This window comes from Gobio gobio, assembly GCF_949357685.1.
Source record: "Gobio gobio genome assembly, chromosome: 4".
Taxonomy (NCBI): Eukaryota; Metazoa; Chordata; class Actinopteri; order Cypriniformes; family Gobionidae; genus Gobio; species Gobio gobio.
In genome coordinates, this window is record NC_137100.1 from 13506833 (window position 1) to 13651011 (window position 144179).

Consider the following 144179-nt stretch of genomic DNA (forward strand, 5'->3'; position numbering starts at 1 on the left):
AGCTGTGAGTGAAGCCATTATCTCACCCTCACTGAGGGGGCGAACAGCAAAATATTCCTCGCATCTTTCAATGAATACGACTGGATCTTCATCCTGGTTATTACTGAAACCAGGAAAGTCGAGTTTCACGGGTGGATTATGTTGCATTGAGCTCTGGCTTTCGGAAACTGGCAAGTGGCTATACTGAAGACTATAAGTTTGGTCTCTGGGTTTAACAACAGGACGTGTTACTAAAGGGCTTTGATCACGGTGAATTGGCGTAGACATGGATGGGACAAGAGATCTGAGTTTCTGATCAACTTGAATATCACGTCTCTTCAAACAATCAAGCATGGACCGCCCCAGATCTCGAATGGAGAGCTCCAACTGTTTCTTAGTTCTGTCACACTCCCGTTCCATACGGTATTTTATTCTGTCTTCGCTCGCCTTGCACCCAGACTCAAATTCAGCATATGGAACACAATCACTCATCCCTTGAGCGCATTCTGCTAAGCGACCTTCCAATGACGTAATTCTTTCTGTCAGTCTTTCTATTAATGCTGTAACTGATGTAAATGAGGTATGACCTGGTGCTTCATCTGTTTCTGTGGGAGGTGGAGGTGGAAGATCGAAGTCGTTCAGAATGTTGTCGTCATCAGGAACATTATCCCTGATCCTTTCTTCCTCTTCCTCAGAGTCAATGTACAGTTCACTAAACGTGCTAATCAGCTCCTTGAGAGGCTCTCTCTGTAAGGTGAATGGCTCTGATGCAAAATCCAATCTGGGTGCAGACCCATCCCCATCTGGAGCAATATGATCGGCCATACTGGGTGAAAATAAACACTGGTCAATAGATGCAAAGGTGCAAGTTTGCTGGTCCCTGTTCGGGCGCCATTCTATAACTACCTAAACTACTTTAAGTTAAAGGCTGCTATAAGTCTGATTTTTAGGGAAGGGAATCAGCAACAAACTAGTGCTTCTTAGACATAATATAACCAGGTATATAACACACAAAACAGTCAGGTAATAAACAGTGTTCTTGCAACTTTATCTAAACACCAAAACAAAACAAAATAAACAAACCAAACAAAATTATGCGACAATGGATACTGAAAACCAACACACACAATGTCCATACAAAAAAGACCACCTGTGGAAGTAGGACCCAACAGTGTTCAGGATAAACAAAACACTTATAGCAAATAGTCCACAGATGCACGATACCAGTTGATGAAAGACGTAGACGATGATAAACGTGCAGGTATTCCTTACGATCCTTTGTGCTTAAGATCCAAGAGATCCACAAGGCAATGAACCTACACAGACAATAAATTGCAATCCATGCAATCTCAGAAAGGGATGTGAATGCTAGTATCACCAAAGAGTCCTTTTTGACTGAGCTTAAAACCAAAGTTTCCCAATCAGGACTCAAAGTAGTTTGCGGCCACACAGCAGGTAAGCCATGCTTCCTCTGTCCAACAAATCTGGCTAACTCTACTACCCACCTGGGTATATACCGCCTCCTAACGCACCCTAGTGCCTCTGGTGGTGTTTAGTAGTAGTACCCTCAGTAGGAGTAAACATAGTAACAGGCCTGAGTCTGTTACAGTGTTCTGATTCAATAAAAAACTTTTTTTGCTAAGGTTTGCAAATGGTAGTGTGTTCTTTATGACAGCTTTCCAAAAATTGTATCCTATGACTAAAATAAGAAATATCCCAATATATCGCCTCGCTGACAGTTTCGCAATATATCATATTGCAACCCATGTATCGTGATACGTATCGTATCGCCAGATTCTTGCCAATACACAGTCCTATTAGTGTTACTAGATCTTAGCGCTGCATTCGACCACAACATTGTTTTGAATAGACTCTCAAATTATGTTGGCATTAGTGGAATTGCATTGGCATGGTTTAAATCATACTTATCTAACGCTATCAGTAAATGTAGCAGTAACTGAAGAGATGTCACGCACCGATCACAAGTTAAGTATGGAGTACCTCAAGGCTCAGTGCTAGGACCTTTTCACCCTGTACATGCTACCCTTGGGGGATATCTTTAGGAAGCATGGTGTTAGTTTTTTTATTGTTATGCTGACGAAATTTACCAATTCACGAGATTAACGGAATGCATAGCTGATATAAAAAATTGGATGACTAGTAATTTTTTCTACAACTTTAATTATTGGACAAAAAACCTCTGCACGTAGTAACTAGGGATGGGCAACAGTGGTCGAGTAATCGAGTACTCGAACGTGACAGCGATCATCGATCATGAGAACGATGATCGCCCTGAAAAAAAAAATATTTGTCTCTTTTTTTATTGGTTGTTGCATCGTTTTGCGGAGGTCTGATTGGTTAGCGTTATACAGCACGCCTCCAGACCGCGGCGAAATAAAGTGAAACTGAGGCGTGCACTGCAGTGATGTCTGGAGTCACTGATCATTGAATGGTTAGTGCAATATGTGCAGCGCCAACCTGTCATAGCCTAGATAGCATTATAATGAGAACACGATGGAAATTAGAATGCTGTAAATGATCTGTGCTTAGTTCCCCGTATATCAGCTGATTCACAGAGAAACTAGCGAGAACACTCAGATTAGCGCGTGAAGTTCATGTGCGCATTCGCGTCCTTTTCTGCAGATGCACGTTGTAAGATACTTTTATGTTGTCTATATCTGATTAATCTAATATAAGAAGCGTTTGGTTGAGCTTAATAAGATAGAAAAGCGCTGCCGTTATACCGGCTGTTGTTCATTCTCTTCAGTTTCAGCTCAAATGCATTAATGCTCAACATGATGGTTTAGAGACGGTCATATTCTTTTCAGATAGGCTATTTCTTTCTCAGAATCATTGATATTAGTAATGCAGCAGTGCTATACTGTTCTCGTATTTTTTAACAGTAGACCTAGTTTATTTAATGTTTTTTTTTCGTTATGAGTTTGAAAACGCGCAGTGATGTCTGTAAACGCTTCGATCATGAATAATAAAATTAAGTGCATGATGTGCAGAGTCAATCTGTCAAAGCATTATAATGAGAACAGGATTTTAATAAGATGTTGTTTCTGTGTGCTTTCGTTGTCCGTGTATCAGCGTTGTTAAGGGAAGAGCGCATTCAAAATGTTCCGTTTCAAACCATAGCCTGTAAAATCTAGCACGCTGAAGTTCACGTGCGCATTCACGTCCGTTTGTGTTGAATTATGTCGTAATAGGTTCATAATAATCTTCATATTAATATTGATATAGGGTGCGTTTGGTTGAGTTTATTAACCAGCTGGCAAGCTCTGCAGGGTGGTGTTATTTCACAGTTTCAGCTCAAAGGCTTCTTTTTCAAAGACATTTATGCATCATAATCTAGCAGTTATTTTTTGTTTTATATGTTCATGTTTTCATATACCTGTTTTCATGTCACGTTTGTATTTGTCAACAACCATTTTCATAACAGTATTTTCATTATCTCAATGACGGACATGCCCCGCCCCCTGCACATGCCCCGCCCCCAATTACTCGAGTACTCGTTTTTGAGACCTATCGATGATCGAAATGAGAAATTGACAAAAATGCCCATCCCTAGTAGTAACCTAGATGGCTGCTCTGTCAAGTCCTCGTCGTCAGTTAGGAACCTGGGTGTGCTCTTTGATACCAATCTTTCATTTCTGTAAAACTGCATTCTTCCATCATAAAAATATATCTAAATTACGGGACATGCTTTCAATGCAAAATGCTGAACATGCGTTCATGACATCAAGGCTAGATTATTGTTAGGGATGCACCGAAATGAAAATTCTTGGCCGAAACCGAAAACCGAAAAAGAGGAAACCAAGGCCGAAAACCGAAACACTGAAATAAATTATGCCAATTATTAGTACCATTGCATTTATGGCTATGACTGTTTACTAACTTTACTAAAATCAAGGCATTGTAATTGCATAAATTAATATTAAAGTTTCAAAGAATAAATCAATTACAAATTATGCCAATATTTATTTAGCACATTGCAACAATGCACAGTATAAAATAAAATTCAAACTAAAATGTTTAACTTGACCCCACTCATTTGTGCATTAAATAATAATGTACAGGCCTACAGAAAGGTTTTAAAATTAAAAGTTCTCTCATAAAAACAAAGTACATTTAGGTCTAGTGCATTTAAAATTTTTCTCTGTAGGACTACTACAAGAAAGTGCATTCTGAACAAGTGAAACTGCTTAAAGATAAAACAATTTTCTCTGTAGGCCTTCAACATAATAGTGTATCAAAGCAAAGACTGCCATAGCCCATATGTTAACTGTAGAATAGGGGTGTAGCGACACACAAAACTGACGGTTCAGGACAACAGTTTTACAAAATGACTTTTTATTTATTTTTATTGGTTTACTGAAAAAAAAAAGTATCTGTCCTTAAATGAATTAAATTATAACTAAAAGTGTATTGAAGATATTGCTGTAAACTATATGGGGAGCCCTTACTTGCACATTAATATTAAAGGTTAACAACAGAGCCCAAACTATTAGCCTAAATTCAGTTGCTATTTATTTTTAGGTCTAATAATCAACACTCAAATAACATAGTACGCAAACATGTAAACTTCACATAAGGCAGTTTTTGCAATAACTAATAATCTAATAATAAAATAGTTTTTTCTCCAATTCGTTGTTGAAATATAATCATTTATACACAGTGTCTGTCATTTTCATGAAAGGTTTATTTAAACATACAGGAAATAATCAAGATCTCATTAACAGGTTAAGTAGAATATAATGAATATAACGGCTAATATAGGTCATATATTTAGTGAAAGAGTTGATTTACTCTAGTGAATAAAATTCTGTGGACACTGAATGACTGCCTGAGGTAAATGTGATGCTAAAGTTACATGACATTGTTTAGGCTAGTTTACAAGCAGTTATATTGACATCTTTTCGCTGCTGAAACACTGATTGAGCGATTACACCACATATGATACGTGACAGTGAGTGATAATGTATCCTCAACATACCTTAGATGTTCATTCATGTTTATTCTTAAGGAAGAGATGATCGATCGCGCTCACAGATATTCGCGTTCACGCGCGCGCGCCGCGGCTTGAACTGTGATGTGATCAGTGATGCCACATTAAAGAGCGTCAAAACGCCATTTATCGTTTGAATTTCGTGATACATGTGGATCGATTTTTGTGTGGGAACTCACAGTGAAGTCTGGTCATCTTCTCATCGAGAACATGAGCTCTGGCTGTCAGTGCTTATGCATGGAGCTGACGTGGGTGTTTCTCAAATATACTGCTTCAGACAAGCACGTGCAGGTCGCGGTTTCTGTTTGCGTCATCACAACATTTCGGCCGTGTTGTTTCGGTGATAAAAGTCTTTCGGCCGAAAACCGAAAATGCACTTTTGGGCCATTTTCGGCCGAAAATTTTCGGTGGCCGAATATTCGGTGCATCCCTAATTATTGTAATGCTCTACTGGGTGGTTGCCCAGCTCGCTTAATAAATAAACTGCAGCTGGTCCAAAACGCAGCAGCTGGAGTTCTTACTAGAACCAGGAAGTATGACCATATTAGCCCAGTTCTGTCAACACTGCACTGGCTCCCTATTAGACATTGTATACATTTTAAAATCTTGCTTATTACTTACAAAGCACTAAATGGCTTAGCTCCCCAGTACTTGAATGAACTCTTGACGAATAATACTCCATCACGTCTACTGTGCTCTCACAATTGACCTATCGGTAAGCCCCGCCCCCCTTAGATACTGTTGCTAACTCGGACAAACAAACGGAGTTGCTATATCTTACAATGACAGCTGTCAGTGTGAAAACCTTATCCCAAGATGTTTTTGGACACATATTGTAGCGTATATCCCGTCCGAATGATGGACAAACTTTACTGATGGTTTATCAAGTTTATTATGTCCTTTTTCACTCCAAAAAAAGAATCGTAAGAGCTGAACAAACAAAGCATAAGAAGTGCGCATGCGCATAAACGTCTCATTCACAAACTATCTCTCTCCGTTGCATTACCATTAACATACACAGCAAATTACACAAAAACACTAATACAACTAACAGTAAACAAACATATACACAGACTGTATGCCTTTTCAAGGGTGCAGTTAATAACTGGTAAACAACTCCGATAAACTGCGTACGAGCTCTTCCTTTCACTACCTGTAGACTATAATACCCATCAAAATAGGAGTCTTCCTTATAAGACAGATAATGTAGACCTTAAACATATCTAAAATTAAATTAATTTACATATGACTAGTTTAATATGGAGAGGCACTGAAATGTAGACCTTCGTGTTTTTGACCTATAGTGTTACATGACGTGAGAACAGTTAGTTATTTTGGTTTGTATGTTAGAAGGGACTTTAATCGTAACTTAACGAGAGTATGACAAACAGAAAATCCTCTCAGGATACCTGGAATCAGTGTTACAGTACCTCAGGCACGACATTTTAGCATTTGTGTAGCACACCATCAAACCGATGAGATCTTCGGATTTTCCAATGTTTCTCTATGGCGCTGACACCTAAAGATGTCCGAGTTCTGGTCCCAGCACAACTGATACTAAACTGCTATTGGCTCATCTGCGTTCGAGGGGAGGGGCTTACCGATAGGTCAATTCTGGCCAGTTAATATTACCTAGAATATCAAAATCAACTGCAGGCGGTCAATCCTTTTCCTATTTAGCACCTAAACTTTGGAACAATCTTCTTTGAGACTTTGGAACAATCTCATTACTATAGCATACACATAGTACATTATCAATTTCTATTATTCAGATCATTTAAATGATTGTTAGGCTGCATTAAAGGAACACTCCACTTTTTTTGAAAATAGGCTCATTTTACAAGTCCCCTAGAGTTAAATAGTTGAGTTTTACCGTTTTTGAATCCATTCAGCCGATCTTTGTATCTGGCGGTAGCACTTTTAGCATAGCTTAGCATACCCCATTGATTCTGATCAGTCCATTAGCATCTCATTCAAAAAATGACCAAAGACACTTTCAATATTTTTCCTATTTAAAACTTGACTCTTCTACAGTTACATCGTGTGCTAAGACCAACTGAAAATGAAAAGTTGCGATGTTCTACACCTATATGGCTAGGAACTACTTTCTCATTCCTGCGTAAATGTCGCGGATCTTCGCGGCCGTACCATGGCTGCAGCAGCACAATGATATTACGCAGCGCCTGAAAGTAGCCCCCAGCTAGGTAACTTTCAATGTGACCGGCACTAAGTTTGTGTAGTTGCAGAGAAAGTTTCAGGCTTGCAGCCGACAAATTGTGTTGTGGATTTACCTGTGTGATTAGCCATGGTTCTGTGTGTTGTAAAGGGCTGTGATAGTAAGTCGAAGGTGTATACTACCACCATGTTTCACAGAATACAAATCATTGTGCCGCTGCAGCCATGGTACGGCCGCGAAGATCTGCGACTATTACGCAGGAATGAGAAAGTAGTTCCTAGCCATATAGGTGTAGAAAATCACAACTTTTCATTTTCTGTTGGTCTTAGCACACGATGAAACTGTAGAAGAGTCAAGTTTTAAATAGGAAAAATATAGAAAGTGTCTTTGGTCATTTTTTGAATGAGATGCTAATGGACTGATCAGAATCAATGATGTATGCTAAGCTATGCTAAAAGTGCTACCGCCAGATACAAAGATCGGCTGAATGGATTCAAAAAAGGTAAAACTCAACTATTTTACTCTAGGGGACTTGTAAAATGAGACTATTTTCAAAAAAAGTGGAGTGTTCCTTTAACTAGGTCTGCCGGAACCAGGAACACTTCCCATAACACCTGATGTACTCGTTACATCATAAAAAGAATGGCATCTACGCTAATGTTAGTCTCTCTGTTTATCCAGAGGTTTATTGTAGTCTGCCGGATCCAGATCAGATGGTGGACCTGCGCCTAGACATGACCACAACGCATCCCTGAAGAGTAGGCAGAGACTGTGTCAAGTTCTACTAGACTCTCCCCTGGGAAGGCCTCCTTCCCTTCCCTTCTCCTCTGTACAGATAAAAACACATGCACACATACGTATTTTGCGCTTGCCTATAGGCTAAACACGTAATCCTTACGTATGTGCCGTCGCTGTTTTCGCAGATTCGCCTTTTTTGGGGTTTGCGCAGGGATGGTGTGGTATAGTTTAATAAACGTGGTTGATATTTTATAACCGTCATCCATCATCTTCTTTAGACCCCTTGTGACACACTAATGGTGACATTTTAAAATAAAACATAATAAAAAACCTTTCATGTCAGCTGCTCTTAATGATTCTTTAATGACAATTAATGCACACATCTTTTCACACACAAAATAAAAAAATTCAAGTGCAAGGGATTATGGGTATTCCCCCCAACCACGAGGCTACTCAGTAAGAGATTCAACAATATGAAGTTCAAATTGTTTATCCTTTATAGCGTTATAAAAATGCAAACACAACTGTTCACCTACAGGTAATTACAGTATTACAATATTTACATTTCATAAATACATATTAAATAGTATAATTGTGACGAGCAGGGCGAGCGACGCGAGGATCTCTCACGGCTCACGTTTGCCCTGCTCGTCACAATAATATTAATATTATATTATTTATAAATATTAATCATCAAATCAAGTCAAAACTAGATGTGACAGTCATAGTGGAACTGTTCTGCTTCAAATGGTTTTGCAGAAAGAATCCGTACCTGCATAAAACTTTATTAGTTATTAGTTATCAGGGTTTAGAAATGTTGCTCATACCAAATTACTTAAAAGTTAACTTTTTCTGTGTTATTACTTTATGTTAAATAGAGTGTCTAACAATATATTTTTACTAGGGCTGTCAATCGATTCAAATTCTTGTTTTGTGATTATTATCAAATTAAGCATACGCCATTTATCTCATTAAACACATTCATTTTGTCATCATTTGCTATTTCCAGCAAAGTCAGAAAACTATTTTCTGCAAGCTTCACAGATGGCGACTCCAAAAGGACACCAGATAACCAAAAATAAGGAGTCCTGTCCATATTATTCTATTATATAATACATTTATACACACCTAAGCACTCATGAAAAAAAAAAACATTACAGAATTCAGTGTGTAGTGTGTGTAGTAGAGCAACAACAACGAGATTTCATTTTAGACGAGTCGAGCTGCAATACCGAACAGGACCACACAGAGACGCCAAAAAACCTCCTAAATCAGCCGCTTTGACCGCATAAACCTAAAATTACTAAACACAACAATGAACGTAACATGACAACTCAAATATTATCCTTCCCGAGTTTGTGTGGAAACAACGCGAATGTACCGAAATGTGTCTGTACGTGAATGCAGCGTGAGATCAGTGATTCTTGAGCGCGCGCACACATTGTTCTTTGTGCATACCAGACTCACGCTTTTACTGTACGACACCAACATTGCGCTCTTCAGAAACAATCGACAGAGCTCGTGTTTTAAAGCAAAGCACACAATGGGAAGAATAATTCACTAAAAACGCAATGCGAGTCTCTTTTCTCTCTGATATGTATCAGCCTGGTCTTCTTTACATTAGCGCTGTTTTGGACTGTTTGAGGGATTCCGATTACGAGATCACTGAACACGTTCCCAGAGTTTAACGGCTTAAAATGGCCTGATCACAAACAGAGAAGCAGAATTGGGTTCCTACCACGGTTACAGGTGCTTGTAGATGTTCAGCGTGATTGTGATGAACTCCTGACTTAACATCATCTAACTGCGTGACGAAAATTACGTTAATGACGCCGCTTCACGTACTTCTTAAGAAAAACATTTACTTTCTGTTTTTAATTATTTTTTCCCCAAGATACTTAGAGAGAGACTTTTAATCTTGTTACATTTTGACAGTCAATCTCTGTTGATACAACTCATAATAAGTAGGCCTACTCAGTTGGAAACTGACGAACAATATTTCATGTTTAAAGGTCATGTCAATTTTATGAATTTGAGATTCACTGACACCAATTATCACATGAACCAACTGGACTACATTATGCGCGAAATACTGAATCATCATTTTAATCAAAAACTGTTGTCCCATGTGCTACTGTACCATTTTTCAGGACCATATTTTCCAATTTTACATTACTTTTTAATTGTCCAATACTGCAGTATCATTCGGGATATGTATTTCATCAATACATTTAAAATTTTGTTACATGATTCCACTCTTCAGTATTCTTTACTAGTCCCTTTTTAAGTGATGTATAGTTGTGACCAGATTCATTGGCACCCCTGGTAAAAATAAATCTGCATTGTTTATCCTTTTGATCTTTCATTAAAAAAATCACAAAAATCGGACCCACTTTATATTAGGTGTCCTTAACTACTATGTACTAACATTTTAATTAATAATTTGATACATTGCACTTATTGTGTACATACATGTTTTTACATTGTACTTACATTTTGAAAAATATCTGCATGTAATTACATCTATAATTAATTTCTGTAGTTACATTTGTAATTACACTGTTGACAATCCCCTTATACCTAACCCTACACTTAAACTTACCCATATCACCACACCTGTCCCTAACTTTACCCGTATCCCACCTCAATATCAGCAAAGGTGTTTTGCAATACAATTTGAACACAGTAAGTACAATGTACTTATTTTTTTATGTAAGTACAGTAGTTAAGGCCACCTAATATAAAGTGGGGCCCAAAAATCTAACCTTTCATTCAAGTAAAGGAATTGAAAGTGGGGGGTATGAAATAAATGTTTTTCTCCAATGCACGTTGGCCACAATTATTGGTAAAATATCTCTGAAGTATATTCCCATTCATATTTACGTTTTTTAGCACACCATGGTGACTAGGAACATGACATTGTCTAGCTATCTAGCTTCTTGTTCCACAGGAGTATAAATATGAGGAAACTCAAAGGCCAAAAAAAAAAAAACTACATTCACAACATGTTGTCTTAAGAAAAATCCTCCTCGCTCATCCAAAAACAAACTCCAGCATAGTCAGTTGTTAGACACGACAGACTTCAAAAGGGACCTGGTTCTATCTATTGTCAGATGAAACTAAAAAAATAGCTTTTTGGCAGCAAACCCACCAAATGTGTTTGGTGCAAACAGTAATAAAAAGTACCCCATGTCCACAGTTAAATATACTGCTGTAGCTTTAACGTTGTGGGCCTATTTTTTTGTTGGAGGTCCTGGACATCTTGTTCAGATACATGGTATCATGGATTCTAGCAAATACCAACAGATAAAAAGTCAAAACCTGACGGCCTCTGCAAGAAATCTTATAATGGGCCGTGATTGGATCTTCCATCAGGACATTGATTTCGAAAACAAACATCAATATCAACACAAAAATGTCACGGAGCACAAAATGAAGCTTCTGCCATGACTATCCCAGTTCCCTGACCTGAACCCTTTAGAAAATGAGTGGGATGAACTGAAGAGAAGCACCAACATGGAGCTGGGAAATAATTATGGCCAACGTGTTTTGGAGAAAAAACATTTCATAATGTGATATACCCCCCACTTTCAATTCTTTTACTTCAATTAAAGGTCAAATTTTTGCAATTTTTTAAATGAAAGAGCAAAAGAATAAACAAGTTCACATTTATTTATTATTACAGGGGTGCCAATAATTCTAACCACAACTGTAGGGCACATAAGTAGATCAATTGTGCAAAGTGTGGGTATTTGTACAGGCTTTAGCAAAACTTTTTTTTGTTATTAAAAAACAAACAAGAAACCCCAGCCCAGATGAGAAAAGTAACGTAAAATTAACTTAATGCATTACTGTTCATAAAAAAGTAACTAAGTAACACAATTTACACAATATCGTAATTAATTACTTTTAAAAGAAACTTTCCCCAACACTGGTAATACAACAAAACAACACTGGTTGGTTGGTACACTTATGTTGAAATAATCTGGCATACAGAACCAAATGAAACCATTAGAAATACTTTTTCTTGTAAATATTTTCATACTACAATTAAAAAAAAAAGTCTGGACAGAAAAAGGTCTAAAATGATAAATGAGAAAATAGCAGATGCCATCAAGCACACGCGATGAGAATAGTGGGCCATATCTTCAGAATGACAATCCATGTTGTATATCACAAACCAAAGCAAAAGACTCTTCATAAGACAGCTGCAATTGAAATGTAAATTAGCATTAGTCATGGCTTTAGAGAGCAACTTAGCTGAGAATAAGGAATTTGGTATCTACTGAATAAATTTGCAATAAATAGACATCACAATATGCTCAGAGAAAACATCTTCGCTGCCACTTGGGCCTTTTGTTACAGCTTTACTCTCGCTTCATAAACAGAGAGCAAAAATGTGAATCGTTTTGAAAACATGTATGATGATATTGTAAACAATCAAATGTTACTTTGACTGCTGCAAAATGTTGCAGATTATTGCATGACAAGACAATGCAGTAGGCAGAATCATAACACAACTTAAAGTGAAGACAACACAGTAAAAACAAAGTAAGAAAAAAAACATAATAAAGTTATATTAAACTAATAGCTTATGCCTTTCTAAAAATACAAAGGAAAACCAAGACATACACATTCAGACATCATAGTAAACATTTTGTACAATAGGATTTGAATATTCATCAAAATACTCTCCTTTATTCTTATTATATCCTCAACAGGGCCGTTTTTAGGCATAGGCAAACTAGTTGGTCGCCATCAGTGGAGGGGCGGCAACTAGATTTTTGTGTGTAAAGGGTGTCATGGCCACCCTAAAATGTTATTGCCGCCCCCACTAGTTCCCCCACACTACTAGATCAGAGAACTGTCAATCTGACGATTCCTATATGCCATTGGATCAGAGTACTGTCAATTACTGTCAAAAAAGTTTGCGTTTGGAGCGCGCAGCACCATTAGTTCAAAGAGCTCGGTCAATGCTTTGGCAAGGTAATGCTTTTGTAACTATACAGTAAAGCTAAATTCAAACTAAAGGCCAATTTAAAAAAACAGGTATGTAAAAAGTGCACAAATCTGTATTTTGTTAAGGTAGTATTTGTGGCAGCCGGGTAATCATGCAGATAGCATTTGTGTATGTTAGAGGCAATGAAATGCTGAAGTGAGTGTGCAGTTATATTTTGACTCTATAAAGCTTTCTTCTCTTACGTTCTCAAAAGGTTTTGGCGCCAATGCATTGTTAAAAGAATCAGTGTGTTTTGTAATTGTCCCATATAAAACTTTAACAGCCAATTTAAAAATGCTATAATAAAATGTGCCAATTCACAACATTCATTTTACATCCTTTATTAAATCACTTTGTTGAATTGAACGCATTTTTACGGATGGTGTTGAATGCCGAATCGAGCCATTCTGCTCTCATAGTGTCATACACACAGAGGGCATAGCGTCACGTTATTTAAATGGGAAATTCAAGCATCAATGACTAACAAAAACTGCACTGAATCAGTATTTGTTCTTATTACTTTCATGTGAAATGTAATAACACGTAATAATTATATAGTTATGTCTGAGAACAATTTCTTAGCAACCAGGGTTTGCACATTAATTCCAATGTTGCTTTTTAAAAATTGACTGGGGGCACCAATGGCGTCAGAATGGCTAGCAACGGCCCTGATCGTCAACAAAAAGAATGTTATGGAAAGCTAATACTTTAACATTCAAATATTTTAACATGTAAAAAATTCAGTCAGCAATGTAAAAACAAGAGCTAACAGACAGTATTTTCTGCCCTGAGGTATCATTGTAGTGATGCCCAAAAGTGTAAAGACAAATGGCTTGACAATCCACTTCACAATATCCATTCTTTCACTCAATGCATAAAAGTCAGACAAAATGTTTAGTTGCTTTCAATACAATGAAGTGCACAAGTCATTTCTAGATAATCTCATTATCAAAATTATTCCTTGAGGTAAAAGTAAGCTTCTGTTTTGTTGTAGAGTACCTCACAAAAGTATGTTTCCCATAAAAAAAAAATATAATTTTCTCTCAGGTGCACTAAGTGTCCTCATCCCAAAGGCACAGCTGTTTATGGGGTGTGTAGAAGTCAAACTGGTAGCCTTTGCTGCAGCTCTTAATGCCACACTTGTAGGGGTTGGGCCCCTGACCCCGGCAGTACTTCAGCTGGCAGGGGAACCACTCCAGGTTTAACCTGTAAGTGCAGGCGCAGGGCTGCCATGGGTCTGTTGTGGAGCTGCAGCTCTGCAAGACACTCACATTCAGACTCTGGGGAAAGACCTTAAATATTGAACCATCAACCCCTGTAAAGAGAAATATGATGGGTTCAAATAAAATTAACAGAAAAAAAAATTGCACATTTTTTTTTGACTTTACATAATGCAGAATGCTCATGATATTTGCAGGTTAAGTACATAATTATTTATTTTAACCCAAAAAACATTTTGAACGTAACGGGTACATAATATGCAATATATAATATGACTGACAGATTGACTGACTAAATAAATAAATAAATACACACACTACTGTTCAAAAGTTTGGGGTCGATACGATTAGGGTCCAATTCTCACTATTATATGGAGGCTTGTTTCCACCACAGAATAAATCTCGTATCTCGTAATTCTGAGAATTGCTTGACTGTGCATGCATGTGTGTGTTTGAGTTCGCCTCCATGTTGCTTCCATGCCACTGACTGGACGGGGTGGAGTCACATGACTACACACTAGAATGATTTTTAAGGGGAAAGTATTAACAGGATTTAAAAAACAAAATAACCGACATTGAAAATTGCGTTGGTTAGAGGTTCCAATTACTTTTCGATTAATCGTCCAGCCCTATCAATATGCCTGATCCAGCTAATCAAGGTCTTAAGGATTCTAGCCCTCCAGTAATGGAGTTTGAGACCACTGCACTAAACAGACGTTAAGTATAAGCTTGTATAACCCCTTGTTTCCAAGGTGCTGATGGGTTTATTCAGGCGGTTAACTAACTCTGACATTTCCATAGCCTCATTTCCCTTTTCCTGTTTCCGTTTCATTCTTTCACTTTCACTCTCCATGAACTCTCTCACTCTCTCAAAGTCACGTGATTTCAGCAGTTTAGCGGTTTGACGCGCGATCCGAATCATGATTCGATACGCTGATTCCTAATGGTTCGAATCTTCATTTTGAAATCGGTTATCACTATATAAGTCGTTATTTCGGGGGGTTTTGGCGCACCAAAAATATGCTTGTCGCTTTTATATAATATTATTATAATATAATATTAATATTGAACCACTGTACTCACATGAACTGATTTAAATATGTTTTTAGTACATTAATGGATCTTGAGAGAGGAAATGTCATTGCTGGCTATGCAGGCCTCACTGAGCCATTGGATTTTAACACAAATATCTTCATTTGTGTTCCGAAGATGAAGAGGTCTTACGGGTGTGGAACGGCATGAGGGTGAGTAATAAATTACATTATTTTCATTTTTGGGTGAACTTACCCTTTAAATAGTAGATCAAGCCAGCATAATATTATGTGGCAATAATAATATTCCATAATTCCATAATAACAATAATATTTATTCTAAGTGTAATTATTTTCTTGAAATTTCAGAAGGTTTCCTGAAATTTTCAGGCACAAAAGACAAAAGTATTGCAGAAAATTCTTAACACAAAGGCATTGTTAATTTCGTTGACAAATAATTTGTCATAATTTTCGTCAACAACCTTTTTTCACTGACGAAAACGAGACAATAACTAAATAAAAACTAGTGTTGGATTACTAAAACTATGACGAAAACTTACTGTCATTTTCGTCAACAAAAAAACGAGACGAAAATGTTAGGGAGGGTCGATTAGGGAAGAGATCCAGTCAGAACTGATGTCCTGTGTAACAGATGCGCACATTTGATTTGAACGTGCTGATCTAACCGCTAGAAAACACGGCGCTGTTGCGCTTCTACAGGCTCACCCCCGCATCCCCAATCCAGCGCTCCAGAGCGGCTCAATCAATGAATAGCGCACATTTATGCCAGGCCATTGTATATGAACTAATGCTGATGAATAATGACAATGTTTACATAGTAATATGTTTTAGACGGTTGTAACAATGCATATTTTATGTCTTCATCTGAACTTGAATGAGCTCCTGCAACTGCAATAGAGGCGCAGACCTTTCAAAATAAGAGTCAATGTGTATTTCGAGCTTGTTTATAAATTAAAAGTCACACATTATATATTCATATTTGGTTACACAATAAACTGTATTTCCTTTCATTCCCATTTAATTTATAGTTAGGAGGAAAGACCAGTATTTGACACATATTCAATAAAGTATCAGGGTTATAATAGTTAAAGGGTTAGTTCACCCAAAAATGAAAATTTTAGAACTACTGTAGTGAGATGGACTTTGTAACAACGTCTTTAGTACCTTTTAAGGGTCTTGAGAGTGTAAAGTGCCATTGTGCCAATTGAGGCCTTTCAGAGCCATCAGATTTCAACTAAAATATCTTAATTTCTGTTCCGAAGATGAACGGAGGTCTGACGGGTGTCGAACGACATGAGGGTAAGTAATTAATGACAGAATTTTCATTTTATGGGTGAACTAACCCTTTAACTAAAACCATAAAAAAAAAATCATTACTTGAATAAATGTTAACTGAAATAAAAATAAATAAATAAACAAACCTATTTGAAGCTTTAGCTTTACCTGATAGGGCCTACTAACTAAAACAAAAATACAAAGTTATAAAAACTATATAAATGTTTTTAAAAAACAAACAAAAAAGTGAATTGTGCTCTCTTTCGTGTATTTTTAATGTCAAAAACAAAATGATGTCAAAATTAAATGGAGCTTAAATGCTTAATGTATTACAATTGAACTAAACTCATTAGATTTTAGGAGACTAAATCTACAGTAGATTTAGTCGACTAAAATCATATGATATTTAGTTGACTAAAACTAGACTAAAACTAAAAATAATTCAGGTGACTAAAATATGACTAAAACTAAATGGCATTTTAGTCAAAAGACTATGACTAAAACTAAATCAAAATTTGCTGTCAAAATTAACACTGCACACAGGGCAGGGGCTTAAGCTGCCTTCACGTGCTATCGGAATTATCGTAAATACTAGTTTCCTAGTTAAAAAATATTACAAAAAGGATATGAACGTCCTCACAAGTCAAAGTTTTAATACGATGACCTCGTAATCACAACTAGAGAAAGTGAGAGGCAGCATTAATACATACATTTACAGCACTGCATCAACTTGTGTAAGAACACCAAGTGGCAACCCTCTCATCTAACCTTTGTCCCGCCAGTGCTTGACATCTTGCTGCCGTGTGTACACAAGGTCTCGTGCATCCCTGCAGACATTACGTATGTGAGTACTGAGGTGCCAGGAGCCACTCATGTTGAGCACCGCGTTCATTGTGAACTGTTCTACACCGCGTCTCTCCTCCGCACTCCGCACCACATGAGGGTTTTTCTGTTGAGTTCAAACCACAATCATAAGAAGTAATACATTGATATTAACACACAATACCTAAAGGTGATGATACATGGGGCAACTTTTTTGAGCAATGTGCTGGGCAATGTTACAAAGCAATGTTGCTTGGCCACTTTCCCATTGGGAATGGGCAACACATTTCTATCTGGATACTTTAGATCGGTCATGGGCCGTGTCTTATCTGGTTGACCGTTGACGGCAACATTGCCTAGTAACATTGTTCAAAAAGTTGCCCTGTGTATCATCACCATAAGAGTACTAACAATACACCATCAATGGTTCAATACTTGTTTAGATTGTGGATACACTTTAAAATGTAATGTGTATTCCTGTGCAATGCCATGTCCCTATAGAATGGGTAAACCCAACCTGATCTGCCGGCGATTTGATTTAGCCCTACAACTCAGTCTGGAAACCTGTACATTCATTTTTACTGCTTCTGTTACACTTTTGCGGGAACCAATCACAGACTGGCTTATCCACCTGGCACGCTATTGGTGGGTTTAACACGATGACGGATAGAGAAGCGATGGGTTGTTGCAGGACAATCCAATTCCGTACAGAGTCATTTGAATTATGCTCGTTTATCATGCCTCTTGTGCAGTAGAAAATACATAGCAGACTCCCCAGACCAACGTTCAGTCTTAAATTGAGCTTGGTCTGGTGATAGCCAGACAATTGTCCCTTGGCTTACACACACACACACATTTACATTTAATCATTTAGCAGACGCTTTTATCCAAAGCGACTTACAAATGAGGAGAGCAATAGAAGCAATCAGACAAACAAGGGGCAACAACATGCAAGTGCTGTAACAAGTCTCAGTTTGTCTAGCACAGAACTGTTTTTTTTTTTTTTTTATAAAAAGGAAAACGAATTGAATAGTTAAGTGCTGGTCTTAATTGGTCAGCTGCTGCTGGCCAATTTTTGGGACAAAGTGTTTTTTATCCAAAAATGTAAAAGTAAATGGAGTTCAGTGTTGTTGGACAGAAGAAAGAAACGCATACAGGTTTGGAATGGCATGATCATGAGGGTGAGTCAATTATTTACTTATGAAATTGTGAACTGTCCCTTCAAGCTTGGACTGGATTTAGCCTAAAAGCTGGTCTTTTCAGCAAAGTGACACAGATGGTGCTTAAAAAATTCTTTAAATTTGGACCTGTCTGAGTCGAGCCATGGCTTCACTGGGGATGAGCTCTCCATTCTCCAAATGTGAGATGAAGCAGAGGGCCTGATACTGTGATTGGCCCTTCTCTGGCTCCCCAAGCACCAGGGCACGAAAGATCTTCACACGCTGTTACAAAAAAAATTAAGAACATGTAAGCTTAGACACAGTCACAAGACAAACCTACATTTCAAAAACAAAATTAGGGGATATTATGATCATGATTATCATGATGCTTTTCCTATGAAATTCCAGAACATGCTAATTAGAAGTACAGACATCCATTATTGTCCAGTAAAAATATTGAATCCTTAAACAATATTCATTTACTTGGGATCCGTTGTGTAAGATAAGAGTATATGTTAATGTTTTTTTTTTGTATAAACCTCTGACGTGTTTATTTTTGCATCGCAGACATACAACGTCTTCCACTAAAGGTCTGTTCACACCTAGGATGATAACTATAATGATAACGTTAAAGATATAGTTCTAAAGAACTTTCTAAATATCAAAGAATAGCAGTTCACACCACAAATGTAACGATTACAGCACAGAAAAAAGATATTGTTGGAACCATTTCAGAGCATTTTTTTTTTCCAGCTGATGAGCAATAGATTCATTAACAGTCAATCCGAATTCGTCCTGCTTTAAAGAACTTGAGCAAACGGACGTATCGCCTGCGATAATTAATGCGATATGGCTCAGCTTGTCAGTGAACTACGGCTCTGTGTAGTAAATGCCGCTCCATCTGAAAGCAGGTGATGGCGATTTACTACTAAATGTTAAATGTTATTGTGGTTCGAGTCCACATAGGTGCGAGGACGATCCGTTTAGATCTGCTCTGACGAATAGATCTGTATAGCCTTGGTGGTAAGAGGAAGGACCGTGTAGATCCGCTCTGACGGTCGAACAAAGTAGATAGCCCTGGTGTTCCGGTCCAGGAAGATTTGTCTGTAAGGGTAATGTTTAAATGCACAGTTACCTGACAAATATTTTTTGAGTACTCGCTCTGGTGCGAGGAAGACCCGTTTAGATCTGCTCTGGCGGGTAAAACATCTAGAGAACACCCTCAAGTTAGGCCAAGAAGATTTGTCTGTAAGGGTACTGTCTAAACGCACAGTTACCTGACAAATATTTTTAAAGTAAACCTGACTCTCCATTTTCTTCCACCCCAGATAGGGGATTTCATCTTTATTTTTATTTCCTTTTAATTCCTTTTATAACTATTATACTATATATATTTTTATTTTATTCACTTATAACTATTTTAACTTCATTTCTGTGTAAAGCACTTTGAATTGCCACTGTGTATGAAATGTGCTATACAAATAAACTTGCCTTGCCTTGCCTTACTAATCAAGGAACTGGCTTTACTGACGAGATGCGCCGAACAATGTCATGCGATATATCGCCCAGCCCTAATTCCACTCACCGCTCGAGTTGTTGTCCAGTTCTGCACACGCGCTAATCCTCTCTAATAAAGTGTAGACATTATGTAAATAAGAGATTCATTATTTGTGCCGTCAGCTTCACTGATTAATATAACAGAACTTTGTGAGATCGTGTTCATTGAATAAGTGACACGCCGTATTTTTCTTATATTTTACCTTTATTCCACACCGCTGTCTCCACTGTCCTTTGAACGGCTTGTTTGCTTCCTGCTTCTATGAAGCCCATCCCTCCAAAAAACTCAATGTTCTTAGATTGGTTAGATGGCCAAATGTAGTTTGTAGTTCTGCAACAGCTCTCTCTCTTTCGTAGTGACTGCGACGTGGCCTCGTCCACTTTGTTGCGTGTTCGCGGGGGCAGTGTTTATGTTAATAGCAAGGGTTTATGATGTCACCATCCCGGGTTTTGTAGGCAATAAACTGCCATAACTTTAAAAGACCATATCTCCGTTTGCATTGAACTTTCAGCGCTGTAACTTTGCAGATACTGTTTATGCTCAAGCAGCAACATTACACACTAATTAAAGTTAAAAAAGTGAAATCGCATGCAACCACCCCTTTAAGCTTTTCAGGATTACTAGAAAGATACAGGCAGGTGAGTTTGATCAAGGTTGGAGCTAAACTCTGTAGGACAGTGGGCCTCGAGGACCAGGGTTGAGAACCCCTGAATTAAATAGCTGTCTATAGAGGGGTCAGAGAGCTCTCGGATTTCATCAAAAATATCTTAATTTGTGTTCCGAAGATGAACGAAGGTCTTAAAGGTTTGGAACGACATGAGGGTGAGTAATTTTCATTTTTGGGTGAACTAACCTTTTAAAGCTAAATTTATTGACCTTAAAAGCGAAATTGCACAAGATATATTAGAACTTATTTTCATAATTTGAATATAGAAAATAAATATATTTTGTCTTGGTCTTTTGCAGTTTTTAGATTTTACTATATTTTCACAGAATAAGTTCCATCAACAATGAATGAGAAATGATGAATGTGAACAACGTAATTTTGGACTGGGAGGGAGAGGCATCCAAATAAAAAAAAAGTCACTGTAACACAAATCATTTTTTAAAAAGCCTTCATTTCATGAACACTAAAACAAAGCAAGAGGCCCCAGTCTAACTATAAACAGACCAGCTTTTCAGAGCACATGCAACTGAAGCGTAAACTCTTACCATGACCCCGAGCATCAGCTAATCCACCAACTTACCCAGAGCAAAGCATGCTAACTGCTCCCATATGCACAAAACCAAGAATACAGCCTCTTTCATAACAACAATACTGCTTTTCTTTGCGTCCGTCCCAGCGGTAACTGCACCACAGCGTTCACACTGAATACGACTGGAGCAGTGCAAATGTCAGCTAGAGAACACACTCATTTGCTCAAAATAAAGAAAATAATAGTTATCTTGTAGATTCTGTTAAACAGAGATATGAAATCATAGAAAAAGTGTAATCTCATCTATCAAGGGTCCTAATAGTTGAAATTAGTCATAACTGCTCTTAAAGGGTTAGTTCACCCAAAAATGAACATTAGACCATGATTTACTCACTCAATTCATCTTAGGTGTTTATGACATTCTTCTTTCAGACGAATAAAATAGTTATATTAAAAATGTCTTGGCTCTTCAAAGCTTTATAATGGCAGTGAATGGTTGTGTCGTTTTTGAAGTCCATAAAAATGCATCTATCCATCATATAACTGCTCCACACGGCTCTGGGGGGTTAATAAAGGCCTTCTGAAGCAAAGTGCATGTTTGTGTAAGACAAATATCCATATTTAAATCTTTATAGACTAAAATAACTAGCTTCCAGCGGTACGCAAGTCGACTTGCTCTAAAATAGTAACCCCTTGACGCGATTTACAGGAGCATCGCACGCTTTGATGCCTCTCGCGGATAGGGCTGGGCAACAAATTCAAGCCCCTCTTCTCTTATCTCGAAATACTCTATTTCTCTTTAAAAATTCTAATTTTAGACTTCTAATTCATGACCGGTGTTTTTTTTTTGCTCTATCCCCTATCGCTTCTGTGTTCCTCAGCACATGCGTCAAGGGTTACTCTTTAGCCGTAAATCGATGCGTACCACTGACCGCTGGAAACTAGTTAAAGCTTTGAAGAGCCAGGACATTTTTTAACATGATTCAGATTGCATTCATCTGAAAGAAGAATGTCATACACACCCAGGATGGCTTGAGGGTGAGTAAATAATTTTTGGGGGAACTAACCCTTTAAAGGAATTTTCTGGAAGGAATTATAGGTTGAATCGGCAGCACTTGTGGCATATTATTGTTAACAATTGTTAACAGCAACAAATCAAAGTCTCTTTAAAAAAAAAAACTTACAAGCTGCTGATAGAAACTGATTGAAAGGCAACAGTAACTCAAATAAGCAATTGTTACAACTGAGGTCTGTAGAAGAGCACCTTTGGGATGTGGTGGAATGGGAAATTCGCATCATGGATGTGCAGCCGACAAATCGCCAACACTGTTTGCTATCATGTCAATATGGACCAAAATCTCGGAGGAATGTGTCCAGCAACTTCTTGAATCCATGCCAAGAAGAATGAAGACGGTTCTGAAGACCAAAGGTGGTCCATCCCACTACTAGCAAATACTGTACAAATCTCAATTGCCTTATTTTTTTATTCCGTAGCAAAATGTAACTATATTATGACTATATACGCATGTCCAACATTCTCCTCATACATCCAGTATATTATATCTGCATTTATCCTCAACTTCTCGATTACTTGTATTGCTGCAAAATGTAAACTATATTATCAACCAGCCGTACTCTGCTAAATGTGCTGAATGAAGATGCTAAGATATTAAAAACATTAACATCACGATTTTCTGTGAAGCTGCTTTGAAACAATGTGTATGTGAAAAGTGTATGTGTAGTATGTGACATTCACAATAACTGTTCTATTAAAACGTGTGTATTTCAGCTTTAAAGCTGTTTAAATCATAATTTAAGACTTTAGGGTTCATGGTGTTATGAAAATGGATATAACAACAAATTGGCCACATTCACTTCCATTGTAAGTGCCTTACTGTCCCTTGTGTGTTTTTCTATTTATTATTTTTGAAAAAGAGGGAGTAAAACTAATTTTGTGGTAATCACCATTTTGCCTTTGCATCCATATCATTCACATTCATGGTAACACTTTACAATAAGGTTCATTAGTTAACATTAGTTAACTGCATTAGTTAACATGAACTAATAATGAACTGCACTTATAAAGCATTAATTTCAACATTAACTAATGCATTATTAAAATCTTGTTAACATTAGTGAATGCACTGTGAACTAACATGAACAGTGTTTGAACTTGCTCTGTTTTTCTTTGGCTGCTCTTAATGCCTGATGTTTCCCATACAGCCCACAGCATGAATTTGGCTCCATAACTTTCTGGCAAATGGCAGCTTGATATCCTCCAATTTTCCATGTATGAATTTTTTTTTTTTTCAAATAGAATAAAATGTGATCCTGAAAAGTCTCTAAATTTAATAAAAAGTTTTTATATCAATATAATTTAACTAAAAAAGATCTGTTAAAATGAGGATTCGATATGAATCCCAAACTGCCACTTTAAAGTTCTTTCAAACCTTTAAAATAACATCCATAAAGAGCTGATAATATACATGTGTGTGAAAGTAATTTTATCTGATCACACTGTAGCCTAAATAAGGAAAAGCATTTTTAGATGCTTATCTCTGATAACATTGAAATCTTATAGTTGTATTTAGCCTACACTGTACTCCAAGGTGCTTCCAAGAACACTAATGGTGCATGTCCAACAAACACATCATTTTTGCACTCTTGACTTTTCTTCTCACACAGTTATAGTTGCAGTGCTCGGATTGCAATGTTTTCAGTTCATTCACAGCTCTATGGTGGTTGAATTGTATTTAACTCACGCGCTTGAAATCAGACAGGAATGTGATGAGAGTCCCGTCTGCCTGCTTGAACTCCACTGTTATGATGTCCTTCTCACTGTCCGCCTCCAAAAGCTCCTCCGTTATTTGACCATCGTTGAGACGAACGAGCACCGTCAACTGTGAGCAAACACTTACCGACAATACCAGCGTAAACACGACAAACGCTATCTGGACTGAAGCCGGCAAAGTCACTCTCGCGTTCATTACAAAAGACACTAAGGATGTGAACTCATTTAACACAACAATGGGACATATCGTCAAAGTAAATGACTTTAAACAAATCTGTGGACAACGAATGCAAACTACTGTTTAAAGAGGTAATGTCCGTAATGAGCTAGATGTTGGCAAACACGGAGCTCGCAAACAAATGATGATCGCAAACAAATTGCGCTTCTATCAAAAGTTGAATTTCAATCTAATATTAGCCTAGATAGTCGGAAACACGTTTACTTATAAAAGAAAAGTTTTCTTCTATACATTCTTCACTGCAAATATATATTTTTAACTAACTCTTAAAGCTCCTGTATTCCCCGTCACTTCCTCTGAACTTCAGTAATTTGGCTGAAGGCGCCTCGGGCTCCCAACACTGCATGGGGCCACTTCTTAAAGACACAGGCTCAGATTTCAAAACCTCTTACTGGATTGACAACTGTGGTGCATTCACATTGTGTTGTATTGTAATAAAACATACTTTTTTTTAAATTATTTTGTATTTATTTAGTTTAAATAAAATGGGTATTTTATTTATTTATTAATTTATTGCATTGCATTGCATTACACACTAAACAGAGTTCAATCTCTAAAATAATGTTATTAAGTTTAGCATTACGTAAATTATATGAGTAATAATAAGGGGACACAATGGGGGGAAATTATATTTTTTTTCCTGAGAATGACCCAAATATTAACCTTCTGTTTAATGACCAGGGGTCCGTTTCAGAAAGGAGGTTAAGTGAAAACTCTGAGTATGTTAACCCTGAAATAAGGGAAACTCTGGGTTTTCTGTTTCAGAATGGGAGGTATGTCAAACCCGAGAAAGCAGGGTAAGTCAAGCCCGTTTCTAAAAGAGAGGCAACTTATACTCAGAGTCAGTTACTAGGGTAACTTACTCTGTACCTGGTCAGGAGCAGGTTTTCTTTGGTTAACCCAGAGTTTCTTTCAGTCTCCTCCCCTTTTTAAAGTGCCAGCGGTGTTTAAATACTTAATTCATTCATTCAAATGCCACAAATGCTTTTCTTACTGAGTATTACTAAATCTAAAGTAAGCAAAGTTTACTTAAAACAAATTAAATTATCTGCCACTTGACAAAATACATAAGAAAAGCATTTTTTTGCAGTGCAGGAACATTCATTCATTGCACATATTTCATCATGAGGACACTGTCACACTGACAAAAATGGCATGTCCATTTATACAGGAATGATCCTGACGTTCACTTGATAAACCTAGAAGTAACCTAATATTTAGAATTTCGTTTAGGATTTCCAGTGGTTGGACGCATTGATGACACTCATATTCCCATCATCACACTTTCTGAAAACGGATTACTGTATGGAATGGAAGGATGCTGCCAGATGGTAGTACGAGATATATGCCATAACCACCACCACAGCTGTTAAATACAATTTGTATGGTCATCTTTATTTCCTACAAATACTTTATTCGTTTTCCTGTTGGATGTTAATATTCTTCCTCCATCTCCTCTTCATCTGTCAGTGGTTCTGGTGTTTGGCTGGCCTGAGTAGAAGTCAGATGTTAATATTATTACACTAATTAATAAATGTAACAGGTGGGATCAGAGAACATTTCATTATGTGAAAAGAGCATAGACCCTTTTCACATTTCCGGGTTTCTTTGAAGCTGAAGTCATCATAGTTTTATAGCGGTGAATGAGAAAATACATTAAATATGTGTCCCCGTTTGCTCAAATAGCAAAAGAAAAAATTCCACAATAGTGATTTCACAACTTTCAAAAAGAGGGAAAAAATAGAGTGAGTTTGATAACGGAAGTGAAAAGAGAGAAAGATGTTAATTTTCACCATCACTCCCATAGACGCTGTATTAGAAACACCCTCACAGCAGCGGTAACTTGTTTTTTGTAATTTGATGCAAAAGTAATATAATACAAAGTATTAGTGTTATAAATGTACATACATTTAAAATAAAAATAAAAATACAAAAAACTTTGCAGGATTTACGATATTGATGAGTATTAAAACACGTCATCACAGTCTGTGAAAAGGGTCTAGTGGGAAAAGCTGCTGCACATTGGACATTAAACATACACCCATGAACATTTTATGCTTAAAGCTTTACCTGATTGAATTATGTTTTTATTTTTATTTTTTAGCTGCTGCCACATTCTTTTTTTGCTTTTTGGAAACCATGAAAATTAAACTTAATTAAAATAATTTAGAATTAAACTTACATTGACCCGGAAGTATGCAAACATCTTTTTGTTGGGTGCTGTTGCCATGGTGAATCGTAATTTCGGAGCTCCAGTGATCGTGGCTTTTCATAATTGGAGTGCATGTGCTTAACTCAGAGTCAGTCTACTCAGAGTTGATTGAACTACCTCAATTCAGCTGTTCTGAAACCCAAAACTCAGAGTTCCCTTTCAGTCGGTCACTACGACGTACGTCGGTAATTACCGACGAATTGGGATCCCTTCAGAGAGCCCCTATCAGCTTCGAGAACTTAAGAACAGGCCAATGAACAATTGGCGTGCGAGATTTGCATCTCGCGCTCCGCCCCGCGCCGCGGGTATAAACAGGAAGCGAGAGCAACGCACTGACGTCATTCACTTCGGAGCCGAACGGCGTTTGAAGTAAGCAGACTGTTTCCTGGTTCATTCAGCGATTCAAGAGAATTCTAAGAGAGGAAGAGGAACGTTGTGTTGGTGTGACGGCATTCTCCAGCGGGACCGCGAACTCAGCTGCAAGTGAAACAACTGCTGTTATCACAGCAAACCTGTTGGTTTCGGTGGGCGTTTCCCAAATTGAGTGCAAACACAGGCTGCACTATTCCCTGTGTGTTGCCGCGGTTTCCCTGGGTGCTTCAGCACTCTCTTAAAAGAGCGTTTCCTCACAAAAAGAGCAACACGGGTGTGACACTGCGTCTTTTTCAAGATGTCATTCCACCCGTGCGTTTCTGGATGCGGTCGTTCCCTCTCGCCTGCTGACGGCCACACTCACTGCATCACGTGCCTGGGCTTACAGCACGCTGAGGCAGCGTTTGTGAATAGCTCGTGTTCTCACTGCGGGAACATGACTATTGCGGTGCTTAGGTCAAGACTCACCTACCTCCGGGAAGGCGGAGTCCCCCTCCCCATACCTCGATCTAGAGCTATCCCTAACCAGGATAGACCTACTTCGACGGATGACCGGGGTGACCTGAGGATTACGTTCAGGACAAACCCGCCTAGTGTCCCTACGCAGGTCCCTGAACCCTCGCAAGCAACGCTGCCGGTGGCGCCACCGGAAGAGATCGCTGGTCCCGCCCACGGGCGCCCAGTCATCTCTTTCGGAGCGCCCGCGGACGAGCAGATGTCTATCGCAGCATCAGAGGGGGAGTTCCAGTCCTCGGAGGATGAGGATTCAGCTGTACTGCCTCCCTCTGGGAGAATGGCAACGGCTGAGTCGGACCCTGAGTTGACGGCTATGCTTTCCCGGGCCGCCGAAAAGGTCGGGCTTGTGTGGAACCCTCCACCACGTCCCGAACCTTCTAGGTTGGATGATTGGTTTCTGGGGGGGGGTCGCGCTGGTTCTCAGCGTCCCGCCCCAGTACCATTCTTCCCGGAGGTGCATGAGGAGCTTTCCAGGTCGTGGACGACACCCTTCAGTGCCAGAAACAGACCTGGAGGCTCCTCCCTCCTCACTACCCTTGACGGTGGACAGGCCAAGGGTTACGAGAGGATCCCGCCGGTCGAACGCGCCGTCGCGATGCAGCTGCGTCCGGCGACCGCCTCCGAGTGGCGTGGTGATCCTCGTCTCCCGTCCAAAGCCTGTAGGTTTTCGTCCAGTCTTACTGCGAAGGCCTACAGGTCCTGCGGACAGGCTGCGTCTGCCTTGCATGCCATGGCGTTGCTCCAGGTGCACCAGGCCCAGGCACTCATGGACATGCACGAGGGTAGGTCTGACCCAGAGCTCCTCCGGGAGCTCCGGGCGGCGACGGACGAAAGTTACCGCCCGTTCCGTGAGTCAGGCGATGTCCACCTTAGTGGTCCAGGAACGGCATCTCTGGCTCAACCTGGCCGACATGAGGGAGACTGACAAGAACCGGTTCCTGGACTCCCCCATATCGTCGGCTGGGTTGTTCGGCGACGCGGTCGAGAATTTCGCCCAGCAATTCTCGGCCGCCCAGAAGCAGACGGAGGCCATCAAACATATCCTGCACCGGCGGCCCGCTGCTGCCTCCACCCAGCCGCCGGCTGCAGCACCTCCGCCTGCCCGTCGCCGAGGACGTCCTCCTGCGGCCGCCCCCGCTCCCGCCCCAGCCCAGCAGCAGCCTTCCACCGGTCGTGGGCGTGGAGCCGGTCGCGGGAAGAACGTCCAGCCCGCTCAGGCCGCTGCCAAGCCAGGTGGCAAGCGCCGTCGGAAGAGACCCTGAGACGGGCCGCCCAGAGATGGAGGAAACTGCTCTTCGGGAGATGGCCGCAGCACCACCCCATTTATTTTTCTGTTCCGCCACTGGCCCCAGTGCAAGGTCAGGGAGGACGAGGAGCATCTCCTCTTGGTAGCTCCGTACTGGCCCAACAGGACGTGGTTCCCGAAACTAGTGCTCCTCGCGACAGCACCTCCTTGGCCCATTCCTCTGAGGCAGGACCTTCTGTCTCAGAGACGGGGCACCCTATGGCACCCGCGTCCAGACCTCTGGAAACTCCATGTCTGGTCCCTGGACGGGACGCGGAGGTTCTAGGTGACCTACCGCAAGCGGTAGTCGACACCATCGCTTCCGCCAGAGCCCCCTCTACGAGACGGCTATATGCGTTGAAGTGGAACCTGTTCGTCGACTGGTGCTCTTCTCGCCGAGAAGACCCCCGGAAGTGTTCGATCGGATCTGTGCTATCTTTTCTTCAAGACGGGTTGGAGCGAAGGCTGTCTCCCTCCACCCTCAAGGTATATGTTGCCGCCATCGCCGCAAGCCATGACCTCATTAATGGTGAGTCCTTAGGCAAGCATGATCTGATCGTCAGGTTCCTAAGGGGAGCGAGGAGACTAAATCCTCCTCGCCCTTCTTCTATACCCTCTTGGGACTTGACTCTGGTGCTGACCGCACTGCAGAGGGCGCCCTTCGAGCCTTTACAGTCAGTAGAGCTTAAGATCTTGTCTCTAAAGACAATACTCCTGATTGCATTGGCCTCAGTTAAGAGGGTAGGGGACCTGCAGGCATTTTCGGTCGACGAATCGTGCCTGGAATTCGGGCCGGGTGATTCTCAGGTGACCCTGAGACCCCGGCCTGGATATGTGCCCAAGGTTCCCACTACTCCCTTCCGGGACCAAGTGGTGAGCCTGCAAGCGCTGCCTTCGGAGGAGGCAGACCCAGCCCTAGCTTTGCTCTGTCCCGTCCGTGCTCTCCGGACTTACGTGGACAGAACGCAAAGCTTCAGGACCTCAGAGCAGTTCTTCGTCTGTTACGGAGGACAGCAGAAGGGAAAGGCTGTCTCCAAGCAGAGGATGGCCCACTGGATAGTGGATGCCATCGTCTTGGCGTATGAATCCCAAGACGTGCCCTGCCCGCTCGGGGTTAGAGCTCACTCCACCAGGGGTGTAGCTTCTTCCTGGGCGCTGGCTCGTGGCGCCTCGCTGACAGACATTTGTAGAGCTGCGGGCTGGGCGACACCCAACACGTTTGCTAGGTTTTATAGCCTGCGTGTAGAGCCGGTGGCTTCTCGTGTGCTCGCTTCCCATAGTCAGCTTCACTGAAGTGCCCGTTCTAGTGTCGGCTTGCTGCGCCATTCCCTTCCGCTGGAACGGATACGTGCGCTTATTTTCTCCAGTCGAGTTCCCCAGGATTGGCGAACCCTGCTGAGTCCTCCGCTCCCCTCGGCAGTCGGATGTTGCGGAGCGTCCGACGCCAGGTCTGGCACTCGTATGCATTGGTGGAACTTGTGTCAGGCTGGGTTCCGTATGTCGTGACTCCTACGGCGGTCCCATACGTGTATTCTCCACGGTACAGCTCCCTACGGCGAGCTCGTGTCTTTCCCTTGGCAGAATTCCTCTGCCGTCTCAGTACGGTGTCGTCCCCCGCCTGCATTAGGCCGGGGCCTCCCCTGGGACTTCGTATGTTGAGCTGCCCACGGCCAGCCCATACGTATTTTTCCACATGGTAACTCCCTCTGGGCATGATGTGGCTCCCGCAGCGTCCTTCGGGCACGCTTTCCCAGCGTTATCCAATCAAGTCTGCTGAATGGGTCTTGCGGAACAGCAGTATGACTCTCCTGGCGTGAATCTCCCCGCCCGCTTCAGAACGGGGTCTGAGGGGCTCTCGCTGGGCGCTGGTAGTGGTAGTAACTGTGGCGCTTTCCATAGGGAACCCAATTCGTCGGTAATTACCGACGTACGTCGTAGTGACCGACTGAAAGGGAACGTCTCGGTTACGTATGGTAACCCTCGTTCCCTGAAGGAGGGAACGGAGACGTACGTCCCGTCGCCACAGTTCCTTCCATCACTGCAGGCCGAGTCACTGGTTCGGCTCCTCAGTGAAAAACGTCAGTGCGTTGCTCTCGCTTCCTGTTTATACCCGCGGCGCGGGGCGGAGCGCGAGATGCAAATCTCGCACGCCAATTGTTCATTGGCCTGTTCTTAAGTTCTCGAAGCTGATAGGGGCTCTCTGAAGTGATCCCAATTCGTCGGTAATTACCGACGTACGTCTCCGTTCCCTCCTTCAGGGAACGAGGGTTACCATACGTAACCGAGACGTTTCCCATCTCAGAGTAAGTCAACTCAGAGTTCAGGTTTAAACTCAGAGTTGGTTGAACCTCCTTATTGAAACGGGCCCCAGGGGGGTGTTTAAGAGTAAGTAAGCGGATAACCTCAACTTTCGGTTCCAAAAACGGAGATACCTTTCAGGGTAAGTAACCATGGCAACTCACTCTCTGAACATAACCTGCTCCAGAGCAGCTCATGATCCAGGGGTAGTTTGCCATAACCTGCTCCAGAGCAGCTCATGATCCAGGGGTAGTTTGCCAAGAGGTTGTGAACTAAGTAGATTATGTATATTGCCATTAAACAAAGAAGAAGAGGAAGTAGAATGACGTGCTTTTTCTTAGCGTCTGTTTCCATGGTGAATCATGGATTCGTTGCTCTGTTGAGAATGTCTTCTGTGTTAACCGGGAACATACTCTGAGTTGTCTGAATTTACTCCTGGACACGTTTTTGGAACCAGCATACCTCGAGTAAGCAAGGTTTGGGTTAATCAACTGAGAATTCAAGGTATATATGACGGTAAGTTAACCTTGCTTTCAGGAATACCCCCCTGGACTTTCAGTGGTATTTATATTTTGAAGATTAACCAAAGTTTATGGGATTGGAATGACATGAGAGGGAGTGAAGTATGATTCATTATAATTTTAATTTTTGGGTGAACTATCCCTTTAAGTAAAGCATCAGTGGCAGATAACAAACAGTCAAAGGATGGCAGCAGGGAAAAAGTTACACATTTTAAAGAAAGGTCTCCAGTTTACTTTTTAAGCGAAACAATTCACAAGAAGATTTTTGTTAGGTTTCGAATGACAAAGATGATCAGCAGACCCCGAACTTTAACCTTTTGATAATCTCAACACTTCTGTAGGCTCGCATTAAACATGCATTCCTGGTATGCGCTATAATTCACTATAATATAGTGTAAGAACACTGCAGCACACCAGATTATTATTAATCTGTAGCAAAACTGATTAAAACAAGATTTAAGAAAAGATAAAACACTAAGATAATACTAAGATAACACTAAGATAAAATAATGGTCATATATTCTTTTGGGTGCAGTTGTGCTAAAAGCCCATTTTTATGAGCACTAGCATCAACTTTGTGATTCATCTACAGCGTACCTCTCTTATTTACGACATAACATCATGATAGCTTGAGCTGTGAAAAACATGGCCTGACTTCCACTGAGCCACATATGACCTGCGACCCCTGCAGACTGACTGTGAGGTTTAGGGAGATATTTACCCTCCCTGACTACAGCCCTGTGAATTAGTTCATCGCCAGACTCTCTGGAGTCAGTCGAAATGAGGTCCCCCTCAGAGCAGAAACCTTAAAGGATTAGTTCACTTTGAAAATGAAGATTACCCCATGATTTACTCACCCTCAGGCCATCCTAGGTGTATATGACTTTCTTCTGTCTGATGAGCACAATCATAGTTATATTAATAAATATCCTGACGCTTCCAAGCTTTATAATGGCAGTGACGGGACATCGAGTTTGAAGCTCAAAAAAGGGCATCCATCCAACGTACTCCATACGGCTCCGGGGGGTTAATAAAGGCCATCTGACACAAAGCAGTGAGCAGAAGAGACTTCTTTCAAAAACAATCAAAATAGTACAGTTTCCAAACTTTTGACTGGTAGTGTATATACAGGTGCTGGTCATATAATTAAAATATCATCAAAAAGTTGATTTATTTCACTAATTCCATTCAAAAAGTGAAACGTGTATATTCATTCATTACACACAGACTGATACATTTCAAATGTTTATTTCTTTTATTTTTGATGATTATAACAGACAACTAAGGAAAATCCCAAATTCAGTAGGCCTATCTCAGAAAAGTAGAATATTGTGAAAAGGTTCAATATTGAATACACCTGGTGCCACACTCTAATCAGCTTATTAACTCAAAACACCTGCAAAGGCCTTTAAATGGTCTCTCAGTCTAGGGCCGTTTCTCAAAATGCGTTCTTGTCTGTACTTGTGTTCTCGTGAACTTGTGAAGCGTCATCAGTCGCTGCCCAAGTACTGTTCCAATTCAAAGTTCACATCAGGTTCACATCTAGCCAGCCAAACACAGTTCAAATCCCTGGATGTGTCCTTGATCCGCCACTTTAATCGAGGTTGCATCGAGAAGAGACTTCAGACAGACCGGTCTCCCAGAATGCATATCGCACTAACGGACGCAACGATCAGTACTTTGCTACTTGGTCGTGCGCGAGCCTCTACTACTAAGAACGTAACCCAGAAGAGAGCGACATTATCATCAATTAAAGTAATACTGTTTGCATGTGCTTTATAACAGAGCCTCAACGGGGTGCGGCATTGTTTTGTCACTTGCAACACATCCAGAATACACATAATTTCTGCTTAAAATAAGCCTAAAATGCAAAACAAGACCAATTTAGGATAGTAAGAGTTATTTTTAAGCACAAGTGTAATAAAACATTTGAAGTAAAAAATTGTTTTTTATTTATTTATTACTTATATAGCAGGATAAACTTGTGAAAATTTAAATACAATTATAAAATGTTAAAATATTTTTTAAATAGTTTTATCATATTTATGTTTTATTGTTGTAATTTGTTTTTGTTAAGTCATGTTATAATATTGTTTTGAACTGCTTGTTATTTACAATGGCAACTATTAAGTGTTTTCATTTGTTTGTTTTTTTTGCGGGTGCATTGAATTGTATTAAAGGTGAACTACGGTATGTAATATTTTTGCAGTAAAATATCCAAAAACCACTAGGCCAGTGTTATATTTTGTTCAGTTGAGTACTTAGAATATCCCAAATGTTTCCAACTATTTGTAAATCGTGAGAAATTGCCATTTTAACCACGGAACCGGGACGTGTGAGCTATGCGTTTGAGGGAGGCGCCTATCAATTGCGTCATATCTGTGTTACCCTCGGTTTCCGGTTTTATTTAGCAGAAACGCTGTACTCTCACTGCAGTGTGAACAAGTGTCATAGCAGCCGCTGAGCGAACGTCATAACTTCCTTTTCAACACACTCAGATGTGTCTAATACGATAAACAGAGTTGTGTACCTCATAATCATCACTGGAAAAGAGGAAATGGTGCCGGCGGCCGTGACCGTAACAAGTTGGATAAAGGTGTTATTTTGATTTTTTTTGCGCACAAAAACTATTGTCGTCGCATCGTAAGATTATTGTAGAGTCACTGTGGTGAGATGGACTTTGTAACGACGTTTTAAGTGCCTTTTATCGGTCTTGGGAGTATAAGTGTACTGAATGCCAATGGAGGCCTATCTGAAGCCTTTCTCAGCCATCAGCTTTCAACAAAAATATCTTCATTTGTGTTCCGAATATGAACGGAGGTCTTACGGGTCTCGAACGACATGAGGGTGAGTAATTAATGACAGAATTTTCATTTATGGGTGAACTAACCCTTTAATAACCGCATCCATGAACATGATTTCTGCCTGAGTCCTATTCTGACTCTTTTCCACCGGCTGGGAGGTGAAGACCACATGTCCGAAGATTCTGCGCTCAAACGTGGCGTCATCAAACTACGCCTTTGTTTTGAACAGGCGACCTCTAGTGGACGGAAAAGTTACGTAGTTTTAAATCCACATAAAAATCCTAATAATCAAACTAAATCATAATAATTATTAATGTTAATAATATAGAGAGCCCACAACAACAACAACAACAACAAATAAACAAACAAAAACATTTAAAAATGTATTGTACCGTTTTTTAATCAAAAGATAATAACAAATGAGATTTTAGTGATATTTGACCACTCAAATAGGAAATGTCCCCGGTTTCCATTTCAGAAATCTGGTCACCTTACCTAAAACCACATATTTATAATGTTTAATATAGGCCTATTATTTTTTTAAATCTAAACGAAAAGAGGCAGGATTGTGTTTTATACTTTGTTTTGTTATAAATATATAAGATAATCAATGTAGCTACGCGTTGCCTGAACAACATTTGTGTGGCTAAGATGTTTACGATTTTTTTGTAAAAAAAATTAAAAGAGGCAGTGGTGTTTTGACATATTTTGTTTTATTGTAGCCTAAAATATAAATTTTTCTACAGCAAGTAGGCCTTCGCGAACTTCTGACTTGCATCCGTGGTATTTCAGGCTTGCCAAGTTCAAATCCGGAGAAAGAGGACGGGAGGACAATAGTCCGGTACTCTGCTAATGGAACAGCAACGTTCTTGATAGTGTTATTCAGTGTATATATGTATATTTTAGGCTACAATAAAACGAAATATATGATAAAACACCACTCTGCCTCTTTTCATTTTCATAAAACATTTTTTTTACATATTATAGCCACACAAATGTAGTGCAGGCAATGTATTATCTTTCATACTTATAACAAAACGAAATATTAAAAACCCTGCCTCTTTTCGTTGACATAAAAAAAAAAAACATTAATATGTGGTTCAGCCAAGTGACATAAAACACAACTCAGTCTATTTTTGTTAAATGTCAGTTTATGTGTTTAATAGCCTAAAAATATAAAGTTATGAAACTTCACTTTGCCCTCAGTCAAAACGATTTGCCAGGGAACAAATTATAGATTCATGAGACCAAAGATCGCTCGTTAGAAGACGAATTATATCTGAAGATATCAGAGCCAGCGGCAGACGTCAGAAGGACTGGCCGTGTTAAGGCTGCTCTCGGCGGGGAGAGCGCCCGCTGATCGCCCACTGATCGCCCGCTGATCGACTGGATCTCACAACTCCGATAACGCCAGTTAAAATTTTCAAAAAGGCGCTCTCTTTATAAATAAACCACAGATTTGAGTTTTAAACAAGTACATTCTCACCTGAAAAAGTCTTAATACTACATTTTGTGAAACATTAACAGTATTTTTAAATTACGCTGGGGTTTCTCATCCGCTATTGACGTTCGCTGGTTGGTGCGAGATGCATTCTGGGATACCGGTCTGTCTGAAGTCCACAAGTCTCCTCTCGATGCATCCTCGATAAAAGGGGCGGATCAAGGATACATCCAGGGATTTGAACTGTACTTGGCTTGATGTGAACTTTGAATTGGAACAGTACTTGGGCAGCAACTGATGACGTTTCACAATTGACGACTGATGACGATTCCTCCCATCCTCTGGAGTTAGTTCTCCCGAGTCGAACTTGCAAGTCTGAACTATCAAGGACGCAAGTCAGAAGTTTGCGTACTTGGTATTGAGAAACGGCCTAGTTCTGTAGGCTACACAATCATGGGGAAGACTGCTGACTTGACAGTTGTCCAAAAGACGACCATTGACACCTTGCACAAGGAGGGCAAGACACAAAAGGTCATTGCAAAAGAGGCTGGCTGTTCACAGAGCTCTGTGTCCAAGCACATTAATAGAGAGGTGAAGGGAAGGAAAAGATGCAGTAGAAAAAAGTGTACAAGGAATAGGGATAACCGCACCCTGGAGAGGATTGTGAAATAAAACCCATTAAAAAATGTGGGGGAGATTCACAAAGAGTGGACTGCAGCTGGAGTCAGTGCGTCAAGAACCACTACGCACAGACGTATGCAAGACATGGGTTTCAGCTGTCACATTCCTTGTGTCAAGTCACTCTTGAACAACAGACAGCGTCAGAAGCGTCTCGTCTGGGCTAAAGACAAAAAGGACTGGACTGCTGCTGAGTGGTCCAAAGTTTTGTTCTCTGTTGAAAGTCAATTCAGGGTCCCAGAGTCTGGAGGAAGAAAGGAGAGACACACAATCCATGTTGCTTGAGGTCCAATGTAAAGTTTCCACAGTCAGTGATGGTTTGGGGTGCCATTTCATCTGCTGGTGTTGGTCCACTGTGTTTTCTGAGGTCCAAGGTCAACGCAGCCGTATACTAGGAAGTTTTAGAGCACTTCATGCTTCCTGCTGCTGACCAACTTTATGAAGATGCAGATTTCATTTTCCAACAGGACTTGGCACCTGCACACAGCTAAGTATTGAGTGCTGTACATGCTCATACTTTTCATGTTCATAGTTTTCAGTTGGCCAAGATTGCTAAAATTCCTTTCTTTGTATTGGTCTTAAGTAATATTCTACTTTTCTGAGATACTGAATTTGGGATTTTCCTTAGTTGTCAGTTATAATCATCAAAATTAAAAGAAATAAACATTTGAAATATATCAGTCTATGTGTAACGAATGAATATAATATACAAGTTTAACTTTTTGAATGGAATTAGTGAAATAAATCAACTTTTTGATGAAATTCTAATTATATGACCAGCACCTGTATATAACCTAAATCACCCTTATCTGAAGTGGAAGAAAATGGAGAGTCAGGTGTGCGAATTTACTATTAATATTTGTCAGGTAACTGTGCGTTTAAGCAGTACCCTGAAGCTGTAAGGGAAGGGTCAACAGTGTAAGATGTAAATCCAAAAATGAATTACAGTTGTAATTACATGCAGGCCTTTTTAAATTCAAGTACAATGTAAAAACATGTATGTACACAATAATTGCACTGCATCAATTGATTATTTTAAATCTTAAAGACACTTAATATGAAGTGGGACCGATATTTCTGATGGTTTTCGAAGTTACGTTTTTTCCCAAGTCTAAAGAACACTTTTGTATAATCGAAAGAGAATGGTGTGGTCCCATAAACTTTGACATGACTTATATATTTAGTTTCATTTCTTGTTTGTTATTTAAGGCAATAGGAAACATAATAATGAGTAAGGTAAGTGAAAAATGTCTAATTGTTTCCTCTGCTGGCCAATAACAGAAGCATTTAAGTAAATCTGTAATCCTGTGAATGAGTCTAGCTGTCACATCCAGATCCAGTGAGGACAGAGAGCAACAGACATGTCTCTTGCACCTGCAGCTCTCAAAAACACCCGTGCCTTTAAACAGGTGTCTCAGACACATCGCCTTAGCAAATGCCTTTCTTGAAACATTCCTCACTTTTTTCCAAGGATTAATTTTGCTTTTAAAGATGCTCAACTAGTAATGAATATTTTATAGTTTTCTCATTGGAATAATATAAAACACAACATCAAATGTTTTAAGATTAATTTATATTTTATTGATTTTATTGACAACAATGCTTAACACGTTTTCCTGAGGTATTACTATTAATAGCTGCTTTGGTGAAATCAGTTCCTGCAAAATTCACTCAGTGCCAGAATTAAAAACAATAGTACATACCAAAGAACAAATCAATTTGTGTTTTAACATAATGCCATTATCTGATCAAACCTCTTCAAATCTTGACTGCACCTTCTGAAAGGTGTTTATTTTAGTCAGTGAAAAAACAACATTTGAGGGTCAAGCACTTCATTTCAATAGTGCAAACATATCTGTGAAGAATAATCAGAGCACCAAAATCATTCACATCCCCTCATTACAACAGGTCTGTTGCCTTTTCTGGACATTTTTGATGTCTCAATGCGTAGAAGGGGGTCCAACACTCTCCTTCAGAAATAGGGTGCTTGGAGAGCCCAAACGTTCAAAACCTCAGTTTCAGGAAACTGGGAGCTGGATCAGCCTGAGATCACTGGAGGAAGAGAACAGGATAGTGAGTCAAAAAGTCTCAAAAACAGTTAAAACTAGTGTTGTAGTACTTGAGACCGGTCTTAAGACAATTTTTTTTTGAAGGTCTTGGTCTTGTCTCTGTCTCAACCATTTGTACTCGGTCTTATCTAGGTCTCAGACTAAGAGGACTCTGGATTTTGTTTCAAGACCGGTCAAGACCACAACTGCTGGGATATTACTAATTGTCTGATTTATTTATTAACATCATTAATGTGATTGGATGTAAAAAAATCACTGCTTCAGATGCAATCAATAACTAATTTGATATATTTATTGTGCCGGTTCAGAAATTAATGAGAGAGTGTAAAAAAAGTCACCAAAATCAATAAAAATGCTCACAAAATTCAAGATACTGCTGTAAAAAAGTACTTGTATGAGTTTTTACAAATTTGAGCATGAGTGCAAACATGATATTGCTTTTATAACACATTCAATAAAAAAAATAATAAAAAAACATTATTCTCAACATTTATGCATTTGTAATTTACCAATTCAGATGCATCTTCTGTACCACCTCTGCAGAGTAAAGATGAATTTTGTTGTTAATGATTAATCGGTAACAGCTCTATAAAGTGTCTTATTCTAATTATATTTACTGATTAAAAATAAGTCATTACTCAGGCGGTAATGTGGATCTTTATGAATTTAAAGGGGCCATGAACTGCGTTGTTTTATTGTTTTATGATGTTTCGTGGGGTGCACTTTGCTTTTTACATCAAAAATTGTCATAATTTATAAATAAAAGGCATTTTTCCTACCCTGATTTTAGCCCTCTGGTTTGAAAGCTCTGTTTTAAGGGGCGTGTCTGCTTGGAGACTTCAGTGTAAACGCCCACTGCTGTGATTGGCTAACGTCTTTCCATTTGAAATAGCTAAGTATTACTCTCTCTTTTAGAGTGTTTTTACTATTACAGCTCTCATGGTTAACTAATTGTGAAAAGTGTTGCATTACATTTAGATCTATGGCATTATATTAAGATTGTGGCATGAAAGGTTGCAGTGATGATCATTGTAGCCGATCACACATGAAAGCCGTGATCTCATCATTGCAACTCAGTTTCTGTACACTAACGAATGCTTTCATCTTCACTAACAGTGCAAACGTGTTATAGTTAAGAGATTTGTTGAATAAAGCGGGAGTCACTGATAAATGCGTCACTGATAAACTCCTGTTTGATTGACAGGTTCAGCACGTGTTGCTCCAACGATTGCAAAGGGAGCTTTCTTTGATCGCTTTCTTTATAGAATTTAATCACCGTTAAATAACAGATTATTTTCATCCTACTAAGAGAAACAACGCAAGTTGACGTTTAGTCACTGGTTTGATTTACTGACACACAGACAAAGAACATCTCACTACATGAATAATTACATTTCAGATCAGGCATTAGAATGAAGACAGTTACTTACATGTTGCATTATTGTTGAGCCCAGGCACTGCACTATTTTGTAATCCTCAACGGCATGTTTATTGCTTGGTAGCTCGATCTGGTTTAACACCATGTGGCATATGTTACTAAAGGCTACCTATTCTATTGCATGTAATTTGTAAATCTGTGGGCGGGGGCTAAACAGGCAGTGATGAAGTAGGCGCTGATCTTCTGCAGAGGCAGTGCTTGCCTCCCTTTGATGGATTCCCACTTTGAAAAACCTGTCATTTACCTGGCATGGTGTCAATAAAAGCTTTTATTGGACTAACAAGGAAGTTTTCAGTTCTGAAACTTACAGGATATTCTTATAGTATGATGTGTCAAAAGCTCACGGACATTTTTATTTCTCAGTTCATGACCCCTTTAAGGAGTACTGGTCTCGTCCTGCCTTGGTCTTGTCTTGGCCTCAACCCCTCAAAGTCTTGAACTCAACACACATTGGTCTTGGTCTCAACTTGGTCTCAGATAAGGTGGTCTTGACTACAAGGCTAGTTGAAACCAAAGTCCCTTTAAGACAAGTAATTTCACTCGGCGGCCATCTTTGAAACGCCTTTCGGGCATGCAAGTGCAGCTCCTGTCTCTTTGAATGGGGAAACACCAAATTCTCCAAAACTGTTTGCCAAGCTTACAATTAAATTTCATATTTGAAATCACCAATGAAATCTGACAACAGCTGTCTCAGAAATTTTGTTTCTAAATGCTCGAATCATGGCAAAAAATAGAAATTTTCAGCTTGGACAAAGCTACCGTTTCTTACCGTTTTTTTTCTATAGCAATTGGAGCTTCTAACAGCAGCTGCATTGACGTGATAACTTTACTAATCAACGATTGGCTCTTTCATTTAGAAGGCGGGGCCAATTAAACATTGCATACATTTTAAAATCTTGCTTATTACTTACAAAGCACTAAATGGTTTAGCTCCCCAATACTTGAGCGAGCTCTTAACATATTATACTCCATCACGTCTACTGCGGTCTCAAAATTCTGGCCAGTTGATAATACAGAGAATATCCAAATCAACTGCAGGCGGTCGATCCTTTTCCTATTTAGCACCTAAACTCTGGAACAGTCTTCCTAACATTGTATGGGAAGCAGACACACTCCGTCAGTTTAAATCTAGACTAAAAACACATCTCTTTACTGTGGCATACACATAAAACACTTTTTCAATTAAATGATTGTTAGGCTGCATTAACTAGGTCAGTTCCCATAACACCTGATGTACTCGTTACATCATCAGAAGAATGGCATCTACGCTAATGATAGTCTCTCTGTTTTATCCCGAGGTTTACTGCAGTCAGCCGGATCCGGGCCGTATCCAGATCAGATGGTGGACCTGTGCCCAGAGAAGACGAACGCATGACCCTGAAGTGTCTGCAGAGACCGTGTCAATTAGACTCCCCTGAAATTGCATCGTCGACACGGCATCCTCAATAAACCCGTCTCCGGCGTGATGACTCAGATTGTTTGAATATTACAATTTAATAATACTTAAATCGATATGTTATCCTCAATAAACCCGTCTCCAGTGTGTTGCCTCCGATCTTTCGAATATTGCACTTTAATAATTATTTAATCAACACATCAGCCTCAATAAACCTGTCTCCGGCGTGTTGCCTCCGATCCTTCGAATATTCCGATCTATTATGACCTCTGACCTGTAAAGTTTCCAGAATAATAATCATACACTGCTTGTTAATTGGCCAGAGGAGAACTGGCACCTCGACTGAGCCTGGTTTCTCCCAAGGTTTATTTTTCTCCATTAGGTCACCTGATGGGTTTTTGGTTTCCTTGCCACTGTTGCCTCTGGCTTGGCTTGCTCAGTTGGGGACACTACATTTTTTCTAAATTTTTCAACTAAATATCCAAATAAATCTAATTATTAAACTAAATTAACCATATAAACTAAATTACTGATCTAATTACTGATCCAAAGCCCACACTGTCACTGTATGATCATTGAAATGAACTGATGACATAACCGTTTTCTCCAGAATGGCAAGACGGCTGAATAAAATTATGCTGCATTATTTTCCTGTTTAACCCTGTAAAGTTGCTTTGAAACAATCTGCATTGTTAAAAGCGCTATATAAATAAAGTTGACTTGACTAGACTCGACTAATTCGCCATATTGGGCGTTGCACTTTCTCCCATTCATAAGTATTCAGAGTGCATCTTTCTATATACTGCATATAAAGTCTTTGGTTGAAACACTCTTCAGAATATCTTTTGTGTGTGTGTGTTCCAGATAAGAAAGTTATACAGGTTTGGGACACCATGAGGGTAAATTATGACAGATTTTTCTTTTTTGAGTCCCTATCCAATTCATGAAGTTGTTATACAAAAGCAGGAACATAATATGATGTAAGAAAGACAATTTTCTAGCTGTTTTTATAAATTACGAGATTGAAAGTTCTTCCTCCATACCATTAAAGAAGCAGATTGCCTATTTCTTCTTTCCACCCAAAGACATGCTCTCTGTTTTCTTCTTCTGTGCCTGATGCATCATGCAAAGGCAAAATAAATAGTTAGTCTGATTTGCATTCTGAAGGCCATTTATAAAGTTTTAGGACTTCCTCTACATGCTCATGTTACCTCCGACATGGCATCATCAATCTGCTTGAGCTCTTCATAGTGATCACGGGAGTCTCTCAGAGGCTGAACCATGATCTCTTCAATCTGTGGAAAGAGCTGTACAAAGACACAGTCGCCATGTTATATTACTTCAGTTCAAAGTTCCAAATGTCAGTGTGTGTAGCGGCTGTACAAACCTTCATGACAGTCTCAAACATTGGGATGAGGACGAATTTAATGAAACCAATTTGAGCCGTTGGTTTGGTGACTTTTTCACGATCCATAAATGGAGCCACAGGAAGGCCTTCTGACTTTTCTCTGTCACTCTGCCAAAACAAACCAAAAAGCAAACTATAATGGGGTCCAAAGTCTGATAAAATCAAAATCTGCAAAAATAAATTGGAAACAATCAGAAAGTTGAAAGTTATATACTTTTTTTTTTAATGAGATGGAAAAAAAAACTGGGGTCAGTAAAGAAGTCTCTTATTCTCACCAAGGCAGCTTTTTTAAAAAAAATGTTTTTATTCTATTTTAAAATGTAATTTTTTCCTATGATTACAAATCTGAATTTTCAGCAGACATTACTTCAGTTGTCAGTGTCACATGATTAGAAAACATTTTAACAATTTTAACAATGCTTATTTTATTTTATTTCAGTTAATGTTTATTTTATTTCAAGTAATTAAAATGTTATTTTTTACGGTTTTAATTCCAAAGTACAGTATCCACACTGGTGCGGTTACAGTCTTCACATATTACTCCTCAAAACATTAGATTCATTCTTGCTGAGGATCTGTGCCGATGCACAACCCACGTAAAGATGATCATTCCGCAAATAACTGCAATTCCAGGTTTCAAACAGAGATGGCGACAAAGAGGCAAAACTTACGGACTGCTGCTTTTTTACATAAAATCCCTGATAAAAGTATTAATTTCTTCTGGCCAATTTCAAAACTGTCTCTCTTACCAAAAATTCTAGAGAATATTGTCTTTCAACAGCTTTCCACTTATCTGAATGGAAAGGGTATTTTTAATAAGTTCCAGTCAGGATTTAGGGCAACACAGTACAGATTCAGCCCTTCTCAAAGTGTCAAGTGATCTGTTTCTGGCCATTGATTTATGATAGTGTGCAATTTTGGTTTTAATTGATTTGACAGCTGCATTTGACAGCTGCATTTGACACTAAATGCTATTTTCACATAATATTCTTCTGGAGTGTTTAAGAATGTGGGCAGAAATTCAAGGAAATGCTCTTAATTGGTTTGCCTCGTATATTTCCGGGATAACTTTTTCCTGTGGAATTAGGAAATTTGGACCCACTTTATATTAGGTGTCCTTAACTACTATGTAATAACATTTAAATTAATCATTTGATACAATGCCTTTATTGTGTACTTACATTTTTAAAATGACCTGAATGTAATTACACCTGTAATTAATTTCTGTAGTTACATTTATAATTACACTGTTGACCCTACCTTAAACTTACCCATACCACCACACCTGTCCCTAACTTTACCCGCATCCCACATCAATATCAACAAAAGTGTTTTGCATTACAATATGAACACAATAAGCACATTATATGTAAGTACATAGTAGTTAAGGCCACCTAGTGAAATGTGGGGTTCCTCAAGGATTGATATTGGGTCCGGTCTTATTTTCCATCTACATGCTTCCTTTGGCTCATCATTGTCAGAAACATAATGAATATTATCATCTTTATGCTAATGACACTCAGCTTTATCTCCTGGTGGGGGATAATTAGGCTCGTCTGCAGTCCCTTTTTGGTTGTTTTAATGATATTAAGGATTGGATGGCAGCCAATTTTCTCCACTTGAATGAATGAAAGACTGAAGTCATAGTGTTTGGCAATCCGAGTTCAACCAAACATATAATTAATCAATTAGGCTTCTTTAAATCCAAGGTACATAATAAAGCAAGGAGTCTTGATGTTATTTTTGATGCTAATTTGTTAAGCATATAAGTGGTGGTTTCCTCCAAACCTTTTTTTGTCTTTTAATGATTTGTAAGTTGTAATGCATGCTTTTATTACGTCCAGATTGGACTATTGTAACTCATTGGTATTATGGTGTTTCTCATGCCTCATTTTCATGCCTGCAGTTGGTTCAAAATGCTGCTGCTAGGCTTTTGACTGGGACTAGGAAATATTCTTGTATATGCTTGTATTAAAAAGAGACCTGCATGAAGTACTCCTCCAGGAGACAGTCTACCCACGGCTCTGCCACCTCAGTGGGTCTGACCTCATTGGAGATGTCACAACACTTGATCAAGACCATCTTCAGCTGTAAAGACACAGAATTGATTATACAGAACAGAGCCAACAAGTATTTAGAAAGCTATTTAAATCATAATAGCAAGAAACACATACACATTTAACATGCTCCTCATTTGTAAAGTCAAAGTTGTCCGCTTTCTGTTTGAAGGAGTCCAGTATCTCACCATGCCTGGCCATATCCGTTGCCAGAATAAGAGTAATGATCGCCTTCAGCAGACACAAAAAAATACATGGAGAATTGTTTAAGATGGTCAAGGTTCCTAAAGCAGGTTCCAAAATATACATTTTGTAAAGAACATTTTAATAATCTGAAGAACCTTTTGTGCAATGGAAAGGTTTCATGGATGTTAAATGTTCTTTATGGAATTACTGTTGCAAATGAAGAACCTTTATTTCAAGTGTATATGCACAGAAGCATTCAGAATTTCTATTGACATAAAAATGCTATATAGACTGTCAGCAATTGTCCAGTTTGTTAATATTTTTATTCCTCCAGAATTTTAGAAGAAGTGTTGAAAACAAAGTTGATACATACGTTCAATAGTTTGGGGTCAGTAAGAAATTTGACCCCTTTTTTAGTTTTTTGCTAAATAAAACATAATACCTTCTTTACGCATGTGCTCAAAAGCCTTAAAGTGCTTGAACCCCGATAATTGCGGCTCGCAGCTATATTTAAACGGAGTGTCTATTTACAGCAAGTGCAAATAGCGTGCCTTGTTGGCAAGTGTTATTCGCATTAGCTGCGCCTAACAATGCCTGGTTGGGCCGAACAAGATAAAAAAACGCGTGTATTTCAACGTCTTGAGTGGCACAATTAGTAAAGCGTAAGGTTTAAAGTTATAGTTCACCCAAAAATGAAAATTAGCCCATAATTTACTCACCCTCAATTCATCCTAGAAGACCGATCGCCTTCCGTATTCAATTTATGGAAAAAGTGTTGAAAGTGCCTCTGCAGTTCTAAATGCTTACGCCACCAGTTACGCTCGTCAGACGGCGAGAAGCACTTTCAACACTTTTTCCGCAGAAGGCGATTGGCCGGAACTTTACTTTATAAAGTTTTAAATATGGATATTTTTCTTACACAAATGTATCGATTCACTTCAGAAGGCCTTTATTAAAGGGTTAGTTCACCCAAAAAAAAAAATTCTGTCATTAATTACTTACCCTCATGTCGTTCGACACCCGTCAGACCTCCGTTCATCTTTGGAACAGAAATTAAGATATTTTAGTTGAAATCTGATGCCTCTGAAAGTCCTCCATTGGCTCAATGGTACTCTGCACTCTCAAGACCCTTAAAAGGTACTAAAGACGTCGTTACAAAGTCCATCTCACTACAGTGGTTCTAAAATAACTTTATGAATCGGCGACAATAGTTTTTGTGCGCAAAAAAACCCTAAATAACGACTTACATAGTGATGACGATTTCAAAACAAAGCATCATGAAGCTTCGAAGCGTTATGAATCACTGAGTCGATTCAGTGGTTTGAATCGCCAAATTTCAGCAGTTTGGCGGTTTGACACGCGATCCGATCATTCGGCTCAGTGATTCATAACGCTTCGAAGCTTCAGGATGCTTTGTTTTGAAATCGTCATCATTATGTAAGTCGTTATTTAGGGTTTTTTTGCGCACAAAAACTATTGTCGCCGATTCATAAAGTTATTTTAGAACCACTGTAGTGAGATGGACTTTGTAACGACGTCTTTAGTACCTTTTAAGGGTCTTGAGAGTGTAGAGTACCATTGAGCCAATGGACTTTCAGAGGCATCAGATTTCAACTAAAATATCTTAATTTCTGTTCCGAAGATGAACGGAGGTCTGACAGGTGTCGAATGACATGAGGGTAAGTAATTAATGACAGAATTTTCATTTTTGGGTGAACTAACCCTTTAACCCCCAGAGCCGTGTGGAGCACGTTATTTGACGGACAGATGCATTTTTTATGGACTTCAAAAACAGAGCAACTATTACTGCTATTATAAAGCTTGGATTAGCCAGGACTTTTTTGAATATAACTCCAATTTTATTTGTCTGAAAGAAGAATGTCATATACACCTAGAATGACTTGAGGGTGAGTAAATCATGGGCTAATTTTCATTTTTGGGTGAACTATCCCTTTAAGGATCTTGGTTTTAACACGATCGACCCGGGTTTGAATCCACCTTTTGCAGAGCGCGCTCTTACCTCTTTTCCCATCACATATCAGTCACATTTTTTATTTATAAAGCACGTTTAAAAACAACAGCTGTTGGCCAAAGTGCTGTACAAAGTATGGACAAACACCCTAATAAGTAAACATAAACAGTACACTACAATTTATACTACTGAACCTACTTATGACTGTAAGCAACAGTACGTAAATGGGTTTTTAACAAAGATTTGAAATCATTATATGTAGGTGCAGACTTTATTTAAAATGGCAAATTGTTCAAAAGCTGTGGAGCAGCCACTGAAAAAGCACAGTGTCCTTTCAATTTTAACCGCAAAGTCAACTGTAGACTACTAGTGGACCTGAGTTTTCTGAAAGCATTATGATGAAATGAAAGGAGATCAGAGATGTATGGAGGAGCCAGTCCAAGCAAACCCTTATAAGCAAACAACAGCATTTTAAACTCAATGCGATATTTAACTGGGAGCCAATGGCGAGAAAATAACACTGGCGAAATATGTTCACTTTTCCTTGTTCCTGTTAACAGTCTTGCAGCGGCATTTTGGACAAGTTAGAGGCAAGTTGGAGACATGACAATAGGGACTGTGAGACAACCAAATATTGTGCATTACAGTAGTCTATTCTGGATGAAATAAAAGCGTGTATCACAGACTCCATGTCTCTGGGTGTTAAAAATTACATATTTTTTGCAAAATTCTTTAACTGATAAAAACAACTTCTGACCACACCACTGATCTGTTTGTCAAAAGTCAGAGAAGAGTCGAAAGTAACACCCAGATTTCTAATGTGAGTACAGAGATTGTCAGCTTACTGGCGATAACCTCTGTAGAGGCACAGGAGCCAAAAATTAAGACTTCCGTCTTGGAGTCGTTTAACTGAAGGAAGTTGGCAGACATCCACTGTTTAACGTCCCTCAGACAATCAAACAAACACTGAAAAGTACAATCATCCTTTGGGAACAGAGGAACATAACATTGAATATTAAGAAGATTAAGAAAATGTTCTAAAAGTGAAAATCCAGTGCCTAACGAAATGTTTAATAATAATAATAATAATAAAAGCATTTAATGGGTAGGGTTAGGGGTCAGTGTAGGGAGGGATTTTATTGTCCCAATAAGGCGGCCTCCATTTAATAATTGTAATAAATATAATCATTTACACTCGGTTTTATTATTGCATCCTGTTCATGTACAACAATACAGAGGTGCAAATAGTATCTGTCAAAATAAAGTATAAATTGCATGTAATTACTATTTACACATTGCAAAGAACTGCTACTTTTACATGGTGTATAGAATATATCACTATTTCCACTTAGAATGCAATTTCACTTAGTAAATAGCATCTAGAGCTATTTGCACTTAGTGTAAATAGCCGCTGCCAAATTTAAAATACTGTTCAGCAAGGATGCATTTAACTGATCAAAAGTGACAGTAAAGACTTTTACTTTGTTTCTAGCAGAATTTTTAATTTCATGGTTTTCATGGTTTGCTTTCCACCAAAGTAATACACAACACGATGTTTTCAACTGTGATAGTAATAATAAGAAGTTTCTTGAGCACCAAATCAGCATATTATATCTGAAGGATCATGTGACACTGAAGACTGGAGTAATGATGCTGAAAATCCAGCATTGCATCACAGGAGTAAATTACAGTTATTAAAATATTAAAGGAGTGGTAAACCACGATTTCACTATTCTAACTTTAGATAGCGTGTAATGTTGCTGCTTGAGCATAAACAACATCTGCAAAGTTACAACGTTCAAAGTTTAAAGCAAAGGGAGATATTTGCTTTTAAAGAAATACATTTCTAAGGACTACAGCAAATGGCCAGTAGGCGACTACAGACATTCCTCCAGGGTTGCTGACATCACCAGCCCCAATTCTTACATAAACCCCTCCTCCGAGAATAAGGGGGGGCGAGGCCATTTTGTATCGCTGCGTTGTTGTGGTTAGTAGGCTGGAGTGTTGTTGCTGCAATGCCGACGAAACGCTGTTTTGTATTTTCATCCGGATTGCAGGTCTGGGGTACTTGCTTTGTTCAGCCTTCCTAGGGACGGGGGTGCGTTGCAGAGCGTTTAACATACAGCATGTTATATGCATGTGTGTATGAGACAGAGGGGAACATGTCGCATTTGCAGCAGATATATGCTGCCCATCATAAATCAAAGCACGAGACAGACAGGGGTCGGAGGAGAAGACTGGAAAATGTGACATAATGGACAATATTCGTCTGTATTTGCAATTCACGGTTCAGCTGCGCGAGACAAACACTTCCAGTGTGAATCATGCACGACGGGTGCGCACGGCTCCCGCTGCACATTTCATGGAGTAAAGCTTCCACAATCTTTGCGAGTTCAATGCAGGATTCGCACAACGGCTTGTCCTGAAAGATGGATTTAAAAACAGAAGCTGTTTACGGGCCACAACATGTAAGTATGATTTATTTCTCGTCGATGTGTTTTCCTGTAATAGTTTGTGTTGTTAATTGTACGTTGTAGCAAGTAAGTACACAGATGACAACGCTGTTCTGCAAACCAGTCTGTTAAATGCTCATTCATACTTAACGTTATCCGACGAACACCTAACGCTACAAACACTAACGTTAAAATATCAACAGCGAACTTGGCATTAGTGTAAATTATTCTTTGATTAGAGCTTTTATGTATTGTTTATCTACAGACATGCTAAACATGGTTCTGTGTTTGATTTGGCTACTAGTAAAGCCAATGTTTAGTATTCATTTTGGGTTAATAGTTCTTACGACAGATATTTGGCTATAATCGTTCTAAAAATACAAAAGTAACAGTGCCATTCAGTAGCGATCACTATAGATCCGCAGTCTTTACTCTTGAGGAATGAACAGGTTCTGCTCGATCATCTTCACTAAAATGTTCTGGGTCTGATTCGGGCTCATATTGATATGGTTTTATTGACGCCATTGTTTCTAATACTACCCAAAGCACAGTCTACCGGTAAAGGTAAGGGGCGTGATGTTTCCGACAAATGTGCACTAGGCGGTTAGCGAATCAGAACACACTGGACCAGCTAACCAATCTGAGCCCATTGCGTATTTTTGAGGGACTGGCTTCATACAACCCGGAAACCATCAGACCGTTTTTACAAGGAGGGACAGAGCAGTGTAGAATAAAGGTCAAATATATTAAAAATAATGCATTTTTTTTAAAAACGAAGCATGAACACATGTTACAGTGCACCCCACAAACACAGTCAAGCCTTCGAAAGAATGTGTTTTACCACCCCTTTAATATTTTAAATTTGTTATTAAAATTGTAATACTATTTCACAAAATAACTATGCGTTATATATTTGTGATTACATTAATGCAGCCTTGGTGAACATCTTTTAAAAACATAAAAAATCTGGAAACAATTTATGGTCCCCCAACAGACATTCAACTGACTATAAGTAACGTCTCGTTTATGTATGTAATCCTCGTTCCCTGAAGGAGGGAACGGAGAAGTTATGTCAACATCTTATTGGGATCACACGTCAGTGACGTCGACGTAAAGTCACATGTGACCGACTGGAAGAGAACTGCAACTTTCGTAAACGTATTGTGTGTGGGATCGATCGGAGGTACCTGTCGTAACTGTTTGAAGGAGTCAGGCTCTACATTGGCGAATATGTTGCACTCGGGCATGGAGAGGATCTGGAAGGCCACAGCACAATGATGGTTCTCCAGTGGAGAGATGTCATTATAGCGCACGGCCAGCTCAGTTCGAGCATTAATTTGATACCTGAGTACAGAACCATAGAGGGCAAAAATTGTACGACTTCCTATACTGTGTAAAAAATAAACACATTAAACTACCAAGCTAACTGCATGCTCTCAGAACTTTAGCTAATGTTTCTCTCAAAGTTATGAACAAACAGTCTTCCAGTAACGTTGATAAAACATTTGTTCAGTTATCTGGTCTTTAATTATGTTTACTTAAATCAAAAAAGAGCTTTTACGGTTTGCAAAAAGATAAAATTGAATGTTCCCTTAACATTTGCATAACCAAGAAAAAACATTTTGGTAACACTTTAGATTAAGGTTCCCTTTGTAAAGGGTACATAAAGGTGTTTTTAAATGACTGAAAACTCATTTACAAATGCATTATAAATCGTTGATAAGCAGTTATAACCAGGTCCAGTTCTACGGGGGCCTCAAACGCAAGCAAAAGCACCCTCAGTTGATACTGTAAGAATATTGGCGAAACAGATTTGGCAGATTTGTAAAGTGTGTCCGAGCTCTGGGGAGCGTCAAATGCATCTATTTACAGCGTGTTTTTGCAGCGGTGAGTAATGTAGCCAATCACAGTTGATCTCTTGAACGCGATCAGGGGTGTTTAAGTTATTCAGAATCTTGGTGCTCAAAACGGCAGAGTTTTTATTCAGTGCTACTGCTAAGTTAATGCAGGCTCGTGAAACCTCTCATTATCAAACAAAGTCAAGACGCGATGCTAGGACCGATGGCCAAAGTTTCGGGAGGGACATCTAAATATAAATGCCACTCTGCACGAGACAGAAATATCCTCCTGAGACCCAGAATAGAGGTTTCTTTTTACATGACATATTAGATGCAGTGTATTCGGTTGTTAAGTCTGACGTCACGCAGCAGCGCTTCCGGGTCCAAATGCTCATATCTCATACCACAAGAAAAACAACAAACGGTGCTAATATGTGGTGTAATACAAAAAAATATAAAATTATAATCAAAACCTTTATCTCCATACCAAAATTCCAGATGGCCAGACAGTGATTCATCTTTTATAAATCGATAAAATATTAATGTCTGTGACGTTGTGAGCACAGAGAATGTTGTGTAGACTGTAAGTATTTAAAATGTTTAACTTTTGAAAATGTTGGATGTTTAAAGGTGCTCTAAGTTATGTCACACGTTTTTTAGGCCAAAACATTTTTTGTCACATACAGCAAACATCTCCTCGCTATCCGCTAGCAGCCTGTCCCCTGAACACACTGTAAAAAAATGTGCTCTCTGTACAACAGAAACAAACTGGTGCAGGCTGGACCATGAAGCACAACAAACTGTGCTCCAGCCAAGAATGATTTGGGGGTGGAAATCATTCTTGTCGGCTGTTGGCTGGAGCACAGTTTGTTTTGCTTCATGGTCCAGCCTGCACCAGTTTGTTTTTGTTGCAATTTGTGGAGCTTAGGTGGAAGAAAAATGTTTTGGCCTAAAAAACGCGTGACATCGCTTTAATATGAATAAATAGCGCTTATAAATGGCCGTCGATCGCATCCTCAAGTGAAACGAGTTGAGACTTGGACCCAGAAACGGCGTTCCTTATGTCACGACTTAACAAGCGGATAGATGCATTGCATAGAATGGGAATGGCATTTATGGCCATGTTTACACACATATTGCATGAAGTAAATGGTGTATCAAATTATTCTGTTATCTTTCATAACATTAAGAATCATCTTTATACAAAGTTTGGATAAAAAAAAGCTTGAAGAATAAATCCGAGTGTGAATAAATACATTTATTAAAGCTGCTGTCTGTAACCTTTTGCGCTCTAGCGGTTAATAAACAGAACTGCATGCGTCTTGCGGAAGAACATTGCAGCCGGAGCTACTTCTCTCTGTTTGTGTCTATGGCGAGTCACGAAGGGACTGTGCTCCTCCGCAGCGGTTCCTAGCACACCAGTCTGAAATAGTCCCAATATAAACACTTGTTATAAGTGTACCATAATGATTCAGGGTAAGACAAAAACACGGTTTGGAAAATGGATTCATGTTGTACATTCTCATTATATAATTGTTTGTAAATCTTGAACACAAAAAAAGTTACGGACAGCAGCTTTAAGCATTTATAACATGTGAGTTAAAAATGTCTCACTATTTGGCAGGTATTGCGTTAAAGTCACCCTTTTTATTCATGCAGTTATAACTGCTTATTAACGATTTATAATGCATTTGTAAATCAGTTATTAGTTATGTAAAAACACCTTTATGAACCCTTTACAAAGGGAACCTTAATGTAAAGTGTTACCAATGGACGCTTTGAACATTCAGAGAACATTCAGAAATACAATTTTTATAGCTTAATAGAAACGTTAGCAAAACGTCCTTGGAACAAATTTTTGTCAGCTGGGTAGTCAGTGGTATATGTCAGTGGTATTGTTCTCTGAAAGGGTTGGATATGTCAGTGACATACGTGTTGTTGTATCCCGGGTGGTCCAGGTCATGACACACTGCTGCAGTCATCAAAATACACATGTCTGTCATAGTCAGCCTCTCCTAGGGAACAAAAGCAAGTAGCATGTTGATCTGACAAACACACACATGAAGCACTCTAGGGCACTTCAGTGCGTCACCATGAACTCACCTGAAGGTTACACAGATGGACCATTCCATACATCATCTGGCTCACACAGAAGCAGTGACGGAAGTTGTGGAAAGGGTTGTCGCGGTAGTTCTCTTGAATTGCCAGCTTCGATCGGGCAGAGAAACAGCAGGTGAGTTTTTGAGGCCTGGCACTTCAGTTAACACGCAGGTCACAGAAAGCTCATCTTACCAGCCATCTTTTGAGAGTTATGGGGTTCATGTTAAACTCCTTAACCAGTCCAAGGTCATGATACATATACTCCAGACAGCTAAGCATCTGTAAACAGCATTCAGTCAATTAACAAACAAACACCTCGCTCCATGTGACCTGTAGGCCTATGTATAACTAAAGCTAACCACAAACGTAAGTTTTATTACAATGAATAAAATTACAAATTAAATCTCATTTATATCTCGGTTCTTTTACTAGAAAGCACCCTTGTGACTGAATGTGCACTTTTAGATAATATTAATTCAATACGTGTGCACTTAAAAAGAGCACACTTTCAAAGCTATGTTTATTAACACACTTAAGTACACTTCAAATTTCACTTTGTCAGTTTTTACTTTTAATCGTTTATGTTTGCTGGTTGCATTCTATGAGTTTCTCCTTGGATTTATTATACGGTGGGTTTCCCTGAAACTCCTAATTTGTGAATATTACTGAACATAAACTGATACTTCAGTGAAACACAACTAAGAACTCCATTAAGTCTTCTGAGTCATGACAGTGTAAAAGAATGGGAATAAAATATTTCTTGTACAAAAATCAATACAATGCATGTCTCAAGATATCTTAATACAAAAAGATGACACACCTCATTGTGTTCCCAATGCCATACATCAAAGGTGGGCTTTTTCAGAGCCTCAATGGTTTCCTGAGAAAGTGTGTACTGCACAAACACATAAAAGAGTGACAAAACACAATATTACAGCATTACAATGATTTTACATGGTTGCAGCACTGATAAAAATGATTTTGTGGTGAAGTAAATACCACAGAAAAAACAAACATAATTTCTACATGTAAAAGTTAGTTAAGTAAGTAAATTCTATATTAGTTCTCAATTCAAGCTTGTAGAAATTAAAGGGTAAATATCAATGATAAAAAATTAAGTAAAACTACTCAACTATTCTGATACTGGTGTTCCCATCATGCACTGTGGTGTGAATAATTACATTTACATTTATGCATTTGGCAGACACTTTTATCCAAAGCGACTTACATTGCATTCAAGGTACACATTTTACATTTGGTCAGTTCTTGCTTTCCCTGGGAATCGAACCCATGACCTTGGCGTTGCTAGCGCCATGCTCTACTGTTTGAGCTACAGGAAAGCCAGGAGATGGAATTAAGGAGATGAGTTGATTTTTCACTGTTTTCCAACTGTATCTACACTGTTTTATCATTGTTTTTGTTGTTCTGTTTAGTAACTTGCCTTTTTGTGACATTTGGAGTTCATTTTCTACTCAAAATGACACATTCATACCCAAAAACGCTCCATCAAATGTTACCGTCACTGTGTATTGTGTACCAAGTAGTCTTTGTGTTCAAGTGCCGCTTTACTTCTAGTATGATGGTATCTACATAATATCTTTTGTGTTATTTACTTAGATATTTCTAAAGCACAGACGTTAAAAGTGTGGTTTATGTATTGCAAAATAAACTTCAACGAAGTAGAAATTACTAAACTTTTGCTGCCCAAGTCAAAATTACTTATTTCCTTTGGTAATATTACTTAAAGGGATAGTACAACCAAAAATTAAAATTCTGTAATCATTTACTCACCCTCAAGTTGTTCCAAACCTGTATGAGTTTCTTTGTTCTGCTGAACACAAAAGAAGATATTTAGAAGAATGTTTGTAAGCAAGCAGATAGAGCAACCATTGACTACCATAGTATTTTTTTTCCTACTATGGTAGTCAATGGTTGCTCTATCTGCTTGGTTACAAACATTCTTCTAAATATCTTCTTTTTGTGTTCAGCAGAACAAAGAAACTCATACAGGTTTCGAACAACTTTAGGGTGAGTAAATGATGGTGAACTATCCCTTTAATTTAGTTCAGTAGAGTTTACTTGACTACTTGGTTTAATTCAATGTTATATTTATGTATTGCAAAATAAACTTCAACTAAGTAGAAATGACTCAACCTTTTACTGGCCAAGTTAAAATTACTTATTTTCTTTGGTAATTTTACTTAACTTAGTTAAGTAGAGTTTACTTAATTCCGTATGTGAAATGTACTTAAAAAATATGCCTGCAAAAACTTGCCAAAGAAAAATTAAGTAAATCTTACTTATTTTTTTTTTCTTCATTTATTTATTTATTTGTTTTATTTGTTTTTACCTTTGGGTAGTTTGGGACATCTCGTCTGGGAGAGAGTTTCTTCCCATCATCAGTAAAGTTGTATTTGCAATTGCAGTTCACTCTGGTTGCAAGAGATAAACAACCAATTAAAAAAAGCAAAGGTGTATAGATTCCTAATGGAATTACTGTGCTAAAATAAAAATAAATAAAAAAATAAAACAAAAAAATTAAATTAAAATAGGTGTTCATACCTTACTCCTCCTCTAGAGGTCATTTCATCTCTTAATTTCCTCAGATCGTTCTTACACTTCTCAATTTCCACCACTTTCAGTCCCTCCACTGTAACAACACAAAGACAATTAGTTCACAACATCAGATGTCAGTTCTGACATGCGTTAGACCCCGAGCATCACTCACGTTCCACTCTCTTCTCCAGCATGGCCAGTCTGTTGGTCACTTCAGTCTTCAGCTCATTGATCCTGAAAGCCCTGAAACAAATATCACATTCGTCACACATAATGCAATTGGACGCACTGATTTGAATCATAGCATTTTCTTTACAGCAAATGCAGACAGTTTGACACGTCTTACCTGCTGAACTGCTCAGCCACTTGTGACAGGACGTTCTGGAACATGTCTTCCTTCTCTTTTGAGGGAAATAAAAAGTTGCTTGTTTATTTATAGTGTACGCTACTGTCGGTTGCTTCATTTCTAATGTATTTTTACTAATAGCCCTTAAACTAATTATGTAAAATTTCAAGAATAAAACATTTTCTAACCTCCTCCTTGATTTGTGGAATGGGGCATAACCTTATATAAGTTGCTTGAAACAAAGAAAGAAAAACACAAATTGCTTCTGAATTATTCATTAATTATAACAACAACAAGTAATGGTAAAATGTAGTCTTCATAATCTTCATAATCAAATAGTTGTCGCCATAATCCCAATTTTGAATTCTTACTTTGGAGTGTTTGCAGGCATGGTAGGGTCGATAGATATCAATGCTCCTTCTGAGTCAATCAGAAGTATAGCTGTGTTTCTGAAGAGACATGAGCACAACATATTCCTGTCACTTTTGGCACAATAATCCACACTAAACATTTGAGGGAAATTCATACACTGCAAAGAAAAAAAAAGTTTTCTTGCTTAGTATTTTTGTCTTATTTCCTGTAAAAAATATCTTGAAACTAAAATATTGATATATTTGGTGATAATATAGCACAACAAGATATTTATAAACTATTTTGTGTAGGATGGTCATTTTTGACTGGGAACAAGGTGTAACAAGGTGAAAAAAAGTCCCAAAAAAGTAGGAAATGATCCCAAAAATTGTGTTAGTTCACCCAAACATTAAAGGGTTAGTTCACCCAAAAATTCTGTCATTATTTACTCACTCTCATGTCGTTCCAAACCCGTAAGACCTTTGTTGTGCGCAAAAAACAAACAAAATAACGACTTTATTCAAAAAAAAAAAATTTCTTACGCTGTTGACGCAGTGTAAACAGTGCAGCATTTCCAGAACGGCGGCTTACCATTGGCTGACACTGTTCATGTGAGCACGACGACACATGTGCACAAGTTGTTCTGCCGTAGAACTAGGAAGTGCTGCACTGTTTACACTACGTCAACAGCGTAAGAGTCTGACACAGACTAGAAGAAATTGTTGAATAAAGTTGTTTTTTTGTTAGTTTTTTGCGCACAAAAAGTATTCTCGTTGCTTCACAACATTAAGGTTGAACCACTGGAGTCATATGGACTAGTTTAACAATGTCTTTTCTACCTTTCTGGACCCTGAAAGTGTTAATTAAATATCTGTCTATGGAGGGGTCAGAGAGCTCTCGGATTTCATTTGTGTTCCGAAGATGAACAAAGGTTACAGGTTTGGAACGATATGAAGGTGAGTAATTAATGACACTATTTTCATTTTTGGGTGAACTAACACTTTAACTAACATTTTCGGGAAAAAGAATACCCTCTCTGGGTCAAAATGACCCGAACATAAGGGTTAAGCACAAAGACAGTAAACAAGACATTATATCTTAAGCCATTTTGTTTATCAAGAAAACATATCTTGATTTAAGAATGTTTCGATATTTATACTGGAAAACAAGACAAAAATGCTGAGTAAGAAAATCTCTTTTTTGCAGTGATACAATGACACTGACCTGGCAATATTGGATGATGAACAAAGAAGCTCCTTAATGTCACATGGACTACAGTGTCGACTGAAAATCACCTAAAAACATAAGAGATCATATTAAGCACAAGTAGTAGAAATCAACAAAAATCAAAACCTCCATCAGTCATGATAGCCATAAGGTGATGAATATATCATTTGCCCTTGGCAGGTGTCACAAGTGCCTCGTGTCAAAGGCACCTGTCGCCCACATTGACCCTCAATATATTTTTAACATATAAGCAGTTTTAGTCAGTAAAGGTGCATTAAATTGATCAAAAGTTACAGTAAAACACAGTGATGTCAAAATAATTATTTTTCAAATAAATGCCTTTTTTCAACATTGATAATAATAAAAATTGTTATACTTGAGCAGCAAATCAGCATATCCGAATGATTTCTGAAGGATCGTGTGACACTGAAGACTGGAGTAATAATGCTGAAAATTTTGTTTGCCGTCACAGGAATAAATTACATTTGAAAATATATTCTAATATAAAATTGCAATAATATTTCTCAATAATGCTGTATTGCTGTAATGTTATTTTGATCAAATAAATGCAACCTTGGTGAGCGTAAGAGACTTTTAAAAAAAAAATATTTTCAACCCTGAACCTTTGAACGATATACAAACAGAAAACACATGATTTATTCTGTTGAGGCTATTTACAGTGGTCACCTAGTATTTGGACACTTGAGCCACTTAAAAAAAGTATTAGATACAAAAGTATCAAACCAGTGACATTTATCTTAAAGCAAGACCGCATAAAGTTCACACACATTTTCGTAGTTTTTAAAGGATAAAACAATAAACAGTGCTGAAAATTAAGACAAATTTTGCTGTGGCAAATTCTAGTTGTCAAACATTACTGTATCATATTCATAGTTAACGTGATTAACTGACTTCATACATCCACTACAAGTCATTGGCACAGTATTAAAATCATTGCAAAAACGACTCCAAGAAGTGAAGTGAGTTCTGACAAGCTCTAGCATTCAGTAAGCCATTTGGCTTATATGTAACACTTTACAATAAGGTCTCATTTGTTAACCTTAGTCAATTAATAGTTTGCATTCACCTTTGGGGCAACCATTTATAATAAGTACAGTAATAAAGTACTTACAAGTCATTAACAAACTATTAGTTTATAGTTAACTCATAGTTAATATATTGTTTCTATAGTATATTATTGGCTATAGTGAGTTCTTCATTCATTGTCACAGTAATTAACACAATTATTATTGTTTAATTCGCTTGTAGTAAAGGATTTGTTATCGGTTATTAGGTGTAAAGTGTTAAGTGCTTTAAACCAACCTTTATTAGACATCAATTGCATGGCATTCTGTGTTACACACACACACACACACACACACACACACACACACACACACACACACACACACACACACACACACACACACACACACACACACACACACACACACACACACACACACACACACACACACACACACACACACACACACACACACACACACACACACACACACACACACACACACACACACACACACACACACACACACACACACACACACACACACACACACACACACACACACACACACACACACACACACACACACACACACGCACACACACACACACACACACACACACACACATATGTGGTCATTTGCCATTTACTATTACTGTACCAACGGTGTCCCCACAAAATCCCCACAAACCCTACCCCTAAACCTACTCATCACAGAAAACGATATATTTCAAGGAACAATGCAATTAATGTCTAATAAGACAAAGCTCTTGGTTTAAAGCTCTTAATTAATGACATTGGTAACACTTTATTTTAGGCTTCAATTCTCGCTATTAGTTGCCATTTTAGGGTATTGGCTGTTTATTAGTATATAAAAAAATAAAGCACATATTAATGCCTTATTCTGAATGACCTTATTCTACATCCCTTAATCCTACCCAATAGCTAAACTTAAACGCTACAAAAACTACCGTACTAAATATTAATAAGAATTAAATAAGGAGTTAATTGAGGCAAAAGTCGTAGTTAATAGTGAATATGTGTTCCCCATACTAAAGTGTTTCCACAACATTCTCCCATTTTCCGTGACCTAAAGTTACAGTTCATAAGTTGTTAACAAAGCATTATCTAACTCTTTACATATGAGTAATTCAACAAAAATAATTTGGTTATTAGTGTTGTAGTCAAGACCACCTAATCCGAGACTGAGTCGAGACCAAGACCAATGTGTATTGAGACCAAGACAAAACCAAGACCAAGTCAAGGCGAGACAGAGTCAAGACCAAGACCAGACCAGCACTCCTTAAATTCATAAAGATCTACATTATTGCCTGAGAAATTACTTATTTTTATCAATAAACATAATTAGTATAAGACACTATATATAAAGCTGTTATACCAATTAAATTAAATCATTAACAACAAAATTCATCTTTGCACTGGTGGTGGTACAGAACATGCATCTGAATTGGTAAATTACAAATGCATAAATTATGTTGAGAATTTTTTATATTTTTCTATTTATTCAATGTTTGTATAAAAGCAATGTAATGTTTGCAGTCATGCTCAACTTTGTGAAAACAGCTCTCCTGATATTGCTTAATTATATCACGTTATAATATAAAAATCCAGATCTCATACAAATACTGTTTTGCAACAATATCTTGAATTTTGTGAAAATTTGTATTAATTTTGGTGTCATTTTGGACACAATCCCTCATTTCTGAACCGGCAGAATAAATAAATCACAGTAGACATAATTTACTGATTGCATCTGAAGCATGAAGTTTTACATCCAGTCACATTAATGAATAATAAATGAATAGTCAATATGAATATAATAAATAAATCAGACAATGCACTGGCAATTTAGTAATATCCCAGCAGTTGTGGTACTGCACTTGACCGAAACAAAATCCTGAGTACTCTAAGTCTGAGACTGAGAAAAGACAGAGTACAAATGTGTGTCTTAAGACCGGTCTCAAGCACTACAACACAATTGGTTAATTACAGTGACAGTGAATGAAATATTTGTATCTAGTTATATATTAACAATAAGATTACAATATATTAAATATGCATTAACTATAAACTAATAGTATGCTAATCATTTTTTTGTACTTTATTGATGTATGCTTATTATAAAGTGTTAACACTTTGGGAAATATATATTAAAGCATTTATTCATTTTTGTTAATGTTAGTTAAAAATACAATTATTTATTTTTTGTTCACGTTATTTCACCGTGCAAACGAATAATAATGTATTAGCGGTAGTTCATGTTTTCGAATGTTAACAATTGAAACTTTATTGCAAAGTGATAGTGGCTTATCTAATACAATGACATTCACACATTTTTACGTGTGTTTGGTTGAAGACCTCACATATTTGACCATTGCATTAGCATTTATAATGTATCAAATTTTAATAGTGTCTTAAACATTCTTCCTTTATGTTGAAAATCTTGAGACTCACCCTTTGCACTTTTCCATCCACATCCAGATAAACAGTTTTAGGGGCATAAGATGAGGAACCCGACCCCATGATGACCTCTGATGGTGAAGATGGTTTAGCAACAGATACACAATCTAGCTACCTCCTTCTCTGAACCAGCAAAGAGCACTTCAAAACAAAATTCGAAAATTAAAATCAACCCAGCGTTCTCTTAATTCACAAGTTACATGCAACTGCCGATTTCATATTCATGGCACTAAAACAGGCATTCGTAGAATATTTGGCAGCACATAAATAAAAGCTGTTGCCCTACCTCAGCTTGTGCCATTCAGTTTCCTGCAGAAATGCTGATGGAGGTGTTGGACGCGGTCGGCTTCAGCAGGACTCACAGCTCTGCTCTTTATGTAGGCTATCACTCACTCCCCTGCTCTCCAGCGTTGCCAAGGAACTGTTACAGCTCAGAGCTGACTATGTACTCGATGTCATCCACTGCTTGGAGGCGACACGCGCATCCAATACAACACTGCTCCTTTTCATGACACATGCAATATCTACCCTAACATACTCAAATAAAGAACGCTTGAGATGTTCTTAATGTTGTAACTACTATGTACTACATTTAACTCAATCATTTGATGCAGTGCACTTATTGTGTACATACAAGTTTTTACATTGTACTTAAAAATAAAGCATGTAATTACATCTATAATTAGACAGTTTACCCACAATAAGTACATTGCACTTAATTTTTTTTTATGATGTAAGTGCATGCAAGTTAAAGACACCTAATATAAAGTGGAATCCAATTTTCTTCCTTATGCTTCATCAGTTATGGTTTGATCTCATATTTGATGTGGGTTATGTTTAGAATTGTTTGCATATACAGTGAGGAAAATAAGAATTTGAACACCCTGCTATTTTGCAAGTTCTCCAACTTGGAAATCATGGAGGGGTCTGAAATTGTCATCGTAGGTGCATGTCCACTGTGAGAGACATAATCTAAAAAAAAAAAATCCAGAAATTACAATATATGATTTTTTAACTATTTTTTTGTATGATACAGCTGCAAATAAGTATTTGAACACCTGTCTATCAGCTACAATTCTGACCCTCAAATACCTGTTAGTCTGCTTTTAAAATGTCCACCTCCACTCCATTTATTATCCTAAATTAGATGCACCTGTTTGAGGTCGTTAGCTGCATAAAGACACCTGTCCACCCCATACAATCAGTAAGAATCCAACTACTAACATGGCCAAGACCAAAGAGCTGTCCAAAGACACTAGAGACAAAATTGTACACCTCCACAAGGCTGGAAAGGGCTACAGGGAAATTGCCAAGCAGCTTGGTGAAAAAAGGTCCACTGTTGCAGAAATCATTAGAAAATGGAAGAAGCTAAACATGACTGTCAATCTCCCTCGGACTGGGGCTCCATGCAAGATCTCACCTCGTGGGGTCTCAATGATCCAAAGAAATGTGAGAAAACAGCCCAGAACTACACGGGAGGAGCTGGTCAATGACCTGAAAAGAGCTGGGACCACCGTTTCCAGGGTTACGGTTGGTAATACACTAAGACGTCATGGTTTGAAATCATGCATGGCACGGACGGTTCCCCTGCTTAAACCAGCACATGTCCAGGCCCGTCTTAAGTTTGCCAAATACCATTTGGATGATCTAGAGGAGTCATGGGAGAAAGTCATGTGGTCAGATGAGACCAAAATAGAACTTTTTGGTCATAATTCCACTAAACGTGTTTGGAAGAAGAAGAATGATGAGTACCATCCCAAGAACACCATCCCTACTGTGAAGCATGGGGGTGGTAGCATCATGCTTTGGGGGTGTTTTTCTGCACATGGAACAGGTTGCGACTGCACTGTATTAAGGAGAGGATGACCGGGGCATTGTATTGCGAGATTTTGCTCTAACTTCCCTCAGTTAGAGCATTGAAGATGTGTCGAGGCTGGGTCTTCCAACATGACAATGACCCGAAGCACACAGCCAGGATAACCAAGGAGTGGCTCTGTAAGAAGCATATCAAGGTTCTGGCGTGGCCTAGCCAGTCTCCAGACCTAAACCCAATAGAGAATCTTTGGAGGGAGCTCAAACTCCGTGTTTCTCAGCGACAGGCCAGAAACCTGACTGATCTAGAGAAGATCTGTGTGGAGGAGTGGGTCAAAATCCCTCCTGCAGTGTGTGCAAACCTGGTGAAAAACTACAGGAAACGTTTGACCTCTGTAATTGCAAACAAAGGTTACTGTACCAAATATTAACATTGATTTTCTCAAGTGTTCAAATACTTATTTGCAGCTGTTTCATACAAATAAATAGTTTAAAAATCATACATTGTGATTTCTGGATTTTTTTTTTTTAGATTATGTCTCTCTCAGTGGACATGCACCTACGATGATAATTTCAGACCCCTCCATGATTTCTAAGTGGGAGAACTTGCAAAATAGCAGGGTGTTCAAATTCTTATTTTCCTCACTGTAACTATGATTTAGGATTGTATGTTATACTGTAAACATTCAATAGCTTGTTTATTGATTAAATAGCTGCACTATGACTGAAAGCACAAGAGGTTGTGAGATGCACACGTTTGTCTGCACAATATAAATCTTTGATCTGAGCATGAGGGTCATTTTGGATTTTCCTTCATAATTTACAAACTACATCAAATCTGTGTTGTTATTTTATGGCATAAGAAAACCCGGCGATAGTTGTCACAAGGGCTGTTTGTCAGTAACTATAAGGTTTTGGGTTACATTTTATTTTAAGGTGTAACTTAAAATAAAGTGCATTTATTTTTAGGGTTTGGTTTAGGGTTAGTTGCATGTAATTATGCATAATTTATAGTTATTAATTATATGTAACATGTAACAAGGACACTGTAAAACAAAAGTGTTACCAAGTTTTGGGTCAAACGTCATTACACAAATACATGTTTTCTCTAGTAATGTTTTTATGTTGTTTGTTGCTTCACAACCTTCTTAAATTACAACTATTTAATACAGTTATTTTGTGAATTATGTCCTTCTAACTAAACTTCTAACATACACTATATTGACAAAAGTATTGGGACATCCCTCCAAATCATTGAATTCAGGTGTTCTAATCACTTCCATGGCCAAAGGTGTATAAAATCAAGTACTTAGGCATGCAGACGCTTTTTGAAGAATGGGTCGCTCTCAGGAGCTCAGTGAATTCAAGCGTGGTACCGTGATGGGTTGCCACCTGTGCAATAAACCCATTTGTGAAATTTCCTCACTACTAAATATTCCACGGTCAACTGTTAGTGGTATTATAACAAAGTTAAAGCAATTGGGAACAACAGCAACTCAGTCACAAAGTGGTAGGCCACATAAATTCATAGAGCGGGGTCAGCACATGCTGAGGTACGCAGAGGTCGCCAACTTTCTGCAGAGTCAATAGCTACAGACCTCCAAACTTTATGACGATTAGCTCAAGAACAGTGCGTAGAGAGCTTCATGGAATGGGTTTCCATGGCCGAGCAGCTCATCCAAGCCTTACATCACCAAGTGCGATGCAAAGCGTCGGGCGCAGTGGTGTAAAGCAGGGGTTCTCAACCATGGTCCTCGAGGCCCACTGTCCTGCAAAGTTTGGCCAACCTTTATCAAACACACCTGAAACAGCTAAATAAGCTCTTCAGGATTACTAGAAAGCTACCGGCAGGTGAGTTTGATCAAGGTTGGAGATAAACTCTGTAGGACAGTGGGCCTCGAGGACCAGGGTTGAGAACCCCTGGTGTAAAGCACGCCGCCACTGGACTCTAGAGCAATGGAGACGTGTTCTCTGGAGTGACGAATCACGCTTTTCTGTCTGGCAATCCGATGGACGAGTCTGGGTTTGGTGGTGGCCAGGAGAACGGTACTTGCCTGACTGCATTGTGCCAAGTGTAAAGTTTGGTGGAGGGGGGGTTATGGTGTGGGGTTATTTTTCAGGGGTTGGGCTTGGCCCCTTTAGTTCCAGTGAAAGGAACTCTTAATACTTCAGCATACCAAGACATTTTGGACAATTTCATGCTCCCAACTTTGTGGGAATAGTTTGGGGATGGCCCCTTCCTGTTCCAACATGACTGCGCACCAGTGCACAAACCAAGGTCCATAAAGACACGGGTGAGTGAGTTTGGTGTGAAGGAACTTGACTGGCCTGCTCAGAGTCCTGACCTCAACCTGATAGAGCACCTTTGGGATGAATTAGAACGGAGACTGCGAGCCAGGCCTTCTCATTCAACAGCAGTGCCTGACCTCACAAATTCGCTTCTAGAAGAATGGTCAAAAATTCCCATAAACACAGCCTTCCCAGAAGAGTTGAAGCTGTTATAGCTGCAAAGGGTGGGCCAACTCCATATTAAACCCTACGGATTAAGAATGGGATGACATTAAAGTTCATGTGCATGTAAAGGCAGGCGTCCCAAAACTTTTGGCAATATAGTGTATACTATATATACCATCTATATAACGGAAGTAAAAACTACGTTTCAAAGTTTGGGGTCGGTAAGATTTTAATGCTTTTAAAAGAATTTTCTTCTTATGCTCACCAATGCTGCATTTATTTAATCAAAAATACCGTGTGAAATATTATTACGATTTTAAACAACTGTTTCTACATATTTTAAAGTGTAATTTACACTCTAAAAAATGCTGGGTTAAAAACAACCCAAATTGGGTTGAAAATGGACTAACCCAGCGATTGGGTTGTTTTAAGCAAACATTTAACACAACCGCTGGGTTAAAATGACCCATTCACTAGGTTAAAACAACCCAATTGCTGGGTTAGTCCATTTTAAACCCAACTTGGGTTGTTTTTAACCCAGCATTTTTTAGAGTGTATTTCTATGATGGCAAAGCTGAATTTCAGTGTCATTCTCCAGTGCCACCAGTCACGATTCTTCAGAAATAAATACATTCGGAGCTCAAGAAACATCATCAACGTTGAAAACACTTAATTTTTTGAGGAAATATGTATTTTTTTCAGGATTCTTTGATAAAACTTAAAGATGAAAGAACTGCATTCACTTCAAATAGAAACCTTTTGTAACATTATAATATCTTTATTGTGACTTTCAACTGATTAAAATATTAATTTATTTAAAAAAAAAAAGTACTGACTGCAAATGAACAGTAGTGCATTTTTAACACACAAAAAAAAATCATTTGAGTTAGAGTACATTTTTATAAAGGAATACTATTGCAAATAATTATTTAATTAATCTATTAATTACAGAATTGATTACGGTTTCTGTTGCCCAAAACAATGGTTTTATTCTTCGTTACCCAGGTGGAGAACTAGACGATAGCTACAGAATTATTAAATAAAACATGCATGGTTACTTTATATATTTTAGGTGGGTGTCAAGGGTTTGTGAATAAGCACATTGTCATGTCTTTTTATATATTGTAATATTTATAGTTATTGTATGTTATTAAGTTTTATGAACTGTCTTAAGGATGGATTGCTGTATCTCCTGTCTGCGCAACAAATTTACCTTCGGGTACTAATAAAGATACCTTGACCTTGTGCACTTCTGCCGTTTAATAAATTTTGTGCAGGGTTAATCATTTTTTTTACTTCTAACATATAGTGAGTGACACAACATAACCTGAACATTAACTTTTTTATTTTCATAATACATTAAAGTAAAAAAAAAGTTTTTTTTACATTCCTAATGACTAATGGCAGGTTTGCTTTTAAACTAATGTGCAGTCAAGAATCATTAAAGTCTGATTTATTAGAGCGTTATTCTGCCGCTATGACTGTTTGCCTTTCTCACGCCTTCTCATTTTGACAGAAGCTGATAGTATCTGTACCCTAAAGCAAGAAAGCCAGCTATACCGTGCTTCTGTACATATGAAGCCTCAGAGAATAAAGCTGAGAGAATAAAGCTCTTGGGATGCTCACAGCTACCCCTCCATTTTAATAAAGTTGAGAGTGAAAAAGTGTGTACATACATGAATACGACCTCAGTATCTACTGAAATACTTATTTAGGTCTTATTCAAACGCACATACTGCAGGCACGACTCAATCACATGGTGAGCCAGGCCAATAACAAACATGAAATGAGGTTATGAATAATCACACAGACACCGCACAGATAAAAGGACAAAGCACTGATGGCATATTTTAATGCAATAAAATGAGGTACATTTGGATTAAGCATCAGTCACTAAAACATCCTGTTTTAAAATGAAGGAGCTTAGTGATTCTCTTGTGTTTGTCCCGCTCAGGCGACGTGTAGACGAGGGTGTGTGTAACTCTCCTCCTCCTTCACTGCAGCAGCTGAGCTTTGTTCCATTGTCAGTATAAAAGGATGAAAGTCTCATGTTACAATTTTCATATAAAATAACCCTGGGGCTTAAAAAGGCTTGGCGTGTTGGATCAATCCTTGGTCCCTTTTTGTCGTTATGCTGCAGGTAATTTTCCGTCGCAGGTGTGATATTCACTTAGATCTCTTTGAACCTGAAAGAAAAGAGCAGATGAAACCACTGCAAACACATGGTGCAACATTTAACGCTTCCCTATTAATCCTATGTAAAAAAACACAAACCAGATTAAAAAAAAATATTACCACATGTGGAATTGACGAGTGGCAAAACAAGGGAATTGGAGACCATTAGTGGAAAAGCACAAAAATGGCTTAGCATTTTTTGTGTTAGTGGAAAATTAATAACCTGGCAAAAACGGACCGATAATTACAAGGGTGTCAGAGACATAATGATATTGCAGTTGAAGTGCATACATCATTTTCCACCTCGACACACAGATTTCTTCCAGTCATTTGGGAAAACAGTGAAAACTAACAAACTCCCAAGACAGGTCGCAACCTCAGAGTAATTGTGATTGCCTTGCAACCACTAAAAATAGGCTTCACTGAATTATATTGAAGGCCTAATTAGTTCAAGTACAGTGCGACTATGGTCATGATGGTCTACATATTGGACAGCCACTAAAATTAGGTACATGTAATGGCAATCAGCCAAAGCATTATTCTGCAGATTTAAAGACCACTAGCTAAATATAGATGGTTAAAAATAAACCTTAATAACGTCATCAGCCATCAGTATGTCACAGCATGGAAGATTTAGCTAAATATATCACTGTAAAAAAGATGAAGAACTCCTATTGAAGAATAATCAAAACCTTTTTTAATAAACTTAGAATGATATCTGAAAGATCACGTAACACCTGAAATTTAGCTTTGCCATCACAGAAAAAACATTTTTGACCAGTAAATAAATATAGATACGTTTAATTTTTTAATTTTATTTTTTTTACATTAAATGTTCAGAATCTATATGACAAATGAAATGAGCAAAATGAAAAAGAATGTGTGTATGTGTTTATATATTTATATATATATATATATTTTTTTCATACATAAAAATGGCATTTTAATGTATGAATTTGAGCCGTCAATGTTTACACATGCTTTTTAATTAAAAATCCTTAACACCTTAAAAAAATAAAAAAGTAACGCAAATACATGAATGAAGTTATTTTTAAATTATGACTAACGTAATTTACATCCACACAGTTAGATGATCTTAGTAGTCAGGAATTCATCACAATGAGCATCTACAATAGCGCAAGCACCTGTAACCCCTATTTCGTAAATCATGAAATAAAAGTAAAGTACCAATAAATCGACGTGTGTTAGCTGGGAAGGCATGCAGGTATGATGTTCATTCTGTTCATCAGGAGCAGTTTTCATGTTTCATTAACAGTTCATGATGTATTGTGTATTCGCCATGGTAACTGTTGTTTCCATAAGTACCCATGCCACTTTACTTTCACTTTATTTTGTTTACCTAGGAGTCTCCAAGGGTCCTTTTTTGGAAAGACAGCTAAATTTGCTTTGAAAAAAAGCTTGCAGAAAATACAGTTTTGTGAGGATCATCCTTCAATCTGATAGTTTACTATGCTAGATAGCAAATGCTGACAAAATAAACACTTAAAAAAAATTATTGACAGCTAGATAGCAAATGCTGACAAAATAGACACGTAAAAAAAAGATAAAAAAGCCCTATATATCATGGGCAATATGGCCCAAAAAAAAAATCATATCTCTGTATTTTTTGGTTGAATGGTGATACACGGTATATATGCCGGTATTTTCTACGTTTTTCTATTTGGATAAAAAAAAAAAAAAAAAAATCAGCATTTATTTTAATAATCATTTTATTTCACATCCTGCCCAATGATGTCCTAAAAACAATGTTGATATTGGAGGCTATAAACAAATACAGTGAATGTAATGTAGGCTATGCAATATATTATGTGCAAAAAGGGGGTTTACAATCTAAAAATAAAAACAAAAGTATATTAGCCTATATTTGATTGCCCCATTATAATGGTCACTTTCATAAAAATATACTTACTTCAAAATTCCACTTATGACATTTATTGTCCAACAACAAATATTTTAGAAATATGTATACTTTAGTCAGAATTATTGCGTTCCAATTCTATTGTGCGCCGTCTGTTTGGCGCGAATGTGCGTGGCGGTGCTCATTCACGGAAGCCTGAATTTTAGCGGAGATTCACTTGCAGAAGGCTCGTCCTCTCCTGACAGCAAAATGGACATATTTGCCTGACTTTCTAACATTTATAGATGGAGAATATACCTGTGAAATGCAAGTTATGCACTGAGGAAAGCACCGCATTTCAAACGTCTGTCAGCACAAGTAGCCTATCTTTCAGAGCATCTGACAGGACGAGCTGCTTTAAACTATACATGTTAACTATATTTTACCAGTTATTTTGAAGCCCTTAATATAAAGCATGTCTTGTTTAGGACAAAATGTATCATGCACTTTCCCTGCATAAGCTCATTCTGCGTACTCCGCTATTTTTCAGATGTGTTCGTATCACTGTATACACACACAAATACGTTTTACATGAATATAATCAGTAAATATAATTATATACTCCTTACGCAGTTCACCATAAATGCAAAGAATAGGAGTGAATTAGGGATATTCACCCTCTCTGCCTTGTAGTGTATCCGCACCATCCTCTGACCTCCTTATAGACGAGTCTGGACAATAGCTACAGTAATAAGAACAAGAGGAGACAGTGAGACACTGGCTTGAAAACAAACATCCATCATGCTATTACTTATTGGATAATATTACAGATAATATTGGAAAAAATCATCTCACCAGACAGGCCAGTACATCAGCAGCAATGAGCATATAGAAAACATTGTTCCAACCAGTGGGAGAGATCAGACCAGCCAACAGAGGCCCAATAGCGGCACCTAAAGGTCATTAAACACATTACACAACATGTGAGGCCATCCCGGGACATGTGAAGTTTTCAAAACAAACATTGGTTTCTAAATGTTACTTTTAAATTTACTGTCAATAACCTTTTAAAAACATTGCTCGATTTTTAAAAAGCAAGAACAAAACATTGAAAATTCACTGCCAGATTATAACATGATAAAGAGAGAAAACCCCCCTCACATTCCCTGCATACCTATTGATCCAGTGCCGTCAATAATGGCGGTCACAGTGGACAGTGCCCTCGAGTTCCCTCTCAGACACTCGTGGGTTCCCTAAAAGATCAAAAAACATTATGAAATGTACAACACATGAAGCTTATTGCATTACAAAACAGTTTATTGATCAGTTATTGACAGCAAGACTTAAAAGTTCCGTGTTGATACATGTTTTGAGACTTTATTTACTTTATGAAACTTTACAAATGTCCATGTGAAGAGCACATGGAGGAAAACGCTTACTAGGTCAGCTGATACAGCAGTGGTGATGAGGGCGTAGGGTCCATTCACGAGGGCACCACACCACAGCAACATGCCTGGAGGTCAGAAAAGGGCATAGGTGGAGGTACAGACACAAAAGAGACGTTGTTATTTGTGGGAATCAATATTCACAAGATAATTGTGATAACTGATGATTAGCAACATCATCTGATCCGCTTACATTCAACTATTTAAATTTATAAATGTAATAATGTAGCCAAGTTAGACTATTAGGGTGGTTTCAAAGGCAAACTTAAGTTTAATGCAATTTAAGTATTAAAAAAATATATATTAGTGAATTCTGATCATACAGGCTGAAACGAATGTCCAAAAAAATAAATAAATAAAATGATTTTAAAATCACATTTCCAACCACCTATGCAAAAAAAAAACACACAAAAAAACAATTCTGTCCAAAACAAAAAATGCAAAACTAAAACAAACACACAACAAAACAAGAAAAAAACTCAAACAAAAATCAAACCAAAACACAAAACAACACAAAAAACAATGCAAAACAAAAGAAAAAACATACACAAACCAAAAACAAAACACACAAAAAGCAAACCCTTGGTACTCTATACTCACCGATGGTGGTTGGCAAGCCATTCTGGCCGATCTTATTGTACAGGAACAGCTTGAGAAAGAAAAGCAAATATGAATAAGCAGCAGTTCTCGAAGGAAAGAGAAACCCGTCCATCCATTTACAGAGGTTCCCAGGTACACTCGAGCTTGAGGGCGTTGTGTGTACAAGATTTCAGTTGTCTGTAAAAACTGTGAGCAAACTTTGACAACTTGTTGCGAGCTAACCAGTTTTACACTTCTCTAGGAAGCACAATCTGCTATGAAATTTACAGGTAGCATCAGTGTCTCTAGACATAAACATTGCACATTAAAAAACTGTGCACATTAATAAACTCACAAATCTAAATTGTATTGTCCATAATGCTAATGGATTAGCTTCAGTTAATGGATAAGTGAACATGTAATGCTTTTACATACTATTAATTAGGGGTGTAACGATACACTTGTGTCACGATTCGATATAAATCGCGATACTGAACTCACGATACGATATGTATCCCGATATTGCAAGCCAAAATAAAGAAGAGGGTTTTATTTATTTTTACTTTTTTATTATTATTAAAATATTATTATTATTATTATTATTATTATTAGTGTATTATTATCAGGACCCACAAATATTCCCCCGATGCATTATTATACATTATATTCAACATTATATATAGTTGTTTAATGTAATAAGGTCACTGAAACTTTGTAAACTTTAATTTTTTTCCCCTCACACATTGCTCGCGCTTTCAATGCAGGCAGGATTTTCTCCCAGTGCTCGCTATGTCCCACCTCTCCCGCTATTAATGCACAACCCATTTAAGAATAAACCATCTAAAATGCTTTGAATAATCATACTCTAAAACTAAATGTGATCTAGTGATTTAAATGATGTTTGCGCTTTGACTTTGAGGAGTGCCGCTTTAAATAAAGTTTGCGCTCGTTCCGGCAGCGCGTGCACTTCAGATGATCAATGCAATCAATCACAGTTCTAAATGACCACTCTCAAACTGTAAATGTTTAGTTCATCCAAGAATTTTAATTCTGGATTTACTCCCTCTCATGTTGTTTTCGCGCGTCACGCAATCATTTGAACATCCGTGTTTACAGTATGCGTGTCGTTGTAAATCTGTTCATCACAAACCATCGCTCGTGTCTCTTCAGAAGACTTGGATTTGGATTAGACCACTCGATTAGTTATTTTTACGATGCCTTTATGACATTTTTTGGATCTTTTAAGTTTGAGAGGAATGGACTTTAAATGGAGGGCCAGAAATCCCTCCGATTTCATAAAGAATATCTGGCCCCACTTTATATTAGGTGGCCTAAAGTTAGGGCTGTAACAATTTGACCAAAAATAAAAACCTCGATTAATTGAACATTTTACCTCGATTACGATTAATGAACAATTATTTTGCTTTTCTTTTCTTTCTTTTTTGCCCTCATAAGGTTTTTGAGTAAGTTCCTGATAAGGTTTTTACTGTAAATATTTTCTACTATTAAAGGTGGAATTTTTTTTCTAATGAAAAAGTGCATTTCTTTGTGATTTCAGCAGTTATTGTCTATGGGGCAGATTTCTGCTTGTTGTAGCCTGCATCAGATACAGATACATTAACACAGTAGGCCTACATTAGGCCCTACATTTATTTGAATGCATTAATGAGAGAGTGATTGTGTGTGTGAATTACTCATACCGTCTCTATTCATTATGAAGCTGTGGTTTGTACTTCAAATGTATTAAAATATATGCCTATAACGGTTGAGTTTCTAAGCTACTTTAGTGACTTTACTTTAGTCACAGGACAGCGTTGACACTGCGTTTCTGCGCTGCTCTCTGCGCGCAATCTTCACGTGATGTGCTTCTGTCTGAGTGTTCGTTTGTCACAATATTTCAGGCATTAGTTCAACATAATACACATCTGATGGACTAAAATCGCTTTAATGTTCAAACTGGCAGGGCTTAAAACACATACAAATGACAAGCTTTGTGAGGACGCTGGACGCAGGTGAAAGAGGTCTGCCTTCAGGGAACGCGCGCTGTCAGAGACGCGACACGACTCGGCTCTTTGTGTCACAGAAAAAAGCTGAGCACTGAACGGACAAGTTTTCCGTATTGTTGTTTTTGAATTGTTCAATCCTTTAAACGCATTTACTTGACAAACTTCATGAGGACGAAAGTGAAAGCGATCTGGCTTCGGGGCTTGCGCACGCGTCTGTGTGTGTGTGTGTGGCAACGTGTAGGCTAGAAGAACGGCAATTAACTGACCTGTATAATCTGTGTACTGCTCCTGCATCTCTCTGTGTGCCTTCAAACTGCACTTGAGGTGACTGACGGGGCGGAGTCATGTGACTAAAACCGAAATAACCGACATGGGAAAAATACGGTTAGAGGTTCTGAACTTCGGTTTCGATTATTTTTCGATGAATCGTAAAGCCCTACCTTAAGTACTATGTACTTATATCAAAAAATAAGTACAATGTACTTACTGTGTTCAAATTGTATTGCAAAACACCTTTGCTGATATTGAGGTGGGATACGGGTAGAGTTAGGGACAGGTGTGGTGATATGGGTAAGTTTAACGGTAGGGTTAGGTATAAGGGAAGTGTCAACTGTGTAATTACAAATGTAACTACAGAAATTAATTACAGATGTAATTACATGCAGGTATTTTTTAAATGTAAATACATGCATGTACAAAATAAGTGCATTGTATCAAATGATTAATTAAAATGTTAATACATAGTAGTTTAGGCCACCTAATATAAAGTGGGTCCGAATGTCTTCATTTGTGTTTGGAAGTTAAACGAAAAACGACATGATGGTGAGTAGGGATGTCACAAGTACCACGTCGGTACTGAAATTCTAAAAATGTGACGATACCAGCATTTCTGTAGTACCGGTAGTACCGACTCCCGAGAATATTCGGTACCCACAGCTGCGTTCAGTTAGCCTGGCGTGGCCATACTCAATTCTAGTCAGAATTTGAGTCTGGTACCGCTCCATTGAGCTTTGATTATGGGGCGTGTTTCAACCGAGCCAGGAAAGACCTCAATTGGATAGACCCACAACCAATCAGAGCAACGGAGCGACGCGTAACGTTAGTTGTCAAATGTCAACAGAACTCAACTGCACTGTTACCAAGTCCGTGTTTTTCTCCATGTCCGCGGGTTGAAGCGACCCCAATTATGTGATTATATAAACCCAGGAATGCTAATTTTAGCAGGCAACCTAGCCAAAATAACATATTTTGCCAACCAAACGTTTTGAGTAGCAATTGTGCGCGACATTGCAAAAACACTTGGAAACCCTGTCTGCACGCACGCATGATTAAGTAACGTTACAAGAAAAACATGTGTAAACGATCTTTGGCAGTAATAAAATAATTTAAGGATACACAGAGTACTTACCAACACGATCATCGTTTCTGAGAGAAATAGTGAAGGTGAACGCATATACGAACAAGTTCTCCGTTTAGGATAAGAGCAAATTCAACCCAAGAGCCTTCGATGACGTGGATGATTACGTTACTGTTGATCATCTGTCCATCATCGTCTAAAGCCCGCCCTGACAATTTCATTGGTCCGAACAGTTTCTGTTCGGGCATAATTCCTTCTCTATGGAGCGAGTCCAGACCGAATTGCCAGAGCAAAACATTTTGTGGGCGGGGCTAAATTCGGCTGGCATCCAGGCTAGCGTTCAGTTGCTTCTGTGTTAATCTAAGCGCAGGGCACCAGACTGAAGCCGAATATATACTAGTTTCTGTGAATATTAAACTGCAAAATACTATTTAAATATTACTCCTGCATAGGTCTCTGTGTGAATGTGATGGGTGGTTGGGCGATGCGCGGGCGGGCGTGTGACACTCCCTCACTGTCTTTGTAGTCTCTGCCGTGTGTCACTATATGAGGACACGAACGCATAAACCGTCACTTGAGAATTTACCGTTTCATTTGAAAAAACTGTCATATCATGAACACAGACACTCAAAAGTCTTCACGGCAACCCGTTAAAATAAAAGTTTGGTTTAAATTTGTTTTAAAATTGGCAATATATTAGGCTACTGTTGTAGCCTTCAGTAGATTTAACTACGTCTCTATGTAATAATAATACGTTTCAACTAGGGATGCACCGAAATGAAAATTCTTGGCCGAAACCGAAAATCGAAAAAGAGGAAACCAAGACCGAAAACCGAAAACACAGAAAGAAATTATGCCAATTATTAGTACCATTGCATTTATGGCTATGACTGTGTACTAACTTTACTAAAATCAAGGCATTGCAATTGCATAAATTAATATTAAAGTTTCAAAGAATAAATCAATTACAAATTCTGCCAATATTTATTAAGCACATTGCAACAATTCACAGTATAAAATAAAATTCAAACTAAAATGTTTAACTTAACCCCACTCATGTGTACATTAAATAATAATGTACAGGCCTACAGCAAGGTTTTAAAATTAAATGTTCTCTCATAAAAACAAAGTGCATTTAAAAATTTTCTCTGTAGGACTACTACAAGAAAGTGCATTCAGAACAAGTGCAACTGCTTAAAGATACAACTATTTTCTCTGTAGGCCTTCAACATAATAGTGTATCAAAACAAAGACTGCCATTGCCCATATGTTAACTGTAGAATAGGGGTGTAACGGTACACAAAACTGACGGTTCGGTACAGGTTCGGAACAGCAGTTTTACAAAATGGCTTTTTATTTATTTTTATTGGTTCACTGAAAAAAAAAAGTATCTGTCCTTAAATGAATTAAATTATAACTAAAAGTTTATTGAATATATTGCTGTAAACTATAGGGAGCCCTTACTTGCACATTCATATTAAAGGTTAACAACAGAGCCCAAACTATTAGCCTAAATTCAGTTGCTATTTATTTTTAGGTCTAATAATCAACACTCAAATAACATGGTACGCAAACATGTAAAATTCACATAAGGCAGTATTTGCAATAACTTTTAAATCTAATTATAAAATAGTTTTTTATCCGATTCGTTGTTGAAATATAATCATTTATACACAGTGTCATTTTCATGACAGATTTATTTAAACATACATGAAATAATCAAGATATCATTAACAGGTTAAGTAGAATATAATGAATATAACGGCTAATATAGAGCATATATTTAGTGAAAGAGTTGATTTATCTAGTGAATAAAATTCTGTGGACACTGAATGACTGCCTGAGGTAAATGTGATGCTAACGTTACATGACATTGTTTAGTTTACAAGCAGTTTTATTGACGTCTTTCCGCCATTGAAACACTGATTGAGCGATTACACCACATATGATACGTGATAGTAAGTTGTAATGTATCCTCAACACACCTTAGATGTTCATTCATGTTTATTCTTTAGGAAGAGATGATCGATCGCGCTCACAGATGATCGCGTTCACGCGCCGCCGCTTGAACTTTGATGTGATCAGTGATGCCACATTAAAGAGCGTCAAAACGGCATTTATCTTCTGAATTTCGTGATACATGTTGATCGATGTTGGTGTGGGAACTCGCATTGAAGTGTGCTTCGCGCTTAAAACATGCCCACTGTTAAAGATTGCATTCGGAAACCGTTCGGTTTCACAGTGAAGTCTGGTCCTCCTCTCATCGAGAACATGAGCTGCTGCACTGAACACTAGCTCTCGCTGTCAGTGCTTGTGCATGGAGCAGACGTGGGTGTTTTCACTTTTTTATAAACAATGTTAACTTTTAAACAGCATACAGCCTTTAAATGTTTATGTATTATTTACTTCAAATTATTATCATCATAAATAATAAACTTAATACATTTATTTTTTTAAAATAGTTAAATAAAAATAAAAAACATTTAGCATGGTACTGAAATTGGTACAGAGTACCGTAAAATTTTGATGGTATTGGTACAAACTACTGGAATTTTTGTACCGTGACATCCCTAATGGTGAGTACATGACAGAATTTACATTTGTGGTACACTTGTAAATTTGTGTTTGGGTGAATTATACCTTTTAAATAGGCCTACTACAGCAAGTTGAGCCTTGGATAAAACTGCTCTATTTTGCAAATCATATCGTCACATTTTTATATCACGATATATCGTTTAACGATATATCATTACACCCCTATTATTAATAGTTCAAATCAATGTTCAATATCTTGCTAAAACATACGTTTGTATTTTGTGTTTATTTTGTAGACATTTTGGCCAGTCAAAAGACATTTGTGACTCACCATAGGAGCAGCAATAATCAACATGGCACAGCAAGTAGTAGCTCGGCCCCCAGTGTAGTCAGATATCAATCCAGCCATGATGCCACCTAACACAGAAGAAAAAACAAAACCCTTAGATATTTCTTATGGCTAAAATAAATCAAATATTTATCATATCCACGTGCTTACCCACAATTCCTCCAACATCAAACAAAGTAGATAGGTCCCCAGCTTCTTTAGGATCAAAATGAGCTAAGGTAGAGAGCAGACTCTGTGATTTGTTGGAATTTATAGAGATTGCATGAATCTGAGAACATCTGATGAAGGATTCTTACCAATATTAGCAATGTATAAAGGAAGCCAGTAGAGGAAGGTGTAGCTGACCAACTTGGCAAAAAGCAAACACAAGGAGAACTCCACCACACCCTGCAGGATGAACAATACATTTTCCAACAATGACATCATGATATTTATTTCTGTCCTGGCAACAAATGAATGTAGCTGATATTGTTCTGTACTAACTTGTACACATTTGCAACATCATATTTCCTCATTTCTGATGTAACTCATTAGGATGAATTGCTTATTTTGTGTCATTCCTCATGATACTTTGCATAAATACGCATCTGATAAATGAATAAATGTAAATCAAAAAATGGACACAATTTTTTTAAGGACCATTAAATAAGACTTGATCGACTTGAATGATTTTCTTACTCCGTATTTTTGTCTCATTTTCCACTACAAATTTCTAAACTTAAAAAAAAAAAACATCAAGATACACTTACATGAGAAGCAAAATTACTTAATATATTAAGTTGTTTACTGAATTGAAAAAAAAAATTATGCAACTAACCCTAAACCAAACCCTCATCCACCCCGTAATAAGTACATGTAGTGAATTATTATTACTCCGTACTTAGATATATACTTACACTGTAACAATGACACCTTAAAATAAAGTGTAACCAAAAAAAATTGTTAGAGGGTAAGAAAAATAATCGTGATTTCCCTTTGAATAGTTTTTTTGACCCACTGATATATTTTTTTCTTGTTTTAAACTTTCTTAATTTTGTTGTTTTTTTCTTTCTTTAGAAAACAAGACAATATCTTAAAGGGATAGATCACTCTAAAAGGAAAATTAAGTCATAATTTACTCACCCTGGTGTTGTTCTAATGCCATATGCCCTTCTTTCTTTTATGGACCACAAAAGGAGAGTTAAAAAAAATATTTATATCCTGTTCACACATTAAGCTTTTAAAAAAAAGACGCAAGAGTATCACAGAATGATCCAATGGGACACATGCCATATATTCCAAGTATTCTGGGGGTTCGATATAAAACAAACGGAAATTTTATATACCTCATTTATCGAAAATCCTGACCTTGGCCGTTGGGTCTCATTCGTGAGACTCTAATAGTGCCACAGTTCACTCCGACATGCCCAGAAAAAGCACACAAGTTGTCATGAAATACAATCCATGCACCTTCTTGTGTTCATGGTAACAAGATTTTATAAGGTTCACATCTGTCAACTGTTATTCTGACATCAGACAAATGTTCCGGTCCGGTGATATTTGACTCAGTGAAGAAAGTACACATATACTTTCTTGTGGAGTGGGGGGGGGGGGGGGGGGGGGGGGGGTGGGGTTCTTGGCATTGTATTTCATGTCGCGTATTAATCTTGATTTCTCACAACTTGTATGCTTTTTCTGGGTGAGACACAGTGCGTAATAACTGCGGCACTAATAGCGTCTCACGAACACTCACATCGTGTAGTCGTGAACAGAAGTTCAACAGCCATGGTCAAGATTTTTTTAAATGATACATTCAATTTAGGTATGTTTTATGTCAACCCCTATCATATACCCACAGAACACTTGGGATATACGGCATGTGTCCCATAGGATATTTTATACTTTTGTGTTTTAAATAAAATAAAATAATGCTGGCCGCTATTCACAGCCATTACATGGACTATTATGAGCAGACCACTTTAAAAAAAGAAAAGATTAATTCTCATTTTGTGGTCCAAAAAAAGATCAGGCATATTGCATTAAAACAACTCCAGGGTGAGTAAATTGTAATTTTAGTGTAACTATCCCTTTAAAGGTGCAGTGTGTAATATTCATCAGGATCTATTGACAGAAATGCAATATAATATACGTAACTATGTTTTCAGTGGTGTATAAAGACCTCACATAATGAACCGTTATGTTTTTATTACCTTAGAAGGAGCCATTTCTATCTACATACACCACGGGTCCCCTTACAGTGAGATCGCCATTTTGCACCGCAATGTTTCTACAGTATCCCTAAACCATGGGTGTCTAAACTTTTTTTAAAGGGGGCCAGATTCGATGTTGTGGACATACCCAGGGGCCGGTCCCTTTTCTAATATATATATATATATATATATATATATATATATATATATATATACTTGTGAATTGAATCGGTTTTGCATTTAATTAATTATTTCTCTACAAATTCTATAATTTGACTCCATCCCAATATACTGAACCACGCGACATACATTCACATCAAACGTTAGTGGTGGAGTTACACTCACAGAACACTATAGTTATTCACAATCACGAAAGCTCATTATTTGCATGCCTTTTACAGCCTTGCCGGTTTTATTTATTTATATATATATATATATATTGTTGTTTGAAAAGTATTTTAACTGAATATATATATATATATATATATATATATATATATATATATATATATATATATATATATATATATATATATATATATATATATATATATATATATATATATATATATATATATATATATATTCAGTTAAAATACTTTTCAAACAACAATTCACCAACATTTATCATGGATTTACTGTGGTAACACTACCTGTAAATAAATATAAATATATATATATATATATATATATATATATATATATATATATATATATATATATATATATATATATATATATAAATAAATATGACATGTTTTGTTCCTTGGAAACATGACAGATTTGACAAAAGCTTGAGCTGACAGTAGAGTAGCTTGAGATAGGACACAGGAAATGTATAGATATTTAACAATATCTGTAAAACTTTCATCAACTAAAAAGTTTTAATGGGTGAAATTTAAATATGATTACCGAGTTAGAACTCTATTATTATTTAAATTTAATAAGTGCTCTATTTAGATCACCACAGGTAAAACAACACTACAAAAAATACTTTTCTTACTTGGTATTTCTGTCTTATAAATATCTAAAAATTCTTAAAACAAGATGCTTTTACTAAGGAAAATAAAAAATGTTCTTGATTCCTGGGGGAAAAAATCAAAATGAATTGAGTTTTTGCTTGAAATAAACAAAATTATTTGCCAATGGATTAGAAAAATAATATTGTTTCTGTTTGGGACAGAAACAAGATCCCGAACAGAAACATTATTTTTCTTACCCCATTGGCAGATATATTTGCTCGTTTTAACCAAAAACTCACTTCAATTTTATTTTATTTTCCAGAAAACAAGAAAAATATCTAATGTCATTTAACTTATCTAGTAAATGCATCTTGATTTAAGATTTTTTTATATATATTTATATTAGAAACAAGACAACAATACTAAATTACAACATTTTTTGCAGTGCACACAAGGCAAAAAGTAAAAAAAAAAAAAAAATTCTATATCTAGAATGGCTTTAAGGCATTTAGTCTATAAACATATAAATACAAATGCACAAAACTGCAAGTTTATGACAAAAAAAGTCTGTAATTAGGCCTTTATTACTTATTTAATACATTAAATAATTACATTATATAATTAAATAAAATGCATATAAATAATACATTAAATAAAATGAGATATTAACCTACATTTCTGACAAATTACCACGGTTACAGGTAGTGTTACCACAGTAAATCCATGATAAATGTTGGTGAATTGTTGTTTGAAAAGTATTTTAACTGAATCGGCTCAGCTGATTTGCGCATTTGTGTTGTTGATTAAGTCAGTGCTGTTTAACTAGATTTAAATTAAATCAAATCACAGAGATTACTAGCTCGTGCCGGAGACCTCTGCGCCGAACTCAAACACTTCTCACGGGCTGTTTAGTGGGTGCGTGGTCGAGACACTCAGCAGGTAAACACATTTGTTCAGAGTCAGAGCTTGCGAGTTGCGCAGAGCACAAGTAGCGCTGTTTCGTTACACTTTGGGCGTCGTTTCCCTGGCCTAAAATCTAGTACTGCCACCTTGTGTTTACATCGTGAAATTGCACGATTTGTAAATTATCCGTGGTGGGCCACATTTAATATATTTTAATAGACACGCAGCGGGCCGTTTGAAACTCCTCCCCGGGCCGCATTTTGCCCACGGGCCGGACTTTGGACACCCCTGCCCTAAACGGACAAACTGCTCCACAGAGCGCTAGCTACTCCCTGCTGTCTCAGACGACATCTTTGTCGGCCACTGTAGCTTCTCTATATGGTCTGAAAGGGAGGGGTGCGTGGTGGGCAGTTGCAATTCGTACCTCACCACTAGATGTCACTCAAATTTACACAGTGCTCCTTTAAGTCATTTTGCTTCTCATGTAAATGTACATTGATTTAAGACTTTTTTTTTACATTTTTAATTGAAAAAACAATTAAAAATGTAACACATTTTTGTGATTTGCAGTGAACTTTAGATTTGGAAAGCAAAAGCATTATTTTTTTTGACACTTCACAGGATGGGCTCATCCAGAATAATGAACAGATCAACAACTCCATCTCTTGAAAATAAATTCTTTATATAAACTGACTAACAGCTGTGGGTGTAAAACTGAGAAGAACAGGTCACTCACAGGAATCTTGAGCGCTCCACTGAAGCTGATGGCTTCTGTGTGATCTTCCACCGTCTCCACGGCTGTGGAGGTGTCACTGCTGAAGATCTCCTCATTACTGGACGAGTTCCTCAACAGAGGCTCCTGCTCCACACTCTCCTAAACACATTAGAGCCTGTTAGTGTTATATAATGGAGTAAAACTGTGTCTGTTAAAGGAAGAACAGTAAGAGACAATACTTTCAGTACATACTGCATCCTTAGGGCCAGATTTACTAACAACTTGCACCAGCGCAAACCCTCTTCTGGTGTTAAAAAACTACTGCCAGGGATTTACTAAAGACACAGAGTGACAATTTTGCTCTAAAAAGGCATTGGTAAAGTCATTTTTGCGACTGACCTTATTGCATATGCATTTGTAGAAATTAATCATGCAAGGCGATTTACTAAGGTTTGCGCTCGTCAATTTACATTATTTACCACAGACACAGAGCATATGAGACAGACACAATCTACCAGTTAGCAACTGGTTTAAGACGTGCTTTTTTAGCACGTCTTAAACCAGTTGCTAACTGGTAGATTGTGTCTGTCTCATGTGCTCTGTGTCTGTCTTTTGTTTTATTTTGTAGTTCTTCATGTTGATTTGAGTTTCAGTTCAGGTGTGTCTTATTAGTCTTGTCAGTTGTGCCTGTATATTTAAACCCTGTGTTCAGTCGTGTTTTTTGTCAATTCTTATCATTGCGTTATGTCAGTTGTTCTGTTCCTGAGCCTTGTTCTTGTCCCCTTTTGTATTTGTGAAGTTGAGTTTATATAAATAAAGTACGACTCCATTTGGATCCTGCTTCCTTCCCCTGCTGCAACCAATCGTGACAGAAGAACTGTTCGCCTGGTCTGAAAACGAGGTGTGTGTTCGGGCCAAGCAGCAACCTCCCGCAGTTTCTATTGAAGCCAATACGGAAGTGACATATACTGCAATTCATCGACTGGCCGCTAGGGACAGGCTCCAGAAGGGAGCAGAATCTCATTGAGCCCCATGTTAAAATGGCCAACTTTACAGCAGATTAAAACATGTTTACAGCCTGGTACAAATTGTGGTTTTGGTCTATACGGCTAATTTTGCCCTTCATGACAATGGTGAGGGGGGTGAATTTTTTTTTATAACTCATTCGTTTACATTATATAAAGCATTAAAGTTCTGCATAATTAAGGGCGTGGCAACTTCGAGTGACAGGTGGATAGCCATTTATCTGCTGTATGTTAGTCATCGCGTCACTTAAGCTCCGCCCACGTCCCGCCTTTTTACCCATTTTCTGTTATCCGGGAGTGACGCGTGACGACGGGCTGCCAAGATGGCAATGGCCATCTCGTCCATACTTTGCGCTTCAGAACGGCTCATCAGAATCCTATGGGTGACGTCACGGACACTACGTCCATATTTTTTTACAGTCTATGGTTCGGGCGCATTGTTGGCACGTTGCTATTTTGAGGAACTGAAAAACATTGACCAACACAAACCTGGTCTAAAGTCAATAGGGCAGAATTTTTTGTATTATTAAAAGGGCACGTTAGTAATAAGCGCCTATAGGCGGGTGCACAACGCGTGTACACTCTGCTTATTACACACACACACAGGGATGCGCAGCAGCACACAAACATTTTTAAATATTAAAAATAAAAGGATTCCTCTCTGGAGAAGCATTCAGTCTTTCCACTCGCAAATTCCACCATGTAAATAGCGAATCCGCCATGGTGCAAGCACAACTGGCTTTAAAAGGAATGGGAGATGAGACTCTGATTGGTTTATTGCACGTTACGCCCAAAACACATCCATGACTCATTAATAGACTAGGTACAACCCTTTTGTACCATGCGCCATGGGCTTCAGACCATACGCTCAGATCTCTAAAATAGGGCCCTTAGTGTATGAACCCAGATTGTCCTTTATAACCCTTTACAAAGCCAGCAAGTGTATGACGTCTGCTAGTGTTCTAAAAACATCATGTAGTGAATTCCAGCCAGAGTTCAACAGACGGCTAAACATTTTTTTTAAATCTCGTTTCTCGTATACTTCTGCATTCAATTCTAAGGTAATTTCTCAGCCATTCACTGTTGTGTACTATCCTGTTGCAAATGAGAGGCCAAAGGTAATGCAAATATTTTAATTTGTCAAAAATATTTGATTTATTGTAATCTAATGGCAGCCAAACAAGTGTCAGTAAGCCTTTTCACATGATTAGTTTGTAACTCTGCTCACATATGTAATGGCTGGGAGGGGAGAACTGCTGTTTGGCTGGTTATTCAAATTAAGCAAAATGATGGTAGTAACATGCAGCTAGTGGAGTCACACTGGAAGACGCAAATTTAATTAAAGCTGGGTTCACACAGTTTGAAGTTTCATTGAGTGGATACTAGGGATGCCACAATTCTCAATATAATATTGAACCGTTCGGTACGGCCTTCACGGTTCAATACGCGCTTGTGAATTGAATCAGTTTTGCATTTAATTAATTATTTCTCTACAAATTCTATAATTTGACTCCATCCCAATATACTGAACCACGCGACATACATTCACATCAAACGTTAGTGGTGGAGTTACACTCACAGAACACTATAGTTATTCACAACCACGAAAGCTCATTTGCATGCCTTTTACAGCCTTGCCGGTTTTAACATGCGCTTTTCCGAGCGCGCGCACTAAACGCCTGTCAAACACGCGATTACTGGACTAAGTAGTCTTACTTCGCTAATACTGTCAAATACACACAAGGTTTACATAAACACAGTAGGTTATGTCTAAAGTGAAAGTAAAATCGGCGTGTGCCTGTAGATTAGATGTGTAGAGGTCTTAAATTGACAACAGCGCAGCTGTACTTAAAGGGACAGTTCACCTCTAAAATTATGTCATTATTTACTCACTCTAATATTGTTCCAAACCTATATTCATTTCTTGATGACAATTTTCATTTTTGAGTGAACTATCCCTTTAATGTTAATACAACAACAAAAGACAAAGAGAAAATCACTCAATGCTCTTGACTGAAAAACTTTAAAGGTCCCGTTTTTCGTGTTTTTTTGAAGCTTTGATTGTGTTTACAGTGTGCAATATAACATGTGTTCATGTTTCATGTGTAAAAAAACACAGTATTTTTCACACAATTTACTTATCTGTATACCACTGTTTTCACTGTCCTCAAAACGGCTTGAAAGATTTCCCTGTTCTATGAAGTCCCTCCTTCAGAAACACGTAACGAGTTCTGATTGTGCCAGCGGTTCCCGTGTTGTGATTCGACAGCAGCATAGTGCACATTGCCCGGAAAGGTCACGCCTCTTACCATAACGGGGAGATGAACGCGCTCAAACTACAGCCCCTGATGGCCAAACAAAGGTTATTTGACTCCGGGATGAAAATAACAGCTTCTGAACGACATGGCGACAAACGCAACCGAACCGAACCGAACGCAACACTTCCTCTTCTCCTCGAGGGAGCAACAAGACCACGCCCCGTTTTTCACGTATTCCTGTAGGGCGGAGGTTAGTCGACAAACTGTTCTACTGACGTAATTAAAGCAGGATGTACAGGGATGTAGTCCAAACCGGCCGTTCGCTGTAGGCTTTGAAAGGGAACTTCTGTTAAATAAAATATCTCGCTTGGTATTGAACTTTGAGCTTTATCATTTTACAGGTATTATATATGCTCTAACAGCAACATTACACACTAACTAAAGTTTGAAAAAATGGGATCACGAAGAACGGGACCTTTAATACAGTAGCTTTAATAAGAATCATGTATATTTTATAGTGAAGTCTATGTAGTGTTTTAATTTTACATTTATTCATTCGATTTCATACTTAAAGGGTTAGTTCACCCAAAAATGAAAATTCTGTCATTAATTACTCACCCTCACGTCGTTCGAGACCCGTAAGACCTCCGTTCATATTCGGAACACAAATGAAGATATTTTTGTTATCTTCCTCCATTGGCATTCAGTACACTTATACTCCCAAGACGGATAAAAGGCACTCAAAACATCGTTACAAAGTCCATCTCACCACAGTGACTCTACAATAATCTTACGATGCGACGACAATAGTTTTTGTGTGCAAAAAAAAACAAAATAACACCTTTTTCCAACTTGTTACTGCCTTCAGTGTGTGCCTCCACGACGCATGCGCGAGAATATGACGCAGATCCGGCGTTCGGACAGATGACCCAGAAGTGATTTGTTTACAATCAGAGGAAGACGCGCGTATCTCAGCTGTTGGATTCTACATTGATCGTGCTTTAGGTCTCGGCGTAGTGCTCAAAATGGGGTTAGAGTGTGCATTTCATGGATTCCCGAACCCCGGCGCTACGTCATATTCTCGCGCATGCGTCGTGGAGGCACACGCGGAAGGCAATAACAAGCTGGATAAAGGTGTTATTTTGATTTTTTTTTGCGCACAAAAACTATTGTCGTCGCATCGTAAGATTATTGTAGAGTCACTGTGGTGAGATGGACTTTGTAACGACATTTTAAGTGCCTTTTATCGGTCTTGGGAGTATAAGTGTACTGAATGCCAATGGAGGCCTAACTGAAGCCTTTCTCAGCCATCAGCTTTCAACAAAAATATCTTCATTTGTGTTCCGAATATGAACGGAGGTCTTACGGGTCTCGAACGACATAAGGGTGAGTAATTAATGACAGAATTTTCATTTTTGGGTGAACTAACCCTTTAAATGCTGCTGTACAGCTCTGAGCTGCCGGTGTAAATCTTTATATATATTTATTGTATATCTTACAATACACTAGGAATGTGTACAAGGGTTTTTAAGTAAAGTTTTAAGTTTAAGTAAGGTTTTTCAATTATTTTAAGTAAAAGAAAGAAAGAAAATAAAGAAATTTAAAAAATATATATTTTTTAACTTGCTGTTCCTGTCGCTTAAAATAGAATAGAAAAAAAATGATGTGACAAGCCATCAGAACCGAACCGAACCGAAAACCGTGGTTAAAAACCGAGGTATGTATTGAACCGTGGACTAACTGTATTGTTGCATCCCTAGTGGATACCTGGACAAATATTTTGCAGGATCAAAGTCATTTTTAAATGGTTAGAGAACTCACATGGTGTTGTGGTGGAGTACAGTTCACATCTTCAGGTTCTGTAAAAGAGAAACCGCACGTTGTGATTCTGTTCCTGACTTTGTAAGCAACATGGATGCATAAACATGCCAATTCCCCTCCGATATAAAGCGTGACTTACTTTCAACCAGGAAGAAAAAGCAGATGACTCCAGTGCAAGCGATGATGATACCAGGTACAATGAATGACATGCCCCACGCAGACGACACATAGGCACCAGCAATTAGGGAACCAAGAATATTTCCTACTGAGGTGTGAGAATTCCAGACTCCCATGATGAATCCACGCCTGCATGAACAGAGAATCAGGAGGACTGAATATACAGCTCAACCTTGCACACATAAATCTTAAATTCTATTTAACTCCAAATAAATGTATTGGTAAATGAATCTTGAAATATTTATTGATGCCCTGTTTTCAAAAGTGTGGTGTTAAGAACGTTTTTGAAAGAAGTCTCCTATGCTCACTATGTGATCAAAAACACAGCAAAACAGTAATATTGCGAAATATTATAAGAATTTAAAATAACTTTTTGAATTTTACATTTTAAAATATAATTTATTCTTGTTATGGCAAAGCTGAATTTTAGCATCATTACTCCAGTCTTCAGGTCACACGATCCTTCAGAAATTATTCGAATATGTGGATTTGCTGCTCAATAAACGTTTCTTTATATTTAAAAAAGGTACTACCATTATCTACTTTTATAGATAAGGACTACTATTATCTTTTTCAGGATTTTTTGATTAATACAAAGTTCAAAAGTACAGCATTTATTTGAAATAGATATATTTTGTAATATCATACATTTCTGTACTGTGATATATACATACAAATAATCTTATTAACCCAAAATTTTGTAATGGTAATATACATGCATCTTATCTTATTGTGTGCACAAATAATCTATGAAGTGGTTTAAATGAAGGAAAAACAAATAAATATTCACTTTCAAAAAAGTCTGATAACTCTTTACCGTAAGTCTTTAATCAAAATTTAGCAACTTGCTCTGCCTCTGGCATAACTTTGGCAAGTTATTGAATAACATTCATATATAGTTATTTGGAATTGTTTTGCTAACTCAAATTTATATCTCTCTTTTCTAAAATAAAAAACAAAATCACTGTTCACCATCCAATCAATCCCTGATGGATAAAATCATGACCTGCCGTGCATTTTCTTGTTTAATATCTTGTTTGACTCCGATATTTGTCATATTATTAAAGGATTAGTTCACTTTCAAATGCTCGCCTTGCTCTGTTCATTGATGCACGCTCGTGACGTCACGTAAAACGCAATTACGTTGAAAAGGTCACGCTAGACGCAGGCGCAAAGACGTTTGAATATGTGGATACGGTCCTCCATCCGCTCATTTGTAAACACTGACTCGGTACTTCCGCCTGCGTCTAGCGTGACCTTTTCAACGTAATTGTGTATTACGTGACGTCACGAGCGCGCATCACTGAACAGAGCACGGCGAGCATTTGTGCTTTTAAAACTTAAACTTTATTTATTTAAAAAAAAAAAAAGACTGATCGTGTCGCTAGATAAGACCTTTATTGATCGTCTGGTACCGTTTGATGTGGTTTAAAGCCCTTTTGAAGCTGTACTGAACCTCTCATTTGGACCTTGAACTGTATGGGGTCTATTGACTTCCATTATATGGAAAAATATCCTGAAATCTTTTCATCAAAAATCTTCATTTCTTTTCGACTGAAGACAGAAAGACATGGATATCTTGGATGACAAGGGGGTGAGTAAATTATAAGCAAAATTTTATTTGAAAGTGAACTAATCCTTTAAAATAAAATTGTTTGCAATTGAGGTTTAATGTTGATTTTAAAGGACAATTCATAATAAGACATGTTTTAGGCATTACAGGATTGTTGCAGCAGGTGTGGACTGTGGAGAGCTGCGTTTAGTTGTGTTTGTGGAGAATGCAGATACAATTCTGCACCGTCAACAACACAAATACTGAGCAAGCAGCACAGAACATGAGAGTCACTTACTTTCCCTTCCCAAACCAGTTCCCAACACACGCAACCACTGCCGGCCAGCCTGTAGTCTGCACCACCCCATTTAAGGCCTGTAAAAGAAAAACGTATTAATCAGCAAACCTGATGATCACATGGGTTTTACATGGTCAAGAAGCAATATAATCCGCATGGTTCGGTCATGTGCTAGCCGTGTGACTCATACCAACATGACTCAAGGCTTACTGTGAAATAACTCTGGGCCAGTAAGACTGGGCTAAGAAAATGCTCAACATGCTATATTTCTGTCAATCAAACATAATTTGATACTTTTATTTGATAAACTGCAAAATGCTTTTCAATTTCACTTCGAATAATAATAACTCCTGACAAGGAACATGCAACTGGAGAAGAATCACTTCTGTTTTTTTTTTTTGGTTTCACATTGTGAAATTCTGGTACTCTCTCTCTCTGCCAAAGTTGGGATTTAGAAGAATTTTTCACTGAGCAACACACCTTTTCACATTGGTTTGTGTTTATAAAATAGAACTAGCTTACCTGAATTAAGCAGTAATACCACAATGAGTGGATTCGCCAGTAAAAGCCCAGGCCAAAAAGAGCAGTGAAAAGGCCACTGAGAAGCATCCCTGAGCTCAGGTAGTAACGCAAGGGCAGTCGCTCTCCAAACATCCCACTGCCAAAAATATTTCAAAAGCAGGTGTTATACCTCAAGCAAAACACACCAGTCTAACAAAGAAAATCAATTGCATACCTAAAGAACATGCCGATAGCATATGCAACGAGGAAGCAGTTGTCCAACACTCCAAATAGGTTCTGGTAATTGTTCTGGTCTGAATTGAACACAGAGATGGATGCATTAATATACACTACCATTCAAAAGTTTAAGGTAAAGAAATTAATACTTTGATTCAGCATGGACATATTAATTGATCAAAAGTGACAGTAAAAACACAAATAAATGTTCTTCTTTTAAACTTTCAATTCATCAAAGAAATCCTAAAAAATTTGTTTCCACAAAAGAAAAATGGTTTCTTGTGCAATCAAAACCATCTTAGAATGATTTCTGAATGATCATATGACACTGATCATGTGACAATGATGCTGGAAATTAAGTTTTTCCATGAATTACGCTTTAAAATATGTAAAAATAGATATTTTAAGTTGTAATAATATTTCAAAATTGTATTTATTTCACAAATTAATTTTTTTACAGTTTTTTTAAAGGAGGGGTCTAATGCCATTTCATGCATTCTTACTACAGACTTATTTACACTGTTAAAGAGTTGGATTCTCATGCTAAACATGGCCAACATTTCCAAAAAACGAGTTGGATGTATGACGGAGTATTTCTGTGCCAAATACACTCCACGTTTCGGAAAGTTTTTTTCAGAGTATGGCCCTGTATGACTTCATAAAGGGTGTGCACACATCAACCAGAGCGAGAGCAAGAGCACGCCCATCAACGAGCTTCGGTCGGGTTATGGAAGCCATCGGCAGCGCTGTCATTTTGCTTTTAGACTGCGAAATCAACAATATCACTAAAGAAGTGTGTTATTGTTTGTTAGGGAAAGATAACCTTGTTCAGCTTCCCAAACAACGCAGCGTTAAGGATGGATGCAGTTTGTTTTTTCTGGAGCAGCAACGGAGTTCTGCAAGTGTGTTTGTTTGTTCCCGGTCATGAGTCGAAACCCCAGGCGGTGAGTGAAACTGCATCAAATGTCTGTGTTTTGTTGGCAATCGGCGCGTAAGTGCATATAATGTAAACAACACGAACGTATAGTGAATCGAAAGTTATAGGGATAATGCCATGATATATTGCGTGTGTGCTTGGGACTCTCTAGCTCCGCCCACTGCACGTCTTCACGAGCTCAGCTGTTTTCAGAAAGAATCGTTACAGTGTATCGGCCTTTTATAAATATGATAAAACTAAAGACTCTTCAGAGATATGAAGGATGCAATACTACTCTATAGGTACTCAAGATTAATTGTGTGTGTTATGTACCCTTTAAGCAAATAAATGCACCCTTGGTGAGCCTTTTAGTGTATGAATACACAGAGAATTTTTTTGTCAAATTTGTACCTTTAGGGGTACAACAGCTTGTCACTGGGGTAGTACCCTTAAAAGGACATCTTTGCACTTTTTTGTTTTACCACAAAAAGGTTGATAGTAGTACCTTAAGGAACGTATTTGTACTCTAAGGTACTAATATGAAACTTTTAGGAGTAAAACATGGTACAAAGATGTCCTTTTAAGGGTACTGCCCCAATGACAAGATGTTGTACCCCTAAAGGTACAATTTGGACACCCTTTTTCTCTGTGTGAAGAGATGAAGAGCAGATCTTACTTTATAAAAAAGAATCAAACTCACCAAAAGGCGCCCAATCACACCAGGTGACATTGTCAGTGATGTTGAGGTCCGCTGGATGAATAACATTAGAGCAGTTTCTGTGCAGCTGACTCTGTCAAGAAAGAAAAAAAAATGTACAAATGTTATATTTAACACCTTACACATGCAAACACAATCATGTGATTTATTTTATCTCAATATAAAAATCTGTTTGTTGCATGTCTTCTCTAAAGGTCAGGCCTATCACTCAGCTAGTTAATGTTTAGTTCCCAGTTCTCAGAATTTTTATTACCTTGACAATACTGATAGGCTTTCGAGAGAGGTGGTAGCTGGTGTAGAAGACAAATGTGAGGATGAGGATGGAGAATCGGTACCTAATCAAAAGGAATAAATAAAAGGAACGTTTTTAAGTAAAATTATGTACAAGATTGGCAAAAGCTGAATGTGTTTGCTTTACTACATAACACAGTCAAGCAGTGATAGAAATGAAACCACATTACGTGACGTACAGGAAAACCCTTCACCGAAGGGAAACACAAACACACACTGAATGATCTATATGATTTTTTTCACATTTCCTGTGGGGGTAAGCATGCTTGACACAGTTATAGATCAGTTTGAGGACTAAGCACACTGCAAAAGAGAAACCTGTAACATTTCTGTAAAGGAAGTACGCACATATACAGAAGCATGTTTAAACTGTAATGGAAGATTCTTAATAAATAAAGTCACATTTTACAATAAGGTTTCATTAGTTAACTACATTAGTGAGCAGCATGAACTAATAAAGAACGTATTATTCTTTGCTAACTAAGGTTAACAAAGAATAATAAATACAGTAACAAATGTATTGCTCGTGGTTAGTTCATATATTGTAATACATGAACTAATGTAAAAAAAAAAAAAACTTATTGTAAAGTGTTACCGTACGATATTCTGAGTAAGCTAGTACATAAATAAATGACATTGTGTACAGCATACGTGCGTTGTGGTTATAAATAAAATAAATGATTGTGAATTCAACATGTTGAGATGTATATTAGTACTGACTCGAAACATTAACGATGATTAATGAGGACCCTTTAAGCTTGTTAAAAATCAATAGCATTAGCAAAAATCAATAATCACGTCTGCTACAATAGAATCCCACATGATGTGAGACATTTAACATAATAGAGCGTGATATCTGTGTAGATGTTTGTTGTGTTTACATGGGCCTGTTACTCACCAGCTGTCTCTGGAGAAAGAGGTGATAAGTTTGATGCCAGGGGCCAGATGTCTCATTTTTACAGGTTGTTTGTCTCGTTGTAAAAACTGAAGATTAACCGACGTTATAAATAAAATCCCATTTCTATTAAGATTTGTAAAAACGCAAATGTAAGGCTAAAACCGTACGCGTAAAATCAAAACGAACTAAAATATACAACGAATCTAACGTTAGCTGACTAATCACGTTTTGTGGCTCAGATCTGCTTGCGTTGATTTCTCACGACCTAAAACTACGAGTCCATCGAAACATGCTCATTGAAAGCCGGCTATTCTAAATCAGGTGTAAAAGTCGCATTTAAAGTATCGGAGACGTGCTGTCATTTCCTAATTCCAGAGGTGGAAAAACCTTAAAGCGCCCTGAATTTCCAAAGATTTCCATGGTTGCCTTGACTGGTGGTCCGTCGACGTTTAAAGCCGGTTGCTATTAATACCTGTTTGTCTGGTCAACATCACATGAGAATTAATTGATTTTTAGACCGGCTAATGCAGTTGGACTATCGCCTTCCCTGTTTTCCATACTCCTCGGCACAAAGCCTGCTGCCGCTGAAAAACTGAAGCCAAAGCGTCTCGTTCGCCCCTAGGTGGTTGGTCCCAGTATAGCCCATAATAACCCCCGCCCCTCCATGTATTGGATTGACACGACTCGAGACAAACTAATCAAATTATACATTACTTCAAATATTTTTTTCCTAAAGATGGCTTCTGTCATTTTATGCAGTTTTTACCACGATGATTTAATTTCAAGAGTTCGTTTTTTCAATAAGTTTGGTTTTAGTTAGTTCGTTTTTATTATTATTTTATTATAACGCATCAAACAGTAAAAATGACACAAAGGACAGAACAGATAGAACTTCTACACAAATGAAATTACATCAAATCATCATGTAAAGTTTTATAAACACAACAAGAAAAAAATGCTAAAAATGATTGACAGCTGAGATTGACGACTTCTCTGAGGCACTAACGGACTTTTCTCTGGATTTTCGTGAGGAGATTGGAGCTTTAGCTTTAATTTATACATTTCCATAACTGTTTATTTCACACCAACATAATATTATAGTTTCATTCATTTACGAACCACCTGCAGTTCCATTCAGGAACCGCCAGGGGTTTGCAGTTTGGGAAACTGGTTCATAACCAGTGTTAAAGCAATACATCACTGTCAGTTACAGGGATTTTAGCAGGAGTAAAAAAAACTGCCATTATAATGCTTGGAAGAGCCAGGATATTTTTTAATATATCTCCTATTGTATTCATCTGAAATAAGAATGTCATATACTCCTAGGATGGCTTGAGGGTGAGTAAATTATGGGATAATTAAACATTTTGGGTGAACTATCCCTTTAAGCATAGGTTGCACTGACAATACAAATGAGTTATAGAAACCTATAGAAACCGGAATAGAAATTAGGATGCTGCTTTCTGGAATGGGAATAAATACTTCTTATTTCCATAGACACAGACAGAAAAAAATGTGACTGCTATTTACTGACTTCTCAACCAGATATAAAGCATATGATCAGGAATTTTGTTTGCATAATGGCTGAATAAGCTTAAGGTCACATACATTTAGTGTTGAGGGGTTGTGGTTAATCTTGCAATATTAAATATATTTATAATATAAAAATTGTATATATTTATTGATAACTATATACCATTAATTAAAATGACAAAAGAACTGGCTTTGTGTTGAACAGGAATACATATATTGAAAAGATTAAAAAGAGGTAATATATATTAAGATATATAAAATATATATGTATATATATATATATCCCTCTTTTTAATCATTCTTCTAGAAGCGGATTTAGGTGGTCAGGCACTAATGTGGGGCGACAAGGCCTGGCTCGCAGTCTCCGCTCTAAGGCAGCGTGTCCACCAAAGTGTTTTTATCCAGCTGAAAACGCTATAGGCGCTCTGCTGAAAATGTCTAGCTGTGGGCGCTTGAGAGCGTTTTGGCAGCGTAGCGGTTTTTTTTCAATTGAGACTCTTTTGCTTGTTATGATACGGAATATCCGCGGAAGTGTTACTAGTATCTCATTTCACAGATAATTTGCCCACAGATAATAAAAATGCTGATACAATGTAAAGTATTTGCTCTGACTCTTGTTTTAAAGTATTTTGTTCCGTTATTATACTGCTTGTTGTCATCTGTTGACGTTGTACAGTACAAGCAGAATGTGGCAGTTGGTCGGTGTTGTTCTTCAACATTCTTCAACTCTCTGCGACTAGTAAAAAACGCTGAAAGCTCATCGCTTGAGCGTGAAATACCCGCTCAGCGCCTCGTTACGCTCATGCCGTTCTAAATTGAAAACAATTGAATACGCCAGCTATAGCTGCGTGAAAAAATGCTTTGGTGGACACACGGCCTAATTCATCCCAAAGATGTTCTATCGGGTTGAGGCCAGGCCAAGCCCAACCCCTGAAAAACAACCCCACACCATAATCTCCCCTCCACCAAACTTTACATATAGCACAATGCAGTCAGGCAAGTACCGTTCTCCTGGCAACAGCCAAACCCTGACTTGTCCTTCTAATTGCCAGACAGAGAAGCGTGATTCATCACTCCAGAGAACACGTCTCCACTGCTCTAGAGTCCAGTGGTGGCGTGCTTTACACCACTGCATCCGACGCTTTGCGATCACTTGGTGATGTAAGGCTTGGATGCAGCTGCTTGGCCAAGGAAACCCATTCCATGAAGCTCTCTACGCACTTTTCTTGAACTAATCTGAAGGCCACACGAAGAATGGAGGTCTGTAGCTATTGGCTATTGAAAGTTGGCAACTTCTGCGCACTGTGCACCTCAGCATGCGCTGACCCCGCTCTATGATTTTATGTGGCTGTTGTTCCCAATTGCTTCCACTTTGTTATAATACCACTAACAGTTGACCATGGAATATTTAGTAGCGAGGAAATTTCACGAATGGTACCACACTTGAATTCACTGAGCTCCTGAGAGCGACCCATTCTTTCACAAATGTTTGTAGAAGCGTCTGCATGCCTAGGTGCTTGATTTTATACACCTGTGGCCATGGAAGTGATTAGAACACCAGAATTCAATGATTTGGAGGTGTGTCCCAATACTTGGCAATAAATATAGTGTATTTTCCAGTTTATCACTGTGAAGCTGTTATGACACAATCTGTATTGTATAGAAATAAGTGACTTGACTTGATATAAGGCACTTGAAGACCCACAAAAAGCATGACTTCAAAATACATTGAAATGTCTCAAAAACAAAAAGAATAGTGAAAATGTCACAAATTCCAGCCTTACTGCTCAATGGTGCTAACCTTCCCTTTGCGCTACCTGGTGTTGATTTTGCGAATTAGTTTCACATAGGCCTACTTAAAAATATCACGCACAATAATTTTTTACTTATTTTCGACCTTTTTGATCACAAGTTCACAACATAATTAGTTTTGATGCCATGAGTCTTTTTCGATGACTTTGCAATAATTATAAAATGTTAAAAATAGTAATAATGAAAAATGCATGCATGTTTCCAATTTATGCAGGTAAGGATTACAAGAGCCCTGGTATGGAGCGTATAAACATAGTAGAAAAATTGTATGAGAGAAAATTACCCCTCAGAAAAGTCAGTAGCCTAAGAAGCTTTTTCTTCCCGACTCCAAGTGGAGGTTTATTAGTCTCCATTTTTTCCCCAGCTAAAATTAGCTTCACCAGAGCAGCGCCAAGCAAGAAGTAATGTGCGGTCTTAGATGTAGAGCCATTTACATTTAGAGACATGACAACTACAACTAAAAACAGACTTCAGTCACATGAATGATTGTAAATAATTAATTCACGGAATTGACTGTATCCTAACAGCATGAGTCAGATAAGAAAAAAGACAAGCATGAGTCTAAAAAGGGGAAGTCTATTTTTTATGGGGGTCCCAGATCCCCCCCGAGCACTGCATTTAGGTGCTCTAAGAAAACCAACTTGTGACACAATAAACAACCACATAATTGAATTTCTCAGTTCATTAAGGTTTATGAAAACAGTAAAAATGTTACATTGAGGTATGTCAGTTTATTTTAAACCATCCATGAGTACAATAAAAAAAATATCACACCATGAATTCATTAAGTTAATACAACATAACACTTTAGGCTGTCCAATCTTAAAACACGTTCAATAATGACTTAAGATGGAATACAATCACTTCCTTTGAGAATGGACATCCATAGAAGATGGCTTCCAGGTGGACGTATACTGTCCATGGCCGCCTTCCTTCAGATCACAGCTAAGCAAGACAGACTGCAGAGCCTGAGCATATGCTGAAAAAATAAAAAAATTTAATTACATTTATGCATTTAGTAGACGCTTTTATCTGAAGCTACTTACAAATGAGGAACAAAGCAATTCATTAAGGAGCCATCAATATTCTTAATATACAATGCCAGGCTTATTGTTTATTTAAACATGTCAAATTAAACGTTTTACTTCAAAGTACATTAAATGAAAGTACAGTAAATCATAATGTTTTAACAATTTTTGATCATGCTTTTAAGAAGTACACTTATTTTGATGTGATGACTTACTAAAGCACATGTAGAGGACATGTACCCCTGGTTTCACAGACATGGCTTAAACTAGTCCCAGACTAAAGGCTTAAACTAGTCCCAGACTAAAGGCTTAAACTAGTTTCACAGACAAGGCTTAAACTAGTCCCAGACTAAAATGCATGTTTGAGCTGTAAAGCAACTTGCACAGACATTTCTTAAAATATGTCAGTGCCATTGTTTTGGCTCAAGATGCCCACCACCAGTAATGTTTTTTCTAGGGCATGTTCATAAAAGCTACTTAAACGTCCTAATTGACTAAGGCCTAATCCTGGTTTAGTCTAAACCCTGTCTGAGAAACTGGGCCATAGTGTGTTTTTTTGAATATCATACTATAAACAAGTTCATATGTACTAAATTGCAACTTCATCATTACAAATGTTCAATTACAAATATATTTAAATACATGATATACAAGTATCATTAAAGTATATCTAAGTTTACCATAAATGCTTGTCAGTATATTTGGCAGTACGCTTTAACTATATTTCAAAGACAAAAGGTTCGTCGTATAAAAAAACGTATATATCAAAATTATATAAGATTACGTATAAAGATGTACTTAAGTCTAAGGTAACTTGTGGGTCAAAAAATATTAATTTAAACTATAATACATTATCATTTAAAGGGTTAGTTCACCCAAAAATGAAAATAATGTAATTTATTACTCACCATCATGCCGTTCCACACCCCTAAGACCTCCGTTCATCTTCGGAATACAAATGAAGATATTTTTGTTGAAATCCGATGGCATCGTTTTTTTGGCTCAGTGAAGCGCCAAAAAAACGAAATAACGACTTATATAGTGATGGCCGATTTCAAAACACTGCTTCATGAAGCTTCGGAGTGTTATGAATCAGCGTATCGAATCAGTGGTTCGGAGCGCCAAAGTCACGTGATTTCAGCAGTTTGGCGGTTTGACACACGATCCAAATCATGATTCGATATGCTCCGAAGCTTCATGAAGCAGTGTTTTGAAATCGGCCATCACTATATAAGTTATTTAATTTTTTTGGCGCACCAAAAATATTCTCATCGCTTTATAATATTAATATAGAACCACTGTACTCACATGAACTGATTTAAATAGGTTTTTAGTACATTAATGGATCTTGAGAGAGGAAATGTCATTGCTGGCTATGCAGGCCTCACTGAGCCATCGGATTTCAACAAAAAAAGAAATCTTAATTTGTGTTCCGAAGATGAACGAAGGTCTTACAGGTGTGAAACGGCATGAGGGTGAGTAATTAATGACAGTATTTTCATTTTTGGGTGAACTAACCTTTTAAATGCAAATAGAATTTAGTTAAGTGTCTGAATACATTCCTTGCATTTTCCAAGTACTCAATTAAAAAGTATGCCAAAGTGTACTTCTTTTTCATAAGGGTATTTAAAACTTGTTTTCGTCTTGTTATAAAATAAGGCTGTTGCTATGATGAACTAAATCCATGATTAAACTTCACACTGTCTGGTAAAATTATCTACAGTTATGACATGTCATGGAAAGTGGAAAAACAATCTATGCCAGTTGTGACAGAGGCCACATGCATCGTTCATCAAGTCACGGTACTGTGAGTAAAATAATTTCCTAACCAGGCACGACGTGACATGGTTTCCTTTTCAGCAACACAATTGCAACCCATCAGAACATTTCTGAAGTTCATTCTACAGTTATGAGGAGCAGGATTTTGGACCAATGATGTTTCACTGTGGGTGGGGCTATACCACAAAACACCACAGTAATAGGAATCAAGCAACTAACAAAATGTTGTGTCACTTGTTGCTTGTAAGAGCAAAAACTCAATACATAGTATTACGTGATTTAAGGAGCCATATGATATTCTATAACTAATCTTAAAAAATGAAATGAAATGAATAAAGACTGAGCAGTTTACCTTTTGGATTGTTGTAGAAGATACAGTTGTTGGCGCAGGTATCAGGATGGCTGTCCCAGAAAGTGTCTCCACAGGAACACAGAGGAGGCAGCTCTACTTTGTCCTTTTCCAGTTTGTCTTTCAGTAGAGCCTGCATTGCTTCAACGTACCTGTCATAGAATCATCACATGCCATGACCGCTCTTTACATGTTATTATAACACAATTCTGATTTATTGAATGTAAAACAATAGATGTTATGGTGCATTTACAGTTTGTTTATGGTTATGGTTTTTATGGTGAAGAATATCATTCATGATGTTTTGGGTCACTAAGATTTTTTTTTAAATTTTATTTAAAGAAAGTACTTTAGTTCAGCAAGGATGCATTAAAGGGATAGTTCACCCAAAAATGATTTACTCACCCTCAAGTCATCCTAGGTGTATATGACATTCTTCTTTCAGATGAATACAATCGGAGTTATATTAAAAATATCCTGGCTCTCCCAAGAAAGTGCATCCATCCATTATAAAATTAATCCAAACGCCCCGGGGGTTAATAAAGGCCTTCTGAATCAATGGGTTTGTGTAAGAAAAATATCCATATTTAAAACTTTATAAAGTAGAATATATAGCTTCTGCCAGACCGCCTTCCGTATTTTTCTTACAAAAACGCACCACTTTGCATCAGAAGGCCTTTATTAACCCCCCGGAGCCGCGTGGAGTACTTTTATAATGGATGGATGCATTTTTTTGGGCTTCAAATTTTGGGCTGCCATTCACTGCCATTATAACTCTGTATTGTTCTGAAAGAAGAATGTCATATACACCTAGGATGGCTTGAGGGTAAGTAAATCATGGGGTAATTTTCATTTTTGGGTGAACTATCCCTTTAAATTGATCAAAAGTTACAGTAAAGACATTTATAATGTTACAAAAGATTCCAAATAAAAACTATTCTTTTGAACTTTCTATTCATCAAAGAATCCTGATTTTTTTTTCTTTCGTTTTCAACAATATTTCCAACATTATAAAAATGTGCATAAAAAACATATGCACTCAATAAGAAGACATGCACATAAACTATGATGGAAACACATTTACCGAATAAATTCCTCAATGCACAAAAAAAACCTTGTGACTTTGCCTCAACAGTGGATGTAATTGGATAACTGGACTAACCAGTGGAACAATTTCATTGGACAGAATCTCAAATGTCGGTTTGATTATCAAAATTATTTGATATCAGGCATCCGAACGCAAGAAGCATTTATTGTGTTTCACCTGCACGCTATGAGGTGCAAGTCATTTATGATGGAGGAAAAAAGAGCCACAGTGGCTTCCCTGATTGCAGCAACTTCCTTTTTTATTACAGATATTTTACAGCAATTTCTGCAAGTGATGATTTGGTTCTCTTGAACACATGGGATGGAGACACCGCTTTATTCGCAAATGTTTTATGCAATATTCTTTTTCTCAAAGACATAAAAAAAAATCTTACTGACCCCTTCTGAACAGTAGTGTATTCATGGTTATAATGGACATAGTCATGCATATATTGGCAGTGTGTACCGTTTGCTTTCTTTGATCCTTTTTGTTCTTTCTCGTCTCTCTACCTTCTCTGCTGCCTCCTCCTCATCAAGCCTCAATCGCTCCAAAATCAAACACTCCCTCTCAGCCATGTCTTTTCTTTCTTCCTCCTGCTGTCGCTGCCTTTCCATCTTCTTCTCTTCAGTTTTTCTGAGTTGTTCTTTATCATTCTTAATCCTACACACAGCAAAGAGTTCTCTGGGTTTATAAAAGAAAGTATTATATAAAAGCACAACGAAGTCTTTTGTGTTCTTGGACAACTTAATGAAAGGAAAATGATGTGCGTTTACTTGCTTCAAAAGTGCAAAGACATGCAATTAAGCATAGGGACTGGTTACTAAAATGAACTCAAATGAAACATAACTTTTTTTTATTAATTGTAATAAAAATTTAAAGTAAATTAAAAAATATATTTGTAATTAATTGAACATACTATTTTCATATGTGCACATACATATACATTTTTTTTAATCTATTTACTTTAGTTAAATTCTATGGGCCCTATTTTAAAGGTCTGAGCACATGGTCTGAAGCGCATGGCACAGCGAATCCACTTTTGCTAGTTTAACGACCGACAAAACGGTCGACGCGCCAGGCGTATGGTCCAAAAGAGGTGTACCTAGTCTCTTAATGAGTCATGGGTGTGTTTTGGGTGTAACGTGCAATAAACCAATCAGAGTCTCATCTCGCATTCCCTTTAAAAGCCAGTTGTGCTTGCACCATGGCGGATTCGCTATTTACATGGTGGAATTTGCGAGCCGAAAGACTGAATGCTTCTCCAGAGAGGAATCCTTTTATTTTTAATATTTAAAAATGTTTATATGCTACTGCTCATCCCTGTGTGTGTTGTAAGCAGAGTCTGTGCACGTTGTGCACCTGCCTATAGGCGCATATTACTAACGTGCCCTTTAAAATAACACAAAAATACCGCGCTATTGACTTTAGACCAGGTTTTTGTTGGTCGATGGTGCAGTCGTTTTCAGTCATTCTCAAAATAGCAACGCACCAACAATGAGCCTGAACACACCTTGTTTTCAGACCAGCACGCCCAAGAGGGAACAGATGGGCGTGAGTGCATTTGTTATTTAAACAACGTGGCTTATGACATGAAAATAATAACTGCGCTGGGCTGAAACTAGCAAAAAATGCTTGCGTCTCGCCTGCCACAATAGCATCAATAGAAGACCAACATTTTGACCATACCGTGCATCCGTAAAGTATTCACAGCGCTTCACATTTTCCACATTTTGTTATGTTACAGGCTTATTCCAAAGTTTTCCCTCAAAATTCTACAAACAATACCCCATAATGAAAATGTGAAAGAAGTATAATAAATAAATGAAAAAAATCACATGTACATCAGTATTCACAGCACACTCAAAATTGAGCTCAGGTGCATCCTGTTTCCATTGAGATGTTTCTACAACTTGATTGGAATCCACCTGTGGTAAATTCAGCTGATTGGACATGATTTGGAAAGGCACACACCTGTCTATATACTGTAAGGTCCCACAGTTAACAGTGCATGTCAGAGCACAAACCAAGCCATGAAGTCCAAGGAATTGTCTGTAGACCTTCGAGACAGGATTGTATCGAGGCACAGATCTGGGGAAGGGTGCAGAAACATTTCTGCAGCATTGAAGGTCCCAATGAGCACAGTGACCTCCATCATCCATTAAAAAAAAGAGTGCATGGTAGAGTGGCCAGATGGAAGCCACTCCTCAGTAAAAAAAGGCACATGACAGTCCGCCTGGAGATTGCCAAAATGCACCTGAAGGACTCTCAGACTATGAGAAACAAAATTCTCTGGTCTGATGAAACAAAGATTGAACTCTCTGGCCTGAATGGCAAGCGTCATGTCTGAAGGAAACCAAGCACCGCTCATCACCTGGCCAATACCATCCCTACAGTAAAGCATGGTGGTGGCAGCATCATGCTGTGGGGATGTTTTTCAGCAACAAGAACTGGGGTCTTCCAGAATCGAGGGAAAGATGAATGCAGCAGAGACATCCTTGATAAAAACCTGCTCCAGAGCGCTCTGGACCTCAGACTGGGCACACAGCCAAGATAACAAAGGAGTGGCTACGGGACAACTCTGTGAATGTCCTTGAGTGGCCCAGCCAGAGCCCAGACTTGAACCCGATTGAACATCTCTGGAGAGATCTGAAAATGGCTGTGCACCGATGCTCCCCATCCAACCTGATAGAGCTTGAGAGGTCCTGCAAAGAAGAATGTGAGAAACTGCCCAAAAATAGGTGTGCCTTAGCCGGTAATTGGTGCCAAAGGTGCTTCAACAAAGTATTGAGCAAAGGCTGTGAATACTTACATGTGATAATTATTTTGTTATTTATTTTTAATACATTTTCAAAGATAAAAAAAAATAAAATAAATTGCATTATGTCATTATGGAATATTGTTTGTAGAGTTTTGAGGAAAATAATGAATTTAATCAATTTTGGAATAAGGCTGTAACATAACAAAATGTGGAAAAAATGAAACGCTGTGAATACTTTACGGATGCACTGTATGTGTGTTTTTCTGAGAATCAAAAGGAAACTTCATAATAGTTAGGAACTTTAAAATTATGTATCTGCTATAAGCAAATATGAAAGTATGAATTTCATAAAATCCAATTTTAGAAAATTAAATCTTTTTTATATTGGTCTTTGTCACAAAGAACTGGCAAGCCTGCTCATAGTCTTATCTTTTGTACAGTATTATTGTTATAGTACAGCTAACTCTTCAGTCACGTAAACTATTTCCCATAGCCTGACTACAGGAGATAAACCAAAAGAGAAGTGAGCAACCATCATGCGGAAATGAATGAAAATGGACATCCTTATTAGTAGCAGTCAAATTGTGAACATCTAATGCTGTTGTAGAAAAGATACTTGTGAACATGTAGTGAGGTTTGACCTTGCAGTTCTCTTCAGATGTTTCCTGTGTCTTTGGTGCTCCTTCACTTGCTCTCGCTCGATGTCCATGAAGTGACGTCGATACATGAGGAACTGAGACTGCCTCTGAAACAATACAGTTAGAGCTTTCAAGAAAAAAAATGTTTCTTCTTTTTTTGTAGAGACTAAACACCGAATACACAGTTCAAAAATTAGAGGCTGGTATTTTTTAAAAAGAAATATTACTTTTAGTCAGAAAAGATGCATTAAATTGATCAAAAGTGACATTAAAGACAATTATTCAATATATTAAACATAATATATAAATGTTGTAATTTTTAATTTTGTATTCACTTTTTAATTTCAACTTTTTATTTATGAACAAATAGTAAGCAGCACAAGTGTTTCATGAGCAGCAAATCAGCATATTAGAATGATTTCTAAAGGATCATAACACTGAAGATTGGAGTAATGGCTGATGAAAATTTAGATTTGACATCACTGGAATAAATTACATTTAAAAATATATTAAAATAAATAAATTAAAAAACAGTTATTTAAATTGTATTTAATTTAAATGTTATTTTATAAGTAACAGTAATTTATTTTTTGCAGTAAATGGTCAGCATAAGAGACTTTTTTCTTATTGACCACAAACTTTTGAACTGTAGTGTACATATGAATTATGTGATTTCCCTATATAAAATATATAATAAAATAGCTTAAAGAGAAGACTTTATTCAAAATAAAGTGTGATTCCTCACCTGCCTCTTCAGCTCATTTTGATTTTCATGAGGCCAAAGCACTTGGGAAGCTCTGTAATCAGTTGTGAAGTCTGTAGAGGAAGCAGTGGGATCTGGCTCATAGACCTACAGAGACACCAAAATGCATGTGTTGTATGAATTGTGTTAAAAATGTAAAACATCTTGAACAGCACTGATTCAGAAAGTATATATTTATCCTAAAGCGTCCACTTAATTTAACATGGAGCACGAGGGTAATCATATTTGGAGGTCTGTGGCATCTAAAACCCTTTATATAGATAACATTGAAGGCGTGTGTGTAAATTAAACTAAACTAAACTAAACTAAAAAAAACAAACGAAAAACTTAGATTTTGTATCCATTCAACAAATAATGGACAAAGTGCACAAACAAAACGGGATATAATGTTGTTCTCATGGATACCTTGTTTACTTGGCATGTCTTCCAAAGAGCCTATGCCACAAACCTCACAAACTTGGAAAATACTGGTTATTCCTTAGAAGCAAAGCCTTGCTTTCCATCTGACTGATAAAAACGTATGCCCTTTTTATACACTGTATTAACATAGGTTTGCCATCTAAGACTAAATTTAAGGCCACACAAGATCTTCTTCTCACCATATCGTTCTGAAAAGTTACAGTCTTGATTCTGTGGCGATGCAAATTAAGAGGTTGATCATGTTGCCCCAACAGCATCTCATCTTCTGCTTCAACATCCTGCTCGTTTTCCTCTCCTCCATCATCTGAAACTTCGGTATAATCCTTCTGATCTCTTGAAGAATGTGATTCAGGTTTCTGTATATAACAAATGTGAAGATATTAATACAACAACAATGAACATTCAGGTCTCAGAAATGACCCAAATTCATCATGCATGACTCACATTTCTAGCTGGGGATATTTTCCATCTCCCACCAGGCAGTTGAGATAGTTCATCTCCCTCTTGCACTGTTTGACGAGCAGCTAGTCTGTGTCTCACCTGCATCCTGACTTTACTGACCTGGAAAAAGTGTCAAGAAACACTCTCTTACATATAGATTCTGACAAAAAGATGCAAGCAAAATGATCCACATAGATGCAAAAGATTCATGCTCGACCTGATTTTGCTGAGTTAGACGCGTTCCTGGGGCAACATATTTTGTTGATCATGGAACAACATTCCAGTCCAAAATGTAGTCCTAACCATATCCCTACCCCTAAACCTAACCCTACCCATAAATTATCCCTAAAATCAGAGGGAAAAGATAGGTGATGTTGAAGCACTTAAATAAAAATAAAAAAATCCTTTAAGTAATATCCGTTGGGAGGTGTGTTGGTACACCTGTGTGTTGGAAGCGGAGGGCGGGATGTCGTGCTTTAGCCCTGTGCAGCAAAGACTCAAAAAACTGTAAGAACGAAGAACGAAAGACATGGACATCTTGGATGAGATGGGGGTGAGTAAAATATCAGGAAATTTTCATTTTGAAGTGAACTAATCCTTTAACCCTGGTTGTAAGCCTAAACTTGACAAGTTGACATAAACTGTAAACTTGTCCCTAAAATCTAATTGGTTAATTGGAATGTTGCTCCAGGATCAACAAAGATGTTGATCCAGGAACATGTTGTACTTGGTGTATCATGTCCTGCCTGTAAATACCCGTACATGATGCGTGTGCTGATTGGAAGAAATGGCCTCTGTCCCCTGAGCACTGACAAAGCGAGAGCTGGGACTGCAAATAACTCGCTCCCCATGTGTCCAGGAAGGGAATACATTGGTTTGAGGTGTAAGGATATGGGTTGCTTTGCTGTTTTGTTGCAATACTTTGCCCTCACTTTCAACCTGAAAAAAGAAAAGAAAACAGTGTTCACAAAAATGACTTTTTGAGTATTTGAGCATTTGTTAGAATAAGGTGTCATGACTTTCCACACAGCTAGTCAGACAAGCTTATGGTTGTTCAAACGTTTGCGGCCAGTAAGGTTTTATTTTTATTTTTTTATAATACTTTTATCAGTGTTGATATTGTTAACTAAACTAAAATTATTAAAAATGGTTTTCAAAAAAGAAAAGTAAAGCAGAAATAAAATATTAATATTAGAAGCAAAACTTAAAAATTAGAAGCATTGTCTTGGCAAAAAAGTTTAAATTGAATCACTAAATTTAGTCAAACTAAAACTGAAATAAGTATAAATGAAAGCTAATAAAAATATTTAAAAAGAAATGACAAAAGCACAACAAAACATCAACTGTCATCAAACAAAAATTTTGAATATTAATAAATAATATAACAGTAAATACTAAATTAATTTTACTTTTACTTTTATTCAGTAAAGATGCATTAAATTACACAAAAATGATTTTGAATTCTTTAAAAAAAGTCTCCTGTTTTCCACAAAAATATTAAGCAACACATTTTCAACATTGATAAATATCATCAAATCATCTACAAGCATCAAATCAGCAGATTAGAATGATTTCTGCAGGATCATGTGACACTGAAGACTGGAGTAATGATGCTGAAAATCCAGCTTTGCATCACAGGAATAAATTACATTTTAAAGTAGAAAATAGAAAACGTTTTTAATGTGTGTTTAATCAAATAAATGCAGCCTAAGTGAGCATAAGAGCATAAAACTTTTGAACAAAAGTGTAAAGTTTATGCTATAGTTTAACATAATTAATAGTTCTTGATTATAAAATAGTCAATGGACAAACTGTGTCCTACTCAGGGAAAAGGGTTCCATCCTCTGTTGCTCATTAACAGACATTTCTTACGGTCTCATATGATTTCAGTAGCTGCTGTTGTTTGCGCAGAAGTGCCTGCTGCGACACACGTTTGCGAACTGCATCCTGAAATCGGCGCAGACTCTCCTCTTTCTCTCGTCGGGTCTCCTCCAGAAGCTCTTCCGTAAGCAAAGCCTGGACCTGCCCCACACACAGGGTTAGATTTGAGTTACATGCCTGGCTAGTAGACACTTTCCACAAATAGGGTATGAAATAAGACCTGGAGTATTCTTTTCTTTTCTTTAACCTTATGAGGTCATTTAATATGAGCCCATTTATTTAGTGTTTGCAAGTTTGCAACCCTGTTATGTCTAAAAACAGCTAATATATGTATATGTATTTATGTATAATATTAATTATACATACATAATATATTATTAATTTAAAAAATCACATTATAAGTAAATTAATCAAACAATAAAAATGAGCACAATTTAGAAATAAAACAATAATAAAAATCAGTGTTGTTTTAGCAACTTGGGTTTATATTTTCATTTTAGTTAAAGTTTTAGTAAATTTTGTTATGTTTTTGCCATTTGTTAAAATTAAAATATTCATTAAAATATGTATATATGTACATTTGGGATATGTCTAAAAATATGATTGATTAAAATATGAATGATAAAATAATACAGCCAGTGTTATTTTAGTATCATTTATATATTATTATATAATTATTTTTAAATATATATAAGTTATATATATATAGTTTATAATTTTACATTTTCGGTGTAAAGTTTTAGTAATTGTGTTGTGTATTTGTCTTTTTTATTTTTAGTAATTTTGTTGTTTTTACCATTTTTATTAGTTTTTAAAATATGTCTATATAGTTTTATTTATTTTTTATTTCAGTTTTAGTTATTTTAGCACTTTAACTTAAACTGAAAGAAAATTCGAAATGCTGCCTAGGCAACTAGCTGAAAAAAAGGTTAAAGTTTTTTTTTTAATATTTTATATTATTTATATTTTAGTTATATTATATTATTATTATCATTGTATAATAACCCTGGTAACATGGCAAGTAACAGGGTTTTTGTAGCCATAATTTAGATGTTACTCAGTGGCAGCTAGTTTGTGCCTAATTGTTATTTATTTCCTCCATAAAATAAAGGGGGAAATGTGGGAGGTTTTCTTGACACTTTTTCCAGGTCAGTAAAGTCAGGAATGTTGGACAGACTTTAATATGCGCGACACCAACATGTAACGTGTACCGTATTAGTGCAAAGTGGCAGTCAATGAATCTCGTTTTAACCACATCTCTCATTCATATGATATCAGTGCAAGTTCTTACCGCTGGATGTTCCTGACAGTCCTCTCCGCTCTCCACCCAAACACCCACAGGCGCCACAGCCGGGTTCCTCTCTGCCAACACTCTCACGTCTTTGGGCTTTCTTCTGTTTCCAGAGGTTATCCTTTTATTTTCTTTTAATACAGTCTTTCGCGTTATCGAAGAGCACCCCCTTTCTTTAGCTGTTCTTGCTTGATTCATTTTCGTATAAATTCTGGTAGATATGAATGGGTTTAACTAGCATTTGTGGCTTTTCGGGAGTCACTGATGTTCGGACCTTTTTAGCAAGCACAACATTGATCCTTCGAGCGAAAACAAAGCTTCTTTACATGAGTCTTTTTAAAAGACAGCGATTCATAATGTTGTTACTTTCCTCATGCAAATAGCGTTAATATTTCAACTTCTGTAACTGACAGAATTAAAACTCCGGTCCGTTGTCAATGACGCTAACAGAATCACAACCGCTTTAAGACCCGCCCATCTATGATTCTATTGGCCACAGCTTTATATAAGTAAGATTTTATTCGTCGAAAGTAACGCCATTCAAAGCTGTAGAGATTTGCTCACGCCCGATGTGCTCTTAAATGTACGTTCGATAGGAAAAAGACGAACTGATTGTTTTGGTTCCACACCTATTGTACTACTTCTCCCCCCCAGACCTAACCGAATTCTCAGCGACTAAAATAAACATAAATTCCGTGGGTTTACACAGAATTTAATACCCCTCTTTTTTATTATTACAAATCTATAAAATAAAATGTAACACATCGAATATATAATAATATAAAATAAAGTGTGTATCAATTTAAATTCGAGTGAGTAAGTTTATTTATTTATTAACAAACTCACTACAAAGATAAAACGTTTGGTTTGGCAAGAAAATTGTCATTTTAAATAGCCATTATTGTTATGTAATGTCCTACTTATGGTTCTCTTTGTAGTCTTTCAAAACTTTTGTGCATGCCTGAACAACTATTTCAGTGGCATTGTTTTTCCACAGGGTAAGCTATTAGCATTCTTGGGTTTCTGTCTCCAACTTATACATTTATGCATGGGTATGAATCAACACAAGATCAGCCTGCTCCCTTTACAATGCCTGTTCTCAACGGCCGTGCCTATGCATAACAAGGAGCCTACTGTGTCTTTTGTGTGAATCAGCAGGCACATTGTCTCTCCCTTTTCAGGAACAGTATGAACTTTAACAAGAGAGACACGATTACATAATGCTCAGATTATTAGCGGGTGAAACACTGTGCAAAATCTCATCAGTTGTGTGAAAGATTGCATTTAGATCTTTCTCAATATTTTATTTAACATTTACAGATCAACTCTACTTGTCATTTACATTCACCACAATAAAAACAGGCCTGTTCATGTTCTTTAAGAGAATGAAGAAATAAAAACTATAATAAAGGAAAGACAAACATTCACTGTTGGCTCGAAAAAGCCTTGCAACAATTGTAAACATTTGAATACTTGGGCTGTTTAAATCTTGCTAGGTGGTTGCCAGAGTGTTCTGGGTGGTTCGTAGGTAATTGGTTGGGAATTCTGGTTGGTTGCTAAAGTGTTGCTATGGGTGATACGGTATTAGCTGCGTCCCAATTCAGAGGCTGCATCCTTCGAAGGACACAAACTTCAAAGGACACACCTTCGAAGGTCACGAAAGGTCGGAACGAGCGTTGTCAAATGGGATGGTTTAGCCTAGGGAGGATTGTTCTTGTTGCCTAGCAACTGTGACAGCTGCTGTTGATGAGCGACAGTAACGTTTGTACTGGACTTATTAAACTGTTTGAAAATAATGTTTTGTTCACAAACTGTCTAAATATGTACACAATGGACAATTTCTGTATTTAACAAAGAGTATAAACTATATATAATCGTATCCTAGTAAGTCAACATTTGAACCACTTTAAACTTTTTTTTTGTTGTTACATTTTTATAATTGTATTTTTGAGTAAGTTGAAACCCATTACTTAAGTTTAAATGTGTAATTCTGCAATTTCTCTCAAAAAAATCATGTCGTCATTGATGCATTATGAATTCTGGGCTAGGCAAGCCCGCCAAGGTGCTTCTCAATACTCAAATTGATGCTTCCTCGTTTCCTCGTCCTATGTTCTCCAGCTCGTGACGCAGAATCTCTTCATGCTCAGCCATCGTGCAGGACATCTCAATTCTCTAAAATTGCACCACGATGAGGTGAGGAAGGCTCCTGAGGAGGAAAGGAAGCGAGGTAAGGAAACAAGGATGCACAAATAAGAAATAAGAAGCACCCCTCCTTTTGTATACTTCATGTCACGGGAAATGAAGGACACATTTGGAGGCCGCAGTTGAAGGAGCCTTCGAATTGGGACAGCCTTCGCCATGCAGTGGTGACGCAATCGGCCTTTGAATGATGCAGCCTCTGAATTGGGACTGTGGGCCCTGTGCCAAATGGCACACTTCATGTGCACTTTCGGTCTTGTGGACTTACAATGGCTTACAAGATTGTAGGGTGTCCCATTTGTCACTTTCGGTTTCAGAAGGGTGCTCGCGAATGCCACCTTCGCGGTCGATATGCTCCCTCGATGCGCATTTTCCTATGGGGTTTTATAATGTTTTTTTTTAATTTATTTTATGAGCAAAATAAAACCTGTGGTAAACATACAGTAACTTGACAATACTTTGATGTTTTGTTCTACAATGTACACTGCACACACTCACACCCCAAACCTTCTTAGCTAACATAGCTTTTCAAAAATAAACATAACTTCTTCAAAATTCATATTTTCGGTATGTGTGTGTGTGATTTAGGTTGTAGAACAAAATGCCAAAGTATCGTCAAGTTCTATTGTAGTTTTTTTGCATCCCTATTTGACCTCGAAGCATACAATTCCCATACCCCCTTTAAAACTCTGATGTTCCCCAAAGAGGGACACGTACCCCAGGTTGGGAACCACTGGACTACTGGAACTGTGTGATAACACTATGTCAGAAAACACTGAAGGATGTTGGATGAAAGATGTTGCCAAGCCAACAATCACATTGCAGGACCCAGACATCTCTGAGAGTGAAGAGACCTAGGGCCAGATTTACTAAACGGCAAATTAGCGTGAAGGCGCAATTCCATAAAAGAGCCGATGGAAGTGGAAAGTTCTGTGTGTGATCTACTGATGACGTGCAAATTAAAGAACACAGACACAGCCGGATTCTTTTCATAATGACCAACGCAACCTACCAGTAGGTGTCTGGTTTAAGACATGCTTTTTTGGGGCGGTAAATGGCGCAAACACCAGTAAATTGACGAACGCAAACCGTAGCAAATCACCTTAAGTATGATTAATTTAAATACTCTCCTCCCATAAATTTCTCCTACAAACGCCACAAAATAACTCTGTTCACTCCTTTTCCAGCGCTAATGTTTCCACTGTGTCTTTAGTAAATCCTGACAGTAGTATTTTAACACTAAAAGAGGGTTTGCACTGGCGCAGGCTGTTAGTAAATCTGGCCCCTTGTGTGTTAGATCAACTCAACCTTCACAATATGCTTTCAAATAAAACGTGTCTTAACATGATGAAGCTAAACAAGTTTGAAATGCATCATTTTGGAGCATAGACACATATATGTGTATTTACATATTTACACACATTAACGCAAAAGTATTTGTGCAGGTCATTATCTGACTTTTTGCAGCATGTGGACTCGGCAGACGTGGTCAGTTCATCGACATCTATGTTTTTGGGGAGCCTTTGCGTTCTTTTGGAGAGGCGGATGGCTCCTCAGGCTTCCTGGCTGGAGACGAGGACGCCGGGGACTGTGAGACTCGGCCGGACTCTTGGCTGCGGGGCGAGGAAGGGGCTGGTGGGCTCTGACTGTGTCCCTTCCTCCGGCGATGGTGCGGTGGGGATTTGGTGGAGGTGCGAGGGTATCTGCGAGAGGAGCGTGCTGGAGGCTCAAGCAAGTCGGATGGAGGAGGTATTGAGCTGCTGTAGCTTGGAGGGCTGCCGCTAACGGAGCTGCAAGTTTCACATGTTGACGCTGGTTCGCCAGGAGGAGAATCCTGAGGATGTCAAGTGCAGGCATTTACAGTCTTCGCACGCCTACATCATTGCACTTTCGTATTATCAAGACATGGAAAACTTCTAGGCTATTCTTGTAACACAGATATAATAACATAACTTATTCTACTGTATATTAGAATATGCGGTGAAAACATGAATATTAATGTGTGACACAAAGAAATGTTTCTAAAGCAGTCAGATGTTTCTGAGTTCAACCTTTGCTCTCTGACTCACAGACAGCTCTACTGAGGTAATGGACCACTCATCCACTTGAAAGGCTATTTTTAACCATAAAGTGGGTGCGCTGGGAGAGGGAAATTAAACAATGATGTCATAATACCTTCTCTTTTAAGATGTAGAGTGATACAGGATTCCTCCGCTCATGATCAGTCATTATTGGGATGACATCATCTAGATATATAAATTAACAATTAGATAATATAATATAATACAATTAATATAATATACATACACCACCAGGAATAACATTATGACCACTTACAGGTGAAGTGAATAACACTGATTATCTCTTCATCACGTCACCTGTTAGTGGGTGGGATATATTAGGCAGCAAGTGAACATTTTGTCCTCAAAGTTGATGTGTTAGAAGCAGGAAAAATGGGCAAGCGTAAGGATTTGAGCGAGTTTGACTAGGGCCAAATTGTGATGGCTAGACGATGGGGTCAGAGCATCTCCAAAAATGCACTATCAAAAGTTGTCCAAGGAAGGAACAGTGGTGAACCACCGACAGGCTCATTGATGCATGTGGGGAATGAAGGCTGGCCCGTGTGGACCGATCAAACTGACGAGCTACCGTAGCTCAAATTACTCAAGAAGTTAATGCTGGTCCTGATAAAAAGGTGTCAGAATACACAGTGCATCGCAGTTTTTTGCGTATGGAGCTGCATAGCCGCAGACCAGTCAGGGTTCCCATGCTGACCCCTGTCCACTGCCGAAGGCACCAACAGTGGGCACGTGAGCATCAGAACTGGACCACGGAGCAATGGAAGAAGGTGACCTGGTCTGATGAATCACATGGATGGCCAGGTGCGTGTGCGTCACTAACCTGGGGAACACATGGCACCAGGATGCACTATGGGAAGAAGGCAAGCTGGTGGAAGCAGTGATGTTCTGCTGGGAAACCTTGGGTCCTGCCATTCCCGTGGATGTCACTTTGACACGTACCACCTTCCTAAGCATTGTTGCAGACCATGTACACCCTTTCATGGAAACGGTATTCCCGGGTGGCTGTGGCCTCTTTCAGAAGGATAATGCGCCCTGACACAAAGCCAAAAATGGTTCAGGAATGGTTTGAGGAGCACAACGAGTTTGAGGTGTTGACCTGGCCTTCAAATTCCCCAGATCTCAATCCAATCGAGCATCTGTGGAATGTGCTGAAAAAACGAGTCCGATCCATGGAGGCCCCACCTCTTAACCTACAAGACTTGGTGCCAGATACCACAGCACAACTACAGGGGTCTGTGGAGTCCAGGCCTTGACGGGTCAGGGCTGTTTTGGCAGCAAAAGGGGGACCAACACAATATTAGGATATTAGAATATTAGGTCATAATGTTATGCCTGATCGGTGTATAATATAATATAATCAAAGCTCGGTAGATACTTACAAATTGTAATCGGTTACTGATATAAAAATACAAAGAAAAAAGAAAATATATTCCATTCTTTGGTATCAACAACATGAAGTGCATTAAATATTATATTACATCAGGGTTTTTCAGACCAGAGTCATGAGTTTAATGAAAAGCTATGAAGCAATTAAATCATACAATTTTTAAAAATAAAATAATAAAAATAAAACACTCCTAAAAACAGATTTAAAAATATTTTATTTGTTTGCCTGCATGTTATGTGACCATCTACCGACATCAAAGAACTGTGCACTTAATTGTATTATTTATATATTATTTATTATTATTTGTATTGACAATTTTATTATTACATTTAATTTATTGACCTATTATTAATTAACATCTCAGGGGGCACTTCAAGTAAATATAAGTAAACATATTAGGTCAAAGAAATTTCAGCTGACAAAAAAGTTGGGGAATCCCTGCATTGCATATAAATATGAAATTATGTGAATTTGTAAATTTTAATGTGTTTGAAAGACAAAAGCCTTCTGAAGACATTAGGTTAAATAACTCACTGAAACTGAGTGATAATTCAAATAATAATGAATGTGTCAATCAGGAGTTGATGCAATGTTGAGAAAACACTTAAAAGTGTTTGATTTCTATAAATCCAGTCAAATCAAATGCTGTGTGGGTCTCAGTGTTCAGTGATAACTTTTGAACATACAAGCAGTAGGCGTTTTTAGAAATGTAAAAAATTTAAAATATAAAAATAAAGTAGGGAGAATCAATGAATATTTGGCTGCCGTTGTCAGAATAACATGTAATCCTGATCAATAAAAAAGTAAGTGTAGTCTGACCGAGTATTTTAAAATTTAATATAATCTAATTACAATTAAATTTTTTAGAATCTGATTACTTAATCCAGATTACATGTAATCAGTTACTACTCCGCTCCAAATATAATATAATATAATATAATATAATATAATATAATATAATATAATATAATATAATATAATATAATATAATATAATATAATATAATATAATATAATATAATATAATATAATTAATTAATTAATTAATTAATATAATATAAAAACAGAGAAAATTATGCATCATAATATTTATTTTAGAAAATCATTCACATTTTTTATCAAGTAATATCAGTAAAGTAAGCTTATTAGCCATGGTGTTTTTACTCTGATGAACATTCAAAATGGACAGGAAATCAATATTAAATAACAACATAATTACATTGAATACATACCCTCGGGCTTGACATCATGATACCTGATGTGGTGGTTTTGTGAAATGGATCTTGGTATGATAGTTTTAGACTTCTGTTTTTTTGATCTGTCAATGAAAGTATTTATGGTGACATGTTAATTTACACTAATATTGTTAACTTAATGATGGCTGAGTGGCAAAGAAAAATAGATTCATACTTTTTTGATGGCCTCCAGCAAGCACACATGGTTACAAGGGTGACGAGGACGAAGATGCCGACTGTAGACAGTATGATATAAAGGGAGCTCCTTTCTGAAAACAAGAACATTTTCGGCCATTTTGTTTCCTAAAGAACTGCTAATATTACATAAACATATTTATAGAATATACACCGATCAGGCAAAACATTATGACTGATTGTGTTGGTCTCCCTTTTGCTGCCAAAACAGCCCTGACCCATCGAGGCATGGACTCCACTAGACCCCTGAAGGTGTGCTGTGGTGTCTGGCACCAAGATGTTATCAGCCTATCCTTTAAGTCCTGAAAGTTGCGAGGTGGGGCCTCCATGGATCGGACTTGTTTGTTCAGCACATCCCACAGATGCTCGATTGGATTGAGATCTGGGGAATTTGGAGGCCAATTCAACACCTCAAACTCGTTGTTGTGCTCCTCAAACCATTCCTGAAACATTTTTGCGCATTATCCTGCTGAAAGAGGCCACAGCCACCAGGGAATACCGTTTCCTGCTACAATGCTTAGGTAGGAGGTACATGTCAAAGTAACATCCACATGGATGGCAGAACCCAAGGTTTCCCAGCAGAACATCCACGTGATGTAAAAGAAAACGTGATTCATCAGACCAGGCCACCTTCTTCCATTGTTCCATGGTCCAGTTCTGATGCTCACGTGTCCACTGTTGGTGCTTTCAGTGGGCACCTGACTGGTCTGCGGCTATGCAGCCCCATATGCAACAAACTGTGATGCACTGTGTATTCTGACACCTTTCTATCAGAACCAGCATTAACTTCTTGAGCAATTTGAGCTACAGTAGCTCGTCTGTTTGATTGGACCACACAGGCTAGCCTTCGCTTCCCACATGCATCAATGAGCCTTGGCCGCCCATGACCCTGACGCCAGTTTACCACTGTTCCTTCCTTAGACATCTAGATACTGACCACTGCAGACCGGGAACACCCCACAACATCAACTTTGAGGACAAAATGTTCACTTGCTGCCTAATATATCCCACCCACTAACAGGTGCCATGATGAAGAGAAAATCAGTGTTATTCACTTCACCTTTCACTGGTCAAGTCAAGTCAAGTGCATTTTTATTGTCCTTCCTCTATATAACACGTATACATTGGAACGAGATGGAGTTTCTTCAGGCCCATGGTGCAATTTCAATTTCAAAAACTACATAAAGTGCAGTAACTCAAGACAATAAATATGCAAGACAAAAATAATAATACAAGACAATAAATTCTCTGAAAAACATAGAAATCCTAGAAAAATAGATACACTAAATATGATACTTTTAAACTGTAAACTTCGACCCTGTAAACATGGTCATATTTTTGCATAGCAGCAATAATAAAACATGCAGCTACTGTACATGAGTTCTGCTTGGTCATAATGTTATGCCTGATGGGTGTATAATACAGTATCAATGTATTTAAAATGATTCATGATGTTCATATGTTCCCATTCTTACTGTAAACTGTGAGTTTGACTGGCAGACTTCTCATGCTACTAATAGGGTTCTCCACCATACAACTGTAGACATCATCATCAACCATCTGAACGCGTGTGATGGTCAGGATCTTCTGGTCCGACGACAGCAGCAAACGGGTCTCATTTAGTAAAGGATGGCCACCTTTTGCCCAGCCATAGGTGGTCTTTGTGCCCGTGTCATGGGTGCAGTTTAGCGTGAAATTCTCTGTCAGTTCCAGAACAGTGGAAGTGACCATGAGGACGTGTGGCTTAGAGATTGGCTCTGGTAAAACATCCGCCAAGATTTTATTAGTATGATTTAATGGAATCATAATGATTCCCAAATGTCTTTGACAATTTTCTTAAACAAGAATCTTACCATCCACCGTCAGGTCGATGCTGCCCTCTCCAGTGAAGGTGTCGTCGGTTATGGAGATCTCTACTTCATAAGTGCCCTCATCAGACAGCCTGAGGTTATGCAGCAGCAGTGTACCATTCTCAAACACAATGATACGGTCTCTGTATTCCGGCCGCAGGTTACCAATGATCTCCGTGCCAATGGACTGCACCACTGTAACTGGTTTGTCCCTCTTCAGCTGCCATTTGATTACAGGAGGATCCTGACTGGTGCTTGAGTATCGGACAGAGAGCAGAGCTTCTCCACCTACTGTCCCTCTGATCAGCGTCTCAAAACTGGTAATGTTCACCCCCTGAACACATCCTGTGACATGAACATCTATTAAACATCTTCTTTATGAGATTAATGTTAGTTTGTCAAAAGGTGAAGAGATCAAGTCAGCTGCCGTGACATCATTATCAAGTTCATAAACTGTCATTACCTGATCTTGCTGACTGCAATCAAAATAAATATTTATGCCTAAATGTATGCCTTATTATGTTTTAAGGTAGCCTTGAAATCTAGACGCACCCTAGCGGCAGCAAATCTAATTTGATGCCAGGGTAGTCTAGAAACTCTCCGTTGGCTTGCGAGCTGGAAAAACCAAACTCTGGTCAGGCCAATCACAACGTGTATAGAGTTGGTGGGCGGGCTTAACATAATGACGGCAGAGTTGCGGCGGTTCCGCGTGCTACTTGTAAACAAAGAAGCTGGCGAACAGTGGTCTTTTGAATCGGCTTTGGTCGCAACTCTGGAAGACTTGGAGTTAAGCTTTTCTTTGAGAAAAGAACAAAGAACGCCACTGAAGGCATTCTTAAGAAAGGAAGATGCGTTCTGAGTTTTGCAGACCGGATACGGCCAAAGTTTAATCTATCAACTAGCTCTGCTTCACCTTCTTCATTGCTCTGGTTGGTTATAGCGCTATCCTATTATGTGCAGAGGGAATTTGAAAGACAACCGTTTATCCCGCCCCTCGGATTGAGCCCTGCCAATCTTGATGTGGGTCTGGCTTGTCAGGCTAGTTTTAAGGTGTTCTTGTTACAGTGTAATCATACATTTAAGTACTGAGTAATTTTAATTAACAATATACTTACTAGGGTTAGGGTTAGGGATTTGGTTTAGGGTTGGATGCATGTAATTACGAATAATGTACTGTTATTACTGTAGTAAGTACATGCAAAAAGGATACTATAAAATAAAGTGTTACCAAAAAGATTTGTGCTTGAATTGCATATAAAATGTCCATTCATTTGGATTAGACATAAACATATGTGATATTTGTCAGTCATACATAAATTGAACAGGTAAGAAACACACAATATACATTTATCTTTAATAAACCTTATAAAATATTTATTTATTTTAATATTGCTTATTTTAACCATGTTCATACTTTTTAACTGAATTCACATTGAACAGATTTATGCTGAATCTCAGCAATTTGAATAAATGTATTTTGAAAATGATAATTTAATTAAAATCAAATGGATACAAATAGAGTGCAGAAATCTTACCTGTTTTATTTATGACTGAAAAATATGCATTACGTTAATTAATGTGTTTATGTTAAACTGTAATCTAAAATGGATGGAAATTTTATGTGCAAATCAAATACATAAATCTTACATTTAAAGTCTAGTTGCTTGCATAGTGTTTTTTTTTAACTAAAAACAAAACAAAAAACACCCACAAGTATTCTTTACAATTAATTTGAAATATTTACAACATGCATTATACATGCCACAAACTTTCCTGCATCCAACTAATGGTCGTGTGGTGTGTAAAGCTCAGGGTTCATAATCAGAAGGTTAATGGTTTGATCCACACAAGAAGTGACCCAATGCAATGAGCCATTATGCTCTTGAGCAAAGCACTTCACCTCAGTCTTCTCCAGAAGGATTGAACCTGAAGTGCACTGTAGGACACTAGGGACTAAAGTGTTTGATAAATTACTTACATAATTATCACATGCATAAAGGCTGATTTAACACGGTTGTGAAATCATAATATGTGTAAGTATTTCATCATTTCAGTCTTAAAAGTCACTATGTAATAGAAATGGCAACAGATCTTAACAGATCATGACATTAATGTTCTGTATCATTCTGTATCATCTTAGGAAACTCTGGCTCATACGTTTTTGAACTGCAAACGAGCGCCATTTTATTAAGTCCAAATACAGCGCAAAACTCTGTTGGGAGTGAGTAATTTGTTAAACGTGCTTGCGCCCGATTACGGTTAGTTATAGCCTACGCACTTCATTGCTGTACTGGTTAAATGTCACAGGACATTATAATAAATGAAACGGGTATGATGACATGTAATGGTATATAGTAGTGGTGTCCCATTTCTTAGGGGAATATTTTCACCCCTACACCTTGGCAATCTGTTTCAAGGGTCAAGGGGAACGTGTAGGGGGAAGGCAAAGGGGTATAAAATAGAATTGGGCCTAAGTAAATTAAACATTTCAATCTTTAAAGTCTTTAAAGTCGATATGTAATGGAAGTGGCGACATCTTTATTGTGATGTACATCTGAGTGAAACAGGGACGGGGACTTTGCATTGAGTGTTGATTTGTTCGCGGCAGAATGCAAGCTTGAGGTCGATTGGAAGAATTTGGACAAAATGATTGGAGGAGTCCAGCATACATCATCAGAGAGAAGTCTGTCATTTCACAGAAAGATTCAGTAGATGACATTTTGATTCAGTTGATGACATTTTGATTAAATATTATTTGATAATAACAATAATAAGCATTCACAATAAGATAATTAACATGTGTAACGGAGGCCAGCTAGTAGTCGCTGTGTGAGTAAACCTCACTCCTCTGATCTCAAGAGACGCTCTTGCAACTGACGCTAGAGGTTGCAGCATTTAACATCCTTGTTAGAGTGTCCAACTCTCATGCCGGCGGACCAGGGTTCGAGTCCCGCTTGGAGTGGGTGGCTTGAACAGGAGGGGTTACACATGCATACCCTCTTTGCGTGGCTGTCATGAAATGAATGCACTATATTTCACTTCAATGTTTTTTATTAAATATTTTAATCAATTTAGTCACATTTTGAGCATAGACCTGAAAATGAAATTTCCAATTTAAACTGTCATAAATCTTGAATGTTTTGGAGCACAGGCGTACACTCTAAAAATAAATGGTGCTAAATGGCACTAAAAGTGGTTCTTGGCTCGTAATCATAGGGGAACCACTTTTGGTACTATATAGCACCATATCTTAACATGTTCTGTACATGTTCTGAGGTGCTATATAGCGGTGTTATATAGCACCTCAGCCAAAGAACCGGCGAACCACTGAAGAACCACTGGAGCACCAAGATTGGTGCTATACAGCACGTAAAGAGATTCCCCTATGATTACGAGCCAAGAACCCCTTTTAGTGCCATATAGCACAATTTATTTTATAGTGTAAGATTGGTCTCTTTAAAGATGACACGGCAGATTATTGCTAAAGTGTTAAAAAAAGTGAGAAAAGTTATAGAATTGTATGTTTACTTTCAATTTTTATATGAAGTATATATTTTCCAAAACATGTAAAAAATAAATCTAACAGTTTGATATCTAAAAAATTGAGCTTTCAGTAAGATTTTGTTTGGTCGCAGTAGCAAAAGTTTCCACTAGATGAAATTCGTTTCCCATTAATTTCCAAAGCGGTCATTTTTGACTGTGAGGAGTCCAGTGTGACTATTTTTTTCAGGACCATTTAACCTTTTCGAATCATGTCCATGACTTTTACCAAGTTTCACACAATTCCGGTGAAGTAAGAAAAAGTAAAGTAAAGTAAAGTTTTTGGTCAAAATGACAGAGATGCACCAGAGGGTTAAACGTGATGAATTTCCATATTATTCAGACTTTAAGTTCCATATGTGTTCACTTTCGATGATTGTTCAGTAGTGCATGTAGATTTATCCAGTCCCCTTATTATTGTTTCTACACGCACAGGGAAGATTACACTTAATGTGTCAGTTTGTTAAGACTCTCCCTGCCTTCTGTCTTACTTCACTGCACTCTTGTGCAAATGAAGCCATAATAATACTCATCAGATCCCATTGCCAGACAGAAAAACACCATAACCTTCATACAGGACACTTGCACAGCCTAAAACACCCTTTACAACTGAGCTTTTCCAGATATTGACTCATCAAATCACATATGTAATAGCAAATGGCTAGGTCACAGGCCAAAAATGGATCACATGTCTGTTCAGATAGGCTCAGATAACAAATTATAATAATAATAATAAAAACGAACTTGTTGTAGCAAAATATTATGCTTTAAAGTTTGGGGTTGGCAAGATTTCTTAATGTTTTTGAATAAGTCTTCTTTGCTGACTAAGTCAGCATTCATTTGATCAGAAAACAGTAAAACATTTTAATATTGTGAAATATTATCACAGTATAAATTAAAAACAGTTTTCTATTTTAATACATTTTAAAATGTAAGTTATTCCTATGGTGGCAGAGTTGAGTTTCCAGCATTCTAATATGCTGATTTGCTGTTTAAGAAACATTTTTTCATTATTATCAGTGTTAAAAGCAGTGTTAAAAGCAGAAACTATGATATTTTTGCATTATATTTTTTAATGAACAGAAGTTCAAAAGAATAGCATTTATTTGAAATAGAAATGTATATGCCTTGCTGTCTCTTTTGACCAATCGAATGCATTCTTGCTGAATAAAGCATTCGCTTCTTTGAAGGAGCTTTTGTTATTGATGTCAAAAACAGTCCAATCAAACGCTGTAGTATTTTGAAAAATAATATTACTACATCAAATATGGGTTCACATATCACTATCTGTTTTCCTTATCAGTCTGTCATTTATGCCATTCATGATAATAATAATAAATATCAATGCTTCATAAGAAAAAAAATGCTTTTCTTCTCTACTGTTCAATAAATATTTTTAGTGGATCACTTTTTAAAGCCTTAAGTAACTTAATGTAAAGTATTGTCTTTCTCTGTGTGGAAACAGCCCATCTCCCTGGTAACCGCTTACAGTGCGAAAGGCCTGCCAGAGATGAGAACACAAAAGCTTGAATTGTTTGGCCCAATTTCCTGGAATGAAAAGGGCCCACAGAGCGACAAACAATCAGTGTGATGAGATGAAAAGTGACACACGGGGCTCCTGTGGCTCTGTTGATGGTAACATTGGCCAATTGTACAACACAAACAGCTTCTAAAGTAGTCATGATGTGAGGATAGGAATGGGTTTTCATGATGTTGTAAATAGGAATATGAAGTAGCCCATCCATCTTTGTCCTTCTAGTAACCTATTGTCTCAATCTGCTCTGACACTGCTGTGATCCGGATAGGCGAACACTTACAGATCACAGAAACACAGCATCTCGTGGTCTTTTTATTTTACTCCACAATTTTTTTTTAAATTTTCATTTGAGTGTGTTAGAAATATTCCAGGTGTTGTTTTTTTATTTTTATTATAGATTTAGTAACACTTAAAATGTTTGAATGTCATTATTTAACCAAATATCAAGCCATTTATTAAGGAAAGCAAGCAAAACACTGTTCACATCCTGGACCCAGGAATGGACTTTTGTTCACTGCAGTGGACATTATATTTTTGTGAATTTCTCTGACACCATACATGTCACCATACATGTCTGGATGTCCGGGGCTTTTCAGAGATGTTAAATGTTTGGAGGTTTCACCATGACAACAAATTCTCCTTGGTCTTTAAAAATGACTGACATTAATGTAGTGATAACATTTGGCACAAATTAAATATGATAATATTTAGTAATTTTCATTTAAATCTGACTAATTTTCAAATTTTCAATTTTCATCTCTAGGTTTTCTAATCAAAATATGACTTTCTGTCACAAAACAGGGCATTGATTTCATACATGTCTACTGTAGAGGACACCAGGACTAAAGCATGTTTATCAGGCATTTTGGGAGACACAACAAGTCAATAGGGAAATAAATTATATATCAATATTCCTATGAAATATTAGATATTAATATGAAAATGGGGCCAATTATAACTCCCATTATTACACTTCGTTTTTTCCATTACATGTTGCCCATAGAATACATTATGCAAATTACATACAGTGTATACATTGTATTGAATGGGACTGCCCATTTATGCACATTTTACCCACATATCAATTCCTTCCATTATATCTTTCATACCATTGTTGAGAATCATCTCAAAGTTTGGTTAAAAAAAAAACTAAAAATTGATTGGTGAATGATAAAAAATAAGTGGACTACAGTGGACATAGCATAACATATGAATAAAATATCATTTTTCAAAAATGTTTTTTCCCCATTTGTTTCTTATGCTCTAATGTAATTACATGAAGAAGAAAAAAATCTTTGGGTTTTTTTATGGGTCCACTTTAGACATTCTACTAACTATAAGCAACTTTGCAACTACATGTCAACTTATTCTACTAACCTGAACCCTAACACATAACCCTAATCTAACAGTCTACTAACATTCTACTAGTCTACTAATAATCTAATGATAGTTAGTTGTCATGTAGTTGCAACGTTACTTATAGTTAGTAGAATGTCTAAAGTCTATTGAAATAAAGTGAAACCTATTTGGATAGTCAACCATCCATCACAATGACACCAGTTACAAAATGAAAAGCTCAAAAAGGTGACATTAGTTTAAAAGAAAGAATTCAGAATGATTTGCTTGCTGCTTGATTTCATAGTTTATCTGCTATGGAATTCATACATTATAAGTATGTCAGAAGTGTCCAAAAGTGACCAAATGTTGTATATTTTGCTATAACATTAAAGTTCTCGAAATATCTTATATAAAACAGACAATATAAAACAAAAAATTAATTTTTGACCTGCAGCCAGTACTACGCCATAAGCTCGCGGTCAAGGCCAACAGTGCAGTGTTGTCATTGAATATAAATTGACATTTATCCCTCTTACCTGAGTGAATCAGAACTGCAAGGATCAAGAGGAGAGGTGCTGCAAAAGCGGCTGATACCCAAGAGAAAGCCTCCTTCTCTGCCTTCATCTTGGGTCTAACTTTCACAGCCTTCCCAAAACAATTAGCATGATTTGTTCTCTCAGAGCCTGTCCCCCAACTCAGAGTCATGCCATTCCTTCCGAGGCTGGGCTATGCCATGCTGCTGACAAACGCACACGCAAAAACACGCACTCACACACACATGCATGTGTACATGCTTTCACACCACCAGTGCACCATGATAGCATGTTTGTGAGTCATTGAATAGGTCTGTTTGTGTAAGGGGGAGAAGGGGGTGGTAATATATGTGTGGGGAGGTTGTTGTTGCTTCATGGCCTGACTGTTTATTGTATTTCACAAATGAAATTTCCTTGAATAATTAATATAATAATAATAATCAAATAAAGCACTGGATTCATAAAAAAAAGATAATTATGCAACAAAACCGCTCATATTAGCTAAATAAAATGTGGATGAATGAAAATAATGGAAAACAATAACAAAAGGAGCATTGACAATACTGCAAGACTAGCATTATGCCTCTCCTGATACACACACACATAAAAAAAAAATCCAAATGGACATTATTTATATGTTTTTGTTCATGATCATACAACCCTATTTTATAAAAACAATAATAATTTTGAGTCCTGGCAGATACAGAATGCACTTGTTGCGTCATGATCTCCCTCCGTCTCATTGTTAATAACATCAATTAAGGGGAGATAAGGCAAAAATAAGATAAGAGAAGAAATTCATAAGCTGATCTGAATCTGACTTCCAATCATAAAACTGGTCACAAGGCACATCAAGAAACAGAACCAATGAGGGGGAGCAGAACCAACGCTCTCCATTGACTTTGTACTGCGTGAAGTGGCCTCCTTGTCATTTCTGACTTATAACAAAAAACAGAACAATGTCTAAAAGCTGATATAAAACCCAGAACCAAAAACCCAGAAGTTTTTGTAAGCTGTTGACCCAAAAAGCGAGCGTTTAAGGACAAAAACATGGATACAGGCAATTGAGACAGAGCACGACAATGAGAACTAGACCCACTGGAGGGGAACGCAATCAGCGACAGGAAATATTATATATAAAACTGACATTTGGATATTTGACTTAACAGTGACAAAATGTTTACTGCACACATAGGCATACTGAGACATACTGAGTGTCAGAATCCCAAAATGTACCCATTCCTCCTCCTGATGCTACACGTCTTATTGCCTGTATCCACTTTTGTCTCCTTAAACGCTCTTTTTTTGGGGGGGGGGGGGGGGGGGGGGTGGACAGCTTATAAAAACGTATTTCTGTTTTTTAGCTTGTTTGCTGTACACCCTGTCACCTAGCAGGCTTTAGACATTGTTGTTTTTTTGTTATTAGTCAGAAATGACAAGGAAGCAGCCTCATGCAATACAAAGTCAATGGAGACCGTTGGACCATTTTTATTTTTTATATTAATTAATTTCATTTTAATTTATTTAAAGTATATTTTGGCTGAAAAACAATTGCTTACAAATGCAAATATTATACTATTATACTGTATGTATATATATATATATATATATATATATATATATATATATATATATATATATATATATATATATATATATATATATATATATATATATATATATATATATATATATATATATATATATAAAATCACATGTACATTACTGTTTACAACCTTTGCCATGACACTCAAAATTGAGCTCAGGTGCATCCTGTTGCCACTGATCATCCTTGAGATGTTTCTACAACTTGATCGGAGTCCACCTGCTGTAAATTCAGTTGATTGGACATGATTTGGAAAGGCACACACCTGTCTATATACTGTAAGGTCCCATAGTTAACAGTGCATGTCAGAGCACAAACCAAGCCATGAAGTCCAAGAAATTGTCTGTAGACCTCTGAGACAGGATTGTAATCGAGGCAGAGATCTGGGGAAGGGTACAGAAAGATTTCTGCAGCATTGAAGGTCCCAGAGCACAGTGGCCTCCATCATATGTAAATGGAAGAAGTTTGGAACCACCAGGCCTCTTCCTAGAGCCGGCCGCCCGCTCATCAGACTGGGGCGATGGTTCATCTTCCAACAGGACAACGACTCTAAGCACACAGCCAAGATAACAAAGGAGTGGCTAGGGGACAACTCTGTGAATGTCCTTGAGTGGCCCAGCCAGAGCCCAGACTTGAACACGATTGAACATCTCTGGAGAGATCATAAAATGGCTGTGCACCGACGCCCCCCATCCAACCTGATGGAGCTTGAGAGGTCCTGCAAAGAAGAATGTGAGAAACTGCCCAAAAATAGGTGTGCCAAGCTTGTACCCTTATATAGCCTATTAGCCTTATACTTGAGGCTGTAATTGGTGCCAAAGGTGCTTCAACAAAGTATTGAGCAAAGGCTGTGAATACTTATGTACATGCATGTTATTTTTTTTTTTTTTTTTTAAATAAATAAATTAAAAATTTGAAAAGATTTCAAACAAACTTCTTTCATGTTGTCATTATGGGGTATTGTTTGTATAATTGAGGAAAATAATAATGAATTTAATCCATTTTGGAATAAGACTGACAAACAAAATGTGGAAAAAGTGAAATGCTGTGAATACTTTCCGGATGCACTATATATATATATATATATATATATATATATATATATATATATATATATATATATATATATATATATATATATATATATATATATATATATATATATATATATATATATATATATATATATATATATATATATATATATATATATATATATATATATACACACATATGAAGTATATGCATGTAATACAAACTTTCAATTAATATACATTCTGCAGGCATAATAAATATAAGATATTTATTAAAAAGTAATTTAAAGTAGTTTTAAAAACACAATGTAACTGCTACCACATTGCCATTTGGATGAATGCAGCTCAGTTTGTTTTATATTTGAATTTTATTTTTTGTAATTTTACTAGTTTTAAAAACGGAAAATGTACTGGTAATTTTCTGCCCGGAAATTATACAGTAATTTTAGGAAATTTCGGTTAACCCTAAAACACAACACAACACAATGCAATGCATCATTCAAAATACAAGTAAAACACCTGTAAAAAAAACAAAAACAAATTCCTTCCTATTTATACAGTAAATTGTGACTTTTTTTTACAGTGCACATTTTAAAATAAATTTTAAAACAATAGGAGAGAGAAAAACAGATGTCCTTTGCTGAAGTTTAATTAAAATCTCTTCAGGTTTACTGTCAGTGATTTGTCATTTATTTCCAATGCTTTATATCATTGAATTGATTTGATATGAGCTGATATAAGTTTTACCTAAATAATTTGACTATCAGACAAAGACACAATCTGTTCAACTTTTTGATTATTAATCATTCTTTTAAAACCTTTGTATGATGAATATTGATAGGTCCATTTGTCTCTTTACATCCTTTTTTCTCTTTGTCTAGGTGTCTCTCTTTTTATCAGTCAAAATATGCTGTAAAACTGTAGTAAAGATTTTGATTGGCAGAAATCCCAGAAAATTTACAGATGCTTTTCAATGACAAACTTTTAAGCACTTTACAGTATGTAGACGACAGCTGGTTTTCCACGGGGCATGTTTATACAATGCTGCCCTCCACTGGTTTGAAAGTACCAAATTGACCCCTCCTTCTCTATCCCACTACAAAATGGATAGTGTCTCTTCATGGTCTCTAGATTACCTTTTACTGTATCTCTGATAAACGACATTCATTAAACAGGGCACGAAAGACACTACAGGCTAGAAGCTAATAGCCTAAAAGTGAAGTGAACCTTATCAAAAATGACATTTATGTTCAGATTTCATTTGAATGAATACATGTACAGTATTGGGAGTAATTAAGCCCGTTGACTAATTCATTTTCCATCGTATAAGTCAGTGTAGGTGTAATGACCTCTTGTCATTAACAGGCTTGCACTTGTTAGCATGAACATGGTTTCTGTACTAAACAAAAGGCATATTTACCAACAAAAGGAGAGATGAAAGGCAAACATATGAGCCTAAAGCAGGAGGCAACACTGTGGCAGATTTTGTCTGTGTTGCCATTGGAAACCTGAGTGAAATTCATATTTCATAACTCTCCCACCCCCGGCTGAGTCCCTGGACGTGTCAGAGCGAGTGGGAGCTGACGTGGGCGTAAAGTGGGCTCAGAGGCTCCAAAGCAACTTAAGGCTCTCATCCCACAGCGCAACACAGAGCAGGATATTCAGTTACTACTCATGGATTCAGACATGCTGGGGTTGTTGCTATGCCGAATTCCTTGAGTTGTGATTTTCTTTTTATATGAACTATTTGCCCTTAAGCGCCTATTTTTGAGAATGGCTCTTGAAGAGATATTTTTGGAAAATAGTATTTTTTTTTTTTTAGGTGTGTCATTATGTGAAATAAAAGGATGCAATGTTTCCACATGAAAAAACAAACAAAACACTTCTCTAATATGCACAAGGAATTTTTTCGTCATTTCATTTGGAGATGAAATACCACAGCACACAAAGACAAACTTATGTGCCTAATGTGTTAATATATAAATTTACAAGTTTTATGTTAAACAAACAAAGAAACAAATACACACACACATGCATACAAACAAATGAGACAAATAAATCACCCAAACTACATGGTTAATATCAACAAAATACATATTTAAGGGCACAATATGTAAGATTTTTAGATTAAACCACTAAAACAATGTTATATTGTATATTTTGTTGACCTGTTTATCCCAAACGTTTCCAACAATGTTTCAATCAAAAAAATCAGTTATTTTAACCAGTGTTACTGACCATGTCATTGCGTCGCCTGTCAATCATATAATATCCACGCTACCCTTGATTTCTGTATAGAAACCATGGAAACACCAAAGATGCTTTAATATATTGTTTTATCAGACAGGTGAGCAACTGTTTGGATATACATTTATCAACAGAAAACCAAGTCTTATTGTTTGAATCTCAGACACAATCAGTGTTGGGCACGTTACTTTAAAAAAGTAATTAGTTATAGTTACTAGTTACTTCTTACAAATAGTAACTGAGTTAGTAACTGAGTTACATCATTATAAAAGTAACTAATTACCAGGGAAAGTAATTACTGCGTTACGTTGTTTTTTTTTTTTTTCTGAAATGTTCAAATATGTCAAATAACTTGGATGCCCCCAATATTAGATATGTTAAATGAATGAATTGGACACTAAATAGAACATTAATGTACACTATTGTAATGTTGCTGTGGGACAATGTGAGAGACAACTATCAAATTCAATGCATTATTTTAAATATTATCAGTAGGCCTACTATATTGTAAATGTTGTGTAAATATTACCAGTAGGCCTACTATACTTTCCTTTGGTAGTGGAGCTCACGTTATCACCTGGGTTTTTAGCCACTAATTTTGTGGCATATGATGATGTGAGGCGCTTCAGAATCACTTGCCACCGGCGTGGAGAGACTCTTTCTTCCTGGGCATAAGTTGCACGTTACATAAATATTCTTACCTTTCACCTCAATGAGGGAAAAGTAGAGCTTATACTTCCAGTTTGCGAAAGCTACCTTTGAAGTCGTTGGACCATCGCTGAATGTGCATATGCGTGTGCGTCATAGGTGTGTGTGTGTGTGTGTGTGTGTGAACCATAGACCGTGAAAAAAATAGGTGTAAACTCAACCTATCAACTCTTGAACTTGAACAACCTTGTCTACCACCCACCGATAATCATCAGTTATGCGTACCACCGCACCCACCCCCAACACGCCTGGGTGGTGCGAGCGCACACGCACACACGTTGCAGGTCCACAGAGCCTGTTCGGATGAAAAGCGCTTCAATGAGCTCAATTATAGTAACGCGACTAACGCCGCATTTTTTCCCCTCAGTAACGCTAACGGCGTTGTAACGGGAGAAACAGTAATTTGTTTGATTACTCGTTACTGAAAAAAATAATTCCGTTAGTAACGACGTTTATCTGTAACGCCGTTATTCCCATCACTGGACACAATACTATTTAGTCAAGTGGCTAACATAGCATAATCAGAGAGAGCTTTCTCCATCATGCAATATATATTCTAAAATTAATTGCATGTCATTTAACAACAGTCATTTAGTCCTCCTATTTTTATTAATATTGGTCTAGATAACTGGAACGTGCAACAAGTCTCATACCAGCCACAGAGCGAACGCACAGAGTAACGTTATAACACAACTTTCAACACACTCAAATGTATTTAGTATGATTGTTGAGACCATTGTTTCGCACAGGTCTCTCTCATTAGCATTTGCTCCCAAGGGCTCTCGGCACATCCTGCTTCATACCACCGTAATATTAATAAAACTTTAATACATTCACAATCCGTCGATTCCTGTCCATCGGCTGTCGAGGTAAAGAGTCAATACTACAACTCCCATGATTCCACGCTCATTTACGGTATCATCAAGCTACGCCTTTGTTTTGAATAAGCGACCTCTAGCGGTGAAACTTACATACTGTGCCTTTAAGAGTGAGATCAGGAAGAAATATATTTTCATATTTTTCATCCAAAAAGGATTAACTTTCTTTATTTAATACTATTTAATATGGCTGAATCAACCAGACTACATTATTTCTGTAACGTGGGGTGTTTCAGCAAGACTGGGAGCTGGATCCAATTGATACATAAACATGCATTTAAGCAAGCAAGTGCCTCCACGACGCATGCGCGAGAATATGACGTTGCGCCGGCGTTCGGGAATCCATGAAATACACACTTAAGCCCCATTTTGAGCACTATGCCGAGACCTAAAGCACGATCAATGTAGAATCCAACAGCTTAGACACGCGCGTCTTCCTCTGCTCTTAAACAAATCGCTTCTGGGTCATATGGCCGAACGCCGGATCTGCGTCATATTCTCGCGCATGCGTCGTGGAGGCACACACGGAAGTCGAGAACAAGTTGGATAAAGGTGTTATTTTGATTTTTTTTTGCGCACAAAAACTATTGTCGTCGCATCGTAAAATTATTGTAGAGCCACTGTGGTGAGATGGACTTTGTAACAATGTTTTAAGCAGAGATGTATAGTAACGAAGTAGAACTACTTCACTACTGTACTTAAGTACTAAAAGGCAGTATCTGTACTTTACTAGAGTATTAATTTTTTCTCCTACTTCCACTTTTACTTCAGTACATATTTTCGATGAGTTTAATACTTTTACTCCGATATTTTTTTATGTGCTGCATCGTTACTCGTTACAATTATAAAAATGTTAGGAATCATTCCATTCCAAACCCACATTACCGCGCATGAGAGAGAGAGCGCGCGCGAGAGTGCGAGAGAGAGACAGAGCGCGCGAGAGAGAGAGAGCGCGCGCGAGAGAGCCCCGCGAGCGCGCATATACTGTCTTTAAAACAACACGAGCGTCTTGCGCTCAAATTGCTCTCTATTTGTTTACATAGTTAATGTGCACTGTGAAGTAACATATACAAACAATGAACAGCTGTATTTTTATTAACTAAGATTAACAAAGATTAATAAATACAGTACAAATGTATTGATCATGGTTAATTCATGTTAGTTATTACAGTCTAATACATTAACTAATGTAGGCTAATGTTAACAAATCAAACCATATTGTAAAGTGTTACAAACAAATCATTTACTCAGAACACCTCTTGAAATGAGAATATAAGTGTACTTACCCCATTTTTTTTTAGTAAGAGTGGTTATAGTAAGATTTAATCTTAATGAACTACAGTATTTTCAGGTTATTTATATGACAATATGTAGAAAAATTACCTACCAACATTGTGATTGTCCTTTAGGTTAATCATTTGAAATAATAAAAACAATATGATGTTCAAACTTTTGACTACTTTCTTTAATAACTACATAACACAATACTTGTACTTTTACTTTCAGTACTTGAGTAGTACATTTTAAAATAAACTACTTGCAATACTTAAGTACAAAAAATGTTGAATACTTTAGTACTTCTACTTAAGTGTGGTGCTTAAAGAGCACTTCAACTTCTACTCAAGTCACTTTTTTGATAAGGAACTTGTACTTTTACTCAAGTATGTGTCTCTAGTACTTTATACATCTCTGGTTTTAAGTGCCTTTTATGGATCTTGGAAGTGTCAATGTACTGAATGCCAATGGAGGCCTGTCTGAAGCCTTTCTCAGCCATCAGCTTTCAACTAAAATATCTTCATTTGTGTTCCGAATATGAACGGAGGTCTGACGGGTGTCGAACGACATGAGGGTGAGTAATTAATGACAGAATTTTCATTTTTGGGTGAACTAACCCTTTAAGTGCAGGTGGTGATTGCAGTGATAATGACGTGCAGGTGTGTGTGATCAGTATTCGGGTGACTGTGAGCGTTGTGTCTGGGAGAGGGTGGAGCCTGGCGTGCTTGTGACAGTAATCTTTAATCAAAATGTCCTTACTTAATCTGTGAAATTATAGACTTCTATCTGGTGTATGCAAGACTTCTCCAATCATGTGCGACTTCATGTGGCGCAGTCGCAATCGCAGAGATTTGCCACTTGCAATCAGGGGCGGAATTGAAAATGGAGCCATTAAGTTGGACAGACAAAGTGGATTAAATGCAATATTTGTCAAATACAGACATTTCAAACGTTTTCATGTAGCCTACTGTTTTATTCAGCGCCATCTGTTCAAAATAAGCCTAGACTATTTAAATACCCATAAAGTGGGTGTATATTTTTTTTATCTGTGTTATTGTGATTAACATCACTCAATATAACATTACAGATGTAGTCAGGTTTTTTGGGCCTATTCAGCATTTTGAATTGGCATTGGTCCGTCCGTGAGAGAGAGAACTCTGATTGGCTATTCAGCTTAGTGAACGAATCAGTGCATGAGAATAAAAGCAAAAGTGACAAAAGCAAGCAAAGAAGTCAATACAGTACAGACAGAAGGCTGTTATAATTTTATGTCATCTTGAGCATTCAAATGCACAAATAATGTGTTTTTGGCTTTATTGTGACAGGACAGTGAGTAGACAGGAAGAGAAGTGGGACAGGATCGGGAAAGGTCCACAAGCCAGGACTTGAACTCGGGTCACCCGAAGCACAACAGTGCTATATGTCGGCAATTGGCGCCGACTCGGTTTCCCTTTTTGAATGACAAAAATAGACTATTGATACCTGTTTATATAGACAGATATTTACTTAGAAGGCAAGGTGCAGAACGCACGTGCATGTTGACAGTTGCCGTTAGTCGTTTTGTTGTGTTTAAGCGCAGCTTTCTGGTCGAAACATAGCCGATGAGAGGCGACAAAACAATCAGCTTTCGTCGCCGCTAGTTCTTTGACATCGGCTTGGTGTGTCCCAGGCTTTACGGATTCCTGGTTAAAGTCATCATGAAATCAAAATGGACCATTTAGATTTTTTTTTAAATTAATATAATCTTTAATCAAAATCACTTCCTCTCTCTCTTGCATCGCTTCTCATCTCTGATGTGTTTACTGGTGCGAGGGCGGGACAATCTGTCTCTCGGCATCACAGCAATAGCAAATGAAAATTATCCAACGATCCAATCAATTCACCATGGACAAATCAAATCCTGTCCTACGTTTCGTCTTTTTCTAGAAGCTGTTTCACTCGGACATGTCACAATAAGGAAGAAAACACTATCTTAAATTCCGTTTCATGCTGACTTTAAAATCGCCGTCAGCGCATTTTCACTGTTTACAGTGCACTCCCACCCACTTTTGCTCCCTGGTTTTTAACCACACGTAATGTGTCTTACAAACTGCACACTGTAGCTTGAAGCAGTCTTGTTCCACTGCTCTATTTTAACTGCTTGATATCACTGAGGAGGCCAAGATGTAATAAAAACTCTGTCAGGGGACAGGGCAGGAAGAGATAATTACAGCACGCTCTACTTTCCCCTGTCCATTGTGAATTGTGTACTGTAATTAAAACATGAGTTCTTGAGGAACTCTTTCACTGCCAACAAAACGCACTCTGTGGGAAGAATGGGATGCCATAACCCACTGGTAAAATGTCTGTTTACCAAGGCATGTTTTAACCAAAAAGGGTTTGGCTGATTAGCATGGTCTAGTTAGCCCCTGCTGGTAAATGTCGGAATTACAATAATTGGGAGAACAAAATATCTATGTATTCTTTTTTTTTCTTTTGCAAGAACTTACTACACGTAACCATAGTTTTAGATAGTACAGGTTATGGTAGTGCAGAAAATATAACCGAATAAAGGGATAACAGAGCACTGCCTATACAAGTAACCACTGCTATAACCACATCTGGAAAAGCTTTTTAGATTGTCTAGAACAACATAACATGTCCCACCACCCTACACAGAATGGATAAATGGACATGTTAAAGTATTAGTTCACTTTAAAATGATAATTACTCCATGATTTACTCACCCTCAAGCCATCCTAGGTAGGGGAGAGTGGGGTAAGATGAGCTATTTTTTTTTTTACTTATGTGGCTATGTGGTCCTCAAGATAAGATAAACATTTTAGATGTTAGATTATTAGGGACTACAGATGGAAAGATATATATGATTAAGCATATTCTGGGTCTAATCAGAGAAGGATTTGTTCTACTTCAAATATCAAACTATTAAATAAACAATTTTTTTTTTTTTTTAAAGAAAATGATAAACTAAACCAATTGTGTAACATTACATTGAAATTATACCAGTTTATACTTCAGATATTTTAACTACAGTGCCTTATGGTGGGGTAAGTTAAAATGCTGGCTTAATTTACCCCACAGCATTCGGCTCACTTTGCCCCATAGCTGCCATTTTGGATTAAACTAGCTAGCTTACCAATTCAGGCCAATATTTAGCCAAATGATTTGCATGGTTTTATACATTGCTAAATCACCAATATGGATCATAAATATTTTAGATCTGGACAAATTTGCTTTGATGCAACAGCCATTACATCTGTTATGCTAAAATTTTACGTTGACAAGCCAAAAACAGCTTTTAAAGGAAATGGGTGCCTTACTCCATGGTCTTCTCATTTTCACCAAATCCAAAACATATGGTCACATGACAATAAAAGTGTACAGTTGCCAAGATAAAGGGGGCGGGTCAACTTACCCCACTCTCCCCTGTATGAGTACATCGTTCTGATGAATACAATCAGAGCTATATTGATAAATATCCTGACGCTTACAAGCTTTATAATGGCAGTGACGAGGTCCATTGAGTTTGAAGCGCAAAAAAGTGCACCCATCCATCATAAACGTACTCCACACGGATCAATGGGTTTGTGTAAGAAAAATAACCATATTTAACACGTTATAAAGTCAAATATCTAGCTTCCGCCAGACCGCAGAAAGTGTAAGTTCAAAACGCTTACGCTATGTCCGACGTCATACGTCGCGCCACTTACACTTTTTCCATAAGTTGAACACAGAAGGTGGTCTGGCAGAAGCTAGATATCTTACTGGAAGATATCTAGCTTCCGGAAGAAGCGCAATGTTCAAAACTAAATTTTTCGGACGCTTATCTTACCAGTATTATTATATGGATCTAAAACATGGACACTGCTAAAAGCTGATTTTAATAAACTAGAAGTGTTCCAAATACGTTGTATGTGACGAATACTGGGTGTCTCTTTATGTGACAGGCTTCGAAAAAACACCATCAGACTGAGGTGTGGGAATCAGCCTACAGTCACAGAAGAAATCCAAAAGCGCAGGCTGCAGGATTGGTCACGTATGCCAAATGAACGAACGACATCTACCATATGGACTACTTGGAAAACCTGGGCAAAACAGATCCAGGCTGACCTTAAAAACAAATGACTTTCCTAATGCCAGATATAAAGCCCTTAACCGCCAAGACTGGAAAACCATCGTACAAATCTTTCGTGAGCCAGCGGCACCTACAGCAGCGAACTGGCTCCGGGATAAATCCCATCCAAGCATTTGCCTGCACACAGTCCCTCTTTCCCCCCCCCCACCAACAATGACCAGAACTCATCTACTCACTGGTCTGTAGTCACACCCTCATTATTTTTATCATGCTTTTGCAAACTATTCTTTCAGGGAAATTTTTTTTTTTATATAAAGACTGAAAGCTCTGTTGGAAGCTTATTGTTGGAAATGCTGAAGTGGGACTGTGGAGTGGCCTATGTTTAGTTTAATACTTCTGGCGATTGTATCTAGGCTTCAACATATGTTGTGTTCATTTGTGAAGGTTATCATGATGAACAAAAGTTGTACAAATCATAAACTTTTGTTGGTCATAGAGCTTATTTTCTGCAACAATCCAAAAGCCAATGGAAAATCCTATTGGGTTTTTGTCGAGGAAACCAGCGTGATTCCAACTTCCTGGTTGGCCTACAAATACATTTGAAAAAAAATGTCATCACTGCAGCACCCCATTTTTTTGCTATTTTGTAGTGCGAGTTGTGTGCTCCCACTAAAAAAACACAATGAACGTGATTTCACCAAGTACAACATGTTTCTGGATCAACATCTTTGTTGATCCTGGCATAACATTCCAATCAACCAATCAGATTTGAGAGACGAGTTTATTGTTTATGTCAAGTTTAAGCTTACAACCAGGGTTAGGTGATTGTTATTCATCTATCATTTCCCTCTAATTTTAGGGATAACTGATGGATAGGCTTAGGGGTAGGGAAAGTCTACATTTTCGGACAGGAATGTTGTTCCAAGATTAACAAAATATGTTGATCCAGAAACATGTCTTAATTGACAAAATCACTTATATTCTTTTAAAGATGGCACATTTCAAATTGTGTACTTCTGTGGTTTTCAAACAACTGCCATTGAAATGAATGGGAATGCTTTCAGAGTTTTCTACAGGTATTATATACCTTTAAAACATTGAGCAATAACGGCAATAATGCTTTCCAGTGGCATTTACATTACATTTATCTGTATGCATTTGGCAGATGCTTTTATTCAAAGTGACAGTTTATATGTATGTGACCTTGGCAACGCTAATGCCATGCTCTACTAGTTGAGCTATAAGAGGTCAAAATGCTGTATTTTACCAACAGATGATCTGATACAAATAGACAGGTACAGACACACAAATGCACCAAAAAGATTTGCACAGGCAGGACGGCACGCAAGGAGTGCATTTGAGGAAATCCATTTTTAATGAGCATCTGTGCTATTTGAAGGCTACAGTCTCACTGTTTGAAAGATTGATTATGCTGTGGGAATACTTCACTGAATTATATGGCTCTGACACAAGCTGTCTGGAAATACAAACAATATTCTCTGTCTATTGCACAGCTTGCATATTTGTGATGTAAACCACATCTCTAAATTAATTAAAAACATATCTAAGCAGTTCTTTTCCATCAGCGGCAATTAACATTTTTGGACCCAGTCTTTATAGCCTGATGTCATCATAATCAGATTCTAGTCAGAATATGAGTCTGATACTGCTCCACTGGGCTGTGATTATGGGGCGAAAATGCCTCTGCACTCATTTGGATAGACCTACAACCAATCAGAGCAATGGAGTAAGTGACATATGTTGAGCGACGCATAGTTGTCAACAGAACTCAATTGCACGCACGCTGGAAGAAGTAGAAGAAGAAGATCTAAGTAAACGATCTTTGGTGTTGTAAAAAGAATTTAAGGATACACGGAGTCCTTACCAACACGATCATCATTTCTGAGAGAAATAGTAAAGGTGAATGCATATACGAACAAGTTCTCCGTTTAGTAAACAAATTCCCCCCAAGCGCTCTTTGGTGACGTAGATGATGACGTTACTGTTGATCATCTGTCCGTCATCGTATAAAGCCCACCCTGACAATTTGATTGGCCCGAACAGCTCTGGTTCAAGCATAGTTGCTCCACAACGGATCAAGTCCAGACCGAACTTCCAGACCTCAAATGTTGTGGGCGGGGCTAAGTTCGGCTGGCATCCAGGCTAGAGTCTTTAATTATTATACTAACATTTAAATGAATCATACATGTTTTACATTGAGCATATTATTTAAAAAATACCTGCATGTAATTACAGCTCGACACCCACGACACCTGTCCCTAACCTTACCCGTATCACACTTTTAAGATTTACGAATTTCAATTGTATAGTAAAATTCCATCAAATATTCATATTATGGATTAAGAATTTTTAATGAGTAAAAAAATAGAGCTTAATAAAATAGTTTTTTATAAATCTTAATAGAACAAGGGAATGGACCATTTACGCTGCATTCACACGGGGCATCTGCGTCAACGCTTCTCATTTACTTTGAATGGGTTCCGTTGCGTCGCTTCACTCGCGTTGCAAGTGGGAGAAGTTGAAGATTTCTCAACTTTTCAAGCGCCAACGCAGGCGTCATCCAATCAGATCACCCTATGCAAATACCCTAGAGCAGACGCTAGCCAATTGCGTTCATGCAACCCCAGAGCAGACGTGTGATTGACTGTTGAAGCACGAAGCTTCAGCCAAGCGTTAACGCCGACACCCCGCGTGAATGCAGTGTTAGTTTATGTGATTCGGATTCATAAATTTAAACGCATTTTTTACATTTATTTATGAATACGAATGACATAAACTGAAATGGTTCATTCCCTTGTTCCATTAAGATTTATACAAAATGTTTTTTAAGCTTTAGTTTAATTTTTATTTATTTATTGAAAGTAGCAGCAAAAGTGTTTTCCAATACAAAATGAGCACAATAAGTCTAACCATTTTTTATGTAAGTGGTTACAGTAGTAGTACATAGTAGTTAAAGACACCTAATACAAAGTGGGACAACTTTTTTATTACTCTCAACACAAACCAATATTAAGGCATCCAGTGAACACAGAAAGCCAATATGTGGAACTTAATTTGCTTTATTAAACAGGCATAAACAAAATTTATGCTAGAAAAAAACATTGACATTTAGTAAATGCATATACTTGTATATTGTAAGATTAAGGTACAGCCAAAGAAGTAAAGCACAACTTCAAAACAAATCAACAAATCTCCTGACAGAGTATTTGGCTTGCCTTGCTTGAAGCAACAAGAAAAACTCTGAAAGCTGACAGATCACTAACAAATTTCTATCTTAAAATGAACTGAATTTATAATGTCATGCTGTGAAACTGTTTCAAGTCAGAAACAGCCACTCAAATGCTAAAGGAAGAAGAGGAATGTGTGAAAGAGTCTGCTAGTCAGGTGGCAAACTCTACATGTAGTTTGGACGTTGATGCTTTCACATCATACACTGAAGGGTTCTTTTTAAACAAAAGAGCTCTGGTTATTGCAGTGATGTGCTATCGGGCGGTGGTGATGGTGCTCCTCTTAGCTACTTCGGCTCTCGTTGTTTCTGAAATAGACGACAAATGTTTTTGTTTGGCACAAAACTCCTGAAAGATGGTTATGAAAGACTGGCATATACAAATGACTGTATTGTGTTCCTGTGCATAAAACAGACATGCTACATTCAAACTAACATTTTAATCTAAGTCTAACTCTGTCAAAATTCTGTAGCTATAGCTTTCTTTTTTATGTAAAACATAGGGAGCATTACCATACGTAGGCAATACAACTGAGAAGGGTTCTCACATGACATTAACTGGGTACCATCTGTATTATTGCTTAGCAACAAGCAATTAAGGCGTTATTGCTAGGATACCGTTTTAACCATACTGATGTCTGCTGGGGAAATACTGATTCCAGACAGAAAAGATTTTGTAGAGTTTGTGATAACAGTAGTTCCAAAGAACCTTTAATGATTATTGTTCTTTCAATACATGATGGATTTAGATCATTTAAGACTGATTGGGATTTCGATCTGCCTTAATTTCCCTAGAGTGACAAAATCACATATACATTAAACCTTTAATGAGATAATGGCTTAGAGGGATGGATTTAGAAATTACACTAACGAGTTAAAATTACAGTTGTATTTCTTTCTGCCATGTTCTTTCTGGACACTTTTAAACTAGTTGTAGGGATTGTGCTGTTTCTAAGCAGGATACTTAAAGGGATAGTTCACCCAAAAATGAAAATTACCCCATGATTTACTCACCCTCAAGCCGTCCTAGGTGTATATGACATTCTTCTTTCAGACGAATACAATTGGAGTTATATAAAAAAATGTCCTGACTCTTCCAAGCATTATAATGGCAGTGAATGGCAGCCCCAGATTTGAAGCCCAAAAAAGTGCATCCATCCATTATAAAAGGGGGTTAATAAAGGCCTTCTGAAGTGATGGGTTTTTGCAAGAAAAGTATCCAGATTTAACACGTTATAAAGTAAAATATCTAGCTTCCGGCGGACCTCCTTTCGTATTAAACTTACGGAAAAAGCGTAACTGGCGCGACGATGACGTCGGACATGGCGTAAGCATTTTGCACTGCGAAAGGTTTTTCACTTTCTTCGTAAGTAAATACTGAAGGTGGTCTGGCGGAAGCTAGATATTTTAATAATAAATATGGATATTTTTCCTACACAAACCCATTGATTCGCTTCAGAAGGCCTTTATTAACCCCCTTTTATAATGGATGGATGGTTCTAGATAAATTGAGTCAGCACTTGCATATTGTTGCCCTGGACTGTCCTAGTTGCTTCTATTGCACTCATTTGTAAGTCGCTTAGGATAAAAGCGTCTGCTAAATGACTAAATGTAAATGTAAATGGATGGATGCACTATTTTGAGCTTCCAATATTTTGCTGCCATTCACAGCCATTATAAAGCTTGGAAGAGCCAGGACATTTTTAATATAACTCCGACTGTATTCGTCTGAAAGAAGAATGTCATATACATCTTGGATGGCTTGAGGGTGAGTAAATTATAGGATAATTTTCATTTTTGGGTGAACTATCCGTTTAATCAGTGGTGCAAAGAAGTAGTTCTACACAAAAAAAATGTTTAGGGACCATACAAAAAAATGTCTTAAGATAAACATGTTCATGTTAACCATTGAAAAACTGATGATGGGCCATTGAGTTTTTGAAAAGTACTGCGTAGGTGGTAATTTGGCTATAACGCAAAGAAACTTTTAGTAGTGATTTAAGCATATTTTATTATGTGTAATTTACAGATGTAACCAGGCAGTCTAATTTGTATAAAAATATTTAATTTAATAAATAAGAGTACTTTGTATGGTACTTTTTTTAATATAGTCTTTTTTTGTGGTATTAGTAAAATCATCCTTGGCAAATATATTTTGATGTACTGCCCATGCTGCTAACCTCTTCTCTAGGCTTGTCATCCTTCATTTTCTTCCTGGTCATGTGACCTCGAAAACCAGCTTGAATCTTAGCAGCAGCCTTGTTTGCGGCTGGGTCATCAAGGGGAATGTCCATGATGTCCTCATCTTGCGGCTGAGTGCATCCTTCCTGCATTTCAGATCAAATAAAAACACAGTCAGCCATTTTAGCTACGACTACATGGCAGAAGAACAATTACAGATCCATGTCAAGATCTACACTAAAGTGTCAACGAACTATCACACTTTGTAAAACCCCATGGGACCAATCTGTATCAAGAACACCAAGTGTAAAATGACAGCAGATTGCAAATCAGTTACACTATCTGAGGAATTTACAAAAGGAACCCAATAAGATCCTGCAAAAACCTTACGTCTGTACATCAGCGGTTCCACTATTAACCCCGTTATAATGGAAAAGCTTTGAGGCAGCCTATAAATATATATTGAAGTTATATATATTAATAGTACACAATAGGATATTCAGAAAGATATTCAGAAGGTTAACAGTTCTTCCAACCCAATCTAATGAGAAAACGTATATTTTACGAGGTTGTATTAATTGTATGAATATGTCACAATATGATTTGTACAGAAATGTATGATTTTTTATAAAAAAAGTAGCCATGGAGGTTCACCCCTAAACCTAACGAAAGAAGATGAAATTATATGAATTCACCACTAATTTGCCAAAATGTAAAATAGTTACGAATTGCCATTATACAAATTGTGTTGATTCTTCTGAAGATTGTGGTGGGATGTGTATCTTTTCACTTTTGCAGTGTTTTTGCTTGGGTGACTAATGGTAAAGTATTGTTACAGTCATGCCAAAACTTAAAGTCAGCACTCTGTTGCTCCCAAAGGAATTGTTTAATGGCACTCTCACCAACCCAGTTTTTGGTGAAAGTCCCATTAAAAAAATCCCCTTGGGAGGCACCGGCTGTAGGTTTTGATATTGGTAAATGTGTTTTCATGCACCTGTATGAGTTATTTTCGGATGCGTGTGCTTTTCAGTATTTGTGATTTATAGTAGGATTATTATTATTATTATGCCTTGTATAGGCAATATCTTTTGATATTACTGCTATTAACAGAATCAGAATCAACTGTAAAATGCAACAAATAGTACCCTCATGTCATTACAAACGTTTTTTCTTTTGTGGAACATAAAATAATTTTATATTTTTGTCCATATAATTTTGTCCAAAACGGTTAAGAATCTTCTCAATATTCCCATAAATTCTTATATGATGACAAAATTTTCGTTTTTGGTTCAAATATCCCTTATACTATTCTTTTATTTATGTTTCTCTCTCTAAAATCTTTTCTCTTTCCCTCAGAATCAAAATAATTAAAATACATTATCTCAAAGATAAATCATTACGTTTAGGGGAATGCACTTTTTTTTTTCTTTGGTTCTTTTATTCTCCTCATCAAGTGGGATACAAGCTGTCAGCGGTCCCTAGCGAGCCTCAAGTTTCCGACAGCTCGACTAATTTTCCCTGCCTGCTGGGGGTGCATCACAGTCAAGGGACTGAAGCTGAAAGCATTCAGAGCTTCACAGCCTAACAGTGTGAAGATCCAGCTGAGTGGGGTGGAAGCCTGACGCTCCTCTGAGGTTTTAGCACTATTACGCAGGGATAAACAATGATCTATTACACAACAAACAAGGACCCGAGGGCTCACCGTGATCATTCCCCACAAAGCCCTTCATGTATCAAAAAGACGTCGACTTTCTATCTACACGCTCTTAAATGTGCAACACCAAAGATAAGCAATAACTACATTTATCTGACTTTTATTCGATAAATATTCGAATATTCCTAGCAACATCAAGCATGATGGGCACTGATCCTGAGACCAATCATCAATCAAGGAACATCTTGTGTGAACTTTACTTGTGAGTGCCATCAGTTTGGAACATGCAAATGACCATCTGTCTCATCAGTCACAGCTTCCA

General features: G+C 37.6%; 7 protein-coding genes across 13 annotated transcripts in view; all 7 read right to left on the reverse strand.

Annotated features, from left to right (window-relative positions):
* pou2f3 (POU class 2 homeobox 3) overlaps positions 1-9717 on the reverse strand; it is a 48175-nt gene extending 38458 nt beyond the window's left edge. Inside the window, exon 1 of one of the 2 annotated variants that reach the window (XM_079816009.1) lies at positions 9643-9702. The gene's annotated coding sequence lies outside the window, so the exon portion shown is untranslated. Of the gene's footprint in view, positions 1-9642 lie in introns of both variants that reach the window. The other variant, XM_079816012.1, reaches the window with a different exon arrangement.
* A 1845-nt stretch (positions 9718-11562) lies between these two features.
* Positions 11563-24538, reverse strand: oafb (OAF homolog b). Its single transcript, XM_079816324.1, has 4 exons — positions 23949-24538; positions 18580-18714; positions 17219-17399; positions 11563-14218 (listed from the first exon to the last, which is right to left on the reverse strand). The coding sequence occupies exons 1-4, from the start codon at positions 24171-24173 to the stop codon at positions 13956-13958; spliced, it is 804 nt and encodes a 267-aa protein (XP_079672450.1). The 5' UTR covers positions 24174-24538; the 3' UTR covers positions 11563-13955.
* Positions 24539-42307: 17769 nt separating this feature from the next.
* Positions 42308-61310, reverse strand: pde9ab (phosphodiesterase 9ab; the record flags this gene model as incomplete). The annotated part of the gene is made up of 18 exons (XM_079814994.1): positions 42308-42358; positions 42457-42552; positions 42633-42761; positions 44637-44741; positions 44828-44941; positions 50509-50665; positions 53092-53174; positions 53263-53367; positions 53452-53538; positions 54080-54154; positions 55610-55691; positions 55822-55909; positions 55988-56058; positions 56162-56216; positions 56350-56393; positions 56533-56610; positions 57737-57807; positions 61242-61310. The coding sequence occupies 18 exons, from the start codon at positions 61308-61310 to the stop codon at positions 42308-42310; spliced, it is 1560 nt and encodes a 519-aa protein (XP_079671120.1).
* Positions 61311-67335: 6025 nt separating this feature from the next.
* slc37a2 (solute carrier family 37 member 2) lies at positions 67336-93888 on the reverse strand. Of its 3 annotated transcripts, none has more exons than XM_079813911.1 (18): positions 93279-93888; positions 92343-92424; positions 92072-92162; positions 90454-90532; positions 90240-90375; positions 89718-89794; positions 87830-87996; positions 87691-87728; positions 82608-82745; positions 78114-78204; positions 77968-78012; positions 77800-77885; positions 71592-71640; positions 70986-71059; positions 70721-70799; positions 70402-70499; positions 70224-70288; positions 67336-67699 (listed from the first exon to the last, which is right to left on the reverse strand). In XM_079813911.1, the coding sequence occupies exons 1-18, from the start codon at positions 93332-93334 to the stop codon at positions 67684-67686; spliced, it is 1467 nt and encodes a 488-aa protein (XP_079670037.1). In that variant the 5' UTR covers positions 93335-93888; the 3' UTR covers positions 67336-67683. The 3 variants fall into 3 exon arrangements, with proteins under 3 accessions (XP_079670037.1, XP_079670035.1, XP_079670036.1); XM_079813909.1 differs by having other exon boundaries at positions 77968-78030; XM_079813910.1 differs by having other exon boundaries at positions 70176-70288; positions 77968-78030.
* Positions 93889-97292: 3404 nt separating this feature from the next.
* Positions 97293-109540, reverse strand: ccdc15 (coiled-coil domain containing 15). 2 transcript variants are annotated; one of them, XM_079815825.1, is made up of 10 exons: positions 109059-109540; positions 107759-107908; positions 106643-106825; positions 105890-106006; positions 105625-105801; positions 105008-105112; positions 104266-104369; positions 101332-101526; positions 99783-99931; positions 97293-97602 (listed from the first exon to the last, which is right to left on the reverse strand). In XM_079815825.1, the coding sequence occupies exons 1-10, from the start codon at positions 109254-109256 to the stop codon at positions 97484-97486; spliced, it is 1497 nt and encodes a 498-aa protein (XP_079671951.1). In that variant the 5' UTR covers positions 109257-109540; the 3' UTR covers positions 97293-97483. The 2 variants fall into 2 exon arrangements, with proteins under 2 accessions (XP_079671951.1, XP_079671952.1); XM_079815826.1 differs by having other exon boundaries at positions 106649-106825; positions 109059-109530.
* A 785-nt stretch (positions 109541-110325) lies between these two features.
* hepacamb (hepatic and glial cell adhesion molecule b) lies at positions 110326-125267 on the reverse strand. Of its 3 annotated transcripts, XM_079813967.1 has the most exons (8): positions 124956-125116; positions 118008-118349; positions 117630-117911; positions 116135-116228; positions 115957-116042; positions 113433-113503; positions 112716-113091; positions 110326-111264 (listed from the first exon to the last, which is right to left on the reverse strand). In XM_079813967.1, the coding sequence occupies exons 1-7, from the start codon at positions 125041-125043 to the stop codon at positions 112762-112764; spliced, it is 1293 nt and encodes a 430-aa protein (XP_079670093.1). In that variant the 5' UTR covers positions 125044-125116; the 3' UTR covers positions 110326-111264; positions 112716-112761. The 3 variants fall into 3 exon arrangements, with proteins under 3 accessions (XP_079670093.1, XP_079670094.1, XP_079670095.1); XM_079813969.1 differs by lacking the exons at positions 115957-116042; positions 116135-116228 and having other exon boundaries at positions 110353-111264; XM_079813968.1 differs by lacking the exons at positions 115957-116042; positions 116135-116228 and having other exon boundaries at positions 110327-113091; positions 124956-125267.
* A 14356-nt stretch (positions 125268-139623) lies between these two features.
* Positions 139624-144179, reverse strand: part of nrgna (neurogranin (protein kinase C substrate, RC3) a) — a 5721-nt gene continuing 1165 nt past the window's right edge. Inside the window, exons 2-3 of the mRNA XM_079813893.1 lie at positions 142203-142349; positions 139624-140331 (exon numbers count right to left, since the gene is read on the reverse strand). Coding sequence (XP_079670019.1) covers positions 140311-140331; positions 142203-142349 — 168 coding nt within the window. The 3' untranslated portion in view covers positions 139624-140310. The remainder of the gene's footprint in view (positions 140332-142202; positions 142350-144179) is intronic.

Bases quoted from the DNA above. Each gene is read 5' to 3' on its own strand.
- oafb (XM_079816324.1), bottom strand. From the start codon at position 24,173: ATGAACGCGAGAGTGACTTTGCCGGCTTCAGTCCAGATAGCGTTTGTC. The intron at 18,715-23,948 runs GTGAGTTAAATA...TTTTTGTAACAG, and splicing joins TCCTGTCTGATTTCAAGCGC to CGTGTGAAGATCTTTCGTGC. The intron at 17,400-18,579 runs GTCCAAATTTAA...TGAACTCAACAG, and splicing joins CCATGGCTCGACTCAGACAG to AAAAACCCTCATGTGGTGCG.
- slc37a2 (XM_079813909.1), bottom strand. From the start codon at position 93,334: ATGAGACATCTGGCCCCTGGCATCAAACTTATCACCTCTTTCTCCAGA. The intron at 77,886-77,967 runs GTAAGCACGTGG...CTTCTGTGTTAG, and splicing joins TGATGTTGGAGGAATTGTGG to GTGGCATCATGGCTGGATTG. The intron at 71,060-71,591 runs GTGAGTATAGAG...TCTGACCTCCAG, and splicing joins TGGCTTGCCAACCACCATCG to GCATGTTGCTGTGGTGTGGT.
- ccdc15 (XM_079815825.1), bottom strand. From the start codon at position 109,256: ATGAATCAAGCAAGAACAGCTAAAGAAAGGGGGTGCTCTTCGATAACG. The intron at 105,113-105,624 runs GTGAGAAGAAGA...GTGTCTCTGTAG, and splicing joins TAACTTTTCAGAACGATATG to GTCTATGAGCCAGATCCCAC. The intron at 97,603-99,782 runs GTAAACTGCTCA...TTATTTTTTCAG, and splicing joins CTTCTACAACAATCCAAAAG to CATATGCTCAGGCTCTGCAG.
- hepacamb (XM_079813967.1), bottom strand. From the start codon at position 125,043: ATGAAGGCAGAGAAGGAGGCTTTCTCTTGGGTATCAGCCGCTTTTGCA. The intron at 118,350-124,955 runs GTAAGAGGGATA...TTCATGTCACAG, and splicing joins TGCAGTTCTGATTCACTCAG to GATGTGTTCAGGGGGTGAAC. The intron at 113,092-113,432 runs GTATTATGACAT...TGACATCCTCAG, and splicing joins TCTACATCTTAAAAGAGAAG to GATTCTCCTCCTGGCGAACC.